Source organism: Nicotiana sylvestris, chromosome 9 (genome assembly GCF_000393655.2).
Source record: "Nicotiana sylvestris chromosome 9, ASM39365v2, whole genome shotgun sequence".
In the NCBI taxonomy this organism is placed as follows: domain Eukaryota; kingdom Viridiplantae; phylum Streptophyta; class Magnoliopsida; order Solanales; family Solanaceae; genus Nicotiana; species Nicotiana sylvestris.
In genome coordinates this window covers 5,562,075-5,706,253 of record NC_091065.1, presented here as the reverse complement: position 1 = coordinate 5,706,253, position 144,179 = coordinate 5,562,075, and the positions used below count along the sequence as shown (strand labels likewise).

General features: G+C 37.8%; 5 protein-coding genes and 1 long non-coding RNA gene across 21 annotated transcripts; 4 read left to right on the top strand and 2 right to left on the bottom strand.

Annotated features, from left to right (window-relative positions):
* Nucleotides 1-12,822: 12,822 nt before the first annotated feature.
* LOC138877196 (uncharacterized) lies at nt 12,823-13,395 on the bottom strand. Its single transcript, XM_070156788.1, has one exon. It carries the CDS (start codon nt 13,393-13,395, stop codon nt 12,823-12,825), a length of 573 nt encoding a protein of 190 aa, XP_070012889.1.
* An 8,748-nt stretch (nt 13,396-22,143) lies between these two features.
* LOC104223859 (UBP1-associated protein 2B-like) lies at nt 22,144-26,382 on the bottom strand. 7 transcript variants are annotated; one of them, XM_009775373.2, is made up of 4 exons: nt 25,161-26,382; nt 24,610-24,967; nt 23,909-23,942; nt 22,144-23,225 (listed from the first exon to the last, which is right to left on the bottom strand). In XM_009775373.2, the coding sequence occupies exons 1-2, from the start codon at nt 26,275-26,277 to the stop codon at nt 24,621-24,623; spliced, it is 1,464 nt and encodes a 487-aa protein (XP_009773675.1). In that variant the 5' UTR covers nt 26,278-26,382; the 3' UTR covers nt 22,144-23,225; nt 23,909-23,942; nt 24,610-24,620. The 7 variants fall into 7 exon arrangements, with proteins under 7 accessions (XP_009773675.1, XP_009773676.1, XP_070012597.1 ...); XM_009775374.2 differs by having other exon boundaries at nt 23,913-23,942; XM_009775369.2 differs by having other exon boundaries at nt 22,192-23,687.
* A 68,471-nt stretch (nt 26,383-94,853) lies between these two features.
* Nucleotides 94,854-103,133, top strand: LOC104240948 (ABSCISIC ACID-INSENSITIVE 5-like protein 3). 7 transcript variants are annotated; one of them, XM_070156009.1, is made up of 6 exons: nt 95,534-95,732; nt 95,833-95,898; nt 96,352-96,489; nt 96,572-97,039; nt 97,122-97,193; nt 102,806-103,133. In XM_070156009.1, exons 4-6 carry the CDS (start codon nt 96,734-96,736, stop codon nt 102,875-102,877), a joined length of 450 nt encoding a protein of 149 aa, XP_070012110.1. In that variant the 5' UTR covers nt 95,534-95,732; nt 95,833-95,898; nt 96,352-96,489; nt 96,572-96,733; the 3' UTR covers nt 102,878-103,133. The 7 variants fall into 7 exon arrangements, with proteins under 7 accessions (XP_070012113.1, XP_070012109.1, XP_070012112.1 ...); XM_070156008.1 differs by lacking the exons at nt 95,534-95,732; nt 95,833-95,898 and adding an exon at nt 94,865-94,983; XM_070156011.1 differs by lacking the exons at nt 95,534-95,732; nt 95,833-95,898 and adding an exon at nt 94,874-94,983 and having other exon boundaries at nt 96,357-96,489.
* A 1,797-nt stretch (nt 103,134-104,930) lies between these two features.
* LOC104240947 (uncharacterized) lies at nt 104,931-107,184 on the top strand. Its single transcript, XR_714585.2, has 3 exons — nt 104,931-105,055; nt 106,846-106,951; nt 107,055-107,184. It is a non-coding gene; the product is annotated as an uncharacterized lncRNA (long non-coding RNA).
* A 2,441-nt stretch (nt 107,185-109,625) lies between these two features.
* LOC104240946 (THO complex subunit 7A-like) lies at nt 109,626-118,584 on the top strand. Of its 2 annotated transcripts, none has more exons than XM_009795850.2 (4): nt 109,626-109,776; nt 111,419-112,026; nt 117,463-117,620; nt 118,271-118,584. In XM_009795850.2, the coding sequence occupies exons 2-3, from the start codon at nt 111,433-111,435 to the stop codon at nt 117,595-117,597; spliced, it is 729 nt and encodes a 242-aa protein (XP_009794152.1). In that variant the 5' UTR covers nt 109,626-109,776; nt 111,419-111,432; the 3' UTR covers nt 117,598-117,620; nt 118,271-118,584. The 2 variants fall into 2 exon arrangements, with proteins under 2 accessions (XP_009794152.1, XP_070012644.1); XM_070156543.1 differs by having other exon boundaries at nt 109,650-109,776; nt 110,867-112,026.
* Nucleotides 118,585-120,670: 2,086 nt separating this feature from the next.
* Nucleotides 120,671-123,289, top strand: LOC104240945 (probable E3 ubiquitin-protein ligase RHC1A). Of its 3 annotated transcripts, none has more exons than XM_009795847.2 (2): nt 120,671-120,790; nt 122,109-123,289. In XM_009795847.2, the coding sequence occupies exon 2, from the start codon at nt 122,126-122,128 to the stop codon at nt 123,074-123,076; it is 951 nt and encodes a 316-aa protein (XP_009794149.1). In that variant the 5' UTR covers nt 120,671-120,790; nt 122,109-122,125; the 3' UTR covers nt 123,077-123,289. The 3 variants fall into 3 exon arrangements, with proteins under 3 accessions (XP_009794149.1, XP_009794151.1, XP_009794150.1); XM_009795849.2 differs by having other exon boundaries at nt 120,674-120,790; nt 122,054-123,289; XM_009795848.2 differs by having other exon boundaries at nt 120,695-120,790; nt 122,067-123,289.
* Nucleotides 123,290-144,179: the final 20,890 nt, after the last annotated feature.

The window sequence follows — 144,179 nt, the reverse complement described above, 5'->3', positions numbered from 1 at the left end:
ATTAGAATCAATCTTAATTACTAATGCATATTTCTAAAATTTATTAAATTTAACATTAACTCGCCTTGTTTGAACTCAAATCATGCCATAATGCCTAATTCGCGAAATTAATTTAAATTCATGCTTTAACTAAATTTAGCTACATGTTTTCGATTAACTTAATGTTGACAATATTAAAACCTTCATAACTAGTGAACTTAATCAGTTTTGCCAAGCCGATTTAGTAAAGACCGACTTATGTTATTTTCCTCTTATTCCAATTATTAAACAGTTTGACAGTAATGAGCATGCTTAAATATATACTACCTAATAATCAAGTTAAAGCAAAGTATTATTTAATACATCACTACGAGATGCCTAGTTATGCAAAGCGACAGAAATTTGCAGAATAATAATACATGAAATAGCCTAAATACAATTAGTAAAAGAAACAAAGAAAAAGCTAAATTAAAACTTTAAAGTTCCATTCTTCATATGTATTCATACTTTCACATTTCAGCTTACAATACGCCAAAATTACAGTTGTGTACCTGGTATTGCCAATACAAGAAGAAGAAAGTCAACAAAGTAGTATGTAACACAACAACAGCAACAATAACCAACAATAACCAACAAACGGAACACCCAGTGACAGATTTTAAAACCGAATAAAATCCAGCAATAACCAGTGAAGTAGAAGCAAATAACCAATTAAACTCGAGAAACAAACCACATGAAAATCCAGAAACACCAACAATATTCAACGGGCAATAACAAAGTGAACTTCTTTTTTTTTCTTTTTTTTTTAATTGAAAGATCAGTTAATGTTTAACCCTTAATTCTCTCTTAATGTTCCGAAAATTCTTTCTTTTAATCTCTCTTCAAATTCGAATCCCTAAAATCTTTTAATATTTTCGAATTTTTTCTCTCTATTTTCAGCTTATTCCCTTTCTCATCCTGTCCATGTCTGCTCTATTTATCTCTCATCACAGGCCCCTTAATCAATTAATCAAATAATAAAATCATCCACTTTCTCTTACCAAACCCACTACTACATAAAAAAAATGCAATTATTATTTATTTATTCAACTTTTCTTGAGCCCCGCAATCCTACTATGTCTTGTTCCCCATGATTGATTAAACAAATGCATTATTCCCCACCATTATGTCTTGTCCCTCATTATTGATTAAACAAATGCATTATTCCCTACCATTATGTCTTGTCTCCCACTACATATTATTTTATACATTATTTTAATATTTAGCTTAGTGGACAGAGCACTCAAAATAAATAATTGTTCAGATTTTCAATTCCAAAAATACCCCTCTGAAATTACTAAAAATACTGCAATTTACCATTCTACCCCATCAGGTATAACCAATTCACCTAATCAATTCTAACCAAAATACAGCAGCTATAACCAATTCCTAATCAAATTCAATCAACAAATTCAAACTAAATGATGAACAACAAAGAAACAACTGGAATTATTTTGACTGAACAATATTTTTTAACAACAAACCTACTTTCAGATTCAACAAAAATAACAAACAAGTATATTCAAATCATTGAGCTCAAATTCAAATTAAACTAAAACATAACAAATAAACAGATTCAAATCACTAAACTCAATAATCAATTGATCTTCAAATCAAATCTAACAACATTACAACAAAGATGAATGATTCAAACTAAATCAAAAATTAAAAAACCAAAACATAAGCTCACATTAAATCACTGGATTAAAAACGAACTTCAAACAAAAATGAACACAAATTAAATCTAAATTAAACAACAAAGATGAATTATTCAAACGATTAAACTAACACTCTTCTATATTAAAACTAAACCAAAACAAATGAATAAAAACAAAAATGAAGGAATAGTCAAGAAATGATAAACAACGAATAAGAAAAGAATCAAAGATATACTGATTTCAAATCCGAGAATATCAAACAAAAATACGGACAGAAATGAAACTTAAACCAACTAACCGGAAATGAACAACGACGAGCTCGAACGGAAACGGACAACTCGAACAAACAACCTCGACATACCGGATCTCGGCGAACAACGAAAACCCACCTTCCCTTTAACCTTGACGAACTCAAACTGGACCTCGACGAGGCAGTCATGACGAAAAAAGAAGACGAAGAAACGACAGCAACAACAGTCATGCTGCTGGTTGCGGAGGGGGGGGGGGGTGATGATTTTTTTTCTTTTTTTTTTTCTTTCCGGCGAGTTGGGGTTTCTTTGGGTGGTCGACTGAAGAAGGAAGCAGCAGGTGCAGCAGGTTTGTACGTGAAGCAGATGCTCGATGAGCAGAAACGCAGCAGCACTGCTGCTCGTTAATGGCGGACGCTGGAGGGGTCATTTGGACGTGAGGATGGAGCTTCATGTGGCGCCGTTAATGGATGGTTGCTTGGGCGAGGAGATGAAGCAGCAGCAGCGTTTGGTGACTCAAAGCTGCTGGACAAAGCAAAAGAAGAAGCAGCAACACAGCGGGTCGACGAAGAAGAAGAAGAAGGCGAAAGGGTTGTCATTGACGGGCTCGAGCGCGACTAGAGTTGTCGAAGACGAAGAAGATGAAGGATGGTCGTGGGGCTGCTCGTGCGTGTGTGTGTGTTGAAGGAGAAGAGGCAGGGGGAAGGGAAGCCATGGTTGAGGAGTTCGGAGGTCGTTTGGGGTGAGTCGAGGAAGAAGAAGACGCAGCGAGGGGGTGGGTATTTGGGTGCGGCTGCTCTCTAGTTTATTTTTTTATTTTTTTTAGTTTGGGCGTTCAAGAATTCAAAATGGGGGGTTTGTTTGGACAGACCGGGTCAGGAGTGGTTGGTCTTTTGGATTGGGTAATTGGTTTGGGTAAAAGGGGTGGTTTTTGGGCTGGTTTAATTCAATTTTAAGAAATGACCCAAAGACCATGGCTTTCTTATCTTCTTTCCATTTTTTTTTCTATTTCTTTTATTTCCTAATTATTAAAACTAAAACTCTAAATTATATTACAAAAATCAAATTAACTTACAAAAATACTAATTAACTTCTACTAACAATTAACACACACAATTAAATACCAATTAAAAATACAATTACACAATTTGGACATTAAATGCTAAAAATGCAAAGTACGTTATTTTTTTTGTTATTTTTTGGCATTAAGTAAAACAAACTTAATTGCTCCTAATTGTAGAATTAAATTCTAAATGCAAAATGCGACATATTTTTGTATTTTTTATTAATTTAACAAATAAACATGCACAGACAAATACAAATAATTATCCAAAAATGCCATGAAAATTCTCAAAATTGCACACAAAGAACAATTGTTTTATTTTGAATCTTTGGGAGTATAATGCAAAAATCACGCGCTCACATGAAAAACCATAAAAGCAAGTGAGAGTATTGCCCAACGGTGCTTTAAAAATGCCAAATGAAAAGGCGAATGTGTGGATATGGTTATCGAGTCCCGCACAATCGGAAGATGTGGCGAATGTTTAATTGTTTTGTTTATGGTTGGCATGTTTTGAAGATTGGAATGATGAAGGTATTTTATTCTGCTATCTAAACACTTTATCCTTCGTTAACCCTTTTGAGCCTTATTGGTTTTCTTTCGTACCCCTCGTTCGGAATCAAAGATTAGAAAACACAAGCATGGAAGATAAAGAAAAAGAAAAAGAAAAAGAAAACAACAGAAACAACAAAACAACAAAACGACAAAAAAGAAAGGAGAAATGAGAAAAAGAAAGAAAAAAAATAAGTAAATGAAAAAAAAAAGAGGAATTGGGAACTACGTTTGACCTGATTCCTCAAAGAAGATACGTAGGCGCTTCACGGCTCGGTCATAGTGTGCATAGTGTAACATAGTGTAACAAAAATAAAAATCCCCAAGCAAGAAACTGGGGCAGAAGTTGTGCTTGATGTAAAGATATCCGGTTCCGAAAGTTGTAAATTTTGAACCCAAATCGATTTATTTTGAGCCTTTAAAAACCTTTTTTTAGCCTATCCAAAATCCTACATTACAGTCCAAAGAAAGACCTTCTGATCAGTCTTCGAAAGATGCCAAGTTAGACAAATAAGAGAGTCTTACCGGTGAACACTCTGATCTCCAGCAGAAAAGAATCTGATCCCAGCAGAAAAGAAATATGAGAGAGTCTAGCGGTAACACCCCAATCCCCAGCTAGAAAGTGATACAAATGAGAGTCTTATCGGTGAAAATCTTCACGGGCACCATAAGGCGATGAAAGCTGAGAGAAAAAATAAAATGAGAGAGGCTTGACAGTGAAAACCCTTCGGGCACTACAAGTCGAAGAAAGATTGAGAATCAGATGGAAATCACCAGACGAAAGTTGTGAAAGGAGATTAACAACGGAGGATAGGCCATATGTGCATGTCATGACCATTAGAGTTGGTATCCGCATTTGATAGGTTTTTATTTTATAGTTTCCTCGTTAGAGAGTCATCTCTTTCCTTTGTCTTTTATTCTGTTCCTTTTTTATCTTTCTCCTTTCATAGAAAAATTCCCCAGTAGAGTCTGTTTGGTCAGAACAAGTGAGAAATGACTGCAAAATCTGCCATCAGCTTTCCAATTATGCAAGACGAGATCTGACTAGTACATCCAAGTGGTATAGTTAGCAAGGAACAAGCGCGAGGCTAGTGTCAAGAAAGATATCCCTAGCAAGAGGGAATTGACAAAAGGATGGACGAGTGTCAAGAGGGATATCCTCGCCGAAATCAAAGGTTATAGACCTCAAGGCCAAGGCCCATGGACAAATCAAGAAAGAACAACGCGGAGAGCAATGAGCATGATTTGGGAAATTCATATGGGACTAAAAGGTCGAGGAAATGCCAGTTTTCGAGCTATGCCACAAAAGAAGAGGGATATCCCCAGCAGAAAAAGTTGTTTTCAGTGGCACGAATAAACAAAGAAAGTGGTTTATCAGCAAAACATTGCAAAATCCTCAAAGGGAATCAGCTGTCATGGAAAAGATACATGGTCAGATGGAAAACAATGTTGAGATGTTGGTGAATAAGGAATCGACAATAAGGTCGGAAGTTATCACCCAAGTTTCAAGATAGTCGAACGACGCAAAGCAGGTCAAGTCGTTCTAAGACCAGCAGGAATATCATCCCCAGCAAATAATATCATCCCCAGCAAGTTTTGATAGTGTGATGGAACGCAAAACAGGGAAGGAGAAAGGGAAAAGCCATCCCCAATAGGAGTATCACAACCAACCACCACAGTCGAATCTTAAAGGAAATGGCATTGATGGCGGAAAGGCATGCCATAAAGAAGATTATCAAACTGGGGCAGAAAATTTTCTTTTCATTTTGAAAATTTTCTGGAAGTCAGGTATCCACATGGGGAAGAAGAAAGATAACACCAGTCTTAAGGTAAGTGGGTTTTGAACCAATGTTATCCCAGCAGTGTTGAAAGAAAGAAAATAACGAGTTTTAATGAAAGGAGTTGTATCCCCAGCGGACAGAACAAAGAGATGAAATTGGTGTTTAGAAAAAGCAAACGCCATTATCATCCCCAACAGCTTCCAGAAGAATGAAGCACCGATTTGAAGGAATAAAATTCCCCAGCAGCGTTATCCTCAACAACGTTATCCCAAGATGATAACACTTTTATCCCCAGCAGTGTTGAGAGAAAATAAATAAAAAATAAAAAAAAGTTTAGGAGGGGAAGAAAGGAGACTCCCCCAGTGGTATTATCCCCAGCAGGTAAGTAAGTAATTCCCCAACATCGTTATCCTCAGCAGTCTCGTGGGAAGACAACCCGAGCTTTTAAAGGAGGAAGCCATCCCCAGCAAGGCCACAAATCGGCCACCCTTTTAAAACTGATAAATTTTTCTTTGCTTGAGAGTTGAAATAGGAACAAAGCAGCGCAAGGGAAAAAGAAAAGAAAAGAAGAAATTACAATGGTAAGTTTCTCAAATCTTTGATCTTTACATTTTCCTCCTAGGATAAAAAATCCTAGTCTGATGGATTTCCCTCCCGATACAATCTTGGTCCGATGAAATTTTTCTCCCAAAATAAGATATCAAATCCTAGTCTGATGAATTTTCTCCTAGGATAAACGTCTTAGTCGGATGAATCTTCTCCTAGGACCAAAACCTAGTCTGATGAACTTTCTCCTAAGATAACAAAAACAGAAATCTTAGTCGGGTGAATCTTCTCCTAGGACCAAAACCTAGTCTGATGAACTTTCTCCTAAGATAACAAAAATAGACCTAGTCTAATGAACTTTCTCCTAGGATAAACACCTAGTCTGATAAACTTTCTCCTAGGATAAACATCTTAGTCTGATGAAATTTTCTCCTAGGATAATTTGAAAAAAAAAGGGGAAGTTTGATTTTGAAAAAAGGGGAGCCATTTTTTTTAGTTTTCTTAAGATTATCAATGTTTAGTTCTCCTGAAGTCAGGAGCCCCCCTGAAGAATGGAATAACGCTTTATTTTTGAAGTTGTTGTTGAGGTCAGGAGCCCCCCCTGAAGAACAGAATGACGATTTTATTTTTCGAAGTTGTTAAAATCTCGCCCGGGTGAAGAAAGGAATGGCGATTTATTTTTGAAGTTGTTAAGGTCAGGAGCCCCCCCTGAAGAACATAATGGCGTTTTATTTTTAAAGTTGTTGTTAAGGTCAGGAGCCCCCCCTGAAGAACAGAATGGCGATTTATTTTTTAAAGTTGTTGTTGAGGTCAGGAGTCCCCCCCCTGAAGAATGGAATGGCGCTTTATTTTTGAAGTTGTTATTGAGGTCAGGAGCCCCCCTGAAGAACAGAATGGCGATTTTATTTTTCAAAGTTGTTAAAATCTCGCCCGCCTGAAGAAAGGAATGACGATTTATTTTTCAAAGTTGTTGTTGAGGTCAGGAGCCCCCCCTGAAGAACAAAATGGCATTTTATTTTTCGAAGTTGTTAAAATCTCGCCCGCCTGAAGAAAGGAATGTCGATTTATTTTTGAAGTTGTTGAGGTCAGGAGCCCCCCCAGAAGAACAGAATGGCGATTTATTTTTCGAAGTTGTTGTTGAGGTCAGGAGCCCCTCCTGAAGAATAGAATGACGATTTATTTTTGAAGTTGTTGTTGAGGTCAGGAGCCCCCCTAAAGAACAGAATGGCGATTTATTTTTCAAAGTTGTTGTTGAGGTCAGGAGCCCCTCCTGAAGAACAGAATGGCAATTTTATTTTTCGAAGTTGTTAAAATTTTGCCCGCCTGAAGAAAGGAATGGCGATTTATTTTTGAAGTTGTTGTTGAGGTCAGGAGTCCCCTGAAGAACAGAATGACGATTTATTTTTCAAAGTTGTTGTTGAAGTCAGGAGCCCCCCCTGAAGAACAGAATGGCGATTTATTTTTCGAAGTTGTTGAAATCTCGCCCTCCTGAAGAAAGGAATGGCGATTTATTTTCGAAGTTGTTGTTGAGGTCAGGAGCCCTCCTGAAGAACAGAATGACGATTTATTTTTCAAAGTTGTTGTTGAGGTCAGGAGCCCCCCTGAAGAACAGAATGGCGATTTATTTTTCGAAGTTGAAGAAGTTGGGAGCCCGCCCATATAACAGAGGAATACATTTCAGTCTTTACATTTCCAGTTTTGAAGTTGGGAGCCCGCCCATATAACAGAGGAATACATTTCAGTCTTTAAATTTCAAGTCCGGAGGTTGGGAGCCCTCCCATATAACAGAGGAATACATTTCAGTCTTTACATTTCCAGTTTTGAAGTTGGGAGCCCGCCCATATAACAGAGGAATACATTTCAGTCTTTAAATTTCAAGTTCAGAAGTTGGGAGCCCGCCCATATAACAGAGGAATACATTTCAGTCTTTACATTTTAAGAAGTTGGGAGCCCGCCCATATAACAGAGGAATACATTTCAGTCTTTACATTTTAAGAAGTTGGGAGCCCGCCCATATAACAGAGGAATACATTTCAGTTTTTACATTTCAAGTTCAGAAGTTAGGAGTCCGCCCATATAACAGAGGAACATATGGAAGTTTGAAGTCAGTAAAGCAGAGGAATGCAACCGAAATCCCCAGCGGGAAACAACAAGAATCCCCAGCAGAGGAAGGTAGTTCAAGATTCGATGGGAAAAATGATGCGAAGCTCCTGAGAAGGACATAAGTAGTTCGATATCGGCAGTCAAGGGAAAATACAAGACAAGAAATACCAGAGGAGTCACCGAGACATCAAAGCAACAGGAGACACAAGAGCATGGCTGAAGATCTAGATAAGATTTTGTAATTCATAGACTATAGTTTAGTCTAGCTTCTTGTTTTCTTTCAGCATGGTGTAATAAGGAGGTCGGAAAGCAGTAATAACAGCATGCAACAGCAGTAACATTGCAGTCCCATGGTAGTCCCAGCTACCAAAACTTCCCGAACTACATTAACCTGATTCCCTTCTAGCCAGGGATATGTAGGAAACCTTTGAAGCAAAGGTTCGGTTAAATCTTTTTCAAAAACATGCTTCACACGGAGTACTCGGATGGGCAAAAATCGCTCACTTTATCTTTGCACGAAAAACTCTTCGTGTTTTCGGACAAAGAGGGGCAGCTGTAAGCACGTGATTTTTGCCCTATATGAGAATTACTCCCAAAAAATTCAAAATAAAACAATTTTCCTTTTGTGTGCAATTTTGAGAATTTCGTGGCATTTTTGGATAATTATTTGAATTTGTCCGTGCATGTTTATTTGTTAAATTAATAAAAAAACACAAAAATATGTCGCATTTGCATTTAGGATTTAATTCTACAATTAGGAGCAAATAAGTTTGTTTTAAAAAAATAAAAAATCACAAAAATAATGTATGTTTGCATTTTTAGCATTTAATGTCCAAATTGTGTGATTTTATCGTAATTGCTATTTAATTGTGTGTTAATTGTTATTGAGAGTTAATTTGCACTTTTATAAATTAATTTAGTTCTATATAATAATTTAGGATTTTTAGAATTTAGTTTTAGTTTAAGAAAAAATAAAAGAAGAAAAAAGAAGCAATAAAAGAGGAAGAAAATCGGATTGGGCCACCTTTAATTTAAATCAACCATGGCCCAAACCAAATAACCCCCACCGGGTCGACCCGACCCGACTCAGTTCGCCCCATAATCCAAACTAATCCCAACCCCCCATCTTCATTTTTCATTTTTCCCAACCCCAAAACCCTAAAAAGAAAAAACACCCCCCATGCTGCATCGTCTTCTTCCCCAAGCCCCACCTCCCATGGTTGCCCGCCCCCTCTCCCTTCGTCTTTAACACCCAGCAAACCACCCCCTCATAATCAACCAGTCCATCGCCACCAATGACCCCTGTCTGCCATTGACGAGCAGCAGCGCTGCTCTCCCCCCTCCCCCGTCCGCCATTGACGAGCAGCAGCGCTACTACGTCGAGCCCCAGTCCACCCTTGCTGCTTCTTCATCTTCATCTTTTTCATCATGGCAGCTGCTTCATCGCCCAACCAGTAGCAACCAGCCTCCTCCTCACGTCCGCCATTGACGAGCAGCAGCGCTGCTGCGTCAACCATTGTTGTTGCCCTCGTCGAGCTTCCATGGCTGCTGATCCTTCTTCTTTCTTTGTCCCCATAGGTCCCAAACAACCATCGGCTAAACATCCTCACGTCCAAATGAACCCCATCGATTTCTGCTTCGTCCAGTCGCAGCTCCAGCCAGCCCGCCATGGCTGTTGCTGCTCAACACACATACACACTGCCTCACATCCAAACAACCTGATGTCTCGTTGTTTCTTCAGGTTCAATCCGTCGAGGTCGTCGTTTGTCGTTCTGAGTTCGTTGAGGTTAAAAGAGAAGGTGGGTTGTCGTTGAAGTCGAGATCCTTTAGGTCATTGGCAGTCTTGGTTCGAGTTTGCCATTTCCGTTCGAGTTCGTCGTTGGTCATTTCTGGTTAGTTGGTTTAAGTTTCATTTCTGTCCGTATTTTGTTTGATATTCTCGGATTTGAAATCAGTATATGTTTGATTCTTTTCTTGTTCGTTGTTATCATTTCTTGATTATTTCTTCAGTTTGTTTTATGTTCTTGTTTAGTTTTAATATAGAAGTGTTTAGTTTAATCATGTTGTTAGATTTAATTTAAAGTTCAATTGATTATTGAGTTTAGTGATTTGAATCTACTTGTTTGTTATGTTCAACTTGTTACTGTTATTGAATCTGAAAGTATGTTTGTTGTTAAAAATATTGTTCAGTCAAAAATATTGAGTTTCTAGCCTAAATTTGTTCATGAAATTTGATTAGGAATTGGTTATGGCTGCTGTATTTTGGTTAGAATTGATTAGGTGAATTGGTTATAGCTGATGGGAGTAGAATGGTAAATTGCAGTATTTCCAGGGGTAAAATGGTAATTTCAGTAATTTCAGAGGGGTATTTTTGGAATTGAAAATTTGAACAATTATTTATTTTGAGTGTTCTGTCCATTAAGCGCTAATATATTAAAATAATACATAAAATAATACATAGTGAGGGACAAGACATAATGGTGGGGAATTAATACATTGTTTAATATAGTGGGGGACAAAGCATGTAGTAGTAGGGAAATAAGGGAATTAAATAAGGAAAAGATATGTGTTAGTGGGAATTAATATATTGTTTAATAGTGGGGGACAAAACATTAGGTAGTGGGATTCAAAAGGGGGATGGGTGGAAGATAGTGGGATTTAATTTAAATAAGGAGAGTTTGGCTATAAATAAGGGGGAGCTTGACACAAGTTAGGAGAGATTTTTCGAGATTGGAGAGATAATTAAAATTTTCTGAACATTAAGAAAGAATTGGGGATTTTTCGGAAAAGAAAAAATGTTCTGGAAATCTAAAGAGAGAGTAGTATACACCCGATATACACTCTGAATACACTGGATATACGGAGTCAGAATTTAAGGGTTAAACATTAACTGTTCTTTCAATCTAAAAGGGGTTCACTTTGTTTCTGCCCGTTAATTGTTGTTGGTGTTTCTGGATTTTCATTTGGTTTGTTCCTTGAGTTTGGTTGGTTATTTGCTACTACTTCACTGGTTATTGCTGGATTTTTGCTTGATTTTAAAATCTGTCACTGGTTTCTCGTTGCTGGTTGTTACTGGTTGCGGGGGTTGTTGCTGTTTGTTCTTGTTGCTTTGCTACTGCTGATCTTCCTTTTCTTTTACTTCCAATACCAGGTACATGGCTGTAACCTTGTCGATATTGTAAGCTGAAATGTGAAAGCATGAACATATATGAAGAATGGAACTTTGAAGTTTTAATTTAGCTTTTTCTTTGTTTCTTTTACTGATTGTATTTAGGCTATTTCATGTATTATTATTCTGTAAATTTCTATCGCTTTGCATAACTAGGCATCTTGTAGTGATGTATTAAATAATACTCTACTTTAGTTTGGTTATTAGGTAGTATATGTTTAAACATGCTCATTACTGTCAAACTGTTTAATAATTGGAATAAGAGAAAAATAACATAAGTTGGTCTTCAGTGAATCGGCTTGGCAAAACTGGTTAGTTCACTAGCTATGAAGGTTTTAATATTGTCAACAGTAGGTTAATCGTGAACATGTAGCTAAATTTAGTTAAAGCATGAATTTAAATTAATTTCGTGAATTAGGCATTATGGCATGATTTGAGTTCAAACAAGACGAAATAACGTTTAAATTTAATAAACTTTCGAATATGCATTAGTAATTAAGATTGATTCTAGTTTCAAATACTTGTAAATAATTAATTCCAACGATTCAAGTCATCTAACAAGGCGAGTTTAATCTAGTTATAGGATAATTAGTTTCTTTTGAATATATTATTTGTCGATTCCATATTTTATTTATAATTTCAATTTTAGTAATATTCTTTTCCGTTAGCATTTGTCTTAATCTAGCATTTAATATGTTACGCCTTTTTTTTAAAGCATGTAATTAATTAGGATTTTTCTCTTTTATTTTAGAGACGAATTTAATAGAAATGTAATCACTTTAGGATATCCTTAAAATAAATGAGACGAGCCTCGCCAAAGAAAATGCAAGCTGCGGGGCCCTCAATAAATGGTTAATAAATGTTATTTTCCTAAACTCGGGTGCACATTTATGTGACCCAAATCCAAATCTCAACGAAGTTGGAACGTATCAAAAATTGCGGGTGCATTTATGTGGCGCAATTCGAGATGCATTCTCACGACATTGCAATTCTTTGAATAAATAATAACAAAGCGGTAAACAGTTAAAATTTGCACGTAGGTTCATAATTATATAAAATCAGATAATCAAGCTGAATATGACAGTTGAGCGACCGTGCTAGAACTACGGAACTCGGGAATGCCTAACACCTTCTCCCGGGTTAACAGAATTCCTTATCCGGATTTCTGGTGCGCAGACTGTTAAACAGAGTCATTCTTTTCCTCGATTCGGGATTTAAAACCGGTGACTTGGGACACCATAAATCTCCCAAGTGGTGACTCTGAAATAAATAAATAAATCTTGTTTCGATTGTCCTTTAATTGGAAAAAACTCTCTTCTGCGTCCCTCTGCAGGCGGCGCAGGCGAAAAAGGAGGTGTGACACCCGTAGCGAGTTCTAAAGGTTGTTTTAGATATATCCTCTTTTCTGATTCTTAACTGATGGTACCCCGACCTCAAGTCTATTTTTGAAAAGTACTTTGCACCCTGAAGTTGATCAAATAAATCATCAATTCTTGGTAGTGGGTACTTGTTTTTAATGGTAACTTTATTCAACTGCCGATAGTCGACACACATTCTGAGAGACCCATCTTTCTTCTTTACAAACAGGACCGGGGCACCCCACGGTGAAACACTCGGTCTGATGAAACCCTTGTCAAGAAGGTCTTTCAACTATTCTCTCAACTCATTAAGTTCTGCTGGAGCCATCCTATAAGGGAGGTATAGATATGGGCTGAGTGCCTGGCATGAGATCAATGCCGAAGTCTATGATTCTTTCGGGAGGAAGTCCGGGAAGGTCATCTGGGAAAACTTCTGGAAATTCTCTAACAATTGGCACTGACTGAAGAGCTGGTGGTTCTGATTCTGGGTTAATAATGTGAGCCAAATAGGCGAGACATCCCTTACCGATCATTCGTTGTGCCTTAGGGTAAGAAATAAACTTACCTACAAGTGATGCTGAACTACCCTTCCACTCTAAGATTTCTTCATTTGGAAATTGGAACCTGACTATCTTAGCATAACAGTCTAACATGGCATAGCAGGAAGACAACCAATCCATACCCATGGTCACATCAAAATCCACCATTTCTAACTCTATGAGATCGCCTTTGGTGTTGCGACCTTGGACTGAAACTATACAACCTCTATAGACTCTGGTGACTTTCACTGACTTGCCAACTAGAGTAGATACTAGGAATGGCTCACTAAGTTGTTCAGGTTCTAGTCCGAGGTTAATTGCAAAGTATGGAGTCATATATGAAAATGTTGAATCTGGATCCATTATGGCATAAGCATTATGTGAGCAGACTAAAAGTATACCTGTAATAACTTCTGCAGATGCCTGATGCCTCTGCACTCTGACGATCAAGTGTAGCAAACAAACGGGGTTGTCGCCCTCCCTGAGTAACTCGGTCTGCACCTCTGCCTGCTCCATGCCCGATCTGATTATGAGAGCCACGAGCCTGAGGTGGTGCAACTGCAGTAGCTGAGGAACTAGAAGGACGAGTTAGTCCACCACTGAGATTACATCGCAACTTTGGGCAGTTGGCCTTTATATGACCAATGTCTCCACAATGGTAGCAACCATGAAACCCGAGCTTGCACTGACCTGAATGTTGCCGCTTACATGTTCCACAAAGACTTTGCTGGTATGAATGTTGCTCAGCATGATTCTGGCTATGTGAGGATGATGTCCTAAAATTCTGATTCTGGCGAGACTGATTTCCATTACTCTGAGTACGTCTGAAGGAAGACCCACCACCTGACTGATGACTGAACTGAGTTGGTGCTAATGACTCCTTATTAGAGGAATCTCTTCCACCTCCGCTGGATGTACCATTAAACCTGCCCGTTGTACGGGCTTTCTTGTTATGATCTTTTTCTTCTCTCCTTAGTTGTCTGTCTTTCTCTAAGTGCTTGGTGAATCCCACAACAGAGGAGAAGGCTTCCATCCCTACTGCTGCAGCTGATGTCGTATACTTAATGTGGTAAGCTAAACCACCCACAAACCTGCAAATCTTTGCTTTTTCAGCCTTAACCATGTGAGGAGCATGCTTAGCTAACCTTATGAATTCCATGTAGTACTCTTGCACACTTTTATTCCCTTGCTTGAGTTGTTCGAACTCTGTAGCCTTAGCTTCCCTATCCTTTTCTGGGATAAAGTTAGCCATGAAGGCCTCTTCAAATTTTTCCCAAGTAGGCGGACCATCATTTTCATCTCTTTCCTTTTCCCACATCTCAAACCAAGCGCCGACCACATCTCTAAGCTGGTAAGCAGCTAGCTCTACAGCTTCATCATCAAATGCTTTCATCACTCGGAGGGCTTTCTTGACACCCTCCAGCCACAACATCGTATCTTCATCAACTATAGAACCATGGAACACTGGAGGGCTCAACTTCAAAAATTCATTCACTCTTGAGGACTCAGAATTGCTCTGTCTATTTGATTGAGGTGGAATCTTAGCATCGAATAGGCCCAATCCACGAGGTGTCACTCGCTTCATGGTTCTCAGCGCTCATGTATCATACCTTAGCATGGCTAAGTAAATTCTCAGCAACGAGACCCTCGACTCGTGTGCTCCCTACTTTGGCACAAGTAGTTTCAGGTAGTCAACACCTTGGTCAAGACCCTCGGCCTGGACGATGACCCCTTCTCAGAATAAAGGATACTCCCCAAAAATCTTTTCTTTCTAAAACTTCTTCTTGTGACTTTTCAAGTGTAAATCTTTTCTTTATAGAACATTATGTACATGCTCATATTGGTGTCCTTAAATGTAAAGCATGACATAAGAATGAAATAAACATATAAAAATATTTCTAAAGATTCTTTCTTCTTCATAATTTTCAACATAAAAATAGCATATAAAAATAACACAAAAATCTGAAAATTTAAGCACATATACATAATAGATCATCTAAACTTTTGCTAGAACAATTCTAAATTAATGGGTACTCACTCGCTCTAATTAAATAAAGATAAACTCTTTTAAGTAATTCATCAAACACCTTGTATACGTGCTTTTGTGAGTTAAACCACTTTAGTAAAGAGTTATATCAACTCACCTCAAAACTTCTCGAGCCAATACGTAGGCCCCAGTCCAATTGACACCAGTCAAACAATCGCTTCTACAACAACCAGTGCATTCTAATCAATTTTTTTTAAAGTACTACACTTAAATATGAAATTTATTGTTGATATGGAGGAAGAAGGGGATTAGCTATTCAATTCTTATCTATTACCACTATACGATAATTGACAATAAGGAAATTTACTTACCTGAGTTCAAGAATCAATGATTGGTAAAGAACCCTAAAATTTTCTGTGTGTGATTAACTTGTGACTGCCTTCGTTTCGCAGAAGGCTTTTGATTTTGTTCTTGTGTTTTAAAACAGAAAGTGTTCTGTTTTGTGCAGGGCATTAAACCCCTTATGTTTTCCTTTTGAAAACCCACTTTATGGGTTAGGTCACATTTTTTTTTTTTTGTTTATTTTCTTTTTTTTTTCTTTTTAAACTAATACTTAATGATACTCACTTTTAATAATTAACAATATTAAAATTACTAATATTCCTCTAATTGTATATATATATATATATATCACTTTAGGCAAGATAAAAATAATAAAAATAGTAATAATTTAGTTCTATAATTAGCGTATCTCGAAACTTTTATAAATTTGAGCAGTGTTACAATTACGAGGATCAAACAAATATATTGTATCTGCATAACCAATCAATAATGACTTGGATTCATTTGAATAAAATACACCCATATCAATGGTCCCTCGGAGGTATCTGAATATCTGCTTAATATCATTCTAGCGTCTTTGTGTTGGGGAAGAACTAAATCTTGCTAAAAAGCTTATTGAGAAAGCTATATCTGGTCGAGAATTCACATTAATGCTCTAATTGCACTAAGATATGGTATTTCGGCACCAAAAAGCTCTTCATCATTTTCGTGAGGTAGGAATGGATCTTTCTTTATATAAAGTGATCTCACAACCATCGGGGTACTCAATGATGTGCTTTATCCATATAGAATTGCTTTAAGATTTTTTCAGTGTCTGTTGATTGATGGACAAATATTTCATCTTTTATATACTCAATTTGTATACCAAGACAAAATCTTGTCTTTTCAAGATTTTTCATTTCAAATTCTTTTTTCAAACAGTCTAATGCTTTTGGAAGCTCTCCTTGAGTTCCAATAATATTTAAATCATCAACATACATAGCAATTGTAGCAAATTAAGATCCAGACCTTTTATAAAGACACAATGACAAATTGGATCATTCTTGTACCCTTATTTTAATAGGTATTCACTTAGGCGATTGTACCACATACGACCTGATTGTTTTGATTCATATAAGGATTTCGGAAACTTTATTGAACTAAGTTCACGAAAACTTTTATATGCTTAGGCACTTTAAATCTCTCAAGTATTTCATCAAAATTTTGTTGTCGAATGATCCATACAAATAGGTTATGATAAATTTATTAGACGCATATCAAGTTTTTCATGCACTGCTACATTTATGAGATACCTAAAGGTGATAGCGTCCACCACAGGAGAATATGTCTCCATATAATCAATGTCAGGTCTTTGCGAAACCCCTTGTGCCACAAGTCGCGCTTTATATCTAACGACTTTATTTTTGTCATTTCATTTTCGCACAAAAATCCATTTGTACCCTATTGGATTTATACTTTTAGGTGTTCAAATTATATGTCCGAAGACTTCACGTTTTCAAGCGAAGTTAATTCTGCCTCGATAGCTTCTTTCCAATTTGGCCAGTCATTTCTTAGTCTGTATTCATCGACAGATTTTGGTTTGAGATCATTATCTTGTTGCATGATTTCAACAGCAGCATTATACGCAAAAATAATATCAACAACAATATCATCTCGGTTGCACCTTTTTCCTGTAGAGATATAACTTATTGAGATCTCTTTATTCTCAACATTTTCAGGTACCTGCACCTCCCCTGAGGTCATATCAATTGTTATGTCTCGGGGCTCTTCTTGAGCCATTACCTCTATATTATGGTCACCTTGATCATTTGCTTCTTTCCTTCTTTGAGGATTTTTATCTTTAGAATTGATTGGTCTACCACGTTTCAAGCATGGCTTAGACTCATTTGTATTAGTTGACTGTTTTATCGGGACATCAACTCGAATTGGATCATTAGTAGCTGCAATATGTGACTTAGTCACCCTTAGTAGGTCAGTGAATACATTTGGTAATTGATTTACAATACTTTGCAAATAAATTATCTTCTAAACCTCTTATCCACATTGATTTGTTCGAGGATCCAAATTAGATAGTGATAATGCATTCTAATCTATCTCCTTTTTTAATTGTTTATTTTCTCTCCCTAGCATTGTGGTGGAGCAATTGGAACATATACCGCACAACCAATAATTTTAAAATAAAAAATATTTGACTCTTGACCAAACGCCAATTGTAATGGAGGGACTTTATGATAACTTGCGGACCTTATCCGCACAAGTACTGTTGCATGTAAAATAGCATGATCCCATACTAAAATAGAGAATTTTGTTCTCATAAACATTGGTTTAGCAATCAATTGGAGACGTTTAATCATTGATTCCACTAGACCATTTTGAGTATGAACATGAGCAATCAGATGCTCAATTGTTATCCAGTTGATATGCAATAGTCGTTAAAGACTTGGAATGTACATTTACTAGCATTATCAAGATGAATTGTATTAATTGCATAATCTGGAAAATATGCTCTTAACCTTGTTATTTGAGTCAGCAATCCTGCAAATGTCATGTTGCGAGTTGACAACAAGCACACATGTGACCATCTTGTAGATGCATCTATCAAAATCATATAATACTTGAGTGGTCCACATGGAGGGTATATGGACTCACATATATCACCCTGTATATGTTCCAGAATTTAGAGGATTCAATCCCAACCTTAGTTGTTGATGGTTTAATAATCAATTTTCCTTGAGAACAAGCGACACAAGAGAATTCTTTGGATTGAAGAATCTTATAATTCTTCAATTTGTGTCCATGTGAATTCTCAATTATTTTGCGCATTATATTAGGACTAGAATGGCCCAATCAGTCATGCCAAATGATAAAATCATTAAAACCAGTAAATTTCTTGTTTACTATGGCATGTGATTCAACCACACTAATACTTGTATGATACAAGCCAGAGAAAAATTCAGGTAACTTTTAATGTATACATCCTATCCCGCTTTTATTGTATTAATATAAAGGCGTTTAACCTTTCCTTCGAGAGGGATAATCAAATCCGCAAATATCGATCGAAACTTGAACCCTTGTATAGGTATGCAATTTCAGAAAGTACAACAATTGCAATTTTAAGTTCTCCAGTTACTCCTGCACAAGCAACAACAGTTATGAATCTGATTGAGGAGCGCTGGGAAGAATGGATCGGGGAGATGCCCTTGAAGATCACTTACCCAGTCTCTACATGGTAGCTAATTTGGAGAATAGCTTTGAAACTCAACAAGTTTCTTTGAGACTTACTACAATACAAGGCATTATTTATAACAAATATTGTTCCACCAGGTAGTAGTAAAGCCGATTTTCTAGAGCCATCAATTAATTTTGTATTACCTAATATTGTATTCATATAAGCCTTTTTCATAATCAAATAAGAAAAATATTTCTTTTCTCTTAGTATTGTGTGAGTTTTAGCACTATCCAAAACGCATATATCTTTATTATTCATCTTGGATCCAATTGAGGACTAGAAATTTTATTTTCTGAAATAAAAATTCAAATCTACTTGAAAAAGATTAGAGTTTCGTGTTGATAACGTGTTATAAAATAAAAGTGATTTACTATAACGTAAACAAGAAAGAAAGATAGAAATAAGAAGTTTTTCTTCTTCAATTGTGTACTTTTACCCATTTATTACAAAACTTTTATGTTTCTTTATATAAACATGAAACGTGAAGAATCACTATTGTAAAATAGTGAGAAAATTGACTACTACACAATAAATGTAACAGGGCTCAGCATGGACATCCATATCTATAGCATTTTCCAACATTATGGATATTCTTGTTGAAAAGATGCTTCTTTCTCCTTATTCTTATTCTTATTTGTATTTATACTTTTTTTTTGTCCTTGTTCCTTGACGTGCTTTTTTTCTTTTCCCTTCTTAGCTTTCTTCTCCAAATCCACCTTTTTTGTGTTGCATACTAATTCCTCATGATCTTGAAGGCAACACTACTGACAACAATATAGGTTTCATATCAAATTTTATTGAAATTTTTGTGAGTTAAAAATCTATACTACATGTCGAAAATATTGTATTAAGATGAACGTGATGACATGTCTTGTCAATTTATATTTCAACTCTAATTTTTACTATATTGCTTCTTCTACTGATTTATCTCATTATAATAATAACATTACAAATTCTGATAATCTCAAGGCCCTAATTAATCACGCTCGAGCGTGAAATTTTGGATAAAAATTTCTAAGTAAAACTTAACTATAGTGAACCAAGAAACAGTAATGTATATTTATGGCGCACCATTTGATCGGACATGTATTAGAAAATTGAACACATGAAATGATGCAAAAGTTTCGTAAGATACATATACACATATCACCGACCAGAGGCGGATCCAGGATTTTGACAAGATGGGTGCACTATTAAGAAGGGGTAGATCCAGGATATAGGTTTTACATGTTCAACATTTAGTTCTTACAATTGCTCACCCGTTACATTTTTGAATTATAAGTTAAAAATTAAAATTTAAAAAAAAATATTTTTCTTGCATCGATATCTATTATCCATTTTGAAAATGTCGGGATCAGTTGAAACCATTGACTATATGCTACATCATACATTGTTACTTCTTTTAATATACATATTTTATTTAATCATATAAGATTTACGGTGACAAAAGAAGAATAGGAATTTTAATGTATGAAAATTTTGAAAGAATAAATCAAACAAAAAAAGAAATAAAAGAAAAAGTACTTAATTAATACGCAAAAAGTAACACCAGACATGCTCATCTCCCGTGGGCGTCTAGTTCTAGGAGAACAAAAGAAAAAACAACAAGATTGATATAATATTTGACCTTGCAACCTCAGTTAGAGAGGTAGACCCAGTACCTATCACATCATATAATACTTTGAGCATGGGTGCACATACATATATTAAAGTATTTTTTAAAAAAGTATAACATTACTATACATGATTTAGGGAGGAGAGCATAGGTTCACGTGGCCCATGAACCCCCCCCCCCCCCCGATACGCCTCTGTCATCGACGGATGCCAAAACTAAAACTGAAGATGAGCTAAAACTCCGTTGAAGCTCGCCTGAGCTTGAGTTTGAAATTTTGGTTTTCGAAATGTGAACTTTGTTTTCGATGCATGTTGTTGGAATAGAATAGGTACATTTTAAGTAGTTTGAATCTCAATTTTAGAACGATTTGATATGATTTGAATTACAATTTGAAGGAAGAAGATGGAATTTATGCATGTATAATGGTGTATCTTTCATGCTTCTCTTGCATGTATCATATATATCCCATGTGTATCCTCTGGGTATTTGTGTAACTTTCATGTATACATATGTGTGAAATACATGTGTGCACATAAAATTTTAAACTTGTTCAACTTTTGACTCCAAATAGTTTCAAATCACCTCCGATCTTTCTTAAAAAATTTTTGTATGTTGTCCGTAATGTGGCAAACAGGGGGAGTTGGATCTAATATGTGGGGTCGAAAATGGACAGCCCGGTGCACTAAGCTCCTATTATGCACGGGATCCGGAAAAGGGCTAAGTTTCTATTGTACACAGTCTTACCTTGAATTTCTGCAAAAGGTTATTTTCACGGCTCGAACCCGTGACCTCCTAGTCACGTGGCAACAACTTTACCAGTTATGCCAAGGATAATACAAAAATAAATAAAATATCCAACTCAATCCATATTTAATACGAATAAAAAATGAATTAATTAATATGGTTATCCATGACTTCTTGCATATGATCACATTTAAGAGAATTCCTAATAACCCAAACTTGAGAAACCCCCAATTTGGGTCTATGCAAATGTAAAAATTAAACTCGTTGGTTATCCATTTTTTAAGTGAATAATATAATTCATATTCATATTTAGCTCAATTTTAATAAATTTATTATCCAATACATGTTTTAGTGGATAATATGAATAAAATACTACTTTTTAATCCATTTTGCTACAACTAATTATTTCTTGTATATGTTTTCAACAAGTTCCAACCATACCCGTTGAAAAAAAATATTTTTAGATATTTTAAATATTTATATATCATTGATAACTTTTTGTTAGCTAAAAATAATTAAAAGACACAAATAATGGCTACTGAGCTGTAAAGAATACCAAAATATGGTCCTTCATTCTTTCTCAAGGTTCTCTCTTGAATGTATATTAGGGGTTAAGGGAGTCTCACTCTTTATTTTGAATCTTGATAAACTCGTAGAGAGATATTGGATGATAATTTTTTCCTTAAATCCGCCATACATGAAATTGGTGAAAATATTTTTCACCGAAAGGAAAAATAACTTTTCTTTACCAAGAGTAATTGTCAACCCACACCACTTGCTTGGTGATCAGCTATTCACAAATGCTACTCCCTTGATCGAACACATAGTTTTAAAAAAAAAAAAAAAACTGAAAATTTATAATCCTAAACAAATCAAAGAGGAACCAGAGTATTTATATAATTGTCAAAGTTTCTAATTAAGGTTAGAATTATAAATTTAAACTAGATTATTTCAAATTTATAAATGGATCGTTCTTTTTTAAACGGACCAAAAAAAAATAAGTTCACATAAATAAAAAAAAAGAGGGAGTATAATCTATAATTATATTACCTCACGTACACTCACACCCTATCAAATACTCGGAGAAAGATTAGAAGTTGCCGTCTGCCAAAGTAGAACATGTTCCACGAAACATTCCATGAACATAATCAACATCTAAACGTCCATGGTTGATGAACTTACTCAAGGGAATCATCAATGTTTAATTACTTCCCTTTTGCTCGATTTCTGAAGTCAATCAGGTAAAGCAACAACCAATATCAACACAATTAAACTCCCATGATACCACATCAACCCAATTTCAGTATTACTGGTATTGCAATGCTAAGTGATTAAAACCTAGACACTCAAAACTAGAGCAACAAACAACAGGTTAGAGCTATTAACCCACCTCTATGAAAGGCCGTTGGGGATCAAGAGAAGCAAAGCCAAGCTCATCCAACCTTTCTAGGATTCTATCATGTCAATTTTTGTAGCCTCGGGGGTAAGAATCTTTAGCCCCAATTGCGTAAGAGTGCAAAGAAGAGAAATCAGCTCAACTGAGCAGGCGGTGCGGGTTTGGAATTGGGGAAAACCCTCTTCATGAAAAACCACAAGTGAAATGTTGATCCATTTATTAACCACATGCCAGAAATATCATTTGCTATGCATTTTGCTATCTTTCTATATAAACATCACTAGAGCACCAAGTCCTGGAGAAGAGACATTTTCTGCTGATCTGACCCGCCAGCCATCTTTAAAAGCTACAACCATCTTCAAATGCCAGGAGGACCATCCTGCTCAGCCCCTGGATGCAAAATATCAAAGCTACAAGGCATTCTTGCATCACACCCTTCTGTTAGAATCCTCCATTTCATAAATGTTAATACAATATAATGTTAAAATGATCAACTAGGAGAGGAAACCCCTCCCTCTTCCGAAAGATGTGTATATTTAAAATCAAGAAAAGGCTTTGAAGAGTCAATTAGTGCGGTTTGTAAAGCTGTTGATAAACCAGTTATAGCAGAATATTTCAGAAACCTTTCCATTTCTCAAACCACCATTTCAGGTTAAAATAAGCCAATAGACTCTTCAGGAAGAAAATAAAACTTAACCCCACCATGAAAATCAAATCTTTACATATTAATATTTCAGTGGTTGTGACGAGGAGACCAAATCAGGGTTCAGTCTATTTATAAAGTTCATTCTTAACCCATAAGCATAACAGGCTTCAAACACTGAAAAATAGAGGAAGCAGAGGACACCTCCAGCGAAATGCCATGAACATCACCATTTACCTGCAACGGCAATTGCTACAAGATAATCCTTAAAACAAATTAGCTGACTATTCGATGTGTTCATAATGTAATTCTTTGAACCGATGGAAAAGCAAAAGTTGCTTCTTATGAGACACTATGATGCTGGGGGGAGCAGTAGAAGAAACCATTCAGAAAGTAAGATGTTTGAAGGTTAGAAAGACATTGCTAAATACTCAAATACTGGTGAGAGATGGGTAGGATACCCTATCGTCTTCTCAATCCTTTTAGATAGAAAAGTTTAGTGCAAAATACTACATAGTGTTTAAAAACATTCACCAGAATAGAAGTACTTGACTAAAAAGAAAATACACAATGAAGATCATGGACTTTTAATCAAAAGGTAACTTTTGTCATAGTAAAAGACTTCATTTGGAGAGTGCCCGGAACTTCAGAAGAATCACCAGTCCAAAACTAAAAGTTTGATGCATTTTATCAAGGAATCTGCACAATGAATAGGTAAAACATAAAAAACTAAGTAAAAAAATATTTTTAGCAGAAAAACCCATGAAATGCAGGTGAGAATAATACCTTGAGAAAAGTGAAAGACAAGTCAAAAGATATTGATTTTATGCAAGACAGAAATTTAACAAACAAGCAAGATACAGTAACATAAACAAGCAAACCAGATGTCTATGAGCAACAAACAAATCAATAAATTTTACCTACTTGGAAGTACAACCATCGCATTACTGATACCTGTTCAAGACAACAAAATGGAAAACGATAACACCATAAACCTTCTTATGCAAATTGATGTTACCTTTCTAGTCTATGTCTATTCTTCGATATTTTTTGTATGGGCAGTTTCTGGCTACCTTATCATGGTTTTCCTTTAGTGCTGCAATATTATTGAATAATCAACAAGTTTTAGGTTACAAATTACAAAAACTATGTTTCAGTCAACCACGTGCATAATAACACATCAAAGACTTCCTCCACAACAGACACAATGAGACTAGGATTACATGGAGTAAGAGAACATTGTTACCAAGATTCTCAGATTTAAATGTATTTTCTAGTCCACCTAGACTGTCAGATTTGAAAGTATTTTGCAAATTAAGTAAAAGCCTAGGTGGTTAAGATTATAGTCAATGATGCATTACACAAATTGCTAAGTAGTGCCCCAGCCTTTTAAACCACTGAAGATGCATTACATTTAAAATGGGCATGATATAGAAATATAAACTAGTACATGCTACACTCCGTTAATATAGATGCAAGCAATGCAAACAAGAAAATAAGCACAGGAACCACTCAAGTCCATGGTAAGAAATTCCACGTGGAGTACAATATTGCCCTGTTAGCAAATTTAACTCTAAAAGCATTAGACACCAACATGCAAAGCATGAGAGAGAGATCACACCTTAAGCTTTCCTAGTGACCTCCATAGCCTGGGTAAGGAGCACCACCCTGTGGTCTTGCACCGCCCTGCATCTGCGGGTTTTGGTACTGCATCGGCTGAGCTACATAGCCACCAGCAGCACCCTGGGCACCATATCCTCCAGCATTGTTCATCACTGGGGGCACACCCTGAGGATTCACTGGCCCACTAAAACCTCCAAGCAAATTCCCAATCCCCAAACCAGCTCCTTGGGTAGCTAACAGGGCTGTCAAAGCCTGCCCAAGAGCCGGAGCCACAGCAGGATTGAATCCCACAGGTGCAGGCCCTGATGGCGCCATCAAATGCCCAGCTGATGCTGCTGCTCCACTACCACTACCACCTGAGTTTTTTAAGGAAACAATTAAATCAACTTTACTGCAGAGGATTTAAGTTACATGCATGTAATGAATTTTTTACAATGCTATAAATTCTGCAATTACATTTTAAAGTGACAAACCCCAATCAAATCATTGTATACAAGTGTATTCAAAAATTAGAGAAACCAACACAAACATAGTGAAATTCTTCACTACCTGAATATTTCCCCTTCTTTGCAGGATGCTGATAATACTGCTGGTGCTGCTGGTGCTGAGGGTAATGCTGTTGCGGCTGCTGGTGCTGCTGATAGTAGTTCTTATTGTGCTTCGGCCCATCAACGGCCTTCTGACAATGAAGTGTATGCCCTTCAAAGCTCTTATGTGGCTCCTCCAACGCCTTTCTTGCACTCTCGACACTCTTATACACAAACAAACAAAACCCCTTGGGCTTCCCAGTTTGCTTATCCAATCCAAGTGGACCCTCCTCAACTTCACCAAACTTAGAGAAAAACTCCAACAGCTTTTGAGGATCAAGATCAGCTGCCACATTGCTAACAAAAATCTTCCTCTGAGTATACTCAGAAACAGGTGGGACAGCCGCTGCTGTAGGGGGCGGGGCGGGGACCGGCCCAGCCGAAGCCAGCTGGCAAGAAGTCATCCTAGTACCAATTTTCTTCTGTGGTTCTCTCAATGCTTTCCTAGCACCACTCCTATGCTTAAATAAAATAAACCCATATCCTTTTGACTTCCCACTAACCTTATCTGTAACAGCCTTACAATCCTCAATCTCACCGTACTTCCCGAACACGCTCGTTAGGGTTTCAGCTGTAGTGTCCCAACCCAAGCCGTGCACGAAGATTTTGCGGTGCGCCGGATCCTTATCGGCCAATTTCTGAATATTATCCTTCAAATTAGGGTAAGTAACTAAAGCTTCTTTTATAAGCGCTGTAAGTTGATCCTTCGTGAAAGGTTCTAGAAGCTTCTCGAGTGGCTCATCTTCTAAATCCTCTTCTTCGTCGCCTCCTCCTTCCTTCTTCACCTCACTACCGCCTCCGTTAACTTCATTTACGGCGTTGTTTCCAGATCCTGGATTTTCTTCCTCTTCTTCTTCATTATCATCACCGTCGTCGTTATCATCTTCTTCTTCGGGATCTGGTTCTTCTTCGCCCTCTTGAACTGCTTCTTCTTCTTCTACGGCGTCGTTTTGGTACTCTTCTTGTTCTTGTTCTTGTTCGGGTTCGAGATCTGCTGATTCTTGTTTAATATTTTGCTGTTCTTCTTCTACTGGTTGTGCGGCGGCTTCGGAAGCTCTGGTTTTTCGCTTCTTCGCCATGGAAATTAGGGTTTGAGGTAGCGACAGAGATTAGGGTTTTCTGAATTGGGGGCTAGGGTTTCGGGAGAGAGGAGGATAAAAGCGAAGTAGAGGCTGATATTTATCTCGGGGGTTTGGATTTGGTTATCGGGTCGGTTTTAAGAGATTTGTTTTTTGAAATTAGTTTTGGAATTATTATTGATATTAAAAGGAATATTATTGCGGTATTGATTTTGATTGTTTCTCAAGATTTATGAATTCTATATTGGTATCAATTTTGGTTCTTGAAACTTTCATTACTTACACGTGGTAGGCGAACCTACACTATGGTTAAAGGGTCACAAAATTCCGTTAGCCTCGACAAAAACTATATATATATATATATAAGGATCCCTCATATATTTTACTTTTTCTTACCTTATTACTATTCCCTTGGTAGTCAATTGGTTTATTTTTATCTTTTCTAAATTAGTTTAGTATTAATTTATTTTATTCTTTTTCAAATTTCCCCTTGCTTAGAACTTTCTTTTTTCTTTAAAAGTTTTATTTCTCATGTATCTAGGAGGAAAATCGAAAGATGTAAATTAAAGAACTAAGCATGGTAATGAAGTAAAATAAATTGTTTGTACTAGAACGAGAGTGCAGTTGGATCCACATAATCATCAATAAAGTTAACCTTTTGGAGATAGTAAAATGCAAAATAACTTGGACAATTTCCCGTGTATTTTCAATATGGACAGTTGCAAGTGGCTTATGATTTTCTATGCATCAACAAGATGTTTGCTTTCTCAATTCTAATTGGTGATGCCTAAACATTTAACTAAATAACATCTAACTAGCTAGAACCACATTGGGATATTCTATACAAGAATTTACACATTAAAATTCAAACTTTGCACGGTTTGTATGTATAAATATGAAGAGTTTAAGTATGAGCAGATAATGTTATGTTAGTACCAAATTAGTTATGTTAGTGAATATTGAATTTGTATTTTCTTGATACGTATCATAATTATTATGTTTTCATAGAATTAGCAAAATTTGTTGCTGGTGATTGGCATATCTAAAAACAGCGGTGCTCCCGCGATGCTCAAATCCTGGGTCAGCCTCTGCATGTGAAGATGCATGTTGCGGTTCTTCTCATGGTTAGTTGATTTTTCAACTGTTTGATTCCATTGCTATTCATCTTTTCAACCCTTTCTCGCCTAAGACAATCAATCTCTATGATTTTTTTGATAAAGTTACTCTATCTGAGAATCCTCTACCATTCTATAGTATAATTTTGAGGTCATTGCTACAGTTAGGTGTTTGGGCCGGTCCCATGAGTTGGCCATCCTAAAACCTGCTAGTAACACCTAGATTTCACTCGTTAATGTGATATATCAACAGTACCACATATATATATATCTGGTCAATAACCATATTGAACTTCACTCGTCGCACCTTAATCTACAGGAACGATAGTGACACTATTGTTAAGCTACAAAAGAAATAATTCTACAACACACAAGTAAAGTTCAATATGGTTATTATTGAACAGAAATATATAAGGTATGTTAAGGCTAAACCTTTTCTTCATTTTGGCATGATCCCGTAATTAAATGCGTTTGATAACGAGAAGTTTGTACTCCGGAATTTATGTACATTATCCTAGTCTCATAAGTTATAGTATTCTCCCTTGCTGGGAGGATTTTATCTACGGACAACACTACTATTTAAACAAAAACATTACCTTTTTAAAAGTGATTTACAAGGATTATAACTACTTTCACAAGGTTACATAAATACAATTAGTTCAAAAATTTAACCTTTTAATTAGATTATATACAACTTTCATTTCCTAGTTATCTCTATTAAGATTCTCTCGCATCTTAATTGTTTGTCTTCCCCAATTATCTTTCTATCATCTTCCACCCTCTTCTTCCCTCTTCTTCATTGTATTGCATAGATGAAACATCAACTGATTTCTTCTTCTATGGCTGAACAACTTTAACTCTTTTTTTTTTCTTCTGTCGTTGCATTCATTAGATCATTCTCACCCAAATGCTTGAGGAAGCAACCCCAAAAAAATAATTATTTTTCCTTTTCTTGTTCATACATTACTATATTACATGAATATAGTAATATACTTGGTTATACATTATAAATCATCTCATTTATAATGCCAAGGGCATAATAGACTTTTCTAGTAAAAATATTATAAAATCTAACCAATGTAACTTTTGTAATAAATAAAGAAAAGTGACTTTTGAGTAATGAACAGAAAATTGAATAATTTTTACGTAACAAAAAAAAATGACTTTTGCGTAATGAATACAAAATTAAATGACCACCCATGAAAATAACTCAATTTTTATATATCTACTTGTTCATACAATAGACAATACCTTTGGTATAATATATAAGCATATAATATTATATTATATATAGTTTAATATATAATCACCTGTTTTGGAGTTTTTTAGGTAAGTAATTGTTGCTTTGAATATCTCTTTACAATATTTTTGTCTTTAAATTTGAATTAAAAAATTAAGGTCACAATTCTATAATATAGTTTACAAGGAATTGCCTTAGATATTTTTATTATCATTTTTTCCTAACTTTTATAAAAAATTTAAAAAAATAGAAAGTATCTGTTGGGCCCACTTATGCCCGAGACTATTAATTCGTGGGTCCGGTCCCGGGCCGGTTCCTACAAGAAGCCTGCGAAGCCCGTTTAAGTTGGCACCGGGCCCACTTAGGACCAGCCTACGAAGCCCATTTAGGCCCCAGTCTGGTCCACATGCCAGCCTTACTTATAGATAAGTAATTATTGTATCTTGGAGCTTTTTAGGTAAGTAATTATCATCTTGGAGCTTTTAGTTGCATAATTTATGTGAGCACGTGATTTTTGTCTCACACGGATTACTCCAAAAGAATTCCCAAAATTATGTCTTTTCTTTAATTATGTGTTATTTTAGGAATTACTGTGCGATTTTCCTAATTGTTTGCGTATTTTTGAGTGCATATTTAATTTATTAATGCAATAAAAATACAAAAAAATATATTATTGACACGTAGGATTTGATTTTATATTTCTTTAGTTAAATTAGTAAATTGATGCTTTACAAAAAATGAAAATTTCACAAAAAATAACGTATTTGTGCATTTTTAGTGTTTAATGTCAAATTTTGTGATTTTTCTTTTAATTTGGTGTTTAATTATTTGTGATAATTATTATTTAAAGTTAATTAATATTTTTAAGCTAATTTGGGTTTTTAAAATTTAATTAAAATTTTAGTTTTAATTTTTGGAAGAAAAGAAAATGAAAATAACTAATAAAAGAGGGGGAAATCAAAATTGGGCTAAAGTCCCATTTAAATCCCAAGCCTAAACACAAAACCACCTAATACCCAACCAAAATCAGTCAAAACCTGCCCACGACCCGACCCAACACCCAAGACCCACACCATTTTCCCCACCTAAAATTCTAACCTAGAATCCTAAGAAGAAAATCAGTCGCAATAGGAGAAGACCCCAACCCCTCGCCTTTCATCTCCTTCACACACCCTACCCCAAGTCGTCGGACCTCACACCACCCTGCTTCACTAACTCGCCGGAATCAGTCACACAAACAGAAGAGGGACTCTCCCCTGTCTTTGTCTTCTCCAGCAGAGAACGCTGGAGACCAGCGAAACACAACACCCCAGCGTTCATCTTATTCTTCTCCAACCTCATAACTACGGGTAAAATCCATCAATCAATAACTCGTTTAGTATATTTTTCGACAATTCTCCATTTTTTCGATTGAGTTCAGTGACTGTTTCCATTAGTTCCTACGAAGTCCGCTCGAGGTCATCGTAGGCCTTCAGTTGAGGCGCGATTGAAAGCTATTGAGTTAGATTTTGGGGTTTGATTCGAAGTCACTGTCCGAGGTTCAATTCGGGCAGATTCGCGGCACCGGTTCGATTCTGTTGCTGTTGTATTAAGCTTTCCTTTCGAGTTCAATCGTTGGAATTCTTATTAAATGGTAATCGTCGGAGATTTAAGTACATTGGAAAGCAATTCAGGTTTATCTATTTCCCATTTTTAATTTGTTGCTTGAATTTTGTGGTGATAGGCATGATGTTCATTCAGTTATGAGTGTATTTGATAATTGAAAAACTGGATAATTGGATACCCATTATGTGTAGGAAGTAAGTTTGCAGATTAATTCCTTGCTATTGGATTTCATGTTGTATTTGTAGGGATTTCATTTTGTTTTAGAGGTATTGTAATGGGAAATTTTGCAGTAGTATCAAGACCAAAAGCTGATGCGTTTCGGTTTGTTACTGTTGATAAATGTGAAAGTATGTTTGTTGTCAGCTCTTTGCCATTTAAATTTTAAGTTGTATATTAATGAATGTGAGTAGAAGTTTGAGTATTTCCTATCTTTTTCCTTAAACAAGGATGGATTAATAAAGTCTTGGCAATGGGTCACAATTCTTTGGTTCTTAATCATTTTTTCTGGTGGATTGCTCGATCCCTCATGTGTGTAGCCCATTAGAATAGTTGGTCCAATAGCTATGAGTAAGCCACATCATGCCCTCTAAAATTCCATATCCATAATTTTAGGCTTAGGAATTGAACAAATAAAAGCAGCACATTAGTTAAAAGGTTGAAAATTAAGAATTGTTTAATAAAAGGGATTATCTGCCTAACTAACTTTAGGAAGCTTTTAATAGTGGTAGGGTTGGTATTGCAATAGCTGTTTAAATTAAGAAAGCACTATGCTAGTGGATGGTTTAAAAATGAAAAGGTGAATTGATAGTGGAGAGAACACTAACTTAATGCCTATTTCAAGGGTTGTTGAGGACAAAACAAGAGGGGAGCTGAACAGACTGAAAAGACATAGATACAGAAGAAAGAGTCAAAAGAGAGACAAGGGAGGACATTCTGAAAAATACTAAAAAATACTGAAGAGCCAAGAAATCCTGAAAAATAAAAAATAAAAGTTGTAAACTCTGCAAAAACACTGTTCCATTGAGTTTTTTTAGTTTGTACTTCATTTTTGAGTTAAAGATCGTTCTGCTAGTTTGCTCTTTGATTGTTGGGGTTCTACTGCTGCTGCTATTTATTACTGCTTCACCTCTTACCCTCCCTTTCTTCAAATTCCTGATACTTTTCTGCACCTCATGGATATATGAGATTAGAAGAATTTGAAATCATATTGCTGGACCATAGCTTGTGTCATGTCGATTTGCCTTTTACATGTTATATTCTAGCTACAGTTCCCTGATCGATTCCTAACATATATAACCATTTGTCATATAATTCTTAGTTGTTGCAATTTTTGCCTTAAAGTTCATTTGTAAATAAGCAGAACATTCTTATTAGTCAAGTTGATGTGAATGGTTTAAGGTTTTGTTTGTATGTATAGATTGTAGGGATTTAGTATAGTGTCACTAGAATAAACATGCTCAATATCGGTTTTATTTCGAGAAATAAATGTTGTTTGTTGAGTATTCCGCTTGAACACATTGAGCTTCACTCTTCCATTTCGGAATTCGTTTGGCTAAGTTCAAGTTGTATTATTGCTATCAAGGTATTTCGCTTATTTACTTATTAGGAATCTCTGAAGTGTATGGAGTTTCATACGGATAGGATTTGTTTTGGCCCTGAATCGTACTTTGTGAATCCTATTGTCCAAATTGGTTTGAGTATCTTAAATATGAAATATTATTTAATTTGTACTGTTTATGGATCCTACTGTTCTTGTTATTTGTTTGCTTAAGAGGTTTGTTTGGATAGGTCCGATCAGTTCAATTCTAGATGGAATAATCTCCTCTTATCATTCTTAATGTGGTATTTTTATCTGGTTGATTTATAAAAATCTTTTTGCTGGCAGCTATATGAGTTGATGCTCTTCAAAAATCTGTGATATTGTGTTTAATTTCTTTCTTTTGCAAATTACATGGATTGGTTATTTTATATCCCTCTACCTTTAATCAGTTAAGATGATTATTAAACCAAAAAGAAATATTCCAACGTGGGAAAAAGTTTTGAGATGGAAAAGTATTTATTAAGTTGTAAGATTGCTTATTGTACAGATAAATATTTCATAAGTAATTTGGCATTTCTTGATAGTATTAGGGAAAGAGTAAGGAGAAAGATGTACATCTAAGGATTGACTACTTATATTTGCCTTAGTTATTTAGTGTAACAGACAAATGCTCTTTAATTAATTAACGTGCACAAGTCATTAGGCTATTTGTCTAATTGTGCAAAAATCCAAATGAACTTGGCTTTGTAATGAAGATATTTGAACCCCCACTGTCTAATTCCATAAGCTTTTGACTTTACGCAAAATCCATTGCATCGGAAGAAATAACTCATCATACATCGTAGTTTATTTAGGCGCGATTAATAATAAACCATTGTGATTATGTATACGTTCGTGTAACATAATTGCGAATTTAAAATTATGTATACGTTCGCGTAACATAATTGCGAATTTAACTAAAAAAAAAAAGACTCGAGGGATGCATTCGCGCAACCTCAATCAAATTTTCTTAAATAAATAAACGAAGCGTTATTAATTGTGGACACGTTCACATGACATGATTTTTGATGCGCCAAAGGAAAAGAGTATACATACACGTAACTCAATTCTTTAATTACGAATAAATCAAGTGATTTAAATGCGGTAAAAAGATAATTGCACATAGGTTCTAAAATAAGTAATTAGACAATTTAAGTCGAGTATAAATTGCTAAGCGAGTGTGCTAGAACTACGGAACCCGGGAATGCCTCACACCTTCGCCCGGGTTAACAAAATTCCTTACCCGGATTTTTTTATTCGCAGACTGTAAAACAGAGTCAAAATTCCTCGATTCGGGATTTCAATCGGTGACTTGGGATACCATAAATTATCCCAAGTGGCGACTCTGAAATAAATAAAATAATCTCATTTTGATTGTCACTTAAATTGAAAAAACTCCCTTGTACCACATTTCGGATATAAAAAGGAGGTGTGACAGCTCTGGCGACTCCGTTGGGGAAAAGAACCTAGAACTTCCGGTTCAGGGTTCAAGAATTCGAGCTTGTTAATGCGATTTTTATTTGGTTTTATTGTTGATATTATTGTATTTTGTGGACTTAATGTGCTAATTGTTGTCTATTTATCGTTTTGAAACCCTTCCTCTTTCTGAGTCTTCTGAATTTATGGTGCACACGTGTGCGCGACCCACCTTTTTGTTAAAAGTCATACCAAATAGAACGAAGTTGGGTCAAGTAACTAGGCCAGGTAGACTTCCGTGCTCCCGGTACGTTGCCTCCACTTCGGCTCGAGTTGTCCGCTAGGGTAAGCCGGGTTTAGAACAATATACCCTAGGTTTTACACTTAGAATAACTCAGCTTCATGCTGGATCCCTAGTAGGAACGTTTGATTGCATCATGTGCATTTGACTTTGGAGACTCAACACAGGGGTTGGGTCTGTCTAGGACAGGTGTACCCGAAATGAAAAGACCATCCTGATGCATCTTACTTGCTACTTGTGCATTCATTTGTTTCGGATTTGCATGTTGACCAGCTTATAAGGAAAAAGTTAGAAAAGGAAAATCAATGTGAGGATCGAGAAAGAAAATTGGTTGTTTTCGAAAAAAAACAATTTCCAAAATATTTTAAAATACTACCGAAATTTTGAAAAAAAGAAGAAGGAAATTTTGTGTTTCTTTCAAAAAAATAGTTTTATTATTACGAACTACGTAAGCTTGATTCTCACCGGATGTGAGATACGTAGGCAACCCACATCGGGTCCAGCTATTTTTGAAAAAAAAAAGAAGGAAAAGATAATAAATAAATAAAAATATGGGTACATAAATGTCGTTGTGTTGTCATAAGTAAGGCGATGCCATTCTTGTCCAACATATGCCGAATGTCCCCAAAAGGGCGTCGGAAGGCCGTTTTTGCAAGAACAGCCGCCTTTGGTCGTTTTTTTTTAAAAAAAAATCCTGGTCGGTTAACAAACACAGCCTTTAAATCTTCTTCATCAAAATGCTTTTTATGAAAACTTTTTTTTAGAAATATTGATGATTTTTTTTTCAAAATGAGTCTTGATTTTTATTTTTAAAATTAAAATCACTCACAAGTACAAAATGAGCACCATCCAAAACCCACCATTCACAGATGTAGATGAATTTCTATTTCGGCTTCAGATGTGGTGGTATGAATTAGGAGAAGATGGTCAAGAATGGGTTATTAAGTATTTGGGAGCTCTCACAGATATTATGAAAGTTAAACCACGCGATGATTTGATTACGACGCTAGTGACTTTTTGGGACCCTGTTCACAATGTCTTTCGCTTCTCTGATTTCGAGCTTACTCCCACTTTAGAAGAAATAGCTGGATATTCTGGTTTTGACGGAGATTTGAGAACCCAGAATCTTATACTCCCAAAAGCTCCCTCTGTACACCGATTCTTTGGTCTTCTAAATATCAGTAATCAAATTAGAAAGAGCAACGTTGTCAAAGGGTGTTGTTCTTTCAACTTCCTATATTCAAGGTTCGGAAAGCCGGATGGATTTGAAATTCATGAAAAGGGCCTTACTAACAAACAAAACAAGGACACCTGACAGATTCATCATCGCTTCGCTTTCATGGTGGCTTTTCTGGGAATCGTGGTCTTCCCAAATAAAGAGTGGACGATTGATATTCGCATAGCCAGAGTCGTACAAGTCCTCACTACCAAGGAACATCACACTCTTGCCCCGACCATTCTCTCAGACATTTATCGGGCATTGACTTTGTGTAAGTCTAGGGCAAAATTCTTCGAAGGGTGCAATATTTTGTTGCAAATGTGGTTGACTGAACATCTCCGACATCACCCCAAGTTCATGCAGTATGGTCCGAGCAAGGACAATTTCATTGAGAGTTATGAAGAAAGAATAAAAGATTATAAATCTCCAGAAGGGGTGGAAGCCTGGATATCCCATTTAAGATCTTTAATGGCAAGTCAAATTGAGTGGACTTTGGGATGGCTCCCGGTAAGAGAGGTGATACACATGTCAACCTTAAAGAGTTATTTGCTGTTGTTGGGTTTAAGAAGTGTCCAGTCGTATGCGCCACAGAGAGTTCTAAGACGGCTAGGGAGATACCAAATGGTGCTTGATGATGAAGATTTGAGTGTGCAAGTGATTGAGCTACACCCCGAAGCCACACTCCTTGAGGCTTTAATCCAACGGATTTGGAATGGTTGTCGATACTTGAAAGATGATACCCAAGTTCCAGATCATGCGAAAGGTGAGATAAATCTGGGTTATGCAAGGTGGTTTGAGAAAAGATCTCGTGTGGATGATGCACCAGAACCCGATCCCAAAAGGCCCATAAAAAGACCGCATATTCAAGCCTTTGATGACAAAATCCAAGAACAGTTGGCTTGGGGTGAAAAGGAAAAGGGGTACAAAGAAACTATTCATGCCTTAGAAGAAAGCCTAAGGAACCTCAATTTAGAGAAAGACTTAAAAACACAAGAAGCAGAAGGTGAAAAGAAGAGTCTGATTTGCGAGAATAAAACTCTCCGCACTCAGTTTCAACAGATAAAGAAAGCCTCTGAAGCACCAGTGAGAAGTTGGAAAGATCAGAAAATCATTTCCAATCTGATGGAAAGGATGCAAGATTATGACTCCATTTTGGCAAGAACCGAAAAGGCGTTAGATGAAGCTAAGGAAAAAATCATACAGTTGAATGAGGAGGCCATATCTAGTAAAGAACACCAAGTAATGAGATTTGAAGAAGAAATGACTCAATTCGAGAAAGAGAAGGATCATTAGATATGTTCAAAGGCTCAGCTCCATGCACAATTGGAAGAAATGAGAAGGTATAATAGAGAACATCAGCATGCAGATATTAATAGGGAGATAGCACAGGCAAGATCGAGCAGGCCAGACTTCGGGCTCAATTGGAGTCGGATTTAGATCGCGAGGGCCACATAAGAGATATAACCACCACTCGCTAACAGCAATTACAAAACCAAGACCAGAATCTCCAAGATTTCAGAGCACAAATCCATGATTTGGCCGTTTATACCTCTCAAAGTTATGTGAACTGCCAGGGGATGGATTATGAAAGGTTTATGGAGCATGCGCCTACTTTTGCCCGTCATCTTGCAGTAGAGTTAGAGAGGATGTACCGTACATTAGGGGGTCAGTCGGGTCAAGCTCCACCGTGAGCAGATGTTCTAGTGATTGAAAGGAAAAGATTGTGGAGTGAAGCATAGTCATAGTTGTTAAAACTTTTCATATACTAGTCATGTTTTAGTTTGAGTACATGTTGAGTCTTTTAAACTATTTTCTTAAAGTGTTGTCCAAATATAATATTATTTCCGTCTTTGTACTATTTTGCTTGTTAAAATAAATAAAAATAATAATAATTGTTTCCACCAGAACTACGCTCGGTTTGCTTCATGCGGGGTCATGATACGTAGGCAATCTCTATAGGATTCGACCACAACCAAAAGGAAAATAGGCATGAGCGACAGTAAAAAGAGATGTCATAAATAAGAAAAGCCGGGATGACACAAGCAACCAAGCAAATGCATGATAGAAATGACTAATTGCCTAGGTGCATTGCATTCCTATGTGCGTTGTTTATTTGTTAAAACTCTAATCACTAACAAGTTTGGTTGTTGTTTCCAGAATTCAAGCAGTTAGTTCACCTAAGCATACTGGCAACCCACCCATACCAAACCAGATCCAAAGGTGAAATAATCATGTCTATCCCAAATGTAGACACCAGTGTCATCGAAGGAGAAGAGTTTGACGTTAACGCAATGAAAGAAGAGATGTACATATTGAAACAACAAATGGCCGAAATGTATCAGGCCTGGGCTAAAGGACAACCGCCATCTGCTTACCCGGCTAACCCTACCTTCACTCCACCACCGGCTCAAACTCAGGATCATCCTGCCACCGATCTATCCCCGAGCTTTCCCATTTACCAACACTACCGGGGCACCACTTCTCATACACCACAATCTCCACCCCCTAAACCAACTTCATACCCTCTTTCACCAGTAACTACTGTTTTCGTAGCACCTCCACTAGCTACACTCCACAAATCTCCTAGCGAGCCTATGTTCCAGGTCCAGGACAACCAATACTACCCCTCGGAGCCCACTTTAAAAGCTTCAGAAACACATTCCTATACTCCTCGCTTTGACCTCCCGATAGAAGCTGATAAACCAGTCAAAAATCCTGAACATGAGGAGATGTTCAGGAAAGTTAAAAGCTTAGAACAATCATTCAGAGACATGCGGGGATTGGGAGGGCAAGTAAGCGTAGCCTACAAGGACCTATGTCTGTTCCCGAATGTGCAATTACCGGCAGGTTTCAAAATGCCCAAGTTCGATCTATACGACGAGCACGGTGATCCAGTAGCTCACTTGAGGGGTTTTTGCAGCAAGATGAGGGGAGCGGGAGGAAAAGATGAATTGTTAATGGCTTACTTCAGTCAGAGTTTGAGTGGATCAGCATTGGAATGGTATACCCGCCAAGACCATGGAAGATGGTACACGTGGGATGATCTGGCGCAAGCATTTGCTTGTCACTTCCAATACAATCTTGAGATCATTCCAGATCGACTGTCCTTGACTAAACTGGAGAAGAAGCACAGTGAAAGCTTCAGAAAATATGGTTTCCGATGGAGGGAGCAAGCAACAAGAGTAGATCCCCCAATGAAGGAAAGTGAGATGGTAGATTACTTCCTACAGGCTTTGGAACCTACTTACTATGGCCATTTGGTCTCCGCTGTGGGAAAGTCATTCAACGAAGTGGTAAAGATGGGGGCATGGTAGAAGAGGGCCTCAAGTAGAATAAAATCATGAGCTATTCGGCTATCAAAGTGACTACTCAGGCTATTCAGGGCAGCATAGGAGGGATTGGGAAAAAGAAGAGAGAGGAAGCAACGATGGTTGATTCAGGAACTTGGTCCGGATCCAGAGGTTCACCTTACCACTACAATCAACCTCGACCCCACCAACAAACTTATCACCACAATCCACCCCAACACTACTATCCCCCACCAGAACCTCATTTTTCCATCCACCATGCACAAGCATACAACCAACCTCCTGCCCACACTCAATGGCATGCTCCCGTCCTACAAAATACTTATCCACATCCATGAGCCTACCAAAACACTCCCGGACCAAGTTTCCGACCTAGTCAAGCATTCAAGGGTGAAAGGTTTCAGAAAAAGAAAACCTTTATTCTGTTGGGAGAATCATACACCAGTCTGTTCCACGGGCTAAAACAATTGAACATGCTGAGGCCGATACAGTCCAAACTGCCAAATCCTCCTCCAAAAAACCTTGACTATACTATCAGTTGTGAGTATTGTTCTGGTACTCCAGGTCATGACACAGAGAAGTGCTGGCACTTGAAAAGTGCGATACAGGAGCTCATTAATACCAATAGAATTGAAGTTCAAGCTCCTGATGCACCCAATATCAACAGAAATCCGATGTCAGCCCATCAGGAGGCGAATATGATTGAAATAGTGCATGAGGAAAGGGAACCCAAGAAGCCATCACAAACTGTCATGATGATTCGGTCCAGTGGAGTCAAGACAGATGAACAATCAGCAGGTGAGAAGTCGGTGCTCAAGTCGAGCAAAAAGAGTATTGGGCCATCTGTAGCAGTTGAGAAGGGGTCTTTAAGCAAAGTTGTAATGAAACAGGAAGGGATGAAGGTGGTTGTGCCCGGAGTGGCCAGCAAACCCGTCATAATCGTGGAAGGTGCCCGCGCAGATCAAGTTATTATCAAGTTGGTAACCCAGTTACCAAGAATCAACAGCAAGGCTATTCCATGGAATTACGAACGGGTAATAGTGATACACAAAGGGAAGGAAGTCAAAGAAGAAGTCTGTGAAGCACAGGGTTTGACTCGCTCGGGAAGGTGTTTTACTCCCAAGGAGTTAATAGGAATTAAAGATAATCCAGCACTGGTAAAGAAAACTGTAACTGAAGAAGAAGTGGAAGAATTCTTGAGGAAGATGAAGCTACATGACTACTCTATTGTGGAACAATTAAGAAAGACGCATGCTCAAATTTCCCTATTGTCATTATTGATCCATTCGGATGAGCACCGTCAAGCTTTAATGAAGATCTTGAATGAGGCGCACGTTCCCGATAAGATCTCCGTGAATCACTTGGAACAAATAGCCAAAAAAATCTTCGAAGCAAACAAAGTCATGTTTTTCGATGATGAATTGCCTATAGAAGGTATTGAGCACAACAAAGCTCTTTACCTCACAGTAAAATATGAGAACTCTGTGGTGACCCGGGTATTGGTTGACAACGGGTCAAGCGCAAACATTTTTTCTCTCTCCACTCTAAGCAAATTGAAAATAGAAGATGAGAGGATCCATAAGAACAATATTTGCGTGCGGGGATTTGACGGCGGAGGTAAAGATTCAGTTGGGGATATAGTGCTGGAGCTGACGATAGGGCCCGTTGAGTTCACAATGGAGTTTCAGGTGCTGGATATAACTATTTCCTATAATTTGCTGTTGGGTCAACCATGGATCCACGCCGCTAAAGCAGTCCCATCAACACTACACCAGGTAGTCAAATTTGAATGAGATAGACAAGAAATAGTTGTGCATGGGGAAGACAGTTTATGCGCTCACAACAACGCCATTGTACCGGTCATTGAAGTGGAAGATGACCAGGGACCATAGGTCTACCAAGTTTCTGACACGATGTTGGTAGAGAAAGTTCCGGAGGGGAAATACATTCCAAATCCAAAGATAACCGCCGCATCAGTCATGGTAGCCTATGAGATGTTGAAGAATGATTTTGTACTCGGTAAAGGTTTGGGCTCATCTTTGCAAGGCATCATACAGCCGTTGTCCCTTCCTGAAAACTTGGGAACATTTGGTCTGGGATTCAAGCCCACTGCCGCAGACATAAGAAAGGCCAGAAAGCTAAAACAGAAGGCATGGGTCCTTCCAAAGACAGTCCCACGTCTTTCTAAAACATTTGTCAAGTCCGGTACCAAAAGCCGCCCAGTAACAGCAATTCCCAGTTCTGTGATTGATCCTGACAAGGAGTTAATTGAAAGATTTGAGAAGTTGTTCGACAGTGTGAACATGGTGGAAATTGGAGAGGGTTCTAGCAACGCGGAAGTGCAACTTGTCGGGCCAAAAATAAAGATTAACAATTGGAAGGCTACTCCTCTCCCCACTCGGAAGGAGTCTTGCTAGTTTATTTTGAGTTTCCTTCAGTTTGTCTGGGTTATTCCAGGGTTGTAATCCAAATTTTTTATCTTTCAGTCTGTTTGAAGTGTGCAAACCTTGTTATCTTTCATCATTCAATGAAATGCAGTTTCCCTTTCTTTATCATTCCCGATAGTTTTTCTTTTGTTTTTTTTCTTTTTTGTACAGTTCTTTTTACGCTGGTTCTAATGACATGGAATGCATGAGGAATCCTCAGCCCAGTCTTAAAAATCAATCTGATTCCGAAATAATAGTTCAAGAAGTAGATTGTGACTACGAATCAGAATACGATGAAGATGAAGCCTTCGAAGAGATTAGTAAGAAGTTAATTCACTTCGAAGAAAAACCCAAACCCAACCTGAATGAAACAGAAGCCGTCAATTTAGGGGACACAGATAATATCAGAGAGACTAAAATAAGTGTCCATCTCGAGCCAAAGATCCGGGAAGAGTTAATCAAAGCATTCATCGAATACAAAGATGTTTTTGCATGGTCATATGACGACATGCCGGGTTTGAGCACTGATTTAGTGGTCCATAAATAGCCCACTGATCTAGCGTTTTCTCCCGTCAATCAAAAGTTGAGAAAATTCAAAACTGATATGAGTGTGAAGATTAAAGAAGAAATCACAAAGCAGTTGGATGCAAAGGTTATTCGGGTCACTCGATATCCTGTTTGGCTGGCTAATGTCGTGCCTGTGCCGAAGACGGATGGAAGATCAGAGTATGCGTCGATTACCGCAATCTCAACAAAGTAAGTCCGAAGGATAACTTCCCACTACCCAATATCCACATTTTGATCGATAATTGTGCCAAGTGTGAGATTGATCTTTTGTGGATTGCTATGTCGGGTATCATCAGATTCTAATGGATGAAGAAGATGCAGAAAAGACAACATTCATCACGCCATAGGGAACTTATTGCTATCGGGTAATGCCATTTGGTTTGAAGAATGCTGGGGCAACTTACATGAGAGCGATGACTACTGTGTTTCATGATATAATACACAAAGAAATTGAGGTATACGTGGATGATGTGATCATAAAATCAAAACATCAGGCCGACCACGTTGGGGATTTGAGGAAATATTTCCAGAGGCTTTGCAGGTACAACCTCAAGCTCAACTCTGCCAAGTGTGCATTTGGTGTTTCATACGAAAAATTGTTAGGATTCATAGTCAGCCGTCGAGGTATTGAGTTGGACCTATCAAAGATCAAAGTTATCCAAGAATTGTCGCCTCCGAGGAACAAGACTGAGGTGATGAGTCTGTTAGGGAGGTTGAACTACATCAACAGGTTTATTGCTCAGCTCACGACAACTTGTGAGCCTATTTTCAAGTTGCTGAAAAAGGATGTTGCGGTCAAGTTGACTGATGAGTGTCAAGAAGCATTTGATAAGATAAAATGATACTTGTCAAACCCACCTGTGTTGGTTCCGCCAGAACCAGAGAGACCTTTGATTCTTTACTTGACAGTCTTGGAAAATTCATTTGGCTGTGTACAGGGGCAGCATGACATCACCGGCAGAAAGGAACAAGCCATCTACTATCTTAGCAAGAAATTCACAGCTTATGAGGTTAAGTACACTCATTTGGAAAGGACATGTTGCGCCCTAACTTGGGTGGCTCAGAAATTGAAACATTATTTATCATCCTACACTACTTACCTCATTTCGCGCTTGGATCCGTTGAAGTATATCTTTTAAAAGCCAATGCTGACAGGAAAACTTGTGAAGTGGCAGATTTTGCTCACAGAGTTTGACATCATCTATGTGACTCGGACTGCGATAAAAACCCAAGCATTGGCCGATCATTTGGCCGAGAACCCGGTCGATAAAGATTACGAGCCATTGAGAACTTATTTTCCCGATGAATAAGTGATGCATATCGATGAACTGGAGCAAATTCAAAAACCAGGCTGGAAACTTTTCTTTGATGGGGCTGCCAACATGAAAGGAGTTGGAATAGGGGCTGTGCTTATTTCTGAAATAGGGTATCACTATCCTATTACGGCTCAGCTTCGGTTTTATTGCACCAACAATATGGCTGAATATGAGGCATGTATTTTGGGTTTGAGGCTAGCTGCAGACATGGATGTCGAGGAAGTCTTGGTCTTGGGAGACTCGGATCTTCTAGTACATCAAATTCAAGGAGAATGGGAAACATGAGATTTGAAGCTCATACCGTATCGACAATGTTTGCATGATCTTTGTCAACGGTTTAGATCAGTGGAGTTCAGGCATATTCCAAGGGTCCATAATGAGGTTGTCGATGCTTTGGCTACCCTGGCATCAATGTTACACCATCTGGATAAAGCTTATGTCGATCCTCTGAATATTCAAGTCCGAGATCAGCATGCTTACTATAACATGATAGAAGAAGAACTTGATGGTAAACCATGGTTCCACGATATCAAGGAATACATCAGAATGAGGATATATCTAGTGCAAGCCACGGGGGATCAAAAGAAAACAATTTGATGGTTGGCAAGTGGGTTTTTCTTAAGTGGAGGAGTTTTGTATAAAAGAACTCCAGACCTTGGATTATTAAGATGCATAGATGTTGGACAAGCTACGACTGTCATGTCCAAAGTAAATCCGGGAGTATGCGGACCACATATGAGCGAATATGTGCTGGCAAAGAAAATTCTCTGAGCAGGTTATTATTGGCTCACCATGGAGCGAGATTGTATCAGTTTTGTGCGCAAATATCATCAGTGCTAGATACACAGAGATTTGATTCATTCTCCACCATTGGAATTGCTCACAATGTCGGCACCATGACCTTCGTTGCTTGGGGTATGGATGTCATTGGACCAATTGAGCCAGCATCATCCAATGGGCATAGATTCATTCTGGTATCCATTGATTATTTCACCAAGTGGGTTGAGGCCAAAACTTTCAAATCAGTGACCAAGAAAGCAGTGGTCGATTTTGTTCACTCAAATATCATCTATCGATTCGGAATCCCAAAGGTGATCATCACGGATAATGGTGTTAATCTTAACAGTAATTTGATGAAAGAGGTATGTCAACAGTTTAAAATCACACATCGCAATTCTACCCCATATCGTCCCAAGGTGAATGGAGCAGTCGAGGCAGCTAACAAAAATATAAAGAAGATACTTCGAAAAATGGTTGAAGGTTCCAGGTAATGGCATGAAAAATTACCATTTGCGTTGCTGGGTTATCGCACTACTGTCCGTACTTCAGTAGGTGCAACTCCTTATTTGTTGGTATATGGCACTGAATCAATAATACCTGCAGAAGTTGAAATCTCATCCCTTCGGATTGTTGTTGAGGCTGAGATTGATAATGATAAGTGGGTCAAAACCCGTTTGGAGCAGTTGAGCTTGATTGATGAAAAAAGATTGGCAGCAGTGTGTCATGGCCAGTTATATCAAAAGAGAATGGCAAGAGCATACAACAAAAAGGTGCGTCCCCGAAAGTTTGAAGTGGGTCAGCAAGTGATGAAATGTATCCTTCCACATCAAGCTGATGCAAAAGGCAAGTTCCCCCCGAATTGGCAAGGGCCATTCATTATAACTAGAGTATTGTCCAATGGTGCTTTATTTTTAACAGATATCGAAAGAAAATGCATAGACAAGGCTATAAATTCTGATGCAGTCAAGAGATATTATGTATGATTTCTTTGGTATAATTGTTGATTGTTTGTATTTGGCATTATTTCGAAGATTGAAATGACGAAGGCAATTTGTTCTGCTATCTATACACTTTACCCTTTGTTCCCCCTTTTGAGCCTTATTTATTTCTTTCATACCCCTCTTTTGGAATCAATAACGAAAAATAGAGAAAAGAAAGAAGAGAAAAAAGAGAAAAGAAAAGAAGTGAAAAGAGAAAGTATAACAACAAGGAAATTCAGGTGTGAACTACGTTTGACCTGATTCCTGTTAAGGATACGTAGGCAGCCTCACGGCTCTGTCATAGTAAAATAAAAGTCAAAAGATCCCCAAGCAAGAAACTGGGGCAGAAGTTGTGATTAGAAATGTGATTCCAAAAGTTGTACTTCTAACTCATTTGAAGTTGTTTTGAGCCCGTTTTATACCTTTTTATTTCCAAAACATACCCAAGAACCCACATTGCTGTCCAAAGAAAGACCTCCCAATTAGTTTTCGAGAGATTCCAAGTCAAGCAATGAAAAGAGAATTCATATCAGGGACAACACTCCGGTTTAAGCAAGTGAAAATCAAAAAATGAGAGAGTCTTATTGGTGAAAACCCTCATGGGCACCATGAGGCGATGAAAGCTGAGAGAAAATAAAAATGAGAGAGTCTTATTGGTGAAAACCTTCAGGGGCACCATGAGGCGACAAGGAATTGAGGAATGAACAAATGAGAGAGGTTGGTCGGTGAAAACCCTTCAGGGCACTGCAAGTCAAACAAGGTCCGTAAGTTGGCGGAAAGACAATTGGGTTGTGGAAATCTTGGAGCACAAAGTAAAATAATTGGAAAAGAGATCGGTTAAATAGACTGGGCTGATTAATCCAAAATGCATACCATGATCATTGGTGCCAGTGATTCCACTCAGATAACTTTCTTTCCTATCTCCAACAGTCATCCAAATTTGGATTTTCTTCTTTATTCTTAATTCTCAAAATTGTTGCATTTCATTGCTGATAATTTTACTCCTCTAAAGCTCTTCCAAGGTTAGCCTTGTTTCAACAAATAAGAGGGAATGTCAAAGTGTACTACCAGATTCAAAATTGCACAAAGCAAAATGCGGCTAGGACATGCTAGAGATAGTATGATGAAAAATGGGACATAGAGTGTGAGCAAAGGTTAAATCGGTGAAATGGTTCAGTAATGTCATGGGAGATGTATGGTTTCGAATAAAAGGGTCATAAGTGAAAAACAACAATTGGGGATCCTGTGGTTGAGGATCAGTCAGGAGGTCAAAACAATTCTCGACAAGTTTAAGGCAGTCGGTCGAAGCAAAGCATGGCAAAGAGAAAACCATCCCCAGCAAGAATGCCACAACTAACCACCACATTTTAAACTGACAAGATTTTCTTTGATTTGAAACAGGGGCAAAGATGGCATTTGTTTCAGGAAGTACCCTGTAAGGAAAGCAAGTAACATGCAGGTTTGATCGCAGAATTCTCAGGACCCTCCTAGAAAACGGGACTTAGTTTAAGATCTAAAATAATCATGAGTAGCAGAATTTGGCATAAATGCACCCCAAAGGATTATAAGTGAAGCTTCAAAGTTTGCATGTTTGAGATACACTTTGGACATTACCCTAGAGGCCTCGAATTTCAAAGTAATTTGGGAAGACTCTCATAGCCTCTATCTCTCGGGTTGGCCAACAAAGGGACCGAAAAGAACCCGTTTCTGCTTTACTTCCTCAAGAAAGAAGAAACACCATCTTTTTCTACCTTTTTACCCCATGATAACAAAGATTCTGACTTCTCTTCTTTCCCAGACTGGTGGTTATGATTTTCTACTTTCTCAACCTTTCCCCCCCAAGAAAAAACACCATTCTTTCCACCTTTTCCCCCGGTTTAATTGGAAATTTTCAGGACCCTTCTGGATAATGGGACTTAGCTTTAATTCGAAATATTCACGAGTACAATATCTAGCATAAGCTCTACTTTGTGAAAATATAAGTTGGTTTGAAGTTTTCATTTTTAAGACAAGACTCAATTAGAAATTTTCAGGATCCTCCTGGAAAATGGGACCTAGGCTAAAATCCAAAACAATCATAAGTAGTAGATATAGCATAAATGTACACCAAAAGGAATATAAGTTGGCTTCAAAATTCGCATAAGAGTTTTCAGGACCCACCTGAATAATGAGACATAACTTTAAGCATTCCATTAGATAAGTAAGTGTTGTTATAAGAGAGTACAGTTTAGTGTTGGAATTGTCAATCGTAAGATAAGCTTTAATTCAAAATTTCAGGACCCTCCTAGATAATGGGATGTAGCTTTAAGACTGTCTTAGATAACAAGATTCGACGGAAGTCATACCTCTAAAAAATATAATGTAGCTTTGAAACTTACTAGAGATTTTCAGGACTCTCCTAGATAATGGGATATAGCTTGCTGATTGTTAGAGATATTTGGTAAAAGGATTCAATTGACACTCACAGATGCGCCTGGTTACCAAGCTGGGGCAGAAATTTTCTTTTGTTGTCTATTTTGTTGAAGTCAAATACTCGTCTGAAGAACAGGGAAGGATAACACGGATGTTAAGGATAAAAGCGGATCAGGACCAAGCAATCAGGCGTCCACCTGGAGAACAGGGAACAACAGTTGAAGTATCAGCAATCAGGCGTCCACCTGGAGAACAAGGAAAAGTAGTTGAAGATTTAGTAATCAAGCGTCCACCTGGAGAACAAGGAACAACAGTTGAAGTATCAACAATCTGGCATCCACCTGGAGAATAAGGAAAAGTTGTTGAAGATTCAGTAATCAGACGTCCACCTGGAGAACAAGAAACAACAATTCAAGTTTCAGCAATCAGATGCCCACCTGGAGAGCAAAGGAGTACAATTCAAGTTTCATCTTTCAAGTTCTTACTAATATTTGGTAACATGATTTAGTTTACACTCACATATGTGCTCATCCACCAAACAGGGGCAGAAAATTTTCTTTGTTTTGTCTATTTTGTTGAAATCAGGAGCCCACCTAGAGAACAAGGGAATACATTTCAAGTTTCAGCAGTCAGGAGCCCACCTAAAGAACAAGGGAATGCAATTCAAGCTTCATCAATCAGACGCCCACCTGGAGAGAAAGAGAATACAATTCAAATTTCAAGTAATCAGAAGCCCGCCTGGAGAACAGAGGAAAGGAAACAATAGTTAAAGGAAGACATTTAAAAGGTTCAATAATCAGGTACCCGCCTGGAGAAAAAGGGAAAGCATTCAAAAAAAAAATACCATTCAAGTCAGCAACAAAGGAACTTCTGAAGAAAATACAAGTCAACAAGGAAACAACAGTCACAGGACCAAGTTTGAAAATAAGTCTTTGTAAAGCATAGATTATAACTTAGTCTAGCTTCTTCATTTTTGTTATGGTGTAATAAGGAGGTCAGTAAGCAGTATCAGCAGCAGCGGTAATAGTGAAACCACAGCTTCATGGTAGTCCCAGCTACCAAAACTTCCCGAACTATATTGACCTGATTTCTTTATAGCCAAGGATATGTAGGAAACCTTTGAAGCAGAGGTTCGGTCAAATTCTTTAAAAAATGCTTCCCACGGAGTATTTAAACGGGCAAAAATCGCTCGTATCCGCTCACTTTATCTTTGCACGAAAACTCTTCGTGTTTCCGAGCAAAGAGGGGCAGCTATGAGCACGTGATTTTTGCCTCACACGGATTACTCAAAAAGAATTCTCAAAATTAGGTTTTTTCTTTAATTATGTGTTATTTTAGGAATTACTGTGTGATTTTCCTGATTGTTTGCATATTTTTAGTGCATATTTAATTTATTAATGCATTAAAAATACAAAAAAATATAGCATTGACACGTAGGATTTGATTTTACATTTTTTTAGTTAAATTAGTAAATTGTTGTTTAACAAAAAATGAAAATTTCACAAAAAATAACGTATTGGTGCATTTTTAGTGTTTAATGTCAAATTTTGTGATTTTTCTTTTAATTTGGTGTTTAATTACTTGTGATAGGTATTATTTAAAGTTAATTAATATTTTTAAGTTAATTTGGGTTTTTAAAATTTAATTAGGATTTTAGTTTTAATTTTTGGAAGAAAAGAAAATGAAAATAACTAATAAAAGAGGGGGAAATCAAAATTAGGCTAAAGTCCCATTTAAATCCCAAGCCCAAACACAAAACCACCTAATACCCTACCAAAATCAGCCAAAACCCGCCCACGACCCGACCCAACACCCAAGACCCGCCCCATTTTTCCCCACCTAAAATTCTAACCTATAATCCTAAGAAGAAAATCAGCTGCAACAAGAGAAGACCCCAACCCCTCGCCTTCCATCTCCTTCACACACCCCACCCCAAGTCGCCGGACCTCACACCACCCTGCTTCACTAACTCGCCGGAATCAGTCACACAAACAGAAGAGGGACTCTCCCCTGTCTTTGTCTTCTCCAGCAGAGAACACTAGAGACCAGCGAAACACAACACCCCATCATTCATCTTCTTCTTCTCCAACCTCATAACCACTGGTAAAATCCATCAATCGAGAACTCGTTTAGTATATTTTCCGATGATTCTCCATTTTTTCGATTGAGTTCAGTAACTGTTTCCATTAGTTCCTACGAAGTCCGCTCGAGGTCATCGTCGGCCTTCGGTTGAGGCGCGATTGAAAGCTGTTAAGTTAGCTTTTTGGGCTTGATTCGAAGTCACTGTCCGAGGTTCAATCTAGGCAGATTCGCGGTACCGGTTCGATTCTGTTGTTGTTGTATTAAGCTTTCTTTTCGAGTTCAATCGTTGGAATTCTTATTAAATGGTAATCGTCGGAGATTCAAGTACATTGGAAAGCAATTCAGGTTTATCTATTTCCCATTTTTAATTTGTTGCTTGAATTTTGTGGTGATAGGCATGATGTTCATTCAGTTATGGGTGTATTTGATAATTGGAAAACTGGATAATTGGATACCCATTACGTGTAGGAAGTAAGTTTGTGGAATAGTTCCTTGCTATTGGATTTGATGTTGGATTTGTAGGGGTTTCATGTTGTTTTAGAGGTATTGTAATGGGAAATTTTGCAGTAGTATCATGACCAAAAGCTGATGCGTTTCGGTTTGTTACTGTTGATAAATGTAAAAGTATATTTGTTGTCAGCTCTTTGCCATTTAAATTTCAAGTTGCATATTAATGAATGTGAGTAGAAGTTTGAGTATTTCCTATCTTTTTCCTTAAACAGGATAGATTAATAAAGTCTTGGTAATGAGTCACAATTCTTTGGTTCTTAATCATTTTTTCTGGTGGATTACTCGATTCCTTATGTGTGCAGCCCATTAAAATTGTTGGTCCAATAGCTATGAGTAAGCCACATCATGTCCTCTAAAATTCCATGTCCATAATTTTAGCCTTACAATAATTTTAGGCTTAGGAATTAAACAAACAAAAGCAACACATTAGTTAAAAGGTTGAAAATTAAGAATTGTTTAATAAAAGGGATTATCTACCTAACTAACTTTAGGAAGCTTTTAATAGTGGTAGGGTTGAGATTGCAATAGTTGTTTAAATTAAGAAAGCACTAAGCTAGTGGATGGTTTAAAAATGAAAAGGTGAATTGATAGTGGAGAGAACACTAACTTAATGCTTATTTCAAGGGCTGTTGAGGACAGAAAAAGAGGGGAACTAAACAGACTGAAAAGACATAGATACAGAAGAAAGAGTCAAAAGAGAGACAAGGGAGGACATTCTGAAAAATACTAAAAAATACTGAAGAGCCAAGAAATCCTGAAAAATCAAAAAAAAAAAGTTGTAAACTTTGCAGAAAACACTGTTCCATTGAGTTTTTTTTAGTTTGTACTTCATTTTTGAGTTAAAGATCGTTCTGCTGGTCTGCTCTTTGATTGCTGGGGTTCTACTGTTGCTGCTGTTTATTATTGTTTCACCTCTTACCTTCCCTTTCTTCAAATTTCAGGTACTTTCCTGCACCTCATGGATATATGAGATTAGAAGAATTTAAAATCATATTGCTGGGCCACAGCTTGTGTCATGTCGATTTGCCTTTTACATGTTATATTCTAACTGCAGTTCCCTGATCGATTCCTAGCATATATAACCATTTATAATATAATTCTTAGTTGTTTTTTTGCCTTAAAGTTCATTTATAAATAAGCAGAACATTCTTATTAGTCAAGCTGATGTGAATGGTTTAAGGTTTCGTCTGTATGTATGGATTGTAGGGATTTAGTATAGTGTCAGTAGAACAAGCATGCTCAATATTGGTTTTATTTCGAGAAATAAATGTTGTTTGTTGAGTATTCTGCTTGAACACATTGAGCTTCACTCTTCCATTTCGGAATTCGTTTGGCTAAGTTCAAGTTGTATTATTGCTATCAAGGTATTTCGCTTATTTACTTATTAGGAATCTCTAAAGTGCAAGGAGTTTCATATAGATAGGATTTGTTTTGGCCCTGAATCGTACTTTGTGAATCTTATTGCCCAAATTGGTTTGAGTATCTTAAATATGAAAAATTATTTAATTCGTACTGTTTATGGATCCTACTGTTCTTGTTATTTGTTTGCTTAAGAGGTTTGTTTGGATAGGTTCGATTAGTTCAATTCTAGATGGAACAATCTCCTCTTATCATTCTTAATGTGGTATTTTTATCTGGTTGATTTATAAAAATCTTTTTACTGGCAGCTATATGAGTTGATGCTCTTCAAAAATCTGTGACATTATGGTTAATTTCTTTCTTTTGCAAATTATATGGATTGGTTATTTTATATCCCTCTACCTTTAATCAGTTAAGATGATTATTAAACCAAAAAGAAATATTCCAACGTGGAAAAAAATTTTGAGATGGAAAAGTATTTATTACGTTGTAAGATTGCTTATTGTACAGATAAATATTTCATAAGCGATTTGGCATTTCTTGATAGTATTAGGGAAAGAGTAAGGGGAAAGATGTACATTCTAAGGATTGACTACTTATATTTGCCTTAGTTCTTTAGTGTAACGGACAAATGCTCTTTAATTAATCAACGTGCACAGGTCATTAGGCTATTTGTCTAATTCTGCAAAACTTCAAATGAACTTGGCTTTGTAACAAAGATTTTTGAACCCCTACTGTCTAATTCCATAAGCTTTTGACTTTACGCAAAATCCCATTGCATTGGAAGAAATAACTCATCATACATCGTAGTTTCTTTAGGCGCGATTAATAATAAACCATTGTGATTATGTATACTTTCGCGTAACATAATTGCGAATTTAACTTTAAAAAAAAACTTGAGGGATGCGTTCGCGCAACCTCAATCAAATTTTCTTAAATAAATAAACGAAGCATTATTAATTGTGGACACGTTCGCGTGACATGATTTTTGACGCGTCATAGGAAAAGAGTATACGTACGCGTAACTCAATTCTTTAATTACGAATAAATAAAGTGATTTAAATGCGGTAAAAAGATAATTGCACATAGGTTCTAAAATAAGTAATTAGACAATTTAAGTCGAGTATAAATTGCTAAGCGACCGTGCTAGAATCACGGAACCTGGGAATGCCTAACACCTTCTCCCGGGTTAACAGAATTTCTTACCCGGATTTTTGTGTTCGCAGACTGTAGAACAGAGTCAAACTTCCTTGATTCGGGATTTCAATCAGTGACTTGGGACATTATAAATTACCCAAGTAGCGACTCTGAAATAAATAAAATAATCCTGTTTTGATTGTCACTTAAATTGGAAAAACTCCCTTATACCTCATTTCGGGTGTAAAAAGAGGTGTGACAATTTGTAACATCAAAATTAGGTGTAGTTTATATACTAACTCTTATATATGTTGTATTTATGATGGACCTCTTACAGCTTCGTGATGGCAACTTTTGCACCAATTTTTCTTTTAAGATGTTGATTTATGATTTTAGCAGTGTTGGTTCGCTTTTCAAATGTATGATATTTATTCATTTCACCATTTTGAAGTCTAACGTTATTGCACTAATAGTTATTGAGTTATTCGTTTCCTTATCAAGTTGTAACATAAATATGGTGCATAATGGACCAAGATTAATTTGTCCAATTTTTATTCCAGAAAGTTGCATTTCCGTTGCTTATTAGCCACAAAATATTTTTGTTTCACCTCCAATTTAACTGCACAGATTGCTTTCAAGATGTGTAATTGTCCACTATACTACTTCTTTACTATTGGATGTGATTTTTGACAATATTTAGCCATTGTGCATTTTTTCTACAAAGTGTCTCGGTTCTAAGCTAGCGCTGAGATATAATTTTCGTTGAAACTTGAAAAAACAGTTTTTGAATGTGATGACCCAAAAGGTCATATACAAATGGTTGTTTTAGAGGCGGAGAATGTGATGATCCAAATGGTCATTACTTGTTTTAAAAATGAATTAGCGTTTCGAGGCCTTAAAACCTCTTCAACATCACATCGATTTGCGTGCGCAGTTCGGGCGCGTAGCCGGAAAGCCAATATGTAAAAATTTGTGAAAAATGATGAATTTTTACTTTAAAATGAATTAATTTGACTTCGGTCAACATTTTGAGTAAACGGAACTGGATCCTTGATTTGACATTCCCGGAGGGTTCGTCGGAAAATATAGGACTTGGGCGTATGCCCGAATTCGAATTCCGAGGTCCCAAGCCCGAGAAATGAATTTTTAAAGAAAATTATTTTCTGAAATTGTTTATGAGTTTTGGAAATGAAAAGTGTTTAAAACTTGATGGTATGGGGCCCGTATTTTGGTTCTGGCGCCCGGTACAGGTCTTATATGTGATTTAAGATAAGTCTGTGAAGTTTGGTAAGAAACGGACTTGAAACGATGTGAATCAGATCGCTTTGAGAAAAATGGAAAATTTGAAGTTCGTAAGAAATTTCATGACTTTGATGCTAAATTCATAGTTGTTGATGTTATTTTAGTGATTTGAATGCACCAACGAGTCCATATGATATTTTTAGGTTGGTGTGCATGTTTGGTTTGGATCCCTGAGGGCTCGGGTGAGTTTTTGATAGGCCACGGAGTGAAATTTTAACTTAGAGAATTGCTGGTGTGCTACAGGCTTGCAGGCTTCACATGTCTCACAAATGCGAGCAATGTGTCGCAAATGCGAGATGTGGCCCGGGCTGCCTTCTTCGCAAATGCGAAGTGACTGTCGCAAATGCGACAACTGCCTGGAATCCCCCTTGGTCGCAAATGCGAGACTTTAGTCGCAAATATGACATTGCATTCGCAAATGCGAACTTAGCAGAAGTCTGGGTTCACAATTCCCATATCTGCAACCTGCAATTTTATAACTTAGCCGAAAATCTTTTATTTTTCACACTCTTTCAAAACCAAAACACTCTTGGGCGATTTTTCATAGACAACTCTTCTTCCAAATCAATTGTAAGTCAATTTTAACTCGTTTCCTTCAATTCAATCATTAACATCTTTTCACATGATTTCAACTCAAAATCAATTTCATGGGAAAAATTGGGTGTTTTGGGTAGAACCTAGGTTTTTCAAAAATTGGGGATTTGGACCTCGATTTGAGGTCCGATTTCAAAATAAATTATATATTTGGGTTCGTGGGGGAATGGGTAATCGGGTTTTGGTTCGAACCTCGGGTTTTGACCATGTGGGCCCGGGGGGCGATTTTTTACTTTTTAGATAAAACTTTGGAAAAAAATTATTTTCATGCATTGGCATTGATTCATTTAGCATTTATTGATGTAATTAAGTAACTTGTGGCTAGATACGAGCGAATTGGTGGTGGAATCGAGAGGTAAAGCGATAGTTGAGGCTTGAATTGTGTTCGTGGCATCGAGGTAAGTGTTTGGTCTAACCTTAGTTTGAAGGATTAGGAGTTGTGTCTTATTTGCTACGTGTTAGTTGTGGAGTACGGCGTATAGGCATGGTGACGAGTATCTATACGTCGGTGTCAAGCATGCCCGTGAGTCTTGTATTGTAATTGTTATGACTCTGTTGTGGTTTATTGCGCTTTACTTGTTATTATCTTTATCATTCCCTTGTCGGGATGTTATTATCATTATTGTTCCCTTGCCGGGATGTTATTATCATTATTATTCCCTTGCCGGGATGTTGTCTTGATACTATTTTTCCCTTGTCGGGATGTTGTTGAAATATAATTGTTCCCTTGTCGGGATTCTTTTGTGATTGTTGTTGATTTGTAAAAGGGATCGAGTGGCACGCCGCCACGAAAATATATGAAATGGGAGCGGGTTGCACGCTATAACAAGATATGTGAAATGGGAGTGGGTTGTACGCCTGCAACAAGATACATGAAATGAGATCGGGTTGCACGCCTACAACGAGATATGTGAAATGGGAGCGGGTTACATGCCTGCAACGAGATATGTGAAATTGGAGTGGGTTGCACGCCTGCAACGAGATATATGAAATGGGATCGGGTTGTACGCCTGCAACAAGACACATGAAATGGGATCGGGTTGCACGCCTGCAACAAGATGTGAAATGAAAGTGAATTCTGCATTTGTTTTCCTTATCCTTGTTAGTAATGGGATTTTGGTTTCTTTATATTCCTCTTGATATTCTGTTGTTATCTGTTATTCCTCAAAGCATGTTTTCCCCCTCCCATCTTTAACTATAATTATCTGCTTTTATTTTTCCGTTGTATATGATTTAACTGCACAAGTTTATTTGGTAGTCTGGTCCTAGCCTCGTCACTACTTCGCCGAGGTTAGGCTATGCACTTACCAGTACATGGTGTCGGTTGTGTTGATAGTACACTATGCACTGTGTGCAGATACTGGTACCAGAGCGTTTGGACTGCAGAGAGGTTGCTGCCTTCAGTCCAACACTCCTTCTATCATTTCTTTTCTGTTTCTACTTATTCAGAGACAGATTCGTGTACTTTTATTCGGACTTTATTTGTAGTAATCTTAGACTGTCTGTGAACTTGTGACACCAAATTCTGGATAGAGTTGTATTTAGACTTCCGCGGTTTGTGTTAAGATAAATTATCAGATTTTGTCTTCCGCTTAATTATTTTTGCTATTTGTATGATAGCTACTCATTACTGATAATGGTTTAAAACTGGAAAAGGTTAAGTAATTAGAATAATTTGGCTTGCCTAGCTTTCATCAGTAGGCGCCATCACGACTCTCGAGGGTGGAAAATCCGGGTCGTGACAAGTTGGTATCAGAGATCTAGGTTACATGGGTCTCACAGTTCACAAACAAGCTTAGAGAGTCTGAGGGATCGGTACAGAGACGTTTGTATTTATCCCCTAGAGGCTACAGAGTTAGGAAAAACTTCACATTTATTCCTTTATGTCGTGCGGTGTTTCTCAATACTAATTGAATTTCTACTTTGTTCTTTCACAGATGGCGAGGACACGCGCTTCCTCATCCACTGATCGGCAGCCCGAGCCCCCAACAACAGCTCCCACGAGGGGCAGAGGGTGAGACCGAGGCCGTGCTAGAGGCCAAGGTAGGGGCAGAGCTCAGCCCAGAGCAACAACACCAACGGCGGAGCCTAAGATTGACTTTGATGATGAGGTTCCGGCCCCAGCAGTTCCGGTGGGCCCAGCTCAGGTCCCTGAGGGGTTTATTGCTACCCCCGTACTCCAGGATGCTCTGGTCTATCTAGTGGGCCTTATGGAGAGTGTTACCCGAGGCAGGCTTGCTTCCTGTAGAACCAGCCGTCTCTCAGGCTGGAGGAGGAGCCCAGACTCCTGCTACTCGCACTCTGGAGAATATGGCTCCCCAGTTCCAGACTCCAGCAGCTCACCCAGTTAGAGCAGTTCAGCCGGGTATGGTAGCTCAGATCGGTGATGGAGCAGCTATGTCTGCCGATGCTTTGTGGAGGTTGGACAAGTTCACCAAGCTCTTTACTACTACTTTCAGCGGTGCATCTTCCGAGGATCCCCAGGATTATCTATACAACTGTCATGAGGTTCTCTAGAACATGGGGATAATGGATACCAATGGGGTCGATTTTGCTATTTTTTGCTTGTTTGGATCTGCCAAGACTTGGTGGAGAGATTATTGTTTGGCTAGACTAGCCGGATCACCAGCTTTGACTTGGGAGCAGTTTACTTAGCTATTTCTGGAGAAGTTTCTCCCTATCACTCAGAGAGAGATCTATCGGAGGTAGTTTGAGCGTCTCCAGCAGGGTTCTATGACCGTTACTCAGTATGAGACCAGATTCATTGATTTGGCTCGTCATGCTCTTATCATACTTCCCACCGAGAGAGAGAGGGTGAGGAGGTTCATTGAGAGACTTATTCAGCCGATTCGACTTCAGATAGCCAAGGAGACTGGGAGTGAGATTTCTTTCCAGGAGGCAGCCAATGTGGCCAGGAGAGTTGAGATGGTTCTATCGCAGGGAGGTAGTCAGGGGTCTAATAAGAGGCCTCGTCATTCAGGCCGATTCAGTGGTACCTCGTCTGGAGGCAGGGATTCGTATGGTAGAGGTCATCCTCCTAGGCCTTTTCAGTCAGCACTTCAGGTTTCTCACGGTGCTTCAGGCGGCGGTGGTTCACATATGCAGTATTCTGATCAGCAGTCTTACAGTGCACCACCAACCCCAATGTTATGCTCTTCCAGCCAGGCCCGAGGCTGAGGCTTCCGATGCAGTTATCACAGGTATTGTTCTGGTTTGTAGTAGAGATGCTTCAGTTTTATTTGATCCAGGATCTACATACTCCTATGTGTCATCTTATTTTGCACCGTATCTGGTCATGTCTAGTGATTCTTTGAGTGCTCATGTTTATGTGTCTACACCGGTGGGTGATTCTATTGCGGTAGATCAAGTCCATCATTCATGTATAGTTGTGATTGGGTCTTGAGACTCGTGTAGATTTGCTTCTGCTTGACATGGTTGATTTTGATGTCATATTGGGGATAGACTGGTTATCACCTTACCGCACTATCTTGGACTGTCATGCCAAGACTGTGACCTTAGCCTTGCCGGGTTTACCTCGTTTAGAGTGGAGAGGGACTCCTGGTCATTCTACCCGTAGTGTTATCTCTTATATGAAGGATCAGCGTATGGTCGAGAAGGGGTGTTTGGCTTATTTGGCCTATGTTCGTGATTCTAGTACTGAGGTTCCTTTTATTGATTCTGTGCATGTTGTTTGTGAGTTTCTTGAGGTATTTCCTTCAGGTCTGCCGGGTATGCCACCCGACATGGATATTGACTTCTGTATTGATTTGGCTCCAGGCACTCAGCCCATTTCTGTCCCGCCATATCGTATGGGCCCGCCTGAGTTGAAAGAGTTGAAGGAGCAATTGCAAGACTTGCTTGAAAAAGGTTTCATTAGACCTAGTGTTTCGCCTTGAGGTGCGCCGGTGTTGTTTGTTAAGAAGAAGGACGGATCAATGCGAATGTGTATAGATTACCGACAATTGAACAAGGTTACCATCAAGAATAAGTATCCATTGTCGAGGATTGATGATTTGTTTGATCAGCTTCAAGGTGCTAAGATATTTCGAAGATTAACTTGAGATCGGGCTACCATCAGTTGAAGATTAGGGCATCTGATATCCCTAAGACATCTTTCCACACTCGGTACGGTCATTATGAGTTCTTGGTGATGTCATTCGGGTTGACAAATGCCCCAACAGCTTTTATGGATTTGATGAACCGAGTGTTCAGGCCTTACTTGGATTCGTTCGTGATAGTCTTCATTGATGATATTTTGATTTATTCTCGCAGCCGGGAGGAGCATGAGCAACATCTTAGAGTGGTTATTCAAACTTTGAGGGATAGTTAATTGTATGCCAAGTTTTCGAAATGTGAGTTCTGATTTCAGTTGCATTCCTGGGTCATGTGGTATCAACGGAGGGTATTCAGGTTGATCCGAAGACGATTGAGGCAGTTAAGAACTGGCCTAGACCAGCATCAACTACAGAGATCCGGAGTTTCTTGGGATTGGCGGGCTACTATCGTCGGTTTGTGGAGGGGTTTTCATCTATCACAGCCCCGATGATCAGGTTGACCCAGAAGGGTGCCCACTTCAGATGGTCAGATGAGTGTGAGGCGAGCTTTTAGAAGCTTAAGACAGCTCTGACTACTGTGAGCACGCGATTTTTGCCCTACATGAATTACTCCTATAAAATCCAAGAAGATAGCTTTTTTCTTAATTATTTGCCATTTTTAGGAATTTTTACAGATTTTTATTAATTGTTTGCATTTTTCTTGCATGTTTAAGTTTTATTTAAATCATAAAAAATACCAAAATATTACGCATGGCATTTAGGCCTCATTTTTACATTTTTTAGGATTAATTGGTAGTTACTGGTTTTATAAAAATTTGAAAATCACAAAAATAGCTTATTTTTACATCTTTTGTCTTTTAATTTTTAGTTTATTAATTTTTCTCTTTTAATTTAGAACTAAGTGTCGTTTATAATTTTTTATAATTAGTTAATTAGTTTAATTTCACACTTTTGGATAATTTAAGATTTTTTTTAATTTGTAGGATTTTAATTAAAAGAAAAGGAAAATTTGAAATAAAAGAAAGAATTGGAAAAGAATTGAAATAGGGCCATCTTTAAACACCCACCAACCCAATTTCCCTACCAAAACCCGCATGACCTAACCCATCGACCCATTACCCCATTTCCTAAAAAAACTAGGGATATAATATTAGATAGGAGGAGACCTAGAGAGGATATACCTAGAGCAATCCGCCGTTGGATACATCAGACACCCCTCCTAGCGTCTTCTTCTACACAGACTTGAGGAGACCCTTCCATCTCCTCTCCAAGTCAACAACCATAGCTTTGAGCTTAACCCTCCCTCATTTTCTTGAGAAACACACGCACACCGGACCATCCCAACTCCGGCCACCACCCCGTTCCCTCTCCTTCTTCTTTTACTTTCTCTCAGTGGTATCTCACGCACATACACGCTCAGCGATACCCACTGGATTTGTTGAGAGAAAAGCTTGCAACCAAAAATTCTTAGTTCTAGAAGGTTTTAAAGTAAGAGAGAAAAATCATTATAAAAAAAAGTTGTTCAAAATTGTTGCTACATGGCTTGGTAGTTTCTGGATTTTTAAAGTTGTTAGAGTTGAAAAGCTGTCGTATCTCTGTTGTTCTTATGCTGCTTTGCTGATTTCCAACATGGCAATTTGGCTTTTATTTGTTCTTGGTTGCCTAAGGTAATGTTCCCCCTTCTTGATCATGTAATTCTCTTTTTGATTCAATGAAACATGCCTACTATGCCATGTCAGTGTATAATTACATCATATACCTGCTATAATTGTTAAGTTTTGGCTATTTGTGATTCAATTGAAATTGTAAATGTGATATTGAGTTCATTATTTTATTACAAAATAATGTATACTCTTGTTTTGTTTTATTCTATTTAAAGAATCAAACTCATTTTTAATTTCTGGAAATTAGTTACAGAAAATTGTTAAAATTCTCTATTTCATGTCGTCTAATTGTCCCGCATCTTAATCTTTATTGTCCAAGCAAGATCCTATTCCTTGATGTCATACTACTGCAGATGTTTGATTTGTTTGATCTTAAGTGTAATTGGATTATTGAATTTGGATAATTTGTACGGTCAAATAGCTGAATCGTTGAATTTGTGTGCTCACTTTGCTTCTCTGTTGAATACTTGGTCGTAATGTCGCACAATCATTTCTATTTCTTTAGTTGAGATTGAAGTCATGTAATATGCCAATTGAAGTATAAGGAGATTAGTTCTCATTTATTTAATAGTAGTTGAATTGGAATTGACATTAGTCTTGAACTAGTAATATAAATTGGTCTCATTTTATTTATATCATCGAATAGCTTACCCTTTGAAATAATTTGAGGCGTGCCATGCCAAATAAAATCTCAAAATCCATGGCCCGCACTTAATTAATTTTACTCCTTTAGAAATCGAGGTGTGCCACTTAGTTGAATTTTTCATGGCCCTCACAAACTTGAAGGCGTGCAGTTGCTTTAGGCGCGTAATTTAAATTAATTTCCTTAAACTCGGGTGTGCATTTCATGTGACCCAAATCCAAATCTCAACAACGTTAAATAAAATATGTCGTGGATCGCGGGTGCATTTCATGTGGCGTGGTCCAAAAACGTATTTTAGATAACGTTGAATCTTCCTAAAAATAATTTAAAAGCGGCTAATAAGTTAAAAATGTACCATAGGCTAAAACATGTATTAAAATCAGATAATAGGCCAACTGTAGTTTAAACGATCGTTCTAGAACCACGGAATTCGGGGGTGCCTAACACCTTCCCTCGGGTTAACAAAATTCCTTATTCAGAATTTCTGGTTCATAGACTTCAAAAAGGAAAGTCGAATTTTCCTCGATTTGGGATTCAAAATAAATCGGTGACTTGGGACACCAATTAAACCATCCCAAGTGACGGCTCTGAATAAAAATGAATAAATAATCACATTTCGAATAATGTCACTTAAAGTGAAAAAACTCCCTTGTATTACCTTCGGGTGTAATAAAAGGAGGTGTGACAACTCCTGCGACTCTGCTGGGGATAAGAACCCAGAACTTCTGGTTCAGGGTTCAAGAATTCGAGCTTAGAATAATTGTTATATTTGGCTTTATTTATTATCTGGTTTTATTACATGTTTGGGCCTAATGTGCTAGTGTTGCTTTTACCGCTTTGATATTCTGTGAACTGTATATAAACTGCTACGAAACCCTTCTTCTCTCTGAGTCTTCTAAATCACGGAGGAGTGTGCACTTCGTCTGACTTCTCTTCTATTAGAGTCATATCCCAAATTCTAGAACGAGGTTCGGACAAGTTGCAAAGCCGGTGAAACTTCTGTATTCCCGGTACGCTGCCACCCTCGGCTCGAGTCGTCCGCTCGGGTACACAAGTCTAGAACAAATACCCAGGTTTTTGAACATAGAATAACTCAGCCTCATGCCGGATCCCTAGTAGGAACGTTTGTTTGCATTGTAGACATGTGATTTTTGACCTTCCCCAAAAAATTTATATTTTTAGTACGTAAATATTTAATTTAGGCCTAATATAGCTATTTCAACTCATTTTAACTCTTTTATTTTATTTTCTTACAAGAAAAATAAAAATTACAAATAAGTATTTTAGTTTATGTACTTTTCATAAAAAACAATTTTAAAAAAATAGTATCTTATTTTTATATTTATATAATTTCAAAATACAAAAATAATTTATATTTAGTTTAATTAATTAGGATTAGCTTTGGTATTATGCAATATTTCTATCTTATTTTAAAATGCATTATGTAGTATTTCAGATTATGAAAAAATACAAAAAAAAAATATATATTGCATCTGCATTTTGGATTTTATTTTACATTTTAGATTAATTAAGTAAGTTGTTGTTGAAAAAAAAGAAAAAGATCATAAAAAATAGTCATGCTACATTTTACTCTTTAATTTTCAAATTTTGGCAATTTTCTTTTAATTTGGTTTTTAATTAGTTGTAATAATTATTAGAGTTAATTAATTTAATTGTCTAAGATAATTTGGGGATAGAAATTAATTTAGGTTTTATTTTAAAAAAATGAAAAAAGAGTTTTATCTAACTAATTAGGAAGCTTCTATATTGGTAGGGTAAAACTAACACTAATGAAAATTAAATAATAACACTAACTAGTGGAGAATTAAAGAAGTTAAAAGTATAATTTGTAATGGAAGATGCACTAATTTGATGCCTATTTAGAGATTAGAGAGCTAGAGAAAGAGGGAAGGAGAAGTTAAAAAGATAGAGAGGAAAGAAAGATGGCTTCTTCTTAACGGAGATAGGGGTATACATTCGATATACAGTCCGTATACATTATATATACACTAGAGATACTCTCGATATACACGGACAGCCAACGAAAAGAGGGTCTTCTTCCTCCTAAAAATTCTACATCTAGAGCTTAACATCCACCATGAAAGATCCATGAGAGATCATCTTCTCCACCTGGAAAACACCCCATAGAACGCCCCAAATAGTCCACTTCCAAAACTGTTCCGGCGAGTTTCGAGGTCGTCGAAGAACGTAGTTCTGAGGTTTCTGGTTCGAGGTCTCGATTTTGCTTGCGGTTCCTGTTTGAGTTTGCCGCTGTTGTTTTGTTTGAATTTGGAAGATAAGGTCAGCTCCTATTTTCTAGCACTTTGATAATACTACTGTATCAGTGTTGATCTTCTCAGCTAGTTTGGTTATTGTCGATTTTGCATCCCTGTATTTGTTTGACGTAAAATATTTTATTATCTTTGGTTAGTTGGAAACGTGAGTTTAAGTTGAAGGCCTTTTGATTTATTTGAAGGTTGCTGAAGAAGTACATGATTTCCCTTTGAATTTAAAACTCATTATTTAGAAAGTAAACAACAAAAGCTATGGAAATTGTTAGCTAAAGTTGAAAAGTATTGCTATTTATATCATTGTGTCCTTTAGATGTGTTTTAACGATGTGTTGTATGTAGTTGTCAAATTAGTGCCTTTATTTATTATATTAGCGGTTAACTTTTAAGATGCCTGAATGATGTGATGTATCGTATATCTACTTGTGAAATGACCATGTTTCATATTATTAAATCCTATGAATATTCTCACGATATTTTGTCAATAAAGAATTTAATATCTTTTGATCTCTTCTATTTTGGTTTCACCTGAACCTATGTCAAACAATTTTGATATGCTTGTTTTCTGCACATATTGGAGCAAATGTTTACTTTAGCAGTAATGTACCGCAGATGTATCCACAATAGTTCTCCTATTGAAGATGGTTTTCCACAATATATTTTGTTCATAATCCATAGCCCGCATATAACTAATTTTAATCCTTTAGAAATCGAGGCGTGCCATTAGTTGAATTTTCCATGGCCCTCGCAAATTTGAAAGTGCGTAGTTGCTTTAGGCGCGTTATTTTAATAATTTATCTTCCTAAACTCGGGTGCACATTTATGTGACCCAAATCTAAATCTCAACAATGTTGGATAAAATACGTCACGGACCGCGGGTGCATTTATGTGACGGGGTTCAAGACGTGTTTTAGATGACGTTGAATTTTTCTTAAAAAATTAAATAAAGAAAAGCGGTTTAAGTTAAAATTTGCACATAGGTTTAAACATATACTAAAATCAGATAATAGGCCAATTATAACAGTTGAGCGACCGTGCTAGAATCACGGAACTCGGGAATGCCTAACACCTTCTCCCGGGTTAACAGAATTCCTTATCCGGATTTCTGTGTTCGCAAACTGTAATACAAAGTCAATCTTTTTCATCGATTCAGGATTTGAACCGGTGACTTGGGACACCATTAATTATCCCAAGTGGTGACTCTGAATTTTAATTAAAATAATCCCGTTTCGATTGTCACTTAAATTGGAAAAAACTCCCTTTATTATACCCTCCCGGGGGTGTAGGTGAAAAGGAGGTGTGACAGCTCTAGCGACTCTGCTGGGGACATTAACCCAGAACTACTGGTTCAGGGTTAGAAATTTGAGCTTGGAATAATTGTTATATTGGCTTTATTTATTATCTGATTGTATTACATTTTTTTCATCTAATGTGTTAAATGTTGCTTTTACCGCTTTGTTATTCTGTAAATTGTATATAAATTGTTACGAAACTCATCTTCTCTCTGAGTCTTCTAAATCATGAAGAAGGGTGCACTTCGTGTGATTTCTTTTCTGTTTAGAGTCAATCCCAATTTTTTAGAACGAGGTTCGGATAAGTTGCTTAGCCGGTGAAGCTTCTGTATTCCCGGTACGCTGCCTCCTCCTCGGCTCGAGTTGTCCGCTCGGGTAAGCCAGGTTTAGAACAATACACTCAGGTTTTAAACCTAGTATGACAAAACCACATTCCGGATCCCTAGTAGGAACGTTTGTTTGCATCATGTGCATTTGACTTTGAAGACTCAACACAGGGGTTGGGTCTGTCTAGGACATGTGTACCTGAAATAAAAAAGACCATCATGATGCATCTTACTTGTTACATGTGCATTTATATGCTTCGGACTCGCATGCTGACCGGCTTTTAAATATTGGGAAAAATGAAAAAAGAAGAAGAGAAATAGCAGTGTAGAGGGTTAAGAGAGTTAATCACTAGTTTTGAAAATACCAATGCCCGAATAGTGTCGAAATTCTGCCAAATTTTTTTAGAAAATGAAAAAAAAAGTCTTTATTTTTAGTTTGTCTTGTTTTCAAAATAGTTTATTTAGGAAAAAAATAGGCTATTTTATTTGCCCGAACTACGTCGGTTTGATTCTCACTGGATGTGAGATACGTAGGCAACTCTCATCGGGTCCAACTTCCCCTTTTTGCAAAAATACCCAGAAAATGTCAAAAAATTTATTATAAGTCGGGTGGTGTCGTTGTTGTAAAAAATAGCCAAATGTTCCTGAAAGGGACGCCGAAGGGCTGACTTTGCATAAACGGCCACTTTTGGTCATTTTTTTTTTTGAATTTTGACCAATTAGCCCACACAGCCTTAGAATCCTCGTCCCCGAGACTCTGTAAGGTCGTGTTCTCAATGTCGGGTTACTATTTTGGAAAAACCAGAAAAGAGTCTTAAGTAAATTAAGTGATGTTGTTTTTGTCAAAAATAGCCAAATGTTCTCGAAAGGGACGCCAGAAGGCTGACTTTGCATAAACGACCACTTTTGATCATCCTTTAGAGTTTTGATCGGTTGACCCTCACAGGCTTCATCCTCGAAGTGCTGAAAGGCCGTGTTCGGAAAATCGGATCTTTCTTTCTGAAAATATAGTCAAATCATTTTTTGAGTCAAATAATTTTTTTGCTTTTGTTTAAATCGCCTTAATAAATGTGCAGGATGAGCATAAGTGAAAACAAATCCTTCACCGTCTTTAGCGAGGTCCCTTTCCAGCTCCATATGTGGTAGGACGATTTGGGAAAAAGCAACAAAGAAATAGTGGTCAGAGTCTTGGGGGGTCTCATCAGTCTACTAAATGTCAAGGTAAGGACGGATGACATCGAGGCTTTGATACCATTTTGGGACCCGACCCGAAATGTATTTCGCTTTGCGGATTTTGAGCTTACACCCACACCGGAGGAAGTAGCAGGTTATGCAAGTATGAATGGGAATCTGAGAAGTCAGTATCTGTTGTCACCAAGGTCGGTATCACCGCACCAATTTCTGGACTTGTTAAATATCAGTCGGACTGTGCAAAATAATGATTTATCAAAAGGATGTTGCGCTCTTCAAATCTTATATCAGCGTTATGGTAATCTGCGGGGTTTTGACGGGCCAAATTTGGGACTGACTCATGCCGGTAACAGAGGTAAATGGGAAGCAAGACGAACCTTGGTATTCATAACGACATTCTTGGGAATCATGGTTTGCCCACGAGACGACAAGAAAATAGAGATAGGTCTCGTGGGGATGGTTGATGTCGCAATGAAAAGGGCTGACAGCACTATAGTTCCCCTGATCTTATCAGAAATATACCGAGCATTGACCGTGTGTAAGGAAGGAGGAAGTTTTTTCCAAGGTTGCAATCTATTACTTCAGTTGTGGATACAGGAACATCTCTGCCATTGAGAGGGGTATATGAACTTCGGGCTGACTGGTTTAAACTGCATTGAAAAGTTTGAGAAGCGGGTAACGGGTGTTGCGTTCCCCGAGGGTACTGGAGATTGGTTTATACGACTGATATCACTAACGGCGGACCAAATTGAATGGGCGTTTGGGTGGTTGCCCGCTACTGAAGCAATAACATGTCAGCCAAAGAATGTTATGTTCTTCTGATGGGTGTCCATAGTATCCAACCATACGCTCTCCATCGGGTATTGCGTCAATTGGGAAGGTTCCAGATTATCCCTCATGATGAATATTTGAGCAATAATACCATCGAGCTAATACCGAATGCCACAGTCCCGGAAGATACAATTTGCAAATTGTGGCATGAATGCAGATTCCTTGAGCCCAAAACTATGGTGCGAGATTTAGCCAAAGGCGAGGTGGACCCGAAGTATGATGCATGGTTTGGGAAAAGGTTCCGGATTCGTCAAAGGCCTGCTAAAAGAGCCCATGTCCAGCAATTCACGAATGACTCGCAAGAACAATGGGGCTGGCTGGCAAGAAAAGAAGGCTATCGGGTTGAAATTGGCAAGCTGAAACAGCAAATTGAGGATCTGAAATATGAAAATAGCGTGCAAGTCGATGCTGACACAGGAAAAAAGAACAGATTGACTCAAGCAAATAAGGCCTTGAAAGACCAAATCCAACAAGTCAGAATGGATGCCGACAACCAACAAAGGAGCCGGTCCGACGAAGGTCTGATAACTGGGTTGAGAAACCAAGTCATTGAAAGCCAAGAGGGGTTGGCAAGATCAGAGGCCTGCATAGCAAGAATTCGGGCCAGATGGGCAAAAGGTACAACAGCGCGAGCAAAGCACTTACGGCAAATGAGAAGGGATTATGAAGCGAGCATTGAAATATTAAGAGAAACAAATTCCACTCTCAAAGATTGGGTCTTTAACAACCCCGAGATGCCATAACGGACAGGAAGCGCTGCTATGATTTAACGGCCCGAATGGAAGAACAAATGGAGAGGTTCCAAGATCAACTCGCTAACAACGCTCAAGTACTGGGAGCAAAGAATCAACGAATAGAGCAACTGTTCATGGAAATGGATAGCATCAGGGGTAAAATTGATGAGATTGGGCATTACGTCACCATGAGGTGCCTAGCATGTGAGGAAATACCCTGTGATACCCTTTTTGATTCAGTCATGGGTTACGTCCACCGAATCATGGAAGAATTGAAAAGCTTGCAAAGGGGCCTTGCACCAAAGCCCGCAGAAAGGCCGAACGATGCCCCGTGGGCACCAACATTCAAAGCGTTAATGTACTCCTAGTTCAAATATGTATTTTTCTATTTTCAAAAGTTTGTTGTCTGTCCGTGTGTTTCCTTTTGGCATCAAATTATGTTAGTACTTCGGAGTCTGTATTTTGTTTTCCTTTTCCAAATGGGTAGTTTGTAATAGAAGTGTAGTAATGAAATAAATTTTCCAAAAATTGGTGTCTTTATTTGTGGTAGAACTACGCGCGGTCTGATTCATGCGGGGACATGATATGTAGGCAATCCACATAAGATTCGACCACCGCTAAAAGAAAAAGTGAATAAAAGAAGTAAAATAAGCCGGGATGATGCATACGGAGCAAAGACATGTCAGAAATGGTTAAACTGCCTAGGAACATTGCATTCTCCAACGTGCAATTGCAATATGTGTTAAACTCTAACGCTAACAAGTTTGTTGTTTTCCAGAGATTTCAAACCAGTTAGTTTGTTAGAACGTTCTAGCAGATTACCATTACCAAACAAGATCCAAAGGGCTCATACCGAAAAACATGACTAACTCAGAAAACAGTGTTGAAAAGGAAAGGACGGAAGGTCAGATGCTGAAAGAGGCAATGGAAAAAATGAGACTGGAGATGAACAAAATGCAGCTAGCCCTGGCTAGGGTACAAAAGGGGCCCGAACCACCCGTTACTCCTACTCTCCCACCAGGACACATGCCGGAATACCCTTCACCCGGCCCTTCGACAAGCTTCCCAATTCACCACTACTATCAGGGAAGAAATCCCTATGATCCCCAAGCTCCACCACCCAATCAGAACCTCCCCCCACCAAATGTTCCTATTTTCGTGGCACCCCCACCAGCCACGTTACAAAGATCATCCAGTGGGCCGTTGTTTTAGGCTCACGATAACCAATATTACCCCCTGAACCTACCCTCAAAGCACCCGAGCCATATACTTATAATCCTCACTTTGAAATCCCGGTGGAGACTAAAAAGTCGGCTAAGGGCCCGGAGTAGGACGAAGTGCTTCAAAAATTTAAAAGCATGGAGCAGTCCTTCAGGAATATACATGGGTTAGGCAATTAGGTCAGTGTATCTTACAAAGATCTATGTCCTTTCCCTGATGTTCAATTACCGGCAGGGTTCAAGATGCCAAAGTTTGATCTATACGAGGGGCACAATGATCCAAGGGCACATCTGCGAGGGTTTTGCAGCAAGATGAGATAAGCAGGTGGTAAAGATGAGCTACTAATAGCTTACTTTGGTCAAAGTCTAAGTGGGTCTGCACTGGAATGGTACACAAGACAGGATCCGAGCAGGTGGTACACCTGGGACGATCTAGCACAAGCATTCGCAGGTCACTTCCAGTACAACCTTGAGATCGTCCTTGACCGTCTCACATTGCTGAAACTTGAGAAGAAGCCGGGAGAGAGATTTATAGAATTTGGGTTCTGGTGGAGAGAACAGGCAGCAAGAATTGATCCTCCGATGAGAGAGGGGGAAATGGTGGACTACTTTCTGCAGACTCTAGAGCCAACTTACTTTGGTCACTTGGTGACGTCAGTTGGTAAATCTTTCAATGAGGTGGTGAAAATGGGAGGTATGATTGAAGAGGGACTTAAGTCCAACAAAATCCTGAGCTATTCGGCAATCAAAGCAACAACTCAGGCCATTCAGAGCGGCACGGGAGGTGCGCTCGGGAAGAAGAAAAGAGAAGAGTTCGCAACAATAGAGGCAGGTAATTGGTCCAGATCGAGAGGTCCTTTCCCCCGCTACCAAGCCATACCCCATCACCCAAATTACCCACACACTCCAAATTACCCCCCACAACCCTACTACCCACCACAAGAACCACATTTCTCCGTCCATCAAGCCCAGACATATACCTAGCCTTCGGCTTGCCTATAGTGGCGCGCGCCGGCTCCCCAAAATACCTATCCATATCCACAGAATACATATCCACCTCCACAAAACATATTCCTACAGGTATCCCGCAGGGCCAGGTTTCCGGGGGAATCAAGCTTTCAAAAATGAAAGGGTGCAGAGACAAAGAACATTCACTGAGTTGGGAGAAACCTATACTGCTTTGTTCCACAAATTAAGGCCGTTAGGTTTGTTGAGTCCTGTTGAGCCCAGATTGCCGAATCCCCTTCCCCAAAATATGGACCACTCGGTAAGCTGTGAATATTGTTTGGGGGCTCCCGGACATGATATCGAGAAGTGCTGGAAGTTGAAACGTGCAGTGCAAGATCTTATTGACGCCAACAAGATCGAGGTTCATACACCGGAGGCACCCAACATCAATCAGAACCCGTTGTCAGCACACCACGAAACCCACATGATCAAGCTTGTGCACGAAGGAGGGGAGCTAAAAAAACCCTCACAAACGGTGATAATGATCCGTGTCAGTCCAAAAGAAAAGTCGACAGGTGGAGAAGAGGTGGTACAATTGAAAAAGGTAGATGTCAAGACAGTAGTGGTGATGGTGAAGAGTTCGCCTGTTGTTGCAAAGAATCCAGAGCCAGTCAAATTAATGGTGAGAGGGGTACCAAGCAAGCCAGCATGCATAAGGCCAGTTGTCATCAGGCTAGTAATGAAGATGCCGATAACCAACGAGAAAGTCGTGCCATGGAGCTACAGTAAAGCGATGGTAATGTACAAAAGGAAGGAGGTTGTGGAAGAAGTATGTGAGGCCCATGGCTTAACTCATTCGGGAAGGTGTTTTGCTCCCGTAGAGTTAAGAAGGTCCAACCCAGCGGTGGTAAAGAAGCCAGTGACGGAGGAAGAGGCTGAGGAATTTTTGAAGAAAATGAAGGCACAGACTACTCAATTGTAGAGCAGTTAAGAAAGACCCCAACGCAGATTTCGTTACTATCATTGCTGATCCATTCCAACAATCATTTCCAGGTACTGATGAAAATCCTGAACGAGGCCCATGTTCCAGATAAAATCTCTGTAAATCACTTGGAGAGGATAGTGCACAAAATCTTCGAGGTAAATCGAGTGACGTTTTCTGATGATGAATTGCCAGCAGAGGGTACAGAACACAACAAAGCCTTATACTTGACCGTGAAATGCAAAGACTCGGTGGTCACCCGAGTATTGATTGATAATGGATCAAGTGCCAATATCTGTACTTTGACTACTCTAAACAAGCTGAAAGTTGATCATGACCGGATTCACAGGAACAGCGTCTGTGTCCGAGGTTTCGATGGAGGTGGTACCGACACGGTGGGTGATATCATACTGGGATTGACCATTGTTACAGTAGAATTCACCATGGAATTCCAAGTGGTAGACGTGGCAGTATCATACAATCTTCTATTGGGGCGACCCTGGATCCATGCCGCCAAAGCAGTTCCTTCTACATTGCACTAGATGCTGAAATTTGAATGGGACAGGCAGGAGATAGTGGTGCACGGGGATGACGGTACATGCATTGTGAGTGATGCCGTTGTGCCGTTCATAGAAACTGATGACGACAAATGTCCATGGGTGTACCAAGTTTTCGATGCGGTTTCAGTGGATAAAATTTCTGAAGGCGAGGACCTTCCACTTCCCAGGTTCATAGCTGTGACCTTCATGGTAGCCTCGGAAATTCAAAAACATCGGGTTTGTACCAGGAAAAGGTTTGGGGGTTGATCTGCAAGGTATGGTCCAGCCAGTTTCTTTGCCCAAGAACCTGGACACTTTTGGGCTAGGATTCAAGCCTATGGCAGCAGATGTAAGGCGGGCCCGAAAGTTGAAGAAGAAAGTTTGGGTTCTTCCCAAGCCAGTTCCACGTCTTTCCAGATCCTTTGTCAGAGCAGGTATCAGAAGGTTGTCAGTCGCCAAAATTCTCGGACCTCTAATTAGGTCAGATGGAGATTTGAATCAGGGTTTTGAAAGGCTGTTCGCCGACGTCAACGTGATAGAAGCTGGAAAAGGTTCCACTAGGGCAGATATACAGTTTGTGGGGCCTAGGGCCTATATCAACAATTGGACAGCTACTCCTCTTCCTACCCAGAGGGAGTCTTGGTAGTAGGCTCTGGATTTTCTTTCTTGTTTTCTGGATTATTCCAGAGTTGTAATCCAGTTTTGTTTTATTTTGTATTCGACAAAAGCGTGAAACTCTATTATCCCGCATTTTAATAAAGTGAAAGTTTTCTCTCTTTATTTTGTTTTAATTCTGTTTTCTTCTTTTCTCTTTCTGAACATTTCTCTTTATACTAGTTCTAATGACATGGCATGCACAACAGATCTTCAACCTAGTCTAAAAAATCAATCTGATTCCGAACTAATTGTATAAGAGGTCGATTATGATGATGAATCGGAATACGATGAGGATGAAGCCTTTGAAGAGATAAACAGATAATTAAGCCAGTTCGAAGAGAAACCCAAGGCTAATTTGAACGACACTGAAGCTGTCAATTTAGGGGATGCAGACGATGTCAGGGAAACCAAAATAAGCATCCACACTGAGTCGAACATCAGGAAGGAACTAATCAAAGCACTCATTGAATTCAAAGATATTTTTGCATGGTCGTACGATGACATGCCGGGCTTAAGCACCGATCTAGTGGTTCACAAATTTCCCACTGACCCGGCGTGCCCTCCCGTCAAGCAGAAATTGAGAAAGTTCAATACAGATATGGGTGTGAAGATTAAAGAAGAAGTAACCAAGTAGTTGCAGGCAAAGGTTATTCGGGTCACTCGATATCCTGATTGGTTGGCTAATGTGGTGCCAGTGTCAAAGAAAGATGGGAAGATCAGAGTGTGTGTCGATTACCGCAATTTGAACAGGGCAAGCCCCAAGGACAACTTTCCATTACCCAACATCCATATCTTGATTGATAATTGTGTTGGACGTGAGATCGGGTCTTTTGTAGATTTCTATGCTGGGTATCATCAGATTCTGATGGATGAAGAAGATGCGGAAAAGATGGCATTCATTACGCCGTGGGGGACTTATTGCTACCGGGTAATGCCTTTTGGCTTGAAGAACGCTGGGGCAACGTACATGAGAGCAATGACTACGGTGTTTCATGACATGATACACAAAGATATTGAGGTGTATGCAGATGATATGATCATAAAATCTAAGCGCTAGGAAGACCACGTGGCAGACCTAAGGAAGTTTTTCCAAAGACTTCGAAGGTACGACATTAAGCTCAACCCGGCCAAATGTGCATTTGGTGTTCCATCTGGAAAGCTGTTGGGATTCATCGTCAGTCGGCGAGGCATTGAGTTGGACCCGTCAAAAATCAAATCCATCCAGGAATTGCCACCGCCGAAGAACAAAACAGAAGTAATGAGTCTGTTGGGAAGGTTGAATTATATCAGCAGGTTCATCGCTCAACTCACGGCGACTTGTGAACCCATTTTTCGGCTACTGAAGAAAGATGATGCGGTAGAATGGATGGCAGAATGTCAGGAAGCCTTCGACCAAATCAAGGGGTATCTATCAAAACCATCTGTGTTGGTCCCACCTGAACCAGGAAGACCGTTGATTCTCTATCTAACGGTACTGGAGAATTCATTTGGTTGCGTACTGGGGAAACATGATATCACAGGAAGGAAGGAGCAAGCCATCTATTATCTCAGTAAGAAGTTTACGGTCTATGAGGTTAAGTACACTCAACTTGAGAAGACGTGTTGCGCCCTAACTTGGGTGGCACAGAAGTTTAAACATTATCTGTCATCATATACTACTTATCTCATTTCACGCTTGGATCCACTAAAGTATATTTTCCAGAAGCCTATGCCCACAGGGAGGTTAGCGAAATGGAAAATATTACTCACGGAGTTTGATATCGTCTATATGACGAGGACGACCATGAAAGCCCAAGCATTGGCCGATTACCTGGCTGAGAATCCTGTTAATGAAGAATACCAGCCATTGAGGACGTATTTTCCTGATGAAGAAGTGATGCATATAGATGAGTTGGAATTATCTGAGGAACCAGGTTGGAAGCTCTTCTTTGATGGAGCCGCAAATGTGAAAGAAGTTGAAATATGAGCGGTACTTATTTCTGAAACAGGACATCATTATCACGTTACGACACATCTACATTTCTATTGTATCAATAACATGGCTGAATATGAGGCATGCATTTTGGGCTTACGATTAGCTGCAGACATGGATGTCCAGGACGTCTTGGTCTTGGGAGACTCGGACCTCCTGGTGCATCAAATCCAGGGTGAATGGGAAACACGAGATTTGAAGCTTATACCATATCGACAATGTTTGCATGATCTGAGCAAGCGATTTTGATCAGTGGAGTTCAGACACATCCCAAGAGTTCACAATGAGGTTGCCGATGCTTTGGCCACTTTAGCATCGATGTTGCACCACCCAGACAAAATTCATGTTGACCCATTGCATATCCAGGTTCGTGATCAACATACTTATTGCAACATGATAGAGGAAGAAATGGATGGTGAGCCATGGTTTTATTATATCAAGGAATACCTCAGGATGGGGATATACCCAGAGCAGGCCACCGGAGATCAAAAGAGAGTCATTCGGTGATTGGCAAATGGATTTTTCCTCAGTGCAGGAGTGTTATACAAAAGAACACCAGATTTGGGATTGCTGAGATGTATAGATGTTGGTCAATCCACGACAGTGATGACATAGGTACATGCGGGAGTTTGTGGGCCACATATGAGCGGATATGTATTGGCGAAGAAGATTCTTCGAGCATGGTATTATTGGCTCACTATGGAGCGTGATTGTATCAATTTCGTGTGAAAATGCCATCAATATCAGATACACGAAGATTTGATTCATTCTCCGCCAACAGAATTGCATACAATGTCAGCACCATGGCCATTTGTTGCATGGGGCATGGATGTCATTGGACCGATTGAGCCGGCAGCTTCCAACGGTCATAGGTTCATTCTGGTCATCATCGATTATTTCACCAAGTGGGTTGAGGCTAAAACTTTCAAGTCGGTAACCAAGAAGGCAGTGGTGGATTTCGTTCATTCCCATATCATCTGTAGATTTGGGATCCCCAAAGTGATCATCACGGACAATGGCGCTAATCTTAACAGCAGTTCGATGAAAGAAGTATGTCAACAGTTCAAGATTACACACCGTAATTCCACCCCGTATCGTCCCAAGGCGAATGGCGCGGTTGAGGCAGCTAACAAGAACATAAAGAAAATATTGAGGAAGATGGTAGAAAGGTCCAGGCAATGGCACGAAAAGTTGCCATTTGCATTGTTGGGATATCGCACTACTGTCCGCACTTCAGTAGGTGCAACTCCTTATTTGTTGGTATACGGAACTGAAGCAGTGATACCGGCAGAAGTAGAAATTTCGTCCCTCCGGATTATCGCTGAGGCTGGGATTGATGATGATGAATGGGTCAAAGCCCGATTGGAGCAGTTGAGCTTGATTGATGAAAAATGATTGGCAGCAGTATGTCATGGCCAGTTGTATCAAAAGAGGATGGCAAAAGCATATAATAAGAAGGTGCGTCCCAGGAAATTTGAAGTAGGACAGCAGGTGCTGAAACGAATCTTGCCACATCAGGCCGAAGCAAAGGACAAGTACGCCCCGAATTGGCAAGGGCCGTTTACTGTGACCAGAGTGTTATCCAAAGGCGCCTTATGTCTGACAGATGTCAAGGGAAGATGCATCGACATGGCTATCAATTCTGACACAGTCAAGAGATATTATGTGTAATTCCTTTGATTGCAATTGATGTTTGTCTGTTTGTACTTGGCATTTATCGGAGAATAAAATGACGGAGGCAATTCTTTCTTCTATCCAAACACTTTAACATTTGCTTCCCCCTTTGAGCCTTATTTATTCTTTCATACCCCTCTCTTGGAATCACTAATGAAAATGAAAAAAAAAGGAAGAAAAAATAATAATAAAAAAAGCCACAAGAAAAAGAAATACAAAGGAATCGAATGAACTACGTTCGACCTGATTCCTCAAAGAGGATACGTAGGCGCCTCACGGCTCGGTCATAGTATAACAAAAATCAAAAAATCCCCCAAACAAGAAATCTGGGACAGTAGTTACGTTTTAAATTGTGGAAAAAGGTTTGATTCAGAGAGTTGTAATGTTTTACCCATTAAAGTTATTTTGAATCTTTTGATATCCTTTTCCTTTTCGCCCCACACAAAAACCCATATTTGATGTCCAAAAAGACCTCCCGATCAGTATCCGAGAGATGCCAAGCAGGCAAATAAAAGCCGAGAATAACACACTGATCCCCGACTGAAAGAGGATTATGAGCCGACGGAATTGATAGCCAAAGGAATCCCCAGTAGAGAGAATCTTATCGGCAACACTCAAATCCCCAGCTGAGAAAGAGAAAATAAAATGAGAGAGCCTTATTGCGAAAACCTTCACAGGCACCGTAAGGCGACGAAAGCTGAGAGAAACAAAATGAGAGAGTCTCATGGTGAAAATCTTCATAGGCACCAGAAGGCGACGGGAGTTGAGAGAAATGAGAGATTCTTATTAGTGAAAACCCCTCGAAGGGCACTATGAGGCGACAAGATAAGATTGGCGGAAAGGATCCGTCGAGGCATCAAGCAATGCAAAAGTGTTGATTTGGCAAAAAGAGTTCGGCGCCTGCATATCCCCCAACGAAATGAGGCTACCAGAAAGATTGATTGATACAAATAGACTGGGTTGATTAATCCGGAATGCACGACATGATCGTTGGCATCGGTTATATCATTCAGATAAGTCCTTTTCCTTTTCTTCTCCCCAGCATTCGTTCGGAAAGACTTCTTCTTTTTCCATCTTTTGAAATCATCACTTTTCATTTCTTTTGTTTTAAGAATTTTTCCTCCAACAGTTTGTTTTGAGAAAGATTTTTCAGAGCTTACTACCAGTTGCCAAAATGGTGCAAAGCAAAATGCGAATAGGACAGGCCAAAGATAAGGCGACAAAGCGAAAAGAAGTTTGTCGCAAGACCAAATAATGAATGGGTCTAGATTCCAAGAGGACCAAATTTCCAGGGGAAGTTGGAGAAAAACAGAAAAAACAACAGTTGAAAAGTTATGGATCAAATTCCAAGAGGATCCCCAGCAGATTTGCGAGATGCAGGAACAACTCTGACAGATTATCGACCAAGTTCCGCGATGGTCGGACAACACAGAGCGGGGAAGGAAGATAAAAGAAAAACCATCCCCAGCAGGAATATCATCCCCAGCAAATAATATCATCCCCAACAAGTTTTGTAATAAAACTCAAAGCGGGGAAATAAAAAAGGGAAAAACCATCCCTAGCAGGAGTGGCACGACCACTCACTACGTTTTAAACTAACAAATTTTTCTTTGATTTGAAGCAGGGAAAGGAAATGTTATTGACAGCGGGAAGACATGGCCACAAAGAAGATTATCAAACTGGGGCAGAAAATTTTCTCTCATTGCGAAAATTTTCTTGAAATCAGATACCCACTTGGGGAAGATGGAAGATAACACAAGTTTTGAAGGAAGTGGAATCCCCAGCAGTTTACGGGAGAAGGCAATACAAGTTTTAAAGAAAACAATCTTGGAAGAAGCAAGATAACCCAAGTTTTAAGGGTAGTGGTCTTTGAATCAGTATCATCCCCACCATTATTAAAAGGAGGAAAGTAACTAGTCTTAAAGAAGGAAGATAATTCCCCAGCAGTGTTATCCCCGGCAGGTTTCAGAGAAGTGAAAACACCAGTTTGAGGGAAGTAATTGCTGATGAAGTCAGGAGCCCGCCTGTAGAATGGAAGTTGTTAAATTTAAGTTGGAGTCAGGAGCCCGCCTGCAGAACGGAGGTTGTTTATGTTTTAAATTGAAGAAGTCAGGAGCCCACCTGTAGAATGGAGGTTGTTAAATTTTAAGTTAATGAAGTCAGGAGCCCGCCTGTATAATGGAGGTTGTTAAATTTTAAGTTGATGAAGTCAGGAGCCCGCCTGTAAAACGAAGGTTGTTATAATTTTAAGTTGAAGAAGTCAGGAGCCCGCATGTAGAATGAAGGTTGTTAAATTTTAAGTTGATGAAGTCAGGAGCCCGACTGTAGAATGGAGGTTGTTAAATTTTAAGTTGATGAAGTCAGGAGCCCGCCTGTAGAATGGAGGTTGTTAAATTTTAAGTTGATGAAGTCAGGAGCCCGCTTGTAGAACGGAGGTTGTTATAATTTTAAGGCGAAGAAGTCAGGAGGCCGCCTGTAGAATGGAGGTTGTTAAATTTTAAGTTGGAGTCAGGAGCCCGCCTGAAAAATAGAGAGGAATACATTTCAAGTTTTGGAGTCAGGAGCCCGCCTGGAGAACAAAGGAGTACAATTTAAGTGTTGAAGTCACGAGCCCACCTGGAGAACAAAAGCATACATTTCAAGTTTCAGAAGTCAGGAGCCCGCCTGAAGAACAGAGGTATTAAAATTAAAGTTTTAATTTTCAAATTCTTATCAATATCTGGTAGTATGATGCTCAGCCACCAAACGGGGGCAAGAGATTTTCTTTGTTGTATCTATTTTGCTGAAGTCAGGAGCCTGCCTGGAGAACAGAGGAATACATTTCAAGTTTTGAAGTCAGGAGCCCGCCTGGAGAACAGAGGATTACAATTCAAGTGTTGAAGTCAGGAGCCCGCCTGGAGAACAGAGAAGTCAGGAGCCCTCCTAGAGAACAGAGGAATACATTTCAAATGTCGAAGTCAAGAGCCTGCCTGGATAACAGAGGGATACATTTCACGTTTTGAAGTGAGGAGCCCGCCTGAAAAATAGAGAAGTCAGGAGCCCGCCTGGAGAACAGAGGAATACCTTTTTAAGTCAAGTAGTCAGTAACCCGCCGGGAGAGCGGAGGAATACAACAAAAATCAAGAGAAATACATTCAAAATCAAGAAGTCAAGAGCTCGCCTAGAAAGTAGAGGAAGACGACAATGATCAAGATGGAGACATTTAAAGGATCAGTAATCAGGTACTAGCATAACAAGAGGGAGATCATTTCAAGAAGTCGGTGCAAAGTGGCAACAATGGATTTCACCGGGAGAATACAAGTCAACATGGCAACAAGAGTTGCAAGATCGAGTTTGAAAATATAGATAGAAATCTTGTAACTCATAGTTGATAGACTTAGTTAGTTTTTTTTTCATTTTGATGTAATAATAGGACCGCGGATCAGAACCTCGACGGAACGACACCTCGACTGGCTCTCCACCTCGGCATACTCGATCATCTCACTCACTTCTGAACTACACGTGACCTGATTCCTTTATAGCCAATGATATGTAGGCAGCCCAAATACCAGAGCTCGATCACATTTCCCTTTTCTCTTAAGTTTTGGTCTCTTTAAATAAGGGTCGGGTCAAAAAAATGTCTAGTCGTTCTTTGTCTGAAAACTCTTCACGTTTCCAGTCAAAGAGGGGCAGCTGTAGACATGTGATTTTTGACCTTCCCCAAAAAATTTATATTTTTAGCACGTAAATATTTAATTTAGGCCTAATATAGCTATTTCAACTCATTTTAACTCTTTTATTTTATTTTCTTACAAGAAAAATAAAAATTACAAACAAGTATTTTAGTTTATGTACTTTTCATAAAAAATATAATTTTAAAAAAATAGTACCTTATTTTTATCTTTATATAATTTCAAAACACAAAAATAGTTTATATTTAGTTTAATTAATTAGGATTAGCTTTGGTATTGTGCAATATTTCTATCTTATTTTAAAATGCATTATGTAGTATTTCAGATTATGAAAAAATACAAAAAAATATATATATTGCATCTGCATTTTGGATTTTATTTTACATTTTTAGATTAATTAAGTAAGTTGTTGAAAAAATAGAAAAAGATCATAAAAAATAGTCATGTTACATTTTACTCTTTAATTTCAAATTTTGGCAATTTTCTTTTAATTTGGTTTTTAATTAGTTGTAATAATTATTAGGGTTAATTAATTTAATTGTCTAAGATAATTTGGGGATAGAAATTAATTTAGGTTTTATTTAAAAAAAATGAAAAAAGAGTCTTACCTAACTAATTAGGAAGCTTCTATATTGGTAGGGTAAAACTAACACTAATGAAAATTAAATAATAACACAAACTAGCGGATAATTAAAGAAGTTAAAAGTATAAGTTGTAATGGAAGATGCACTAATTTGATGCCTATTTAGAGATTAGAGAGCTGGAGAAAGAGGGGAGGAGAAGTTAAAAAGATAGAGAGGAAAAAAGATGGCTTCTTCTTAACGGAGACAGGGGGTATACACTCGATATACAGTCAGTATACATTATATATACACTAGAGATACTCTCAATATACACTGGATATACACGGACAGCCAACGAAAAGGGGGTCTTCTTCCTCCTAAAATTTCTGCATCTAGAGCTTAACATCCACCATGGAAGAGCCATGAGAGCTCATCTTCTCCACCTGAAAAACACCCCATAAAACGCCCCAAATAGTCCACTTCCAAAACTGTTCCGGCGAGTTTCGAGGTCGTCGAAGAACGTAGTTCTGAGGTTTCCGGTTCGAGGTCTCGATTTTGCTTGCGGTTCCGGTTTGAGTTTGCCGCTGTTGTTTTGTTTGAATTTGGAAGATAAGGTCAACTCCTATTTTCTAGCACTTTGATAATACTACTGTATCAGTGTTGATCTTCTCAGCTAGTTTGGTTATTGTCGATTTTGCATCCATGTATTTGTTTGACGTAAAATATTTTATTATCTTTGGTTAGTTGGAAACGCGAGTTTAAGTTGAAGGCCTTTTGATTTATTTGAAGGTTGCTGAAGAAGTACATGATTTCTCTTTGAATTTAAAACTCATTATTTAGAAAGTAAACAACAAAAGCTATGGAAATTGTTAGCTAAAGTTGAAAAGTATTGCTATTTATATCATTGTGTCCTTTAGATGTGTTTTAACGATGTATTGTATGTAGTTATCAAATTAGTGCCTTTATTTATTATATTAGCAGTTAACTTTTAAGATGCCTGAATGATGTATTGTATCGTATATCTACTTGTGAAATGACCATGTTTCATATTATTAAATCCTATGAATATTCTCACGATATTTTGTCAATAAAGAATTTAATATCTTTTGATCTCTTCTATTTTGGTTTCACCTGAACCTATGTCAAACAATTTTGATATGCTTGTTTTCTGCACATATTGGAGCAAATGTTTACTTTAGCAGTAATGTACCGCAGATGTATCCACAATAGTTCTCCTATTGAAGATGGTTTTCCACAATATATTTTGTTCATAATCCATAGCCCGCATATAACTAATTTTAATCCTTTAGAAATCGAGGCGTGCCATTAGTTGAATTTTCCATGGCCCTCGCAAATTTGAAAGTGCGTAGTTGCTTTAGGCGCGTTATTTTAATAATTTATCTTCCTAAACTCGGGTGCGCATTTATGTGACCCAAATCTAAATTTCAACAATGTTGGATAAAATACATCACGGACCGCGGATGCATTTATGTGACGAGGTTCAAGACGTGTTTTAGATGATGTTGAATTTTTCTTAAAAAATTAAATAAAGAAAAACGGTTTAAGTTAAAATTTGCACATAGGTTTAAACATATACTAAAATCAGATAATAGGCCAATTATAACAGTTGAGCGACCGTGCTAGAATCACGGAACTCGGGAATGCCTAACACCTTCTCCCGGGTTAACAGAATTCCTTACCCGGATTTCTGTGTTCGCAGACTATAATACAGAGTCAATCTTTTTCTCGATTCGGGATTTGAACCGGTGACTTGGTACATCATTAATTATCCCAAGTGGCGACTCTGAATTTTAATTAAAATAATCTTGTTTCGATTGTCACTTAAATTGGAAAAAACTCTCTTTATTATACCCTCCCCGGGGTGTAGGTGAAAAAGGAAGTGTGACATGCATCATGTGCATTTAACTTTGGAGACTCAACACAGGGGTTGGGTCTGTCTAGGATAGGTGCACCCAAATTAAAAGACTATCCTGATACATCTTACGTACTACTTGCGTATTTGTCTATTTCCGCTTGCATGCTGACTGACTTCTAGAATAGGGAAAGAAAATGAAAAAAAAATGAAAATCGAAAAAAAAGAAAAGAGAGTGAGAGGTAGGTATTTGAATTACCCTAAAATTCAGTTGAAATTTTGAAGAATAAAAAGAAAAGTCATTTCAAAATAAGTCATATTTTCTTTTGTTCCGTCAAAACTGAGCAGAACTACGTGGGTCTGATTCTCACCGGATGTGAGATATATAGGCAAACCTCATCGGTTCCGGCCCCCAATTTTCAAAAAATTCAAACAAATTCGTTTACTTCTTTCTTTAGAATTTTTTTTCTTTGAGACCCCAATTTTTAAAAAATACAAAAAATATTTTCTTTTAGTTGCTTCTCAAAATCAAAAAAATACAAAAATATTTTCATTCTTCTTTCAAAAATTGAAAAGAAAATCCAAGATTCAAAAATACTTTCCTTTTCTTTAGAAGTACTTCTTTCCTAACTTCAGAATAAAATTTATAAATGCAAAAATATTTTTCTTTCTTCTTTAGAAGTTTTTCTATCGAAATTCAAAAAAAAAACAATAAAAGTCAAAATTCAAAAAAAAAGGAAAAAAATCTTTCTTCTTTAGAAGTCTTTCTTTGCAAGAATGCTGAAGAAAAATCAAAATCCAAAAATATTTTCTTTCTTCTTTATAAGTCTTTCTTTTAAAAAAAGTGAAAAAGAAAAGAAAATTCGAAATCCAGAAAAACATAAATTTAGTTTATTTCCTTTATTCCTAATCTTCCCGAACTACGCAAGATCCGATTCATGTTTCCACATGATACGTAGACAACCCACATCAGGTTCGATCACCATTAAAAAGAAATGAAAAAAATGAAAAAATAAAAATATTGATAATAATAAGGACCGACTGAGTCCATTCTAACATGTTTTGTTTTGAATTGTGAAGAAAGTTGAGGTGGTCGGTTTGTGGTAAGCTGGAAACACAAGATCCAAGGAAAAATAATAACTGACATCGAAGTTGTTACAAGTGCTCAAGAGACTCAGGGTCAGAGGGTGCAACAAGAGTCTACTGTGTTTGAGAAAAATAGAATACTGAAACAGCAAATGACCGAAATGTGTCAAGCATGGTCCAGTGGTCAAGAACAGCCTCGTCATGAGTCACAATTTGCTACACAACAAGAGCAGTACCACTCTCCTGAGTACCACTCGTACTCGTTTGATCTTCCTGCAAACATTGAGAAGCTTGCCCGAAAGATGGTACAAGAAGAAATGACCCAAAGAGTGAAAAGCATAGAACAACAGTTTAAAAATATGCAAGGATTGGCAGGTCAAAAGAGTGTTGCCTTCAAAGATCTATGTATGTTCCCCGATGTCCACTTGCCGCCTGGTTTCAAGACTCCCAAATTTGAAAAGTATGATGGACATGGAGATCCTATAGCCCATCTGAAAAGGTATTGCAATCAACTGAAAGGTACGGGAAGAAATGAAGAATTGTTGATGGCTTATTTTGGGGAAAGCCTTACGGGAGTAGCCTCCGAATGGTTTATGGATCAAGACACGTCTCGCTGGTATGTCTGGGATGACATGGCACAGGCCTTTGTCAAACAGTTCCAATACAACATTGACATTGCCCCAGACCGCAATCCCTTTCAAACTTGAAGAAGAAACCAACTGAAAGTTTCAGGGAATATGCCATTAAATGGAGAGAGCAATCAGCTCGAGTTAAGCCACTCGTGGATGACCATGAGCTAATCACTGTCTTCCTTCAAGCGCAAGAGCCAGATTACTTTCAAACATGATGTCCGCAGTTGGAAAATCCTTCTTGGAAGCAATCAAAATGGGAGAAATGGTAGAGAATGGTCTTAAAATAGGCAAAATTATAAGTTAAGCAGTTTTTAAAGCCGCAACTCAGGCTGTCCTGGTTGAATCTAATAATTTTAGCGACATAAATAAGAAGGTTGAAGAAATCATGATGACATCAGGGTCGAGAAGAGGTCCTAGGAGAACATCTCGAAGGTATGAGCAGCCTCCTCAAGTTTTCCATGACTCCCCTAAGCACTATTATCCACCTCAGAACCCTCAATACTCTGTCGCTGCACCTCAGTATGTTGTCTAGCCACCAAAACACCCTAGAAGGCGAGCACGAGCATCACGAAATCTCCAACAGCCTCCACAAAATTTTCAGATGCCCTATAACCCACATCCAAGCCAGAGGTATAAAGGGGAACAAAGGTTGAAAGATAATTTTACACCAATAGGAGAGTCCTATGCAAGATTATTTGAGAAGTTAAAGCATTATGACATGATTGCACCTATTCCTCCAAATCATGTGGCCCATGTGTGAGAAGCTTTGACCCTTCTAAAAGGTGTGAATACCATTCCAATGCACAGGGGCACAATGTTGAAAGTTGTCGGGATTTGAAAAGAGAAATAGAAAGGATGATGCAGGAAAAACTGATTGTGATCCAAGACAGTGATATCCAGAATATCGTGCAGAATCCTTTACCTGCACATCATGATACACACTTTGAGTTAAACCCTTCTATCCCTCCATTCTGTTTGTGTGAGTCTTGTCTGTCTGTTCTGTTGCTATTTTCATTATTCGGGTTATTTTAGGGTTGTAACTCGTATTTTAGGTTTCTTATTTAGTTGTAAAACCCTTTAATCCTTTACTCAATAAAATATAGTTTGTCCTTTTGTGTCATTCTGTTCCTAGTTCTTTTCTCGCTAGTTCTAATGACATGACATGCATGCAGAAATTGTGGCCAGATATTAGGAACTGATTTAATCTGAAATACTAAGAAAAAAAATACTTTTGAGAATGAATAAAGAGTTGGAATACTTTGGAACTAAGGTCGAGTAAAATTCACCTTCAAATCATTGTGAAGATCGGGCTTGAGGATGTTTAATCAACTGAAGTTTGTTGGAAAGTTTGTCACTAAGGGATGAAAAAATGTCTTGTGACCACGGCACACCAAGAAGACATACATGTTCGTCAATGTTGTGATCGCGAAAAGATACGATGTTTGACGTTCTTGAGGTTGGGAGGCCCTTTTTCTGTACCCAAACACTTTATATCCTTCGTTATCCCTTTTGAGCATGTGTTATTTTCTTTGATTACCCTCTTTTGGAATCAAATTTAGAGTAAAAAAAATCCATGTCCCAAGAGTACAATTGGGGCAATTCTTAGAAAGTTCAAAAAAAAAAAAAAAGATTTGTCAAAGGTCCATGCCCCAAAAAATAGGAGCTGGGGCAACTTGTTTTGAAAACAAAAGAAAAAGAAAGAAAAAAAAAGAGAAAAGAAAAGAAAGGAAAAAACAACAGAAAGAAAAATGAAAAAATAGTTAGGTCAGATGTTTGAACTACGTTAGACCTGATTCCTTAAAAAAGGATACGTAGGCAGCCTCACGGTTCGGTCCAGTTAAATAAGAATTCAAAGAAAAAGAAAAAGAAAAATTCAAAAAAAAAATCCCCAATAGCTAAAACTGGGGCAAAGATTTTATTTCATTTTTAAAAGAGTCGATTCCAAAAGTTGTAAGTATACAACCCTGTCATCTTTAGTCTGTGTTGAGCTTCATGCCGGCCTTTCGTCCAACCCTACCCAAAAACCTTCCAAATAAAGACCTCCCGATATACCTTCAAAAATGCCAAGAGAAGCATGCAATGAGCAACAGTTGTCACGCGACATAGAACACTATCAAAATGCTCGCACAAGAAAAGTGAAAAAAAAAAAGAAAATAAAAAAAGATGAATGAGAGAGTCTTACTAGTGAAAACCTTTACGGGCACTGTAAGGCAATGGTAAGAAGAGATAAATAAATGAGAGAGACTTGTTGGTGAAAATCCCCCGGGGCACCACTAGTCGAAAGCGAGTCGTGAAGTTGATGCAAAAAATTGACATAAACAAGCCCGACTTCAAAGGTCATAAGAATGTTAAAAGGGAAGATTGGATTAGTTTGATAGATCAGGCCGTTGAGTCCAAAATGCATGTCATGATCATTAAGGCTAGTTATTGAAAAAAAAACTCTTCCTTGTCCTTCCGACAGGGGCATTTCTTGTTGATACTTGTTTCTTTGCATCATTGTATCCTTCACTCTGAGTTGGTCCTTGTCAAAACAAGTAAGAAAAGACTTCAAAATCTGCTACCAGCTTTTCAGTTGCACAAAGTAAATTTGGCCAGCACACTCAGTTGTTACTTTCAACATGACTTGAGGATTCATGCAAAGGCTTCCCCAGAAGACTCTTGTCAGCCTACTTGGCGCAAGCAAAGATAACTGGTGATTCTCTCTGACAGACAAATTGCTCAAAAGCAGGAAATCATTCAAGATATCGGAAAAAATCACCTAAGCAAAGATCTCCAATTGGGATAAAGCTGTTGGAGCTGCAAATACAAATGGTATTGGTGTGAAACAATCAGAGTTGGTGCAGAACAAAAGTCTTTTAAGACCGACTCAAGCTTATTGAGCAGAAGCCAAGCCGCCCAAGACTCAAGGCCACAAACCGACCACCATTTTTAAAACTGACAAATTTTTCTTTATATGAACAGGAACAAAGTGGTGCAAGGAAAGTGATTCAAAAAGAAAAAAAATGATGAAAAAAAACAACAACAAAAAAAAGAGAAGAAAAATAAAAGACGAGAAGAGCCGACAAAGAGAAGTTTCTCAAATCTTTGCCTTTATTTATTTTTCTATTGTGCATAAAATCTTGCCATTGATTTTCACATTTTTCCTCCTAGGATAAAAAGTCTTAGTCTTATGGATTTTCCTCCTAGTATAAATCTTAGTCTGATGAATCTCTCTCCTAAGATAGAAAACCTAGTCTGATGAATTTTCTCCTAGGATATAAATCTTAGTCTGACGAATCTTTCTCCTAAGATAACAAATTAAAAGACTTAGTCTGATGACTTTTCTCCTAGAATCAAAATCTTAGTCTGATGAATTTTTCTCATAAGATAGAAGACCTAGTCTGATGAATTTTTCTCCTAGGATCAAAATCTTAGTCTTGAATCTTTCTCCTAAGATAGAAGACCTAGTCTGATGAACTTTCTCCTAGGATCAAAATCTTAGTCTAATGAATCTTTCTCGTAAGATAGAAATCTTAGTCTGATGAACTTTTCTCCTAAGATACCAAAAAAGAAGTAGAAAAAAAGGCCTAGTCTGATGAATTTCCTCCAAGGATTAACTCTTAGTTTGATGAATCTTTCTCCTAAGATAGAAAATCTAGTCTGACGAATTTTCTCCTAGGATATTCTGAAAAAAAAAAAAGGAAAGTCTAGATTTGAAAAAAATGGGTCAATTTTTAGTTTTCTTAAGTTATCAATATTTAATTTTCTTGAAATCAAGGGCCCCGCCACAATTTTTTTTATAATATTTGTATCTTTGAGCATTTTTATAACAAAAAATATTTTACTTTGCACTTCCTAAATGTGAAATGGTCAAAATATGATTTTTTTTACTTTAAGTTGTGTTAATATTGGCAATGAAGTTCCATGATGTTGCTATATGTAACACTTAATATTATTTTGACTAGTTGTTATTAAATATAATATATAATTAAGTTTTTGGGTTTCCAACCTTTTATATTTATCTAAGAATATTTAGTAGTTGGGTAACCATTTTATTTCATATCTATCCATAAACTCCCCATTTTTTCTACTCTTCAAGACAAAGAAGAATAGCTATCCATCTCTCTCTATCTCTCTTTCTCTCTATCTCTCTCTCCCTCTCCTTCGTAGAAACTAGAATCTGAAGTTTCATGAACAAAAAAAAACTATGGATTTCTACTAAATCAACAAGCAAATTTCGTTTTTGGTGAAGATCAAGTTGCTCCTCTTGGTAAGTTTCTAAACTCATTTTTATACTAGACACCTACTAGTATGTTCTATATATCTTTTTGTACAGAGCTCCGATTTAAGTGATCAGGGACTTTCTGGAAAGGTATTTCATAAATCTATAACTATTATGAAGGAACAAAAATTTAGTTTTGTTGGTATTTACCTGAAAAAGGATCAGAAAGGACAGGGCAGGTGCTGTCCAGATTTCCAGTTTTAGAAATACTCCATGTACTGCTGCTAGTAATTTTAGTATAACTTTTTGTTCAAAATTGATGTGGAGGTGATTTAAGATGTTCTGAAACAGTAAGACATATATATATACAACTTTTGTGAAGACTATAAAGTCTAGTTTGTCCGTATAGATCTTCAAAACTGAGTCACAACTCAGAATAATGATACTGTTCAGAATTTCTGTTTCAAATGTTTTTGGGTAATTTTCACCAATATCATGTTTAGTTTGACTTGGTAAATCACTGAACTTATTTAGATATTTGATTATGTATTTAAGGTATATAAGCCCTTGAAAAAAAATCAAAGGGGAAGTGTTTGAGGAAGTGGACAGATTTGGTTTGTTTACGGCGTAGACGATACGAACGTCCCCAAGTTGTGATTGAACTGTTTTGTGGTAAAACACCAAGGTTTGTGTATAAACTTGTACTCTTTTTGCTTGCTGGAATATGTTGAAATAACTTGATATTTTATTTTTCTTGGCTTCAATTTATATTGTTATATTCGTATTATATCAAGTATTGTAAGATATTTGCTAAATCGCCCATTCGTACGGATTGTTTGATCATTTTGCATTCTTGTTGAGACTTTGTGCTTCTTGTAGAAGTGACTTTGTACTCATCTTGGCATGCCTATTGATTTGGATCTTTTGCCATCTTGACTTTGGATTTGTAGTTCGTCTTGAATTATGGAACTTGTCAGTGTTAAGTACGAACTAGGAAGCCAGTTTTAATATGGTTCTTGATTCTCTTGTCTATTGGGTTTTGACCCTACTTGATTTGGGGATTCGGTCCATCTTGATATCTGATTATGCTTAGTGTGATGGCATGACGTACATATTGGGCGAAAAATGGATATTTGGTATACTCTCTCGAATTGATAGTATACACTTTCTAGACTCTTGAACATTGTTATTGATATTTGGAAACACTTCAAAGTTTGATATTGATATGTTTGATATATTTGTTCACTTGTTTTAAATTATGTTAAATTGAGCTAACTATGACTGAAAATGGGAATTGGAGAATTTAATGACTCAAAGCCTAAAGTTTATACGCCACTAAGCTTTATACTTAGCAATAATTGTTTTCTATCGTAGGAAATGTTCGGGATGAAATCTGAAGATGGCCAAGGTGAAGTAAACTTTTTGGGAGAATTTATGGAGATCACACTTGCATATGCACCTTGGTTTGCATAGTTTTTGGACATGTATATGATATACAGGATATATATATATATATATATATATATATATATATATATATATATATATATATATATATATATATATGTCACACTTATGTTATTTGGAGGCTTGTTAGATTTTAAAAACCAAAATCTTGTAACTTGAATTTGTAACATATTTTATTGTATTAGAGTGTTTTAATAACTCAAGTCTTGTAATATGTTGAATTTACACTTTGTCTTGTAAATATGTAGAAAAAGAGAAAACTAGTTTCTTTTTTTATACCTGATAGTTTAAAATTTATGTACAATACAAACTTGTAATGATTTTGAATGATTGTATAAATCTGTTAGGAAGTTGCTCTAATCTGTTGATTAATCAAGACGGGTTATATCACCATATGTTAATATTTTGACATTGTATTTCATTTAAAATAAAATTATGGTGTATTTTCAAAAAAAAAAAAAAAATATTGCACTTTGAACCTCTTCGCATGAGCCTACTTCCGCTACTAAAGTTATTCAGAATACTTTTTATTAATATCTCTTTTAATATTTGTAAGTAGGAAATTAGATTTGTTTCCTAAGTAGTACCCTCCCAAAGGGGTTGCTACACCGCCTGGAGAATAGGGTCAGTCTTTACTTTAGTCAAGCTTAGTTTATAGTTTTCCTAGTCTATTCTTTAGTTTACTCTCATCATTGCATCAATAGTACAAGTGGTTTATAATTTTGCTAACAACTCACAAATCTTCCTAGTGCAAACTGGGGCAGCAAAAATTTCTTTTGTTTTGACTGTTTTGTTGTAATCAGGCACCCACCTAGAGAACAAGGGAAGACACCTCAAGTTTCAAGGGAAAGTAGTTTCAAAGGAAGACAACTCGAGTTTCAAGGGAAAACAGTTTCGAATGAAGACAATTCAAGTTTCGAGGGAAAATGGTTCAAGGTGCACGGGAAAACAGTGTCAAGTAACAAGAGAAGACGATTCAAGTTCAGCAATCAGGCGCCCACCTGGAGAACAAAGCAATTCAAGCGTCGGTAATCAGGAGCCCACCTGGAGAACAAAGCAGCAATTCAAGTGTTGGTAATCAGGAGCCCACCTGAAGAACGAAAGGAAAGCAGCAATGTTCGATAGTTGTGACACTTGCGACTTGGCCATATGAGTGATAATGTATTGTCTTTGTTGATTAAGCAGAATTTGCTGAATGGGTACAAAAATCAAGTTTTGAATTTTTGTGAGCATTGTGTGTTTGGTAAACAGACAAGGGTAAAGTTCATCAAGAAAGCCGAGCACAAGACCATAAACAAGTTAGATTATATACACTCTGGCTTGTGTGGTCCAAACAGAGTTCCCTCCAAGAGTGGTGCTGGGTATTTTATGACTTTGATTGATGATTACTCAAGGATAGTGTGAGTGTATTTTTTGAAAACAAAAAATGAGGCATTTTCGACATTTGTTAAATGGAAGACGATGGTTGAGAGGCAGGCGGAAAGAAAAGTTAAGCGTCTTCGAACTGACAATGGATTGGAATTTTGCAATTCTGAGTTCAATAATTTCTATAGCAGGGGGGGCATAGTGAGATACCTCACTTGTGTTGGAACACCACAACAAAATGGTATTACAGAACGTATGAATAGAACTCTTTGTGATAGGGCACGAAACATGCTTTCACACTCATGTGTTAGCAAAGATTTTTGGGCTGAAGTAATCAATACAACTTGTTATTTGGTCAATAGATCTCCATCCACAACTATTGAGTTCAAAACTCCTTTTGAGGTATGGTCCGGTTTGCCTGCTGATTATTCAAATTTAAGGATATTTGGTTGTCCTGCTTATGCTCATATGAGGGATGGAAAACTTGAGCCGACGGCAAAGAAGTGCATATTTCTAGGGTATGCAACTGGAGTGAAAGGTTATAGGTTATAGTGCACAAATCAAAAGACCCCAGGGCTAATTATCAGTAGGGATGTAACATTCAATGAATCTGCCTCACTGGACAATCAGAGGGAAAAGGCAATAGTAGAAACCGATCGTGGTGTCAGTGACTGCATAGAGCTAGAAATTGAATCTCCACTAGCTTAGCCCAGTAGTTCTAAAGTAGAGGAATTAGAGGAGGAGCAAAATATTGATCAAGACGATAATGTTGATGCACCTACGCAACAACCGTATATCATTGCAACCGGAAGAGAGTGATCAACCGACCGCAAAGGTTTGCAAACGTAGTTGATAGGAATCTTCTTGGATATACGAATCCTGTGGGATTTGCTTTGGTAGTTGCAGAGACCGCTGATGCGTTTGAGTGTTATAGCTATCTAGAAGCTATTCCGGGTACATAACCAAATCGACGGATTAGTGCTATGGCTGAAGAGATTGAGTTTCTTAACAAGTTTAGGCGTTGCCTAGACTTGGTTGATGTGTGCGCCAATGAATAGAGCCCTTGCGAGGGCTGAGGGTAAGGTAGAGAGACGTTGTTCCTGTTGATGAAGAGAATTCAAGCCAATGGGAAGATTTGTTATTTGTGGCTTGAATTATTTTCTTGTATTTTTAGGAAACCCATAGTCCCTATAGGTTTAGGAAAACTCATTGTCCTAATAGATTTTGGAAAGGAAAACCTATAGTCCTTGTCAAATTGAGAAACCTTTCTCATATATGGTTGGGACCTTTTTGGATCTATATATAGGGGTTGTAGTTGGAGATTCTATAGATTGTATGATGTTTTTTTTTCTCATTCATAGTGGAAAACTTTCTCTGCTTTTGCCCAGAGGATTAGGCTTAGCCGAACCTCGTTAAATCCTTGTGTTGATTTTTCTTCTCTATTTGCTTTGTGTGTGATTGTGTGCTAGTTAACTCACGATATTGCGCAACACAGCTAATTTTTTTGTCTTTGCTGGGAAACCTAAAACCTACGGTCTCAACCAGAGGCAGGCATATGTAGTAATTAGAGGGTTCACGGGCACCCAGATAGTTCGGCAAAATTTTCGTGTATACATGTATATGTCTTTAATGATAGTGATATATTAGTCGCGGCACCCGACATAAAAAGTAGATTTTGGTTGAATGTAAAAGTGCATCCGTAACCTTTAAGTTGTGGATCTGCCTCTGATCTCAACCAACTTTATTGACCACTAAACCATACTATTGGGTACTAGTAATTCGTTCTTCAATTTCTTTGTTATAGAAATTGAGTAACTTCATTTTGTGTTGATCGTGGATTAGTGGATTCGTGGTATAGGTATTAGCAGGGAAAAACTGAAGTCTATATTAACCTTTTCTACGTAAAAGGACTCCAATATTTCTGGAAACATGTTAATGATTGGTTTTATAGTGCAATCTCCAGTTTCTTTTTCTTGTTAATTTTCTCCAAATTATCTGTTTCAGTAATTGAAAGGATTGCCATAAACTATTGATGGCAAAAACTTGCTATTACAAGCATAATTAATCAATTTACTTAAGTTAGTAGAATTAATTTAGGCAATAGTTATCATAACTTTCCTTTGAATTTCTTCATGATACATTGTTTACCTGTAAAACGGTACAGTTGAATTTGTACGTGATCTATAGACAAGTGAATCGATTTGATCCCAAAATGAAAATAAATTAAAGAAGAATGTAAGACTTAGCATTGAAATTGAGATAAAACAACAGAAATCCTGGTTCCGGGAGCAGAGCTTCCGAAGGCCGTAATAACGATATTAATAAGCAAGAAGATAAAATATTATTGAGCTTTGAACAATATATAGCATAAGCTTGTCAGAAAATTCTTCTCTGACAATAGCTGTTGAGCTCACTATTTTTAGTTGTTTCTAGGATCAAACCCCTCTTAAATGACAATTATGGGGGCCATTGAAGAATATGTACCGATAAGCAATGAATGTTATATTCTTTGTAACGGACGACGTACTTAATGTTATAGAATATTCTACATTAAATGCTATTAGGTAGCATGCATTTATTTTATCTTTATGAAATCATTCCCTTCGGAAACAAACAGGATTGCTGTCTTAAGACCTAATTTTCATTTGCCTTGCTTTCCATCTGCCTTCGGCCCCACATATCGCTGTATTATGTGAGCATTTAATATGAACATATTTTACCCTATACATACATGTTGAATTAGTTGGTTGTTTGTGCATTATACATGGAACTTTTTATGCTTGGTTCTGGATTCATTTAATCATTCTTTATTATAGCTCAAGATTTTCAGGCATAATAATTATTCATTGAAATAATATGAGGGTAAGCTTAAAAATGGACAAAGCAGTTTATGAACATTTTTTGGTAAAAATAGCATGATATAGCCAGTTTTCAGACTAGTCATTCAAAAATAGTCAGCGTTTCCCAAAGTTAATGAAAAATAACCACTATTTTGCTGCAACAAAGACCGATCCAGCATAATATACTGGAGTTCGGTGCACCTGTGTATGAACTCCAGCATATTATGCTGGACCGGTATACTTTGCTGGCTCCAGTATAATATACTGTAGACTGGAGCACCGGCGCTCCAAACTCCAGTATATTATACTGGACAATTATACTTGCTGGAACTCCAGTATATTATGCTGGAGTTCTAGTGTACTTATGTTGGAACTCTATCATATTATGCTGGAGTTCCAGCATACTTATCCTGGAACTCCAATATAATATGCTGGAGTTCAAGTATACTTATGCTGGAACTCCAACATAATATATTGGCGTATTTTTCGGATTTTGAACAGTGTTTTCGCTCAGATTTATCTTTACATGAAAAGTAGCTAAATTTCGATTACTTTTAAAATTGAGCTATTTTTGAACGACCAGTTGTAAATCTGGCTATTTTTAAATTTCTCCCCATTTTTTGTTGTTGCTTATTTTAGTGTTTGATAAAATAAAAAAGATTCCCGCCATGCATGGTCCTTCATCATACCTCATCAAACAGAGACAATACGTTTTTAAATGAACCCTTATTATAGTGCGTGCTTCAGGGGTGCGCACGCAGGGAGGAAGTTTTAGCTTGATGCAAATGGCTAAAATATCGTTTGCTTTATATGATTATTAATTAAATAAAATTATTTTATATATCAATCCTTACATTTCCGACAACGGGTGAAGTGACAACAAGTGATTTGTTAGAATTATTTTCATGATCAATACTTGAACCTGAAATCTCTAGTTAAGGGTGTAACTATTTTAGCAATCTTATCAGAACTCTTGATGGTGATCCCATTGTTTGTTATCTCATCACTAATTTTTTTTAATGAGTCGGGGAAATTACAATTGCCAACTAAATGGATTTTGAGTGACTTAAATTCTTATCCTTACTATATGACTTGTAGTTGCATTATTGAGCTCTTAAGGAGGAGGGCAAATCGTGCGGTAAATTAAACAGTTATAATTTGCTTGTAAATTCTATATGTTGTAATTTCCATACGAATATTTTGTACCATTTAAGTATGATTTTATTTACAAACTTTAGTCAGACTATTAAATAAAAAATTGTATTTATTAAATATAATTTTATTTATAGTACAACAATAACAATCGGTTGAATTGCACAAGTGGAGTTTGGGGAGGATAGTGTATTACGCATATCGTACCCTTACCCTAGGAAGGTAGAGAAGCTGTTTCCGATGACTCTCAGCTCAAGAAAGAGAAAAGAACTAATGAAATCATTTTATATAATTAGTATAAAATTAAAGGAGTAGAGACATAAATTAACTTGTATTTTGGTCAATTCCGAAGTAAAATCATGTGATAATCTACTCCTTTCAGGTGAATAACTTTCAGGGTACCCATTATATATATAAACAAACTTATTTTCAACTCAACAATTCTACTTAAATATTTTCTTATGCATATAATTAATCTTCAGCGCTTGGTGTTTGAAACTGATCTAGAACTTACGTCCCGTGATAAGAGTGTAACATGTGATATATGAGTTATGTGCATGTTTTGCCGCAGAAAAAACTAATATTTAAATGAGAAATTTTTGTTAGTTTTTTTTTTCGAATTTTGAACATTATTTAGTAAATTTTCGAATTTTTGATCACTAGTATTTCTGCACCATAACCGAAAAGATTATCTTCTTTCTCGTGAGAGATTTACGGGGTTGGTCTAAGATGAATGTCCCAAAAAATTACATTATTTAAAAACTAGCACTCGGACCCACATATAGTTATTGCTCTCCAATATTTTTCTGTCGTATTGGTAGAGTTTATGCTACTTTATTTATCTGTTAAGTTGTCATCAAAGTCTACCAGGTTGGCATGCTTTTGCTCTTCAAGAATTTCTCTACCAAATTGGTAGAGTTTATCATATATTTACTCTACTTATTTGTTAAATTGTTTATCGAAGTCTACCCGATTGATATAACTTTTACATGATTTTAACAAAATATTTTTTAAATTTGGAGCTTCAATCTCGATCAAACCACGTCAATCTGCTTCAATTGATCTCAAATTTGAAATAAAACTTTCGAATACTAACACAAATAATTCCCAATCACTAATTTAGCCAGATAATACCAAATCAAACGACTCACGTTATTTTCTACAATACTTTTTAAGATCCAACAATGAATTTTTGAGCTTTTTACAATAAATCACTAAATTTATATTTGGAGTAAAAATTAAGCATAAATTATCAACATTCAAATAGTTTTAACAATAATGGATTATTAATCTTCTATTTTTCACCGCTAAATAAGTTTTTAAGTTTTAAATATTAAAAAATTACGGTGTTCAAATAAAAAATAAGAATATTTTGCTAAAACCGTAAAATTCTCGCTTCATTAAACAAATGGGCCGGCCCCATCAACTAAAATCATACACATATGGACATTTCTCTCGAAATTATAGATGAATAATAGGAGAAAAGCAGTTTCAAGATTTGAACAAAAATACACTTGATACGTGGATTCCCCATACGAACGACAACCAGTTCCCTGTGTTTTTCATTAATTCATCCTCTTCTTCTGCCAGGTAATACCCATCTTTCTCTTTCTTCCTTTTTTCCAATAATTTCTTTTCTTTCCCCCTTTTTTTTTTGTGAAAAAAACAATTATGGGTGTCTGTTATTCTGTCATCTAGTAAAATAAAAATTTCTTTGAGCTTTCTGGGTTTTTATTTGTTTCGTTTTACTCTTGATCCTCTTTAAATTTGTGTATAGTTTGTATTGTTCCTTAATGGGTCTGCATATTTCTTTCTATTATGTTAAATTGTGAACCAAACTAGTATTCTGGATTTGTAAAGCTAATTAAACTAGTTTGAGATTAAGACGTAGTAATTGCAATTTTAGTTGCTTTTGTGTCTTGTAATTAATTTGGGTTCAGTGGTTATTCTATTTTTATTTTGATAAGTAAAAGGGAAATTTGGTGAGTGAAGATTCATATAGCCGACCTCGAACTTGTTTGAGACTGAGGCTTGGTTATTGTTGTGGGATAAGCAAAAGGGAGTGTTCAGTGGTTATTCAGTGTATGTGTGTGTGTGTGTGTTTTTTTTTTTTTGTGTTTTTTGGGGGGTGGGATGGGGGTGAGGGTGGGGTTATGGAAGATTTTTCCAGAAAAGTGAAAGCTTTTTGGTAGTGAAGGTTGCAAATATGGTAAAAATCTTTCCTTTTTGGAATTGGGCCTAAATGGATATATAGGATTTAATATTCATATAACTGGTTTCAACTTAAATTGAGCCGAGGGTCTATCGGAAACCACCTCTCTTCCTTTACAAGGTACAAGGTAAGGGTAAGGTCTGCGTGCATACTACCGTCCACTTGTAGGATTATACTGGGTTTGTTGTTTGTTTGTTTGTTATAACTGGTTTCAACTTACTTTAAAGGGGGTTTAGAGAGGCTGATCTTCCAGCAAAGTTGAAGCTTTTTGATAGTGAAGATTGCATATACGGGTAAAATCTATCTATCCTTCTTGGTCTTGACGGGGAAATGGGGCTGAAGAAGAGCAGAATAGATATGGATTATGGAGGATTTATTAAGTTGAATTCAACTAGTTTGGGATTGAGTCAATTTTTTATTTTTTTTCTAGATAGGTAAGGGATTGATGCCCCAGGCTTTGGTTCAGTAGTACGAGCATAAGTAATGTGTAGGTTAGGTGAAAATCACGAGTTGGAACCATGTTGCGGTCAAAAGCTTGATATATAAGTAGAGAAGGGTATGGGGCAGGCCATTATCTACCAAGTCTCGAGCCGGTGCCAGCTGGTTCTTGGGGATTTCTCGATTATACAATAAGGGGTTAAAAATTGATGTGTGGTTAATTGATTGATTGGTTGTTTTGGTCTTAATGGGGATGATCAAGAATGTATTTTCTTTTATATTTGACCAAAAGTGTTATTTTTCAACAGAGTAGGTTTCCATTAGGGGTTAAGGTTGGAGGTTTTGATGAATGGGGATTCAGACCATGAATCTCATGGGAGTGTGCAACCATCTTATTTACACTATTGGGCAGGCAAAAATTATGGTTTAACCTCACACTTGACGAGGTTGAGAACCAGTTTGTTGATTTTGATAAGCCTCCGGGCAGCATGAATCTTGATGAGTTACTAATGAGTGTGTGGAATGCAGATCTAAATCAGTTTGCTGGTGTGGATATTGATAATACCTCCCCTACCGACTTCTTTTCAGCATCAGGCTAGCTTAACTCTGGCAAAGGCGATTAGTAGTAATACAGTTGATAAATTGTGAAGAGACATACAACAAGGCCAAACGGTGAGAAATCTCGACGGCATGAACGGTCAAGAGAGAAAGCCAACTCTTGGTGAGACAACTTTGGAGGACTACTTGGTGAAAGCTGGGCTTTTCAGTGCTGATGCTTCTTTAGGACATACGATGTCATTGGATAATCCTACGGCAGTGCAAAATTTTGTGCCTCCAATAGGCTTGTCACCATCTCCTTCGATTGATGCGCTATCAGATACACCGTTCTCTGGTCGGAAGAGGGATGCTACGGACATCGATAAGACCCTTGATAGGAGACTAAGGAGAAAGATCAAGAATAGAGAGTCAGCTGCACGCTCTCGAGCCAGAAAACAGGTGTGCTGTCCACTAATGTTTTGCTCGCAACCTCAGTTTGCATTTGCACTTCACATTTTAATCTATTATTTGCATGGTGTAGGCTTACCAGAATGAGCTCGTGAGCAAGGTCTCACTTCTGGAAGAGGAGAACATGAAGCTTAAGAAAGAGAAGGTAGGGATCCTCTCATCATTTTTATGAGGCTTCAACCATTAGTTATATCTTTTAAAGAAGGATTATTTGTTGTGTTATTGGCTTCTGACTTCATTCATGAGCTTAGCAAGCTGATTTATTACTCCTTATATTCCCTGTGCCATTTGTCTTCAATAACAGATTGGAGATCTCTGATGATCAATAGTTTATATTAAAGGGAACAGTTATTGACTGTAGAAAGATGAATCGTCTTAGAAGTGAGATAATTAATATCTGAAGGACTACTGGCTTTGTACTGGAATTAGAGAGGTCATCAATAAATAGGCTTGTAAAGAATGTGGAGTTACCAGAGGAATACTCAAAATGTGGAAAAGGTGCTGAGCCTAAATCATATCAAGCATATCCTGTATTTTTTTTAGTAACTCAAAAAAAGAAGTAAAGTAGACTGGTAATGGGTAGCAGTTTATGTCTGAAGTACATACTTTAAGCTACTTCTCTCTTGTTAATGTTTTATCAATAATCTAATAGGTTTTCCCTCAAACTAGCTGTGTATCAGTAATCATTCTAGAGTTTATGTATCTCTGTGATTGGCTAGCTTTCTTTGAATAAACCTTGTGATTTAGCATGGACCCCTAGTTCATTTTTTTTTTTGGGGGGGGGGGGGGGAGGATTTTCTAGTTTTACTGTCTAGGCAGAAAATGGGTTTTCTTTGGGTAGAAAAGTCACATTTTCATTTGCTGAGTTTCTGCTTGACATGGATTTTACAAGGTAAAATGAATAAATGATGAGAGCTTTGTAATCAACCGTTTTTTTAAAAAGAAAAAAGGAAACTGTGTAATGAGCAGCGATATGTGTAGCTGCAAATATTCCAGTTTCAACCTGTCATTCCTAAAAGTAAGCTGATTGATATATATTTGGCACATGGTGCACAAAATGGTTTATTTGTTGTGTATTTTGCTTGGAAATGTTAGAAACAGCCTCTCTGCCCGTCCACGGTAGGGGTAAGGCTGCATACATCTTACCCTTCCCAAATCCACTTGTGGGAATACACTGGATTGTTGTTGTTGGTGTTGGTGTTTTATTTTGCTTGGAGATGTAAATTGCTATAATAGTCCCTTATTTTCAACTTGGTCCTTTTATATGACGGTGGTTTCCGGGCTAGTTTGTGTTCACCTCAATTATTCCACCTTATCTTTACGACATTACCAAAATATCTCTTCAACTTACCACAACGGTTTTTTCCAAAAAGGACTATTTTTGCTTTCCCAGTTAAGGCTGGCGTAAATGGTCAAAGTATCTACTAAAGATACTGCATAGAGGAATTGCCGATGAGGTGTGTGTAATGGAAAGCCTAGCACCAATATCCACTATGTACCTTCGTTAATGGAAGCATGATGTTTGTATGTCACTGTGAGTGGAAAGAACTCTTAAGAGCTGATATAAAAATAGAGCAAAAAATAGAAGGCCATATAAACCAAAAGCAGTAAACAATAAAATCTATTCATGCTTGTTTGTAGGTTGCTCCCTTGGTGTTTTTGTTTGGATAGCTTTGAGAAATTAATATTTTAGGTTCATTAATCCTCATGTCGTTGGTATGTTTTGTCATTTGTTTTTTTAAAACAACAACAATAACCTAGTAAAATCCTATCAAGTGGGGTCTAGAGAGGGTAGAGTGTATGCAAACCTTACCCCTACCCCGAAGGATTAGAGAGGCTATTCCCGGGAGACCCTCCGCGCAAAAGGCAAACAGAGATGATAGATGCTTACCAGCAACAGCAACCAAAGAGATAATAATATCAACATTGTAAGAGACAAAAAATAGGTGGAGAAGGCAATAACAAAAACCGTTACTAGTAACACAATACTATGAAAACGGGAAAATAATGTGAGCACAACATGCGCCACTAGCAGACTAAGACAAAACACTATCAGACTACCCCACCCCCGGCATAAAGAAGAAGAACGCTCGACTACCCCTACCTTTCAACCCTAATGTTCGACCTCCACGCCTTCCTATCAGGAGCCATGTCCTCGGAGATCTGAAGTCTCGCCATATCTTGCCTGATCACCTCGCCTCAATATTTCTTAGGTCACCCTCTACCTCTTCTTACGTCTGCCAAAGCCGACCGCCCACACCTCCTAACTGGGGCATCAAGGATTCTGCTCCACACGTGCCCAAACCATCTGAGCCTTGCTTCCCTTATCTTGTCGTCCAAGGGAGCCACACCCACCTTCTTCCGAATAACCTCATTCCTAATCCTATCCAGCCTAGTGTGCCAGCACATCCATCTCAAACCTCATTTCTACTACTTCCAATCTCTGGATATGCGACTTTTTGACTGTCCAACACTCGACTCATACAACATGGCCGGTCTAACTACCGCTTTATAGAACTTACCTTTAATTTTTGGTGGCAACTTTTTGTCACACAGGACTCCAGTTGTTAACCTCCATTTCATCCACCCAATCCCTACTCGGTGTGTGACATCCTCGTCTATCTCCTCATTTCCCTGGATAATTGACCCAAGGTACCTGAAACTTCCTTTCTTGGGTATCATTTGTGAGTCAAGCCTAACATCCACATCCTCTTCCCCCCGTTACGTTGTTGAACTTATACTCCAGGTATTCTGTCTTAGTCCTACTCAACTTGAAACCTTTAGACTCAAGGGCATGTCCCCAAACATCCAATCTCTCGTTAACACAACCTCGCGTCTCATCATGTTTTTTTTTTTTTAAAATAAGACTAAATATACGTATAAAAGCAAAATATCCTTAGTTTGTATTGTTCATCAATATGCCATGCTATGGCAACTATACCATGTCAATATTTATAAGAGCACGCCATTAACAGAGGTAGAGTTAGTTGCAGCACCGGCTTCATTTGAAACAGTACTTTTGACGTGGAACATGAGTTTAGATTGAAAATCTTGCGACAAATAGTAGGTCTGAACCCATAATTTTAAAACTACAATAGGTTCAATGCTAAGAACCTTAAAGGTCGAATGATAGAGCTGAAATCCTAGTTCAACCTCTGGCCGTTAAAGGAAAAATGCGAATGCGAAGATCAGTTAGTTTACAAGTATAGAAAGGTCAATTTAGGCATACTAAAAAAAGATGTCATAAAATGGAACCAAGGGAGTTGTTATGCCTACATGTCGTTTGGGTTGGAAAGGTAGGTTCAAACTTGGTTTTAAGTCCCCTTTCCCCTCCAAAGTCGATCGTAGTGATAGTGTGAAGGTGTCCATCTCTCTAGCTTAACTTGGAAGGTGCAGAGGTACATATTCCTCAAACTTCTGGTTAGTTTGTTGACCATTTTGCTTTTTGACTATGCTCTGAAGATGGAGGATAAAATGCATCACCATTGATAAGGAACCACCTTCGAAATTTAACGTGAAGCACAAGCTAGCTAAAAAACAAAACCACAAGCTAGCTTAGTACATATGTGATTAGCAGTTGCATTAGAGCAGGCATAAGATCATCTTTTAAATGCTTTGAGAATATTATTTTATAGGTAATGCTTTGAAGCTCTCTATTATAAATGAAGTACCCAATTATCCAATTGATGTGCACTTAGGTATGTGGTTAAAAGGATTGTTTGGCATCACCAGTGTCTTTAATAAATTTAGTGGAGTGGGGGTGGGGGGTTGGTTTAGAATATTTTGCTTTTTACCCTGAAAAAGGATTTTATGCTTTATCATTCTGTTGAAACTCTTGCCTTTTTGAACAATTGGCGCGATGGTGAGAAGTGAATGCTCTCTCTGATGATTGATGTGGCATTCTTGCAAGGACGCTGGTGGACTGATGGTCGTATAGGGTTGTAGTACACAGTGACTAAATGAGTTGGGCTTTAATGATTTCCTTATTGCTCTCCTAATGTGGGAGAATTGAGTTACACTTTGGAAATTCCCTTCCCTTCTTTCTTCCTCGCTTTGTTGGTAAAATGATATTTGCTTCCTTAAATTACTCTATGCAAATAACAGAAGGAGATGCAGGAAAAAGCTGGGGAAGATGTCAAATGGAAATTCAATCTAGAGTTCCCCATAATTCTTTCTCTAAATTTACGTTATCGTCTAACAGTCGTCAGTTCATAATTGTGTCAGCTTTTGGTTTCTATTCCATATTTCCATGTTGGTTTGTTCCTTGCATCAATGCAGCCATAATGTCCTTGTCAGTTATGAAGATTTCTGCTCAAATTTGGTCTCGTGATAGTTTGGTTACTACCTTGCTTGCACTATAAATATGTGACACCCCAATTGTGTTTGATCAATGCATTTTAGAACGTTTGGTGTGTCAAAAGGTGTTTTACTTTACTAATTATGGTCCAAAAGTAGTAGTCTTCTTGGGGTTATGGTGCATGTTGACCACTTCACCTTGATCCCGATCTACGTAAGAATTCATGTGCTAAAAGAGCCTGACAGCCTAGTCGTACTAGTGACTAATTACAAGTAGCCTAAAGCTGTAGGGGTATTGAATCATGGTATCTGCCAAATCAAGGGCGCTGTGGTGTTGTGTTGGTGCCATAGGATTGGCATTCTAAGAAATTGGATTTTTGACGTTATACTATACATGTTTGATATTCCCTTTCCAAGTATTATATAGACATAAGTTGTGTTTATAAATCTTTAAAAAAGTAACTAGTCGTACTAGTACCTTTCTTCATGCTTTAAGAATTTCCAACCCATGTCTTTCATAATTGATTTATGGGAATTTTGTGAAATTTTTATTTTTGGTTGAAAACTATGGTATCCTGGTCAGTTTGCGCCCACCTTTACTAATTCCACAGGATACTTGCTACATCCCATCAACGCAGATGGTAATTTTGTCCACCAATGCTTAGACATATGGGGTTTGTCAAAATTCTACCCCAATAGTATTATTCAATCAATACTCTTTCGTATCATTTGTTACAGCGCATCTGCAGCCAGGTTAGCTGCTTTGGCCGTTTTTGCTGTTTCCTTAGTACTGATAACATTAAGCATTTAGTGGACGTTGATATACATATTTCTTCTGGTGTATTAATAAGTCTTCCTATTGTTTGGTGCATCAAAACTAGTTGCTCTATGCTCTGATCTTACGTGATGATGAGGATCCTTTTGCCTTATCTAGTTTCGCGCCGACTAAGATATTTGGATAAGCACCTGTTTCCTGTGGATGCCATTGTTGAGTTGTGTCGCTTAGTAATCCAAGTATGGCCATTCAGAACCAATGGACAAGTTTGTATCCTCGGATTGTAGATAGCTAACTCCTTTTTTCACCTCGAGGATCTGGATTATGACTTTCCTCCTTTTTTTTCCTTGTAAAGTTGTGTCAAGAATGTTGCAAGACATGCAAAATCTGAAACAGTGGTACATTATAACAGCCATCAGTTTTTTTGTTGACGAAGTCTTGCTTAAAATGGCCTGAACAATTTTGCTGAGATCTTGGGATCTTGTTTTATATGTCCTACTCAGTTTTCTAGATGTCTTGTCACTAGGGCTGATCCTGCATAGTGGTATATATACCAGTCTGAACTTAGCAAAACGCGGCACATTTACATGTTATAAAAGACACCTTTACTACATCCGTTCCTACGCGTCGCATTACATCTTGCATGGTTTTCTTTAACCAATATGTTACTGAACTATACCTTGCAGGAGCTAGAGAAGATGTTATCGGAGTTGTCATCTGAACCAAGATATCAGCTCAGACGAACGAGTTCAATTTGATGAGAGTGCTTTCTCTAGTTATTTTGCAGAAGTTACTGTAGTTTTGATAGGCATAGGATTGTGTATCCTCTATGAAAGTTCTTAGAAGTTGGAGATAGATCTTAGCTTGTTCTGCTGGTGATGTGCTTTGCTTCCCACCCATAACTTAGTTTTTTGTTTGTTTGTTTATATGTATATGTTATGGATATTATTATTTAGAAAAACTGATAATGAAATGGACAGGAAAATGGACTCTTACCTTGAGTAGAAAGAGAAATCAGTGTCTTTTCACTTGGTAAACAAATCCGGATATTAGGTTACACTGTTAAAATATGACTGAATATATATATATATATATTGTTTGTGTGTGTATTTGTGTGAAAGATCAATTTGGCCTATTCTGCCATACTTTTTTTTTTAGCCTGTCGAACAAAATTAATTACAAGCACTAGCCAACATATACAAAATATAAACACTAATTGTGTATATAATATGTATATTTATCTTAATATACAGAACATATATAGTTGCGTATTATTTTGGAGGCCATCCCAACAAGGTAATTATCCCTAAATATTTTCATGCTTTTTTGATAGGATTCATAATTGTAAATATTTTTCCTGTCAATCTTGCAATTCTACCCTTTTGGATGGCTCTTGACAAAATCTCTTCTTTAGAATAAATCGTACTCCCTCCGTTTCAATTTATATGAACGTGTTTGACTGAGCACGGAGTTTAAGAAAAAAATGAAGATTTTTGGAATTTGTGGCCCTAAACAAGTCCAAATGTGGCCCAGAGTATTTGTGTGGTTATAAACCCTTCTCATTAAGGGTAGAGTTGTAAGTTTAAGCTAAATTATTATTAAATTTAGAAAGGGTTTATTCTTTTTGGAACGGACCAAAAAGGAAATAGGTTCACGTAAACTGGAACAAAGGGAGTATTAACTTTTTGGCTCACTCTCGAAAAATCTCAATCTTTCTATCAATTTTGCAGTTCTACCCCATAATTCTTTATATATTTCAATATAATATTTGATTCACACGGTTTGTACGCTGTATCATACAATGCGTCCTTTGCCCTTGTATTTGTAATAACTTATTTTGAATTCAATTAAATATTGAGCAAATCAACCTCCATATTTTGTTGGATTCCTTTTGATAGTATCTTAAATTATTAGAGATATAATCTCCTATTATAACGAATAGTGGAAATTTGAGAACATTTGGAAAGAAACTCTCTTCAGAAATTAAATACACCATTAATTTAATTTATATGGCATCATCTTTTTATTATTCAATCCAGATAAGGATGATAAGTTTTTATATTTAAATATAATTTAACTTTAAACTACCCATTTATTATTACTTAAAAAATTTTATAGCCACAAAAATTTTAAACATATTTTAGAATATAAGTGTAAGTTTTATAGTCACATAAATATTTGTCACAAGTCTTAAAAATCTTATTCTCTTTTTAAGCTTTTAATTACGTGATATAGATTAAAATTAAAATGGTGAAAATAACAAAATATCTATCTATTCTATCTATAAATATAGAATAACAAAAGCAAAACTGTAATAGGATGCCAAGTGGAATACCCACAATTCAACACATGTCAAACCTTAAGACAAATCTCCAACATAGTTGGAATTCAAAATTAATTTAAACTACAAATCATGAAAATAAACTTGCAACCTACGAATTTCAGAAGAATTGTATACTTCCTCCAATATTTTGGCAGTTATTGTATTATATTTGGAAATTACAAAAAGAAAAAAACAACTCCCACTTTTTTTGTTGGCCGTTTTCTAATAAAAACTACCCACTCAAATTTGCCAATTATTTTTATAAAGAAAAAAGAAAAATTAAAACAAAGAAAACAGTGTCCTAAACCTCATGACTGATCGTGTCCTAAACGTGGGCTTCCCACGAAAATCCCTATTTTATCTACATCTCTCATAATTGTTGATTTATAAGCTTTATTATTTCAAATCCTTTTCAAATCTCTATTTTATCTACTCATCTGATTACTACAACAGCTTTGCAAATATGGCTACACAAGTTCATTAAATCAGACAAATTTCAAGCAACTCGATGCAATTGAATCTCAAAGTTAGAGTCGTTCGAATGTGGGAAATTCTGGATCGATTCAAGCCTGAAATATCATATTCCATGTAATTGGTTATACATGGTTCAAAGGTAACATATTCAACTTTCACATAGTTTTAAAGTTCCGCTTCTCTGTAGTATTTCTGTTTCTGAAAGTAAGATTAACAATTCTGTATAAATTACAGGAAAATCAACATTTTTTTCCGTATTCTAAAGTATTTGCTAAGACTTATATAAACTTTCTTTTTTCCCCATAGCATCAATTATCTAAGAAGTTGCTCCAGTAATTTCAATTCTTTATAAATTGTTCTTTAAGTGATATGGAATGAACTATAGCAACCAAGGGCGTACGCATGATTTTTCGTAAGCGGTATCGACATTTAAAGAAATGAACAAATAAAATATACATCAGTGTAACAATACGCATTAAAATAATAAATTCGAATCTTATTAAAAAAAATTAATCAACTATGTTACTACAACCCTCCTCGACATGTTTTATTTTTTTTGAAATATATTCAGAATATACTTACTAGAAATAATATTAAATATTACCTTTTCTATATATAACACTAAATAATCACTTAAAACTCTTTCATTATTTGACTTGCAAATTGGTTTGAACCAATTTCATCGCCGCCCAATATAAAGATAGAAAGAAAAAGAAATAGTAAGACAACTTAGCATAGAACCTACGAAAAATTATTGTTAATGCGGCCCAAGCTCTAGTGTGGTCCACTAGTTTAGTTTATCCTTACCAGCTAAGGGGTCAAGGGTTGCACCTTCGATGCCACATTCTTAAGCAGAAAAGGCATCAAAAAAGTTACTCAGTTTTAAGCACGTCATGAAAAACTGTTGATATTCGAACCCAAGACTTCACCAAGGAACGTGAAGCGCATGACCAAAAGAGCTAGCGAGATATATGTGTAAACCAGTGTCCATTTTTTTATTAATACATTTATTTGTACATATTAATAATTTACACATATTCAGTAAACTTTTTCGGCGAAGCGGTGTCGGATGACACCGCTTACACCGAGGTAAATCCGCCCCTGATAGCAACTATTATCATTCAAGCACAATTGTCCCAGTAGTTTTTAAAAAATTTGAGTTTCTTGAAAAAGATTTTTTACGCTTATAACGATTATAACTCGGGACATACAATTAAGGTAGAAACAAAAGTAAATCCACCGGCACTTAGATCGCAAAGATTGGTGTATTGTAATATAGAGTCCATTATATTTGACCTGTATAGTGCAAATAATATTTTACTTTAACCAAGTTAATAAAAATATTATTTGACTAAAACTATAGTTCTGAGAATATGTACTGATATTCAAACTTGGACATGGTGGTTAAATTATTACTGATTGTGGTTTTTTAGTTGAAAAAAAATAAAATGCATGACATATAACTTGATCATTTGATAGGCGATGATGAGCGTGAAAAAATACAAATTACCAAAGTTTACTTTGTCATTCACATGATGGGGAAAACTTTAACCAGTTATGTCCTGATTATGTCGGACATAAAATTTACCTATATTGAATCTTTGCACTTAATAAGATTCATTATGTTCAAAATAAATATCTGACAAATATTAGATATGGTCGCCTTGCTTAGACTATCGTCGAAAGTGTGTTATTAAGTTCTTTCTGATGAATATACAGAAATTTGGCTTATATATGAAATATGTGTAGTACAACTAGTTCTCTTTTGGTCTCTTAAAGTTGGCTTCACAATTGTGCACTAACATGGAATTTGATTTTCTATGGTGATCGTATACATGCCTCAATCGAGAAGTATGTTATTAAGTTTTTAGAAACAAGATACAGGAATTTGGCTTAAATCGTATGAACTACTTTTTCTTACTTTGGCAGGAAAACTATGATCAAAGTCACCAGTTCATTAATGATGCCTTCTCCATTTAGTGCTCGAGTTGTTAATGTGATCTCACGTCTGGGATGACTTAATGACATACGGAATGTAAGTGCGTTATAGTTCCTTTTCATTCCGATTATTTTTCTCGCCCTTCGTGTAATTGATTTATAAATTAATATTTCCCTAATATAAAGAAGTTTGGTTTCAGTTCCAGCTCAATAGTTTCGAAAAACAAGTGAACTAACTCTCAAACAAATCAAAGAGTTGAAGAATGTAGGAACTAATGACGGTTCCTCAACAATGGTGTCATCACCCTTTCTATCCATGGAGCCAGCTGCTCCAGCTGCTTATTCCTCTGTCCAGGACCTGAGGAAAGTTCTTTTGAGTGAAGAACAAGGCATGTATGAATGTTATGTTGCTCTTTTTGCACAGTAGAACAATAGTAGATAAGAAGTAATTATCGCAATTACTGGATCTGTAAGTTCAAAGACTACTTTAGTAAACCATGAGGTTGATTATGTATTGGGTCAATTACATACTAAAAACGCTACAAATGCACTATCCAAGACTCTTAAAGATGTCAATAAGCATCCAATTGTTAGACATGAAGCAAATTGTTGGTTCTCATTGCACACCCAAACATAGATCTTGAATAACTACAATTTATGTGTTGTATTTGCCCATTTGGTGTTGATGTCAAAGGCCAATTTCTCTCCAGCCTCAGGTATGATAAACATAATTTACTGCTAATTCTGCACCTATATATGGATAAACCTTAAACTCAAATTAATGATTTATGCTGCTGCATTGGAATTTTCTTCTGTGTACTTCACATTCATTTGACCACTAATTAAATGAGGGAAAGTAGATAGTGATTATCTTGATACGAGTGAAAGTTTCCAACCTTGAAAGCAAAGTTATCGGCCTATACTTTTCAGCTAACTGGTATCCATCATGTACAAAGTTTACAGACCTGTTAATCAATATACACTAATAACTTAAAGATCATAGCAATCCTAATTTTGAAATCGTCTTTGTTTCTTCTGATGAAGACTTTGATGCATTTAACACTTATAAGTCATTGATGCCTTGGCTTGCAATTCCATTCTTTGACTTGGAGTCAAGAAGATCCCTTACCCGAAAATTTGATGTCGAAGGTATCCCTTGCTTGATGTAATTACGTTATAAAATAATATTTCACTTATACAAAGAAGTTTGACTTCAAATCCAGCTAAATAGTTCCAACAAACATGTGAAGTAGTTCTCATTTAAATCACTGAGTTGACGAATATAGAGAATTACGATGACTTTTGAACAATGGTGTCGTCACTCTTTATGTTTGTATATTCAACTGCTCCTGATTCTTATTCCTCTATCAAGGACATGACAAAAGTTCTTTTGAGTTAAAAATATGGTATATATGAATGCTATGTTCTTCTTTGTGCATTACAGATTAATGGAGGAGAAGAATCTATTTATGCGATTATTTAATCTGTAGGTTCAAAGATTGCTCTATTAAAACATGAGGTTGCTTATGTAGTTGGTCAATAACAGAATAAAAAGATTTCAGATGCTTATCTTTTTGGACTACAAAATAATGGAGGAGAACAAGCTATTTCTATAATTACTGAATATTTAGGTTCAAAGAGTGGTATATTAAAGCATGAGCTGGCTTATGTATTGAGTCAATTGCAGACCAAAATAGTTTCAGTTGCACTGTCCATGACTAAAGATGTCCATGAGCATGAAATGATTAGACATGAAACACCCGAAGCTCATTGTTCTATATCAGATGCTCAACTTTATTTGGTTTTCTCTTGCAATGGTTTGGAGTTTTAGCATTTGGGTGATAGACACTATTTTTCTAGCGAACCTTCCAAGATTTACTTATTTTGTCATGTAGAATTTGTTACATTTAATTAAGAAAAACGGTAGTTTTTCCATGCAGAGCTACATCAGCGACATCATACGTTATTATAGGATAATTCAAGACTTGTGTGATCCTACTTGGGGAATATTTCCTATTTGATTCAAATGCTTACTTTCGTTAAAAATCCAACTGATGAGATTTCTTATGGTTATGGACGCCTACAATTGATAAATAATGATACTCAAACTCCGATGCCTAATATATTGCACTTCTTGTAGATTGTGACAATGATTATGAACCTATTATTTCACAAAGTTGAGAAGTTGTTGTTACCGTGCTTGAATTCGAGAAATCAGGCAATTCATTTGAGCTTCTCTTCATGTAGATATCCGGGTTGTGAAACTGTACCATGTGACTAATTTGAGGTTGCATTTAAGATATTTGTGTTTTTCAATCAAAGTAATTTTGTTTCTTAAGAAGTTTAAGAATTTCTCACACCTTAATAGTATTACTTCTTATTTCTCAGGCAGAATTGTGGTGACAATACAAAGTTGTACTCTCAATTGAAAACTCAGTTGGTGGGAGCATCCACCGTAACTACGATTTACTCCTCCGGCGTAGGCTAGATATTGTGGGAGTGAACTAATTAATGGGTTGTTTGATTGATCATATTAATGTCTTACAATAAAAAATTACCAATCATCTAAGGTTATATTTTTTTTTTTTTTTTTTACGAATGTTGTCCTCACTAACTTTTAACAAGAAGATAAATGTGTTCATTTGTGACTCGAATGTATGAATATTCAGTGCATTTATATATTCATAAAATAATTCCATTGCATCTTCGTGTCTATTGTATTTTCCAAATTATATCTTTTTATAAAAATTATATTTAATATTTCTACTAACCTATTATAGCAATTTCAAAAGAAAAAAGAAGCCAAAACCCTGAGATCTCGCCCTTAATCGTCAGACTAGCGAGAAGCAAGAACATAGGTTTTTCCCAGTGAAAAACACGAGGGTTTTGCCCGCAAAGATTTTCTGTCTCTCACACATTTAAGTATAACTCCCTCTCTCTCTCGCACTCACACACACACTGTAATTGTTGTTTGTAGCTGTAATTGATTTATTTATAGTTCACAAATAAAATGGTTTTGGAGGATTCATATTGCCAATTTCAGACTATTTGATTTATTTGTAGCTCACCATTTTTTTTTCTGATTTCTATAAATTGTCCTTGTTTAGTGGTGCATTTTATATGGATTTCCTTGAAAAATGTTGTATCTTGAGAAGTTATTTTTGGATCATTTTTTAGTATTTGGTTGGATATAGAAGTAGGTGACTTATGGTATTCCTATAAACTACTAGCATGGGCGGAGCTAAATTGAAGAAAAGGCAGGGGGGGGGGGTTCAATTGAATCCCTTTGTCGAAAAATTACAGTATGCTAATACGGCAGAAACTAACTATTTTTTTGTTATATTTAAACTGTTGAACCCACTTGACATGAGTAAAAATTCTAGTGAAGTGGCAAAGGATTCAAAAAATTTCCTTAGATCATAGGTTCCAATTTCAGGCATGACAATCTAGTTTTTTTTTGGGGTTGAGAAAGTAACATAACAATCTAGTAATTTTTGAATCCCCTTGTATGAAATCCTGGCTCCACCACTACTATTACGCGGAAACTAGAGGATAGGGTGTGATGGTGGTGTTTGGTAGTAGTTTTTAGTGTTTGCTTGGTAGCAATATCTAATTGTTGGTTGAATCAAATGATATGAAGTAAGGATTGAGGCTTGAGATATTTGTAAAGAAAATAATTTCCACTAGTAAGCTGCAATGTAAGTTGTTTTCTCCTATTTGCTGGATAATGTTGTCCTTGGAGAATACAATTTCTCGATTTTGAGGTAAGAAAATTATGTAAAAGGATTTCGTCAAGGAAAACATTGATGGCTGAATAGTTAAAGCACCCAACTCATTATTGTCGACTTCGTAGGGTTCTCGTCTAAATTGTTTGCTTTATCTTAGTCTTCCACACTCTTTGTTGCCTTCGTGTAGTCAATGGGCTTTTGTTGGTCTGTAAAGTTTTTCTTTCTGTTCGTGTCAAATTGTCCTTCTCTTATTCTTATATCTTTTAATTTGACAACATTTTTAGGGAGTTTCCCTTGTGGAAAGATTCTATTCATCAAGTTACCTACAAAAGAGAAAAGGAGTGTATTCTACTCTTCAAGTTTGTTACCAATCTCAGTGATTACAAATTGTTTTTTCGATCTAACAAAAATTAGTTAAGAACTCTGTCTATGTGAGTTTTGGATAGCTGGTCTGAGCTAAAATGAAGGAGGAGGGTTGCAGCAAGTTGACATGCAACAGAAATATTAATCATAATATGATGAATCTCTAAAGATTTTATAAGGAGGATTCACACAACCTACAACCACTAGTTTGGAATCGAGGTTTAGTTGATCAAACAATGTTTAGGACAACTTCTGCATAGATCTTGCTGTCTTTTTGTTTTTTGGTCACTCAGAGAGGTTGCTACTTCAAAAACGGAATCTGAAATTAACTCATGAATTATTCAGTATCTTGATTACGCCAGAAGTAGAGAACACCTATTTCTGTTATTTACCTCTTCAGAGCTGGAAACGTTATCCAAAAATTCTTTGGAATCCATCGGATGCTGATCTGTCGGAGATGATTTTTCTTTCAGGATAGGAAAACTAAATGTTGGCCAGAGGCAGAAAAGTTGCTGGGAAGGGGGAGACAGTGGCTGCACATTATGCTTTTGGCCCACTTGAAGATGATTTTATTATTAAGCATAGACTTCTTACTCGCACAACAACCACTAGAGGTGAACCGCCGCTGAAGAAACTTCAGAAAAAGTTTACTGCTTTTGCTTCGGAGGTAGAGAAGGAAGCTGATAACTATGGCGATTGTGAAAAACTTGCCAAAGCTTTTTTGCAAGAGCTAAATACATTTGAGATCCCGCTCCTAAAGAGCAAAGCAGTCATAGATGCAAACCTTAGGGAGAAGGAGAATTTCAATGGCCTGAAAGATGAGATAAATGGACAAATATTACAAGCTCAGGCCGATATAGAAGATCTCAAGAGGCAACTTGAAGAAAGCAAGATAGAGAGGCAGCATAAAGAAGAATGCGAGGCCATCAGGAAGTTGGTCGCGATGCAGCCTCCAAGATCTGAAACTCAGAAGGATATTACAGATCTTGAGAAAGAGATAGCCATGTTGGAGGCAGAGAATACTGCTAGTTCAAGAATGTTGGAGCTTCGTAAAAAGCAATTTGCGCTTCTATTACACGTGGTACGTATCTTTCTATAAAAACCATCTAGTTTGTTCTGTTGACTTTTCACTGGAATTCATGAATAGCTTCTATTTGATTATAGTAGCTAAAGACTGTAGGAATTAGAGATAACTGACATAATCCACTGACCAACAGGTCCACAACATCTTTAGAGAATTGCAGGATAATTCTCCTTCAATAAGCTTTTCTCTTCGGCATTTACATTTCACATTCGTAAATTTGTACTTTAAACCTGTAAAATCGGAAAGAGACTCTCTCTTGACCTGACTTTCCCTAGTGGCTTTGACTGCGGTTATTTTTGGTATTACCGTCAACTCTCTAATTGCTGCTAAAGTGATGGTAAAACTCTATTGAATTTATAAGGAAAGGTAACCATCAACAGTAGGCGAAAATCCCAGGCTTTTCAAAGTTTTCTTTATTTGCTTCTAGTACTGTTTATCTTTATTCAGCATATCCTGAAATCCTCTGAAATTTAGCCAGTTGCTCTCATCATTGCCTTAGCATTCTAGTTTTCTGACCTAAAAGGCGATCACAATCTTTTTTTTTTCTTTTTTGTAAAACAGTTGCATTTCTCTATCTATTTAAATCATCAAATGTTAGTATATCTCAACGATGTTTCGTGAAATTTATGTAAGACTGACTGGGAAACTTGGTGTTAAGTATTTTTGTTTGATTAATAATTCTGAAGAGACTATCCTAAATTTTAATTTCTTAAGTTGGTTATTATCTTTCCATTACCCTTGGCATTATTGGGGGTATATACAGTTTCAAGTTACATGATCTGAATGTTCATGAAGGGTTTCTTAACTTGAACATGACTACAAGATAAGAAGAAACAGCCTATACAGCATCCTTGCTGATTCTTGTGGCAGAATTAGTGATTATGGAAGAGAAAATAATTGATTTTCCTTTGTTTCCTTTTGACTTCCTTCATCTTATACGAGCATTTTTTTGACAATGAGAAGACATGCTACCAAATGCATCTTATTCCACTTCACCTCTTGTAGTGCTTTGCCAACAATGTACAACAACAACAACGATCCAGTATAATCCCACAAGTGGGGTCTGGGGAGGGTAGTGTGTACGCAGACCTTAACTCTACCCCAATGGGGTAGAGAGGTTGTTTCCGATAGACACTCCGCTCAAGAAGGCGAAAAGACGAAAAGAGATAATATATCAGTACCATCACCAAAAAACCATGGAAATAATAACATCACAAGAACCAGTGAATAGATGGAAAGCAGAAATAATAACTAGTTAATAAGGCCCGACACTATGAAAACGGAGTAGTGTAAACACAACACTGACCACGAGCAGTCTAAGACTAAATCCTATCAGCCTAGCCTCATACTAGTAGACGAAATATGCTCAACTACCTCCTAACCTATACCTTAATGATTGACCTCCACAGCTTCCTGTCGAGAGCCATGTTCTCAGAGATCTGAAACCTCGCTATATCCTGCCTGATCACCTCTTCCCAATACTTCTTAGGCCGCCCTCTATGTCTCCTCGCGTCCACCATCGCCAACCGCTCACACCTCCATACCGGGGCATCCAAGCTCCTCTTTTGGACGTGCCCAAATCATCTGAGCTCGCTTCTCGCATCTTGTCATCAATAGGAGCCATGCCCACCTTCTTCCGAATATCTTCATTCCTAATCTTATCCATCCTAGTGTGCCGGCACATCCACCTCAACATCCTCATTTCTGCTACTTTTATCTTCTGGTTATGTGAGTTCTTAACTGGCCAACACTCATCTGCATACAATATGGCCGGCCTAACCACCGCTCTATAAAACTTACCTTTGAGTAGCTGTGACACTTTCTTGTCACACAGGACTCCAGATGCTAACCTCCATTTCATCCGCCCCACCCCTATACGGTGTGTGACATTCTCGTCGATCTCCCCATCCCCCTGGATAACCGACACAAGGTAATTGAAACCGCCTCTCTTGGAAATGACCTGCAATCCAAGCCTCACGTCCATGCCCGCTTCCCTCGGCTCGGCACTGAACTTGCACTCAAGATATTCCGTCTTCGTCCTGCTCAATTTGAAACCCTTAGACTTAAGGGGCTGTCTCCAAACCTCCAGCCTCTCGTTAGCGCCACTCCGCGTCTCGTCAATCAGAACAATGTCATCAGCGAATAACATACACCATAGCACCTCTTGCATAACCCTTTGCCAACAATGTGGTCTTGCATAATATAAGCTACTCAAAGAATGGACTTTAAGATTACTAATTGGCGGTAAGAGATCTCCTCCGCATCAAAAAGTCGTGGTAACTGGTAAGACATAAAATAGTTTCCTATAACCATAGGTCCACACCAGTAATTTGCATTGAGCCCGTACTTGTTCATCCTAATTATGGATGAGATAACTAACAATATACAAGATAAGATCCTATGGTATAAGCTATTTGCAGAAGACATTTCTGATATGAAATTAGCAAGGGTGTTAAGTGACTAAAAGTTTGAACTACAGAGAAGAACGCTAAAAAATTAGGTTATTAGAATACGTAAAAGTAAGGCATAATATGTGCATTATTTCTGCCGCGATCCACTAGTTGCGCCGATTCATAAAACAAGATAAAAAAGGAAAGACATAATATATGCATTGCAAGTTTAAATCAGAAGAGTTAACTGAAGTGAGATTAGGAGGGACTACGTCACCACGGTGCCCAGAGTTTGTGCAAGATAAAAGAAAGACATAATATATCCCGTGCAAGTTTAAATCAGATGAGTTTAATTGAATTGAGATTAGGCGGAATTACGGTGCCTAAATACAGACAGTTTTACTTATCTTGGCTTGATGTTCCAGGAGGATATGAAGGTGTGTAATGCATAATTAAAATAGTGGTCGAACTGGAGAAGTGCTATTAGATTATTATGTGATAGGAAGATACAAGCCAAAGTGAAATGCAAGTTTAATAGAAAGTTCTAAAGCTGGTAGTTTTTATGGAAGTGAATATTGAGCCTCTAAGGTCCTATATATCCATAAGATGGGTACCACAGAAATACGGATATTAAGATGGATGTGTAATCATACAAGATTAGAAATAAGTACTCCCTCTATCCCATTTTATGTGGTATGTTTCCTTTTTAGTCTGTCTAAAAATGAATGGCGCCTTTATATATGTAGAAACAATTTAACTTTAAACTTCCATTTTACCTTTAGTGATATGATGTTATAGCCATACATGTCTATGACATGTTTTAGACTACAAGTTTTAAAATTCATTTACTTTTTTCTTAAACTCCGTGTTCAATTAAAAAATGCTACATAAATTGGGGCAGAGAGAGCATATCCGACAGAAGGAGCAAATAGAATACACAGAAAATAAACGAATGAAGATTGCTGAAGATGATTTTGTCCAATATTTGCTAGGAGTATTATGATCTTGTTAAAAATTTGTATGTCAGGAAAAAATGTAGAAAACTTTAAGGGATAGAAGACCTTATTGATTGAATAGTAGCATGAGAAGGGTCTAATGGAGCGAAGTGGATTGCGAGGATTCACATAGTTAATCTCAGCTAGTCTGGAACTAAGCCTTAGTAGTTGTAGTATGGCATTTGGTGGAATAACATTCTCATCAAAATTGAATATTTTTGATAAGTGTAGAGCTACAAATTGACAAAACAAAAAATAAATCCCATTTTGAGAAAACTGCATGGTACCTAATACTGCAATAAAAGAAGTGAACGTTAGTGTGTGTATATATATATATAGAGAGAGATTGCAGTTTATGTCTAGGAGACATTTGAGAGTTTGTGGCCCATCAATTGAATCATCGAAATTATTTCCAATCCCCTTTACCTTTTTTTTTTTTGATTTTGTATTTATCATTTTACTTTGTAAGTTTAGCCTAGCTTATGGTACGTATTGTCCGCTTTGGTCCAATAGACCTAATAGGTTTATCCCTTGGGCTACGCGTAAATTTGTGCTATGCCTGATAAAGCTTTTCACTTTACTCTCCCATTGGGATGTGGGATTCGCCTAAAGTGTCATCTATATCCCTTATTCAAAAGTTTGCCAGCTAGAAGCCTGCCAGTTCTTCTATGACCCGCCCTCGTCGGCCCGCCTCCGTCATGGGCGTCACATACATCTCCCTTACAGATTCAGCGTCCTCGTTGAGGTTTGCCCCACCATCGTACTGAGGGATCATCCAGCTCTAACAGCCTAAGCTCATGGCACGTATTGTCCACTTTGGTCCAACAAACTCCACAGATTTGTCCCTTGGGCTACGCCATCAATCGTGTCCAAAAGCACGCGTACCATGTGAACTTGTGCGATGCTGTATAAAACACTTGACTTTCCTCTCCCACTCTGATTGGAATTCACCTAAGGTGTCATCTGTCCTCCTTCTTTAGAAGCTTATCAGCTAGAAGTCTGCAAGTCCTTCTATGATCCGCCTCGTCGTCCAGCCCTCCGTTATGTGTGTCTCAACCTCCTTTTCTTTTATGTATGTCTATTCTAATATTCTTTTCTTCCTCCTCCCGCCACCTGCGGGGGTGGGGGTGGGGGTGGGGGTGGGGTGGAGTAGAGAGGTGGGAGTTGGGAGATCTCTTCCCATCTTTGTTTCAGAAATCAGCTATGGTTCTATTTACACTTCGGTTAAACACCTACATACTAGTGGAGGGAGAGCCAACACATAATTAATTAATACAACAACAACATACCCAGTATTATCCCACACCGTGGGGTCTAGGGAGGGTAGTGTGTGTGCAGACCTTACCCCTACCTTGTGAGGAGGATAGAGAGGTTGTTTCCAATAGACCCTCGGCTCGAGAACATAATTAATTAATATAGAACTTAAAACTGAGACCTCATACTCACAGTGCCAAAGGTTGACTTACAGCACTATTAGATCAAGGCCTCCTTTGGCCGTGGAAAGAATCTTATTTTTCCATCCATGCCTTCAGTTTTCCTTTTCTTTAGATTGATGAGCTCAGTGTCTAATGGTTAGAAGGAATACGTTGTAGAATTTGGAAGGGCCTTCATAGCAACCCTTATTGATCATTCTAATTACTGTGATTTTGAGGGACTTAATTCATGTCAAATCTTCTACTGCTGCTCCATCATTGTGAAGGGCTATGCTAAAATTTGATCCCTTCTTCCTCCTATTATCTTCCCGATTCACGCTTTGGTCTTTCACAGTTTCAGACATATTCAACTATTCTCTAATTTATTGCAGCTATTGTAACTTCCAATTACTATAAATTATGTTTCAGTCGAATTTTTCTATCACCAATGATAAGCAACTGATGTGTGATAAGCAGATGACTGGGTCATTGTAAAAGATCGATTGTCAAATTTTCCATGTTTGTAGTAGATAGATAGTTAACGTTTGTATAAGTGCTTAATATTTATATATATTTGAGAACACTTTGATCGGTATAAGTGGATATCTTTTGCTGATGTTCAAACTTCTTCCTTAGGTTGATGAGTTGCAGAACACGATAGAGGAAGAACAGAGGAGTTTGGTTGAAGAGATGAGGAATGCAGTTGATGATCATAATAAGAGTGGGCTGGAGGATGCTACTGGGGGTCCTGGAGCAATGGCTGTGGATTAGTGCATGAATTGCACCTAGACCCCGTAATTATAAGTTTATTCTTTCATACATCATCTATGCGTAGCAATAGATCTCTTAATGCAGTACCTAATATTGGAACTCAAGTCTTCAAGTGATGTAGCTTTTGTATGATGCATATCTTACTTCATATCAAAGGATTTACATCTCAGCATCCATAAACTGCAATACTAATATTGCACAAAAGTACTGGTGTTGGAGAGGCATTTGCTTCTTCGTAACAGTTTCTTTCAGGTTTTAATAGGTTTTCTTTGATTGTCAAACAAAGTTTAGCCCTTTGGAGATTGCTCAGAGTCAAGTCAATGACTTCTGGCAATCTAAGCTTTATCCTTAGAAGTATAGGCTAAGTTGGCTTCATTTTGATTTGGTGCTGTCACCAGGTCACAACCTTGTCCTGTAGTAGAAGATAGTCTGCAGGAATCATGTTTGGTAGGGTCGAGGTGCTGTGAAGGCTTACTTAGGAATTGAGCATGAGAAATAACATATCACATTATGCTGCACATGTAGCTTTAAGCGTTATCTTCTGGCATCTTAGACACCTTTCATCTACATGCACCACATATCTAAGAATGTTAAGATCTTTAAGATTATCAATAGAGAATATTTTATTGTCTTTCTATGTTTCAGTTAATGAGTTCAGTCTTCATTGTTGCAGTTGGCATACTAAGGACAAGACTTTGCCAGATGACAAATAGCTCCTACCAATGGCTGTATTTGAGTATTAAGCATTCTTTTTTCTTGGAAAAGAATTTCCAAACTCCTAGCCTTTTTCAAGGGATGTTGTAAATTTATGTCAACTTTGTATCAGATGCCAAATTTAGAGGTGTAAGTTCAAGGACCTGGCCATTTGGACCTCTAATGTGCCTGAGAATCAGCCTTTACTAATTTTGATTTTTCTTTCAGAATTATGATATCATGTTGATTCCAGTCCTATAAAATATCAATCAATGAGCCCTCTTCTGTCCCCAACCCCTCCCTCACCCAGGGCCCAAACTGTTCTCTTTCTTCCTTTTTGTGATAAAGATGGTATGTGATCAACTTGTGTATGCATTGTGTATATATGGACTATTCTACCTGTTGATTGGTACTTTCAACCAATATAGATACAGAATAACTCTGCCCACCAAGGTTAAGGTAGATCGGAAGAAATTGCCTTGTGTTCATTTATGCAGACCAGAGTCTTGTAATAGCTTTCCGTCATGCTATTTAACAATTTTGCGTTTCTATGATACTGTAGAAATGCAGTACACATTACCAGCCTCACTTGTGAGATTACACTGAGTTTGTTGTTGTTGTTGTTGTTGTTGTTGTTGTTGTATGATAGTGTAGAAATGCTGGATATGACAGTTTTTTTTTTTTAATGTACTCTGATTTTGACATGCACAAATTGGTGTGGCTAAAACGAAAGATGGATTAAATTCTGATGGAGAACAGTCACCCTGACATCTCAGTTAGTTTATTATTGAGGGACCATTCTGATTTTGGTTGTGATGCCACATTCAGTTTTCAAATTTGATTTACTTGTCCACTTCACTTAATTTGAGATAGTCAAAACCTTAAAACATGAAACATGAAAGGATTGACTCAGTCCAACTATAAAAAATTCTAAATGGACTTTAATTAATTAACTTGATTTAAAGCCCAAGTTTTGATCAATTATATAAATAGTGCTTGACCTTCATAGTTTAGAAAATTGTCAGACTTATTGAGGTTGAGTGTCATAGAATAAAGTATTAGATGTAAAATTCATGATGGAAACTGAGGATAGTAAATTTTGGATGGAATGAATAATAAATTCCTCAACAGTCGAGATTGAGGTTTTTTCAAAATGAAAAGGAAAAAAAAATTAAGAAGTAAGAGGAACCTTGGAATTACAATTAACCACTATTAGAGAAAATTATGATAAGAGCTGCAATCACCAATTAAAACTGATTTCCAAATTAGAGTTGTCCTTATAGAAGAAGAATGCCCCAACTAAGTATAGTGTTTATCTTAACATATCACACTATTGATCATATGTCGGGTAAAACTAATAACTCGAATCCAAAGAATGCTATTGGATTATTGGATTATTGGTTTAGTAACGATTTGATGTTATTTGACTATTGAGTTATCGGTATAGGTCTTGATTTATCCAATATGATTTAACCGATAACCTGATGAGCTTTATCAAAATTATAGTTACATCCTTAAGTATATAAAGCCACCTTAAGGCTTGATTGATTTAAACTTTCTGAATTTCTCATCTTTATTCTTCAATTCATATTTATAGTGTTAAACTTTTAAAGAATTAATTATTTAAATTTTTAGTTTTTTTTATTAACCATGATTCTTTATCATATAAGATTAGGTTTTTACCATTTTTTTTGTAGTCAGTAAATTAGCTTGTTGAATGTATTATTAATTACTCCTACTAACTTATTTAAGAATTGAAATTATTCATTGGAATTTTCACATGCAAAGAAAGTTTTTATTTTCTAAAATTGAAATTTAATCTCTCTTATCTTAAGAACAAAAATTAAGCTCGTTTCTCTTACCAGTATGATCATGGTATCTATTATAAAAATATGAGATTTTTGGATATTTTCGATTCTTGTCGGGTAAATCGATAACCAAACTAATTACTATCAATAACCGATACCCGATAATCGATATCTTATCGGTTTGGTTATCAGTTTAGTATATTTATAAACTGATAACTGATTCGCCAAATCGATAATATTCACGACCGAGCTGAACGGACCGATATCCACCCCTAGTCTTTTCACTTTAAAGTGGAAAAAACATAAACTTATGGCACCAAAGTGTAGTTTTTTCTAATAAGAATGACTTATTGTTTACCTTACCACTAGACATCTTGGCATGTAGTTTGAACTTTGAACTCTTTTCACTTCAAACTTGAATAAACACAAACTTATGGTACCAAAGTGTAGTTTCTTGTAATCAAAATGATTAACTTTGTGAAACTTTCCAATCACCATTTTGGCATGTAGTTGGTGAGAATATATAAAATAAATAAATAAAAAATGCACATAGGAAACACTTTAGTACATATCTACTGTAAAACAGCACATATCTCATCCCCTTTTTGTCCCCTTTCTTCTTTTTAGGGTTCATTTCATTCTCTCTCTCTCACGCTCACTGTTTCCACCTTCAGCTTCAGCTCATCTTCTTGGTAAGAACCCAAATCTCAATTTTAATTTACATAATATTTCATGGGTTTTAATTCAAATTTGCCATCAAGTTGACTTTTTTTTTGGGTGAATTTCTTTGTTTCGGTGTTTTTGATGGGGTTTTTTCTTTCTTCAAGATTTTGTGTTATATGTATGTTATGATTTGATTAAAGTGTAAAGGAGCTAGCTTTATTAGTAATTTGTATGATCGTGAGGATTGAAGATCATAAGAGGGTAGTTTTTGGATGGATTATCTGGTCAGTTACTGTATTGGCTAATAACTTAAATTCTGCTTAGAATATGTATGTTTCCAAAAACCTCTTGGCAAAGGCCTTACTGCACAAAGTTACCCGGTACTTGTGGTCGTGGGAGGTAGCAGGCAGTGGCGAAGCAAGAATTTTTTCCAAAGGTGTTCAGACTTGAAAGACTAAATAAATTTCCCGACAAAGGGTGTTCAATATATGTTATATACATCTAAAGTCAATATTTTAAGACAGAAGAGTGGTCGGTCAATTGACCACCCTTGGCAAAAGGTGGCTTCGCCCCTGTTAGCAGATACCTCGTGGAATTGTCGAGATGTGCACAAGCTGGCTCCTTCCCCTTGAATTTATGCAAAGAGGATGTATCCATTGCTCAAAATCCATGTTCTACGGACCAAGGAGCAACTATACTGTTGCACCGACCATTGAAATATCAGTAAAATTGATAATTGAGGTTTTGAGAATTTGTCACATTAAAACTGGGATGAAGAAGAAAGTTAAATGTTAGTGAAATTGATAATTCTTGTTTTGTAAGAAGTATGCTCAAATTTGTGTTTTCCCTCTTTAAGAAATCTTCGCAAAGAGATCTAAAAAAAAACCACATTCTTGACGAGTGAGGGTTCCTCTAGAGGGAAGAGGTTGATAAACCACAATTTACATTTATCTAATCAAGAAGTCTCAGATATATTAGTACAAATAGTCATCGATTCTCTTGAGAGGTCTCTGGGCGGGGGAGCTTTTTTGTTGGGGGGAGGGGGGGGGATATGTGGGTGGGGTGGATGGGTTGGATTTAGCAGCTCCGAAAGAAAAAAAGAGAGATCTTTTCAAAAAGGGCTATAGGGGGGAGGGGAATTTTAGGTTTGGAAGGTCTACTATGACGTTTTTTGATGAATGTGATTAACTCATGAGATCACTTTTGGGCATTACCTGATTCTTTACCTGAATCGATTGTCTTATTTCATGTAATGAAATTGGTAATAATCTCTATTATAGTTGAACTGTTAGTTTGTGGATGTAGGATGATCTGCAGCTTGGTTTAAAAGTTTCAAGTTTTGTTCAGGAAACTGCTGATAAGAGATGTCGAGTGGGAGCTACACACACTGGTGCCACAGATGCAGGCAACCAATTCGGCCTCGAGGGGCTAGCTGTCTTTGCCCAAATTGTGGTGGAGGTTTCGTTGAAGAGCTTGATGACATGCTAGGTGCTAGATCTACTATTGAGGATGATCCTCATTTTGGATTAATGGATCCTTTCCCGGACCCAAGATTTGGTATAATGGACGCCCTTGCTCAATTCATGAGGCAGAGAATGGCAGGAAGAAACCCGAACTTTGACATTAGGACAAGATCCGGCATTGTTCCTGGACAAGGAAGGGGTTTCGGTTCTGGTCCATGGTTGATATTTCACGGCCAAACTCCTGTTAGTATGACGGAAAATGATGCATTTGAGTACTTCTTCAATGGAAGTCCGGGAATGGGGCAGCGGCGACCTAATTTAGATGATTTAATGGGGCCTGGGCTGCAACAGTTGATTGAGCAGCTCAGTATTAATGATAGGCAGGGTCCACCCCCGGCACCTCGTTCCGCAATAGATGCTTTGCCTACTGTCAAGATCACACAGAGGCACCTCAACACGGATTCTCAGTGCCCGGTTTGTCAAGATAACTTTGAATTGGGTTCTGAAGCAAGGCAGATGCCATGTAAGCATATTTACCATGCAGATTGTATTGTACCTTGGTTGGTTCGGCACAACTCGTGCCCTGTTTGCCGCCTTGAGCTGCCTTCGCGACCTTCTGGAAGTGCCCCGACCAATTGGAGTTCAAGAACTGGAAACGTTAGCAGTGGCAGCAACAGTAGTAGCCGGGACAATGCCAGTCAGAACCAGGGTAGGAGGAATCCGTTCTCGTTTCTGTGGCCTTTTCGCTCGTCCAACCAAAACACAGGCAATTATGTTGAGAGAGGAGGAAGCAGCTCGACAGCTCCCTACGAGGAGAACAATGAAGCGAATTACCCCACTTGGCGTTTTTAGTTACTAAGTTTTGTTTCCAGCATCTTTGGATTTTGCCTATTTTCAACTATAAATTATCCTTAGATGGAGTGGAAGTGTTTTTACAATTTACTGTACTGTGGGATGGAAGCTGTTCTTGAAAGGTGTATAGGTGGAAAACATCTTGAAATGCTTAAGGGACTTATGTAAATGATGTTCTCAAAATGTCAATGATACATCTACTGTTGACAATAATTTTGCTTTTAGCAGGTATTTGGTGAAATAGTCTATATGGCACAAGTTGGCTCAGACACCACTATGGCACTATTACTAATTTTTTTTTCTTTTTTCTTCTGTTCGTTTATATATGGATTACAGTCTCATCAACTATTAACAACAACAACATACCCAATATGATTCCACTATTAACAAAGTGAGAAAAAGATATATGAATCATAGAGGAGTGGCTCAAGGTTTAATTTGTCACTTATTTTACAAGTATTAAAATTGGAGGAAAATAGAGTGATCCTTATTCCGGTTCAAGGTGTGTACAAGTTGATTCGAATAACCAGATATGTAAAAGAAAATGAAGAGTTTACCAAGACACTCTTCGAATCATTTACTCACCTAAACTTTACGGGTGTCCTAACACCCCACTATTGTTTAAAGAATTGTATTTATTTACTCCCTCCTAAGGCCTGGCCAGCCGCGCGTCTTAGACAACCGAATTGAGCGTGTCCTTACTCTCTTTTAATTGTTGAAAACACAAAAAAAAGAAATAAATTTTAACGTTAATATAACCCCCAACCAACGGTAAAATCCCCTCTTCCCAATATTTTACCAAACCCAATTGAAGAGCCCTAATTTCTTCTTCTTCTTCTTCTAATTTCTATCGAAATTCCATCAAATTGCCCTTTGAAGTTTTAATCTTTGAAGGCAAAGGTTAATCTTTCTCCTTCTTAAGAACCCTAATTTCTTTCTTTTATTATTGTTATGTCTTTCTCCTAAAATCCAATTATTTGATCTTTGAAAGCAAATGCAAATTACCTAACTTTGATATTGTCTTTTTGTGTTGTAGTTGTTGCAATGCCTTCAAAAGGCTTGAATTTGATAAGGCTTTGCACAGGAGAGGAAGAAAATGAGTCAAATGGAGAAATTCGATGCAACCATGGCTATGTGCTGCCTTTGTTAACAGCTTGGACCCCTCGGAACCCAGGAAGAAGATATTGAGTTTGTCCATACTATGGGGTAAATGATAGTAAAAATTCTTTCACTAATTGAGTTGTGAAAAATTATCATTGATTAATTTTCTTTTGTTATTCATCTTAGGGTCCACGATCTTGTGATTTTTGGGTTTGGAAGGATTCCGAAATTGATCCTAGGTCCAAATTTATTATTCCAAATTTGCTTGACAAAATGGGTGAACTTGAGAATGCATTAGAAGGCTTTGAAAATCTTGCCAAGCCGAGGACAACTTTAAAGGTTGAAAACACCATAGAAGGGGATAAGATGAAGAAATTGAGGCTCAATTGGTGAAATTGCAAGATGATATGGAGAAGATGAAAGAGAAGGAAAAGAAGTGGAAGAGTAAATTGGCTAAGTCAAAGGCTAGGGAAAATGTACTTTGGTTCATTATATTATGGATGTGTATTATACTTGTTGCTTGTAGGTATCCAGGAATCTCATTGAAAGAAGATGCAATGAGGTTGCTATTGTGAATCTAGTTTTGTCATCTCAATATGTATGTAGTTGTTGCTTGTGTCACACCTCCTTTTTCACTACACCCGCAAGGGTACAAGGGAGTTTTTCCAATTAAAGGACAATTGAAACGGAATTATTATTAAAGAATCAGAGTCGCCAGTTGGGAGATTTGTGGTGTCCCAAGTCACCGGTTGAATCCCAAATCGAGGAAAAGAATGACTCTGTTTAACAGTCTGCACACCAGAAATCCGGATAAGGAATTCTGTTAATCCGGGAGAAGGTGTTAGGCATTCCCGAGTTCCGTGGTTCTAGCACGGTCGCTCAACCGTCATATTCGACTTATTTATCTGATTTTAATATATTTTGAAAGAGAATTACAACGTCGTTAAAGCACGTCTCGAACCACGTCACATAAATGCACCCGTAGTTTTTAACATATTTTAACGTCGTTGAGATTTGATTTGGGTCACATAAATGCGCACCCGAATTTAGGAAAGTAATTTTATTAAATATGCGCCTAAAGAGACTACCGTGTTATTAATTCGGTGAAGGCCGTGGATATTCGCCAAACGGCCTCTCCCTAAAGCTAGATAGTTATTAAAAATAGAGGGCCTCGCCGCTTGTACGTTTTATTTTGGCGAGGCACGCCTCTTTTATTTTTAAAAGGACATTCCTAAAGTGTCTACATTTTCTATTTAAGTTTGTCTCTAAAATAAAAGAAAATAATCCTAGTTAATTACATGCTTGAAAAGGCCATCACTTATTTATAGGATTAAAGCAAGCGCAACCGGAAAAATGCAATCAAACTTGCGTAAAAGGAGATTATTTCATGCCTTATTCTATAAGCCAATACTACTGAAATTGAAAATATAGAATTGACAAACAATATATATTCAAAAGAAAACTAATTATCCTATAACTAATTTAAACCCACATTGTTAGATGAAATGAACCGTTGGAACTAATTGTTTTCAACTACTTGAAACTAAGCCAACCTTAATTACTAATGATTACGAAAGTTTGCTTAAGCTGTTCTGATTAAATGCACAAGAAAGTTATGGCCTTGGTTTTAACTCTTACGACCAGATTTACATACTATTAGGCGCGTTATTGTGTTTTTTTTTACAGAAAGTATCGGCTAAGATGAAGCGCTATTAACTAAATGAAGCTAACACATTCGAGATTTGCTGATTTTTAAAGAAACATGAATATTGGCTAACTGATTATTCCCAACACTAACACTCACCCAAGTGTTCATTCAAATTCCTATCTTTCTAAGTTTAAGGCATCACTATGTTCACTCAAAAGTTATCTGTTAACAGAAGTCTATTATTTGCTATCATCACTGTGAATATAAACAACGGGAAAGCTAGAAATAAACTACTACACCAAAGTACAATTCATAGTTTGTTACTAGTCTAAATGGTTCAAAATGATAGAGGCGATCCTAATTGACCAGTTCTTGACTCAATATAATTCAAACAAACGGAAAATGACAACATTGGACTGACTATCACAACAAATATTCACGTGAACATAGGCCGGAAATACTACTTCATTTCATTCCAATTCGAGATTACACCAATGAATTCGAGCGTGTACCTGGTATTGAAAATACAAGAATAGGAAGAAGGAGTGAGTAGCAACAGTGGTGACAACAAAGCAGCAACAACCCAGAAACAGATTAAAACCAGCAGAAATCCAGCAAACAACCAATGGAACAGTTTTGTTTAACCAACAGCAAACTCAGGACCACAAGTTGCAATTTTAGAAGTACCAAACAGCAACACAGATACACCAGAAACCCAGGAATAAAACCAGAAATACCACCAGCAATCACATGCAGAAACAGAATGTATTCAGAAATGCGATAGAACAGTAGATTTTCTAATTTCTGTTCTTCAGACTCTCAAATAAAGAAACTAAGAACTTCAATTAAACAGTAACAAATACTAATACTGATTTTCAGTGGTAAAAGAAAGACTTCACTTTCACTCAATACTGGATTCTTAGTCTTAAAAATCTAGCCTGTTTTTACTCTCAAACTACTGAACTCTTAGCATTCAAAATCCAGCCTAGACTCTCTCAAAAATCCCTCTCTTTTAACTTTCTCCAATTACTGAACTTTTAGGTGTTAAAAATTCAGCCTCCTCAACTCTCCAAAAATTCCTCCTCTTTTCTCTGAAAAAATGTCCCCCTCTTATACAGACCTGCCTTACCTTTTAAACCTACTGTCCGACCCCCTTTTTCCCACTAAATCTGAAATTTTCCACTTAAAATCCACTAAGGAAAAACTTTTCCTTATTTTCAGCCCCCATTCCCTTTTGTTCTCCATTACATATTAATCTAAAGACACTAATATCCCACTAACAAAACACTAACATTAAAATATTATCCTAACTGTTTCATTCCCAAATCACCCCTGAAACCCCTTAATGTTACTGCCCATCAGCTGTACCAACTCACCTAAGGAGGAAAGCTAAGCATTGACTAAACTAATTCCCAGATGATCACCTAAATTACTACAGCTATAAACCAATTCCAGCTAGTAATTTTAAGACAGAAAAATACATCAAATACAAAGTTTCAGTCATTTAGAACAATGCTTATAATCAAACAGAATCTTAATTAATCAGACAACTAACAATTGAAAAACTATAAACAACAGAATGCCAAATGATTCAAACTATAAGAACGACCTAATCAACGAAGCTTAATTAATCGATTACATATTACAATTGATACTAAACAATTAGAAACAGAGAATCATGCAATTCACGGGTAATTTCAGTGGTATTGACAGAAACAGGGACTAACAGGAAACTAATTAATCGACGCAACTTATTAATCAATTATACATACACAATTGGTAACAACAAACATAATCAAACATACAAACAGGGTGATTCATGGCTTTGGACAAAACAGGAGACTTATGAAACGAATTATTCAACGACATTAATCAAATCGAATGTGTAGTTTATAACAGGTACAATTAATTAACAAACAGAAAAATCGACCAAATAAAAAGGTCACTGGGGATGAGAAGATGAATTGATAAAGAATGGAAAAATCAACAAAACTAAACTAAGCAGATACACAGATAAAAAAAAAACATGAACATAGAACAAGGGAAAAAGAAATATACCTCAGAACATCAGAACTATACGGACCCAGGCTTGAACTCGGACTCGGACACTTTGAGGTCGAACAGACCTTAGTCGAGTGTTCTCAACTGAGAACACTTCGATTAAGGTCGATTAAATACCAAATCCTCACTTAATTTGGATGGATTCCATGATTTGGAACTAGGGTTCCTGGTTTTTGATTTAGGGTTCGAACGTTTCTAGGCAGATTTGAACGGAACCAAAGTCATTTATGGTATGAGGGAGGTCTGGGGGTTGCCTGGTATGAATTTGGAGTGGATTGGGGTAGGTTCATGTTTGGCTCGAATCTTCAAATGAAGATTCGAGGAGTTTCAGGAAGATTCGAGCCAGATGGTTAACATATTTGGAGCGAGGGTGGTCTGATGGTCTTATGGTGTTGATTTGTGACCGGTGGCATTGTTGCCGCCGGGTTTTAGGCGGTGGGGTGTCATGGCGGCTAGGGTTTCGGTGAGGGGTGTTTGGTTTAGTCTCTGAGTTGAGACGGTGATCAGAAAGACGAGACGAGGGGGGGTGTTTGGTTAGGGGGGCTGGGGTAGGAGGTTGAGTTTATATAGGGGCGGGTTGTTTGATCCTGGCCGTTCGATCAAGCACGATCGACGGCCTGGATCGTTTCATTTAATGGTACGACGCCGTTCGATCTCTATACGAAATTGTGCCGACCTTGGGTGAAAATGGGTCGGGTATAGAGGAGGCCTTGAGGCCGTTGGATCAAGATAGATGAACGGCTCAGATCTGATCACCTAAAACGGCGTCGTTTCAATTATGCAGGGGCTGAACTGGACCGTTTGATTGAAACAAATCAACGGAACAGATTTGAGACTCAGAAACGACGTCGTTCGAGTCTTCTGAGGGACTGGCTGAAATGGACCGGGTCTTTTGAACGTTTGGGCCTGATTGTTTGGTCTAAAATTTTGGCCCAAATCCGATTTGCCTTATATTTTCAACTCTTTTCATTTTCTTCTTTTAATTAATAATTAACAAAAATTCTAAAAATAAATTGTAAAACCAAAATTAAACTACAAAATATTAATTAACTCTTAACAACAATTAGCACACAAGTTAAAACATTTAATTAAAATAAAATCACACGATGGCACACTTTAAATGACATAAAATTAGACTAAATGCATATTTTTGTGATTTTCTTCTTTTAAAACCAAATTATGGTTCGATTAGTTCCTAAATGCACAATCAAATCCTAAATATGCATGCAACATATTTTTGTTTTTGTATTTTAATTAATTAAAACAGGATAAACATTCACAGATAAAAACACAAATAATTATCCAAAAATGCCACACAAATTCTAAAAATTGTACACCAAGGAAATTTGTTTTAATTTTCGATTTCTTTTAGAGTAGTTTTTTTTTCGTGAAGCAAAAATCACGTGATCACAGCTGCCCCTCTTTGTCCGAAAATACAAAGAGTTTTCGTGCAAAGATAAAGTGAGCAGATACGAGCGATTTTTGCCCATCCGAGTACTCCGTGTGAAGCAATTTTTTTTTTAAAGATTTAACCTTACCTTTGCTTCAAAGGTTTCCTACATATCCCTGGCTAGAAGGGAATCAGGTTAATGTAGTTCGAGAAGTTTTGGTAGCTAGGACTACCATGGGACTGCAATTTTGTTGTTACTGTTGCTGCATGTTGTTACTACTGCTTACCAATCTCCTTGTTACATTGTGCTCAAAAGAAAACAAGAGGCTAGACTAAACTAGGAATTACAAAATCTTATCTATCTTCCACTCGCTCTGGTTGCCTTGCTTTCTTGTCGGCTTGTGTTTCCTCTGGTGCTTTTTCTTCCAAAAACTGCTGGGGATGACACTGGCCTTTTGCTTTTCTGAACATAAGTTTTATCATTTCGTTCTGTCTGCTGGGGACACTGCTTCCTATATTAAAGCTTGTTTTGCTGGGGATTTTTGTTGTAACCCTCCGCATTACTGACTTCTGATTTGATCTTGAAATGTATTCCTCTGTGATGCAGGCGGGCTCCTGACTCCAACTTGACTTTTGAAAGATGACACAACCTCCATTCTCCAGGCGGGCTCCTGACTTCTTCAACAATTTAAAAATATAACAACCTCCATTCTACATACGGGCTCCTGACTTCTTCAACAATATAACAACCTCCATTCTACAGGCGGGCTCCTGACTTCTTCAACAATATAACAACCTCCATTCTACAGGCGGGCTCCTGACTTCTTCAACAATTTAAAAATATAACAACCTCCGTTCTACAGGCGGGCTCCTGACTTCTCAACTTCAACTTTAAAATAAACACCCCCATTCTCCAGGCGGGCTCCTGACTTCTTCAATTTTTTTCAAAATATAACACCTCCATTCTCCAGGCGGGTTCCTGACTTCAACAACTTTTCAATGTAACCTCCATTCTCCAGGCGGGCTCCTGACTTCAACAACTTCTTAAATGTAACACCTCCATTCTCCAGGCGGGCTCCTGACTTCAACAACTTTTTTAAAAATAATTCAACCTCCATTCTCCAGGCGGGCTCCTGACTTCAACTATTTCTTAAAATGTAACACCTCCATTCTCCAGGCGGGCTCCTGACTTCAACAAACTTTTCAAAATAATTCAGCCTCCATTCTCCAGGCGGGCTCCTGACTTCAACAACTTCTTCAAAATAATTCAGCCTCCATTCTCCAGGCGGACTCCTGATTTCAACTATTTCTTAAAATGTAACACCTCCATTATCCAGGCGGGCTCCTGACTTCAACAATTTCTTCAAAATAATTCAGCCTCCATTCTCCAGGCGGGCTCCTGACTTCAACAACTTTTCAATGTAACACCTTCATTCTCCAGGCGGGCTCCTGACTTCAACAACTTCTTAAATGTAACACCTCCATTCTCCAGGCGGGCTCCTGACTTCAACTATTTCTTAAAATGTAACACCTCCATTATCCAGGCGGGCTCCTGACTTCAACTATTTCTTAAAATGTAACACCTCCATTATCTAGGCGGGCTCCTGACTTCAACAATTTCTTAAAATGTAACACCTTCATTCTCCAGGCGGGCTCCTGACTTCAACAACTTCTTCAAAATAATTCAGCCTCCATTCTCCAGGCGGGCTTCTGACTTCAACAACTTTTCAAAATATAACACCTCCATTCTCCAGGCGGGCTCCTGACTTCTCCAACTTAAAATATCTTCTTTCAACTGCTTCCCTAAAAAACTTGGTGTTTTATTCCTCTGAAAACTGATGGGGATAACAACGATATTTTATTCACAAATATGTTATTTTTCTTCTTCAAAGACTACTTCCTTTAAAGCTGGTGCTTTCACTTCCCTGAAACCTGCTGGGAATAACACTGCTGGGGAATTATCTTCCTCCTTTTAACAATGTTGGGGATGATACTGATTCAAAGGCCATTACTTTTAAAACTTTGGGTTATTTTGCTTCTTCCAAGATTGCTTTTCTTTAAAACTTGCATCTCCCTTCTTGTATAACTGCTGGGGATTTTACTTCCTTCAAAACTTGTGTTATCTTCCTCTTCCCCAAGTGGCTATCTTATTTCAAGAAAATTTTCATAATGAGAGAAAATTTTCTGCCCCAGTTTGATAATCTTTTTTGTGGCCATTTTTCATCCTGCTGTCAATAATATTTCCTTTCCCTGCTTTAAATTAAAGAAAAATTTGTTAGTTTAAAACGTGGCGAGTGGTCGTGCCACTTCTGCTGGGGATGGTTTTTCCCTTTTTCTTTTCCCTGCTTTGCTATAAAACTTGCTGGGGATGATATTATTTGCTGGGGCTGATATTCCTGCTGGGGATGGTTTTTCTTTTCTCTTCCTTCCCCGCTCTGTGTTGTCCGACCATTGTGGAACTTGTCGAGAATCTGTCGGAGTTGTTCCTGTATCTCGCAAATCTGCTGGGGATCCTCATAACCTTTTAACAGTTGCTTTTCTGTTTTTCTCCAACTTCCCTTGGAAATTTGGTCCTCTTGGAATCTAGACCCATTCATCATTTGGTCTTGCGGCAAACTTCTTTTCGCTTTGTCGCCTTATCTTTGGCATGTCCTATTCGCATTTTGCTTTGCACCGTTTTGGCCACTGGTAGTAAGCTCTGAAAATCCTTTTCAAAAACAAACTGCTGAGGAGGTAAAGTCTTTAAGCCAAGAAATGAAAAAGTGATGATTTCAAAAAATAGAAAAAGAAGAAGTCTTTCTGAACAAATGCTGGGGAAAAAGAAAGAAAAGAACTTATCTGAATGATATAACCGATCCCAACGATCATGTCATGCATTCCGGATTAATCAACCCAGTCTATTCGTATCAATCAATCTTTCGTACGACCTCATCTTGTTGGGGATAAACAAGCACTCAACTCTTTGCCAAATGCGGACCCTTTCCGCCAATCTTGCCTTGTCGCCTCATAGTGCCCTTCGAGGAGTTTTCACTAATAAGACTCTCTCATTTCTCTCAACTCTCGTCGTCTTATGGTGCCTGTGAAGGTTTTCACCGATAAGACTCTCTCATTTTTTTTTTCTCTCATCTTCCATCGCCTTATGGTGCCTGTGAAGGTTTTCACCGATAAGACTCTCTCATTTTATTTTATTTTTCAGCTGGGGATTGGAGTGCTGCCGATATGACTCTCTCTGCTGGGGATTCTTTTCGGCTATCAATTCATTTCCAGTTTATGATCCTCTTCTCTATTGGGGATCAGAGTGTTGTTCTCGACTTCCGTTTGCATGACTTGGCACTTCTCGGATACTGATCGGGAGGTCTTTTTGGACATCAATATGAGTTTTTGTGTATGGCTAAAAGGAAAAGGGGTATCAAAAGTTCAAAATAATTTTGATGGGTAAAACATTACAACTCTTGGAATCAAACTTTCTTACCAAAATTACAAACGCAAACTTCTGCCCCAGTTTTTCTTGCTTGGGGATTTTTATTTTTTTGTTACACTATGTTACATTATGCACACTATGTTACACTATGACCGAGCCGTGAGGCGCCTACGTATCCTTCGTTGAGGAATCAGGTCAAACGTAGTTCCCAATTCCTTTATTTTCTTGTGACTTTCTTTTGCCTTTATTATCATTATTTTCTCTTTTTCTTTTTCTTTCATTTTAATTACTGATTCCAAAAGAGGGATATGAAAGAATAAATAAGGCTCAAAATGGGAAGCAAAGGTTAAAGTGTTTGGATAGAAGAAAGAATTGTCTCCGTCATTTCATTCTCCGATAAATGCCAACTACAAACAAACAACAATTACAATCAAAATAAATCATACACAATATCTCTTAACTGCGTCAGAATTGATAGCCATGTCGACGGATTTCCCTTCGATATCTGTTAAACATAAAGCGCCATTGGACAACACTCTGGTTATAACGAATGGTCCTTGCCAATTCGGGGCGAACTTGCCTTTTGCTTCGGCATGATGTGGCAGGATTCGTTTCAACACCTGCTGCCCCACCTCAAATTTTCTGGGGCGCACCTTCTTGTTGTAGGCTCTCGCCATTCTCTGTTGATATAACTGGCCATGACACACAGCTGCCAATCTCTTTTCATCAATCAAGTTTAACTGCTCCAAACGGGTTTTGACCCACTCGTCATCATCAATCTCAGCCTCAGCGACAATTCGAAGGGATGGAATTTCAACTTCCGCCGGTATTATTGCTTCAGTTCCGTATACCAACAAATAAGGAGTTGCCCCTACCGAAGTACGGACAGTGGTGCGATAACCCAACAATGCAAACAGTAATTTTTCATGCCATTGCCTAGAACCTTCTACCATTTTCCGAAGTATCTTCTTTATATTTTTATTGGCCGCTTCAACTGCTCCATTCGCCTTGGGACGATATAGGGTGGAATTGCGGTGTGCAATCTTAAACTATTGACATACCTCTTTCATCAAATTGCTGTTAAGATTAGCACCATTATCCGTAATGATCACTTTTGGGACCCCAAATCTACAGATGATATGAGAGTGAACAAAATCCACCACTACCTTCTTGGTTACCGACTTGAAAGTTTTAGCTTCAACCCACTTAGTGAAATAGTCGATGGTCACCAGAATGAACCTACGACCGTTGGTAGCTGCTGGCTCAATAGGTCCAATGACATCCATGCCCCAGGCAACAAATGGCCATGGCGCTGACATTGTATGCAATTCTGTCGGCGGAGAATGAATCAAATCTCCGTGTATATGACACTGATGGCATTTCAACACGAAATTGATACAATCACGCTCCATAGTGAGCCAATAGTACCCTGCTCAAAGAATCTTCTTCTCCAATACATATCCGCTCATATGTGGCCCACAAACTCCAGCATGTACCTATGTCATAACTGTCGTGGCTTGACTGACATCTATACATCTCAACAATCCCAAATCTGGGGTTCTTTTGTATAACACTCCTCCACTGAGGAACAATCCACTTTCCAATCGCCGAATGGCTCTTTTTTGATCTCCGGTGGCCTGCTCTGGGTATATCCCCATCCTGAGGTACTCTTTGACATCATAAAACCATGGCTCACCATCCATTTCTTCCTCTATCATGTTGCAATAAGCATGCTGATCATGAACCTGGATATGCAACGGGTCAACATGAATTTTGTCTGGGTGGTGCAACATCGATGCTAAAGTGGCCAAAGCATCCGCAACCTCATTGTGAACTCTTGGGATGTGTCTGAACTCCACTGATCAGAATCACTTGCTTAGATCGTGCAAACATTGTCGATATGGTATGAGCTTCAAATCCCGTGTTTCCCATTCACGAATGTTCCTAAGGGGGGGAGGGTGTTACAACCCATATCCACATGTGTTAGTTCATGCCATATATTAGTTAACATAAATCCAAGAAGGAATTATCTTTTAGATGATAAGAAGTCAATCCTATTGGTCTTAAGTGATACAAGAGTGTATAAGGGTGATTAACCAGTATTAGAAGTTAAACGAATCAAGGATGTTGTAACTCGTATTTTCAGGTAATCTAGCGGTGCTTAATACACTCAAGAGGTCATTTATTAAGGTATTTTAATCATATAATATCCGTATCATAAGTCTTGAAGTCAAACGAGTTATGAAACAAAAGTCGACAAAAGTTGTCGCAACTTAGGTTCATAATTTTACTTAAACATTAGGTCAAATGTTTCTAATCTTTTCTCATAATTTACAAGTAATTACGGGGTGATCTACCAACAAAATTAAAGATCTATGAGTCTAGTTTCCAACGCATTAAACCGTTCATCTATACGATCTCGGAGTAGAGAGATATTCGCATTTTTGCGAGACTGCGCCAAGCACCTCTCTATGGGGCCCACTAAGTCGGTTTAAGATATTTGGACATATATAGGATGCCTCCAACCCGTTTTAAGTCATTTCTTTTCACTATTTTCAGACCTTAGAACCCTAGGAATATCCTCTCAAGGTTCTCTCAAGATTCAAGACCCAAAAAAGGGCAAACAACACAAATCAAGTGTCAGGAATTCCGTGGCGCTAGTAAGTCTCTTGTTCTTCTTGTTGTTGCTCATTTTTGTGTCGTTCCAGCTCATGTGGGAGGTTGTTTTAAAGGGTTTATGTTCTGTAAATACTCCCTAATGTTCTTAATATCAATCCTAGGTAATTTCAAGCCTTCTAAAGTGATTCTAGTACCGAAAAACACTAATTGATCGCTAGTTTCGTGTTTTTGTTGTGGTGGCAGCATTAGAGGGATATTTCATGGAAATTTAAGGTCAAATTGGAGTTGTTATTTCTGTATAAAGGTAAGGAACCTCTTACTCTATATGTATTTAAGATTATCCAAGTTGCGGCTAAGCCATTGAAGCTAGAACTTGTGAGATATATATCGAAAGGCTTGGTAGTAATGTTATTATTTTGTGGACTGTTTTGCGTTGTTGTTGGGCTGCGTATTTTACTACTATCTTGTGGAGTTTTGGAGGAGGAAGGGTGTGGATAAACACCATATATATGTAGGGTTATGGGCTGATAGTTATCCGTAACATTTCCAGGTTGTTTGACACGACTACGGTGGTCGTCGTATGTATGAAGTGATTAGGCTGTGTGTGGACTATTTTGGGAGGCTCAATATGTTTATTATTGATGTTGTTTGGGCTGTTTGGTGACTGTTTTGAATGGTGTGAGGTCATATATATAGGGGAGGTGCTGTCCGTTTTATCGTAAAATAGGTTGTGGTCGATACATAATAGTTATGACGCTTAAATGATAACGATAGTATCGTTTCTCTTATTGTAGACTAAGGAGTTTTGACAATTGCATAGCTTGAGATTGGGGCAGTATATACAAGGTATGTGAGGCTATCCCTTTCCTTCTTTTGCACGACTCCGATTGTACATAATGTAATGAACGAGCTTCCAAAGATACTCTACTCTTAGAAGCTAGCAGTACTTACATTGTTTTCCCTCTTATGGAACGATTGATGTTAATGTTGCTTCTCTTATTCTTATGTTATCAATGTTGTTGGTACTTCCTGATTCTTATAAGGTTCATAGTGAAGAGTTAGTCCTAATAACGTGTACAGAGGATACCGACCTTACGTCACTCCGAAAGGTTTAGAATGTGATTCCATGAGTCGAGCATGCATTATATATATGTATCTATTTTACTCTACCGAGCCACGCTATAGTTGGCCGGGTACGACACCTATTGTGCAACCACTGATCAGTTGGGTTTTACCGAGCTCCACGTGGCCGGGTACGATTCTACCGAGCCTATTATGGCCGGGTACGATATGATGATGATGATGCCCACAGAGGCGAATGCTTTAAAGGTTTATGTATTTATACATATGTATCATGCATTTCATGTAAGTAGCCCTCAGAGGTACTAAGATGTTACAGGTTGTATATTCTCTATCCTTGCTTACATTACTGATCGTATTTATGGTTCCTTGCCTTACATACTCAGTACTTTATTCGTACTGACATCCTTTTATTTGTGGACGCTGCATGTCGTGCTGCAGGTCCTGATAGACAGGCAGGTGCAGCTCCCCCACCACAGTAGACTGTCCAGTTCAGCGGTGATTGGCGAGATCCCTTCTCCGGACTTGCCTTGGTCTTGGTATGCAATTTTTGTTATAGACATTATGGGTATGTCGGGGCCCTGTTCCGGCTATGTTGCAACACTTATGTTCTTTTAGAGGCTCATAGACAGGTGTCGGCTCATGTATAGTTTGGTATGCCTTGTCGGCTAGTTTTTGTTGTATAGTCTTTCATAGTAGCGTGGTAGCTCATACCTTATACGTAGTTTCTTGATTGTCTGGTCATCCCCTGCTATGTATGTTCATGCCGTCATATTTTATTGCTGGTTGTCCATGATCTAGGTCTACCATTTATATTGATCTCGTCAGCCTTAAAAGATAATAATGAAGGTTAGATGAAATGTACGTTGGTGCTCGGCAAGTGTGGTCGGGTGCTAGTCATGGCCCTTCAGTTTGGGTCGTGACAAACTTGGTATCAGAGCAAGTCTGTCCTAGGGGTTGTCTATGAGCCGTGTCTAGTAGAGTCTTGATTATGGATGTGTAGCGCGCCACATTTATAATCAGGAGGCTACATGACATCTAGGGTTGTTACCTTCTTCCTAAATCTAGATCGTGTGTAGAATTGAGTCGTAAGTGTTGGTCTCTAATATTCACCTTGTTTTTTTCAGTGATGCCTTCGACTAGGAAGCAAACGATTAGTAGACGGCTTGATACAACAGCGGGAGAGGGTACCAGTCAGGTGCCCCAAGTCAGAGCAGGACAAAGTGAGGCTCAAAGTGAGATGCCCTCTCATACCTCATCTACTCCATCTCCTCCAGAGGATATTAGAAGGCACCCAGCGCCTCCAGTTCCTCCGTCTGGCACTCCAGACCAGGATATGCGGAGTGCTTTGCAGTTATTGACTAGCTTGGTAGCTGCTCAGGCTCAGAGGCAGAATACAGGTGCTGCTGAGAAACCAGTTAGTACAAGAGTTCGTGATTTTATTAATTTAGACCCTCTAGTGTTTACCGGATCAGACCCCAAGGAGGACCCACAGACTTTTATTGACCAGGTTCATCGTACACTTCGGGTTATGCATGTTAGTGATACAGAGGCAGTAGAGTTGGCTTCTTATCGGCTACGGGATTTAGCGGTTCTCTGGTATGATAGTTGGGAGAGATCCAGGGGTCCGAACCCTCCTCCAGCTGTGTGGAAGGAATTTTCTGAGGCCTTTCTTCGTCACTACTTGCCAGTTGAGATACGACGAGCTAGAGCTGATAAGTTCTTGAACCTTAGACAAGGTAATATGAGTGTGCGAGAGTACAGTATGCAGTTTGATTCTTTGGCAAGGTATGCTCCCCATATGGTGGCCGAGATGAGTGATAGGGTGCATATGTTCGTGAATGGGTTGGGACCACATCTGATAAATGAGTGTACGACAGCCTCCTTGGTGGAGGGCATGGATATTTCCCGTATTCAAGCTTATGCCCAGACCCTAGAGGATCGTAAGCGCCAGCAGAGGGCAGTTAGGGAGCAGGATAGAGGCCAGCATAAGAGGGCGAGATTTGCAGGGTATTCTGATGACTTCAGAGGCCGCATCAGGCCACAGTTTTCGAGGAGTTCGGCGCCACCTGTAGCTAGTGCTCCTCCACAGTTTCAGAGGCCTCGATATGATCGATCCTATTCTGGTCCAGGTCAGAGTTCGCGGGCATCTGGCTCGCAACATCACAGGGATACTAGTCAGATGAGACCCCCAACACCACATTGTGATCAGTGCGGCAAGGCCCACTTTGGACTGTGTCGTCGAGGTTCTGATGCATGCTATTCGTGCGGGCAGCCTGGCCATATGATGCGGGATTGTCCTAATAGAGGAGGTGATGGTATGGCTCAGCCAACTGGATCTGTGTCTGGTTCTTCCTCATCAGTTCGACCTCCAGCACGGGGTTTTCAGTAGTCGACAGGTCGTGGTAGGGGTAGAGGTGCAGTGCCGAGTTCGAGTGGTGCTCAAAATCGAACCTATGCTCTAGTAGGTCGACAGGATCTCGAGTCGTCTCCAGATGTTGTTACAGGTATTATATCTGTGTTTTCTTATGATGTATATGCGTTGATTGATCCGGGATCTACATTATCCTATGTTACACCCTTTGTGGCTAATAAGTTTGGCATTGAACCTGAATTGATAAGTAAACCCCTCGCGGTATCTACTCCGATAGGAGATTCTGTGATTGCTAGAAGGGTATATAGAGGTTGCACTGTGATGATTTGTAGTCGTCAAACCTCGACAAATTTATTTGAGTTAGAAATGGTTGATTTTGATGTGATAATGGGAATGGACTGGTTGGCCTCATGCTATGCAAATGTTGACTGTCGTACGAAGATGGTTAGGTTCCAATTTCCGGGTGAACCCATCATTGAATGGAAAGGGAACATTGCTACACCGAAAGGTAGGTTTATTTCCTATCTTAAGGCAAGGAAAATGATCTCAAAAGGTTACATTTATCATCTCGTTCGCGTTAGGGATGCGGAGGCGAAACCGCCTACTTTACAATCAATCCCTGTGGTCAACGAATTCCCAGATGTTTTCCCAGATGAACTCCCAGGCCTTCCTCCTGAAAGGGAGATTGAGTTTAGCATTGATGTGTTGCCTGACACTCAACCGATCTCTATTCCTCCATACAGAATGGCCCCGGCAGAGTTGCGAGAGTTGAAGGTGCAGTTGAAGGACTTGCTAGATAAGGGCTTTATTAGGCCTAGCACTTCACCTTGGGGTGCACCAGTCCTATTCGTGCGGAAGAAAGACGGGTCGTTACGGATGTGTATCGACTATCGACAGTTGAATAAGTCTACTATAAAGAACAAGTATCCACTTCCAAGAATTGATGACCTGTTTGACCAACTCCAGGGTGCCAAGTATTTCTCTAAGATTGATTTACGTTCAGGGTATCATCAGGTGAGGGTTAGGGAGAAGGATATTCCAAAGACGGCCTTCCGGACAAGATATGGGCACTTTGAGTTCTTGGTGATGTCGTTCGGGCTAACAAATGCCCCAGCAGCTTTTATGGATCTCATGAATACTATATTCAGGCCCTATCTTGATGTGTTCGTGATTGTATTCATTGATGACATTCTAGTATATTCTCGTTCGGAGGCGGAACATGCGGGCCACTTGCGGATAGTATTACAGACGCTTCAGGATCGTAAGTTATATGCTAAGCTCTCCAAATGTGAATTCTGGCTGAACTCAGTAGCATTCCTTGGCCATGTGATATCTGATGAGGGTATTAGTGTCGACACTCAGAAGATCGATGCAGTAAAGAATTGGCCGAGACCTACAACACCATCAGAAGTCCGCAGCTTCCTAGGGCTAGCAGGATATTATAGGCGGTTTGTAGAAGGATTTTCCTCTATATCATCACCATTGACTAAGTTAACACAAAAAGCTACCAAATTCCAGTGGTCTGACACTTGTGAACGTAGTTTTCAGGAGCTGAAGAATCGATTGACATCTGCACCAGTGCTCACTCTTCCTGAAGGAACAGAAGGTTATGTGGTATATTGTGATGCCTCAGGTATAGGTTTGGGGTGCGTATTGATGCAGCGTGGGAATGTGATTGCTTATGCATCAAGACAATTGAAGAAGCATGAAAAGAATTATCCAACCCATGATTTGGAATTGGCTGCAGTAATATATGCTTTGAAGATATGGCGGCACTACTTATACGGCGTCCATGTTGACATCTACACAGATCACAAGAGTTTACAATACATCTTCAAGCAGAAAGAGTTGAATTTGAGGCAGCGTAGGTGGCTTGAATTATTGAAAGACTACGACGTCGAGATATTGTATCATCCCGGTAAAGCCAATGTTGTGGCAGACGCTCTCAGCCGTAAATCAATGGGAAGCTTAGTACATATTGAGGCAGGTAGATGGGGGTTGATTAAAGAGCTTCATCAGCTAGCCAATATGAGAATCAGATTGTTAGACTTTGATGACGGAGGTGTTACTGTACAGAATACATCAGAATCATCTTTGGTAGCCGAGGTAAAAGCACGACAATATGAAGATCCTATCTTAGTACGATTAAGAGAAAGCATTCAATAGTGTAAAAGTATGGCTTTTGGGATCGGAAAAGATGGGGCACTGAGATACCAGAGCCGATTGTGTGTGCCTAATGTGGCAGGGTTGCGAGAGAAGATTATGAATGAGATTCATCAATCCCGATATTCCATCCATCCCGGCTCGACAAAGATGTATCATGATGTCAAGGAGCAGTATTGGTGGGATAATATGAAGAAGTCTATTGCAGAATTTGTAGCCCAGTGTCCCAATTGTCAACAAGTAAAGATAGAACATCAGAAACCCGGTGGATTGCTTCAAAATATAGAGATTCCGACCTGGAAGTGGGAGGTGATTAATATGGACTTCATTATTGGATTACCTCGCTCTTATCATAAGTTTGACTCCATCTGGGTGATAATTGATCGACTTACAAAATGTGCCCATTTTCTGCCAGTAAAGACAACTTACACGGCTGAAGATTATGCGAAGTTGTATATCAAGGAGATTGTTAGGCTTCATGGTGTGCCCATATCTATTATATCAGACCGAGGAGCTCAATTTACGGCTAACTTTTGGAGGTCTTTCCAGAAGGGTTTAGGCACACAGGTAAATCTCAGCACTGCATTTCATCCGCAGACTGACGGACAGGCTGAACGTACCATTCAGACACTGGAAGATATGCTACGAGCATGTGTTCTAGATTTTAAGGGGAATTGGGATGATCATCTTCCACTCATAGAATTCGCCTATAATAATAGCTACCATTCCAGTATTAAAATGGCCCCATACGAGGCACTATACGGGAGGAGATGTAGATCACCAGTTGGATGGTTCGAAGTCGGTGAAACAGAATTATATGGGCCAGATTTGATTCACCAAGCTATTGAGAAGGTGAAAGTGATACAGGAGCGATTGAGGACGGCACAAAGCAGGCAAAAATCTTATTCTGATGTCCGACGTCGTGATCTAGAGTTTGAGGTTGGTGATTGGGTTTTCCTGAGGATCTCACCAATGAAGGGTATTATGCGTTTTGGGAAGAAAGGTAAGCTGAGTCCAAGGTATATCGGGCCGTATAAAATTCTTCGACGGATTGGACAGGTTGCTTATGAGTTAGAATTGCCATCCGAATTGGAATTTGTCCACCCGGTATTCCATGTATCTATGTTGAGAAAATGTATTGGAGACCCTTCTCGAGTCATCCCTATCAAAGATGTACAAGTTACAGAGGACCTATCATATGAAGAAGTGCCAGTGGCGATATTAGATCGGCAAGTCCGCAAGCTGAGAACAAAAGATGTAGCTTCCGTCAAAGTATTGTGGAGGAACAAAAATATGGAAGAAATGACATGGGAAGCAGAAGAGGAGATGAAGTCTAAATACCCTTACTTATTCCAGAATGAAGATAACAAGGATGCTGGTGGAAGACAGGATACATTGGAAGGTGAAACGGCTCTATGAGGTAAGCAATAATTTGAGAATACTCCTCCTTAATACAAAATGGTGATATGTAGATAATGTAAATATGCATAATGCTTTGTGTAGCCTTGTGAAGCCATATGTTGGGCTTAATTACTTGCAAGTTTTGCTAGTGACCATTTTATAGGGGAAAATTGATCGGAAATTTCCATTGGAATCCACGATGATTTAAACTCCCCATAAACCCTTACATTCGAGGACGAATGTTCCTAAGGGGGGAGGGTGTTACAACCCATATCCACATGTGTTAGTTCATGCCATATATTAGTTAACATAAATCCAAGAAGGAATTATCTTTGAGATGATAAGAAGTCAATCCTATTGGTCTTAAGTGATACAAGAGTGTATAAGGGTGATTAACCAGTATTAGAAGTTAAACGAATCAAGGATGTTGTAACTCGTATTTTCAGGTAATCTAGCAGTGCTTAATACACTCAAGAGGTCATTTATTAAGGTATTTTAATCATATAATATCCGTATCATAAGTCTTGAAGTCAAACGAGTTATGAAACAAAAGTCGACAAAAGTTGTCGCAACTTAGGTTCATAATTTTACTTAAACATTAGGTCAAATGTTTCTAATATTTTCTCATAATTTACAAGTAATTACGGGGTGATATACCAACCAAATTAAAGATCTATGAGTCTAGTTTCCAACGCATTAAACCGTTCATCGATACGATCTCGGAGTAGAGAGATATTCGCATTTTCGCGAGACTGCGCCAAGCACCTCTCTATGGGGCCCACTAAGTCGGTTTAAGATATTTGGACCTATATAGGATGCCTCCAACCCGTTTTAAGTCATTTATTTTCACTATTTTCAGACCTTAGAACCCTAGGAACATCCTCTCAAGGTTCTCTCAAGATTCAAGACCCAAAAAAGGGCAAACAACACAAATCAAGTGTCGGGAATTCCGTGGCGCTAGTAAGTCTCTTGTTCTTCTTGTTGTTGCTCATTTTTGTGTCGTTCCAGCTCGTGTGGGAGGTTGTTTTAAAGGGTTTATGTTCTGTAAATACTCCCTAATGTTCTTAATATCAATCCTAGGTGATTTCAAGCCTTCTAAAGTGATTCTAGTGCCGAAAAACACTAATTGATCGCTAGTTTCGTTTTTTTGTTGTTGTGGCAGCATTGGAGGGATATTTCATGGAAATTTAAGGTCAAATTGGAGTTGTTATTTCTGTATAAAGGTAAGGAACCTCTTACTCTATATGTATTTAAGATTATCCAAGTTGCGGCTAAGCCATTGAAGCTAGAACTTGTGAGATATATATCGAAAGGCTTGGTAGTAATGTTATTGTTTTGTGGACTGTTTTGCGTTGTTGTTGGGCTGCGTATTTTACTACTATCTTGTGGAGTTTTGGAGGAGGAAGGGTGTGGATAAACACCATATATATGTAGGGTTATGGGCTGATAGTTATCCGTAACATTTCCAGGTTGTTTGACACGACTACGGTGGTCGTCGTATGTATGAAGTGATTAGGCTGTGTGTGGACTATTTTGGGAGGCTCAATATGTTTATTATTGATGTTGTTTGGGCTGTTTGGTGACTGTTTTGAATGGTGTGAGGTCATATATATAGGGGAGGTGCTGTCCGTTTCATCGTAAAATAGGTTGTGGTCGATACATAATAGTTATGACGCTTAAATGATAACGATAGTATCGTTTCTCTTATTGTAGACTAAGGAGTTTTGACAATTGCATAGCTTGAGATTGGGGCAGTATATACAAGGTATGTGAGGCTATCCCTTTCCTTCTTTTGCACGACTCCGATTGTACATAATGTAATGAACGAGCTTCCAAAGATACTCT

What these genes read in the sequence shown, in the direction of transcription:
- LOC104223859 (XM_009775373.2), bottom strand. Translation starts at nt 26,277, where the DNA reads ATGGCGAAGAAGCGAAAAACCAGAGCTTCCGAAGCCGCCGCACAACCA. An exon ending in AAAGAAGGGGAAATATTCAG is followed by an intron (nt 24,968 to 25,160) that starts GTAGTGAAGAAT and finishes TAAAAAACTCAG; the next exon opens with GTGGTAGTGGTAGTGGAGCA.
- LOC104240948 (XM_070156012.1), top strand. Translation starts at nt 96,734, where the DNA reads ATGAACGGTCAAGAGAGAAAGCCAACTCTTGGTGAGACAACTTTGGAG. An exon ending in GCTCTCGAGCCAGAAAACAG is followed by an intron (nt 97,040 to 97,121) that starts GTGTGCTGTCCA and finishes TGCATGGTGTAG; the next exon opens with GCTTACCAGAATGAGCTCGT. An exon ending in TGAAGCTTAAGAAAGAGAAG is followed by an intron (nt 97,194 to 102,805) that starts GTAGGGATCCTC and finishes TATACCTTGCAG; the next exon opens with GAGCTAGAGAAGATGTTATC.
- LOC104240946 (XM_009795850.2), top strand. Translation starts at nt 111,433, where the DNA reads ATGTTGGCCAGAGGCAGAAAAGTTGCTGGGAAGGGGGAGACAGTGGCT. An exon ending in TTGCGCTTCTATTACACGTG is followed by an intron (nt 112,027 to 117,462) that starts GTACGTATCTTT and finishes CTTCTTCCTTAG; the next exon opens with GTTGATGAGTTGCAGAACAC.
- LOC138877196 (XM_070156788.1), bottom strand. Translation starts at nt 13,395, where the DNA reads ATGGATCCAGATTCAACATTTTCATATATGACTCCATACTTTGCAATT.
- LOC104240945 (XM_009795847.2), top strand. Translation starts at nt 122,126, where the DNA reads ATGTCGAGTGGGAGCTACACACACTGGTGCCACAGATGCAGGCAACCA.